General features: G+C 44.1%; 12 protein-coding genes across 27 annotated transcripts in view; 7 read left to right on the forward strand and 5 right to left on the reverse strand.

Moving 5' to 3' along the window:
* Nucleotides 1–2,767: 2,767 nt before the first annotated feature.
* Nucleotides 2,768–14,271, reverse strand: LOC106658431 (dnaJ homolog subfamily C member 5-like). Of its 9 annotated transcripts, none has more exons than XR_001339533.2 (7): nt 13,644–14,269; nt 12,603–12,741; nt 12,373–12,525; nt 12,171–12,305; nt 9,894–9,954; nt 8,604–8,790; nt 2,768–6,169 (listed from the first exon to the last, which is right to left on the reverse strand). XR_001339533.2 is itself a non-coding variant. In XM_014380399.2 (7 exons), the coding sequence occupies exons 1-7, from the start codon at nt 13,754–13,756 to the stop codon at nt 6,117–6,119; spliced, it is 837 nt and encodes a 278-aa protein (XP_014235885.1). In that variant the 5' UTR covers nt 13,757–14,271; the 3' UTR covers nt 2,768–6,116. The 9 variants fall into 9 exon arrangements, 7 of the variants coding, with proteins under 7 accessions (XP_014235885.1, XP_023314200.1, XP_023314196.1 ...); XR_002763432.1 differs by having other exon boundaries at nt 2,768–6,172; XM_014380399.2 differs by having other exon boundaries at nt 2,768–6,172; nt 8,604–8,787; nt 9,898–9,954; nt 13,644–14,271.
* An 805-nt stretch (nt 14,272–15,076) lies between these two features.
* On the reverse strand, nt 15,077–24,016 carry LOC106658453 (zinc finger FYVE domain-containing protein 16). Of its 6 annotated transcripts, XM_014380445.2 has the most exons (15): nt 22,862–24,015; nt 22,494–22,684; nt 21,963–22,409; nt 20,187–21,893; nt 19,765–20,094; nt 19,618–19,691; nt 18,999–19,173; nt 18,454–18,663; nt 18,257–18,379; nt 17,859–18,183; nt 17,368–17,783; nt 17,054–17,297; nt 16,856–16,976; nt 16,624–16,788; nt 15,077–16,565 (listed from the first exon to the last, which is right to left on the reverse strand). In XM_014380445.2, exons 2-15 carry the CDS (start codon nt 22,537–22,539, stop codon nt 16,404–16,406), a joined length of 4,545 nt encoding a protein of 1,514 aa, XP_014235931.1. In that variant the 5' UTR covers nt 22,540–22,684; nt 22,862–24,015; the 3' UTR covers nt 15,077–16,403. The 6 variants fall into 6 exon arrangements, with proteins under 6 accessions (XP_014235931.1, XP_014235930.1, XP_023314243.1 ...); XM_014380444.2 differs by having other exon boundaries at nt 19,765–20,091; nt 20,187–22,409; nt 22,862–24,016; XM_023458475.1 differs by having other exon boundaries at nt 18,454–18,636; nt 20,187–22,409; nt 22,862–24,016.
* Nucleotides 24,017–27,052: 3,036 nt separating this feature from the next.
* Nucleotides 27,053–31,340, reverse strand: LOC106658344 (ankyrin repeat domain-containing protein 13C). 2 transcript variants are annotated; one of them, XM_014380247.2, is made up of 10 exons: nt 29,760–31,340; nt 29,643–29,684; nt 29,460–29,564; nt 29,261–29,392; nt 28,977–29,188; nt 28,768–28,899; nt 28,533–28,694; nt 28,061–28,461; nt 27,818–27,887; nt 27,053–27,482 (listed from the first exon to the last, which is right to left on the reverse strand). In XM_014380247.2, the coding sequence occupies exons 1-9, from the start codon at nt 29,866–29,868 to the stop codon at nt 27,824–27,826; spliced, it is 1,359 nt and encodes a 452-aa protein (XP_014235733.1). In that variant the 5' UTR covers nt 29,869–31,340; the 3' UTR covers nt 27,053–27,482; nt 27,818–27,823. The 2 variants fall into 2 exon arrangements, with proteins under 2 accessions (XP_014235733.1, XP_014235734.1); XM_014380248.2 differs by lacking the exon at nt 27,818–27,887.
* Nucleotides 31,341–37,892: 6,552 nt separating this feature from the next.
* On the forward strand, nt 37,893–52,521 carry LOC106658403 (apolipophorins). The gene is made up of 10 exons (XM_014380339.2): nt 37,893–38,262; nt 41,086–41,297; nt 41,383–41,565; nt 41,651–46,198; nt 46,276–49,631; nt 49,716–49,959; nt 50,032–51,090; nt 51,168–51,407; nt 51,492–51,704; nt 51,802–52,521. Exons 1-10 carry the CDS (start codon nt 38,184–38,186, stop codon nt 51,823–51,825), a joined length of 10,158 nt encoding a protein of 3,385 aa, XP_014235825.1. The 5' UTR covers nt 37,893–38,183; the 3' UTR covers nt 51,826–52,521.
* Nucleotides 52,522–52,600: 79 nt separating this feature from the next.
* LOC106658310 (radial spoke head 14 homolog) lies at nt 52,601–54,874 on the forward strand. The gene is made up of 9 exons (XM_014380205.1): nt 52,601–52,687; nt 52,778–53,047; nt 53,140–53,282; nt 53,361–53,479; nt 53,543–53,754; nt 53,893–53,969; nt 54,052–54,282; nt 54,398–54,565; nt 54,725–54,874. Exons 2-9 carry the CDS (start codon nt 52,960–52,962, stop codon nt 54,872–54,874), a joined length of 1,188 nt encoding a protein of 395 aa, XP_014235691.1. The 5' UTR covers nt 52,601–52,687; nt 52,778–52,959.
* Nucleotides 54,875–64,225: 9,351 nt separating this feature from the next.
* On the forward strand, nt 64,226–69,449 carry LOC106658434 (serine protease inhibitor 28Dc-like). Of its 2 annotated transcripts, none has more exons than XM_014380406.2 (3): nt 64,226–64,523; nt 65,704–66,875; nt 66,941–69,449. In XM_014380406.2, the coding sequence occupies exons 2-3, from the start codon at nt 65,739–65,741 to the stop codon at nt 68,021–68,023; spliced, it is 2,220 nt and encodes a 739-aa protein (XP_014235892.1). In that variant the 5' UTR covers nt 64,226–64,523; nt 65,704–65,738; the 3' UTR covers nt 68,024–69,449. The 2 variants fall into 2 exon arrangements, with proteins under 2 accessions (XP_014235892.1, XP_014235891.1); XM_014380405.2 differs by having other exon boundaries at nt 65,707–66,875.
* A 791-nt stretch (nt 69,450–70,240) lies between these two features.
* On the forward strand, nt 70,241–72,617 carry LOC106658311 (serine protease inhibitor 28Dc-like). The gene is made up of 4 exons (XM_014380206.2): nt 70,241–70,496; nt 70,739–71,397; nt 71,488–71,617; nt 71,690–72,617. The coding sequence occupies exons 1-4, from the start codon at nt 70,269–70,271 to the stop codon at nt 72,335–72,337; spliced, it is 1,665 nt and encodes a 554-aa protein (XP_014235692.2). The 5' UTR covers nt 70,241–70,268; the 3' UTR covers nt 72,338–72,617.
* A 486-nt stretch (nt 72,618–73,103) lies between these two features.
* LOC106658312 lies at nt 73,104–73,850 on the forward strand. Its single transcript, XM_023458502.1, has 3 exons — nt 73,104–73,229; nt 73,304–73,393; nt 73,484–73,850. The coding sequence occupies exons 1-3, from the start codon at nt 73,104–73,106 to the stop codon at nt 73,823–73,825; spliced, it is 558 nt and encodes a 185-aa protein (XP_023314270.1). The 3' UTR covers nt 73,826–73,850.
* An 87-nt stretch (nt 73,851–73,937) lies between these two features.
* LOC111693583 (leukocyte elastase inhibitor-like) lies at nt 73,938–75,023 on the forward strand. Its single transcript, XM_023458506.1, has 3 exons — nt 73,938–74,177; nt 74,208–74,370; nt 74,449–75,023. Exons 1-3 carry the CDS (start codon nt 73,954–73,956, stop codon nt 74,947–74,949), a joined length of 888 nt encoding a protein of 295 aa, XP_023314274.1. The 5' UTR covers nt 73,938–73,953; the 3' UTR covers nt 74,950–75,023.
* A 76-nt stretch (nt 75,024–75,099) lies between these two features.
* LOC106658313 lies at nt 75,100–78,837 on the reverse strand. Its single transcript, XM_014380208.2, has 10 exons — nt 78,618–78,837; nt 78,370–78,537; nt 77,751–77,915; nt 77,140–77,310; nt 76,933–77,041; nt 76,632–76,788; nt 76,411–76,534; nt 76,158–76,325; nt 75,568–76,071; nt 75,100–75,484 (listed from the first exon to the last, which is right to left on the reverse strand). The coding sequence occupies exons 1-10, from the start codon at nt 78,697–78,699 to the stop codon at nt 75,186–75,188; spliced, it is 1,947 nt and encodes a 648-aa protein (XP_014235694.2). The 5' UTR covers nt 78,700–78,837; the 3' UTR covers nt 75,100–75,185.
* Nucleotides 78,838–79,933: 1,096 nt separating this feature from the next.
* Nucleotides 79,934–84,559, reverse strand: LOC106658347 (bromodomain-containing protein DDB_G0280777-like). The gene is made up of 9 exons (XM_023458497.1): nt 83,986–84,559; nt 83,488–83,553; nt 83,326–83,413; nt 83,168–83,252; nt 82,954–83,088; nt 82,695–82,883; nt 82,432–82,631; nt 80,274–82,357; nt 79,934–80,199 (listed from the first exon to the last, which is right to left on the reverse strand). The coding sequence occupies exons 1-9, from the start codon at nt 84,112–84,114 to the stop codon at nt 80,158–80,160; spliced, it is 3,018 nt and encodes a 1,005-aa protein (XP_023314265.1). The 5' UTR covers nt 84,115–84,559; the 3' UTR covers nt 79,934–80,157.
* A 15,745-nt stretch (nt 84,560–100,304) lies between these two features.
* The window catches only part of LOC111693586 (gamma-aminobutyric acid type B receptor subunit 2-like), a 30,801-nt gene continuing 24,379 nt past the window's right edge, over nt 100,305–106,726 (forward strand). Inside the window, exon 1 of the mRNA XM_023458516.1 lies at nt 100,305–100,349. The gene's annotated coding sequence lies outside the window, so the exon portion shown is untranslated. The remainder of the gene's footprint in view (nt 100,350–106,726) is intronic.

The raw sequence follows: 106,726 nt of genomic DNA on the forward strand, positions 1-106,726 counted from the left end.
AATTCATATAAACAACGTGTAACAACATATAGCCGGCTTGGGTTCTCGAGGCTCATTTTTCAGCGGCGATTCTCGCTGAAAATAAATCGGAGCTTTGACGCGAGGCCCTCTATACGTATAAACATAAGGTTTTGCCTGGAGTGAGAAAAAAAAAATCACACATGGGAATACCTAGATCAACGCGCTGCATTGCGATGATAATGTATGAAAATTCGCAACTGTACATCGAGCGCCTTTCACGCGATGACGGAGAAAATCAAGGTGTCTGCTGCTGCTGCTGCGCGCCTCGACTCGTATATAACCATAGCCACTCATTCGCGATGGAAAAAAAGAGAAGAAAGAGGAGAAAAAAAAAGGAACAAGGCATCGAAGCGTTCATACCGCAAAATCATCGAAGCGCGACTGTTTCTGCTTGTATATTGTTGTACATATAATACGTGACGATGCAAGTAGCAGCTCGCCGCGGCCTTGCCTGCGATGCAGTCGATCGCGAACGAGGACGCGCGCAAAAAAGAGTCAAAGACCCTTGTATACGAAGAACGTCGGGCGATGGACCGCTACGCTTCGAGCTATATAGATATATTATACACCGAAGCTCGCGCCCAGAAAAATCCGCGTCCTTTCCCTTTCCGAAGTTTTTTGCGCGGGTGCGCATTCGCGAAGTGCAAAAATCTCCGCGAGTCGACTTTCTTACTGCCTACCTATATATATATAAGATGCCGAGTCGACCGTAATACACATATATAAAAATAGCTGCAAGAAATTAAACTATACGTGCCGCGCGCGGTTGTGCGAGCTGAGCTCGAAAGGATCACGACGAGGCGTTAATTAACTTTTCATAGAGATCATATTATATGGTATATATTTATTCGCGCTCACTCGCGTTACTTTACCAGACTACTATATGGTATAAATGGAAAGTGAAATTCGTGGTGTATATAAAATTGACGAATGGATGAATGAGCCGCTCGCACAGGTAGAGAGAGACGGAGGAAAAAAAAAACAACAAGAATCGGTACCGCGAGTCATCGCGTGAGATGACTTAAAAAAAAGCGCCGATTCCACCTACGCGTTTTAATACGCGCGGAGACTGTTCCGTGTGAGAAAGGGGAAAGCCTATTCTCATTGTGAGTGGCCGCGTACCAACGCACACACACACACATAGATATAATAATGAGAGACTGCCTGGGTTTACATGTGTGTGCTCGGTACGGCTACAAAATGCGGAATATATCATCCATTGTTCGCGCGTCAAACGAATGAGAAATAAACGCGCGCGAATATGTCACGTGTTTGCGTTTGTGCCGTTCGTATACACACATATCCACCTTATCTCCGCGTCTTTGAAGAAATAATCGCCAGAGCTCGGTCGCGAGCGCGCCCGTTTCGCAAGCTCATTGCAGCACACGCACACACACACACATACACGCGTTTTCATATATTCCGTGAATTTACACTTTTCCATTATTATATTTTTGCACGCTAATCATCGAAGCGGTATATATCATATGGTTTATACAGCGAGTCTCGATGCAGCAGCAGAGAAAGACAGGCGGCCCCGCCGAGCTTGGATTTTTGAATAATAATGGTGTATTATGGGCCCCGTTATTCTACCACCTAGACTTGTTTTGGTGCTGACAAAACGCTCCGTTTAAAGACTAATTTTTCTTACATTTCTATACAAATATTTATTGTTTTTTGGTAGTTTAAGTATTTAAAAATTATAGTTTATAATGTTATACCAAAAATTGTTTTTCATAGAAAACTTCGAAAAAAATAAAATCGCATTTATTTAGCTCGTCAAAATTTAGCATTATTTATTTCATTAACGAGAAGCACATTTTGAAAGATCTAGAGCTCCTTTTAGAGCCCAATAAACAGATTTTATGCTCCGGCTGTCGTAATTCCTGTAATAAATCAAAGGTTAATGAAAAGTGCAAGGCGAAGATTGAAACTGCGAAAGGTGTACTTTCGCTTATATACACATCAAAGTTTTATATCGTCCGTATTATATAGCTCGAGGTGCAGATTATTTACACACGCGCGAAACACTTGAGCGCTCGATAAATATGTTAATAACGTTTGCGGCCTCTCGATCGAATTCGGAAGTGGAAATCCTGTTTTTTTTTTTTTTTTTTGCAAAAGCGGTAATAACCATAAATAGGCGTCACTGTCGATTGCGCGCCGACTCGATCGAATCGTGATCTATAATCGAATATCTCTGCCGTTCGCCCGCTACGATATCTAGGCCAATATAACATAATTACAATAATATATATGGGAGAGTATATTGGCATGCGAACGTGTTTATATATCGGACACCTACGCCGTCGTTACTTACTTATGTACGAGCGCCGCTGCCGAGGAGACACGAAGAAACCAGGAGAGAGATACGGAGACACCTTCGGAATCGTTATTTCTCAAATCGGATGTGTGCTTTTGAGCTGTATCGTAATATTCCATCGGGTGTGGGACGTATCGCCTCTCGATTAGCATAAATATACTATATCTAGCTCGATCATTGCCCGCAGGAATGTCGATTTGCCTCGCGCTTGCAGAAAACCAAAGCGTCGTTGACGTAATGTCGAGTGCAAAAAAAATCAAAAGAAAATCGTCCAACGTATCTCGTTGAAAATGCATTTATTCAACAAATAAAAAAAGTAATATTTTTTTAATCTCTTGCTAATTGGATTCGTTGAAAATCAATGCCTGCTAAAATAAATATATGAAAGTTTAAAAAGAAGTTGGCTACGTGATGCAAGATGAATCATATAATGTGTATATATATTTTTTTTCAAGTTTTATTCTTTTGATGACACGAGTCCCATATTGATCAAATGGAACTCGATAAATTTTACACTTTGGAATCGTTTTCGTATAAGTCAAAGACGACACAAGGAAAATGTTTAGTTAGTAAGCTAGCGAGTTCGTTTAAAAACGGAGAAAAATCAATTTCATTCAGCTCGTATAATATATTATTTACGCATTCGTTTTATTTGACAACCTTTGCTCATTCGTCGTTTTACAGTATACAACATCCTTTCTCTCTTCGATCTTTTTCAATTATGACACATTTTTTCTTATCACGCGAATTGTTAGATACACAGCGTGGTGTGATGTTCTGGTGCTCTCTTACTCTAAAAACTTTTCCCTTAAATCTATATAAGTTTTAAAACTTCAATAATGCAATTTTCTCATTCTGTCGTACGGGTAGGGATTTTCTTCCTCTTCTTCTTCGACTAATACAAGTATGATATATCGTATGCATATACAATAATTAATATAGCATTACAAGATTCAGCTATGGGACGATGATCAGCTTAATAATACGTATTTGGAACACGATCGTGCACTTAAATTTTTTTATATATTATATTACGATGAATAATATTTGTTGCAATAAATTCGCATCGTACATCAAGGAATCGTCGAATCAATAAAATATGGCAAATGTATATCGGGTGGCATTATATTAGCGGTTAATTACGCCTGTCTACGTTGTTGAGCCATCCTCGAACGGAGGCAAAGGTTCGCACACGAGTCGCTTCTTCCTTCGCGTCGCCGTTGCGCAACGGTCCTATCTCTCTCTCACTGGCTGTGCACTTTTCTTTTACAACATCGACTTAATTGTCTCTCTCTCGCTCTTTAACAGTATGCATATTGTACACACACGTGATTATAACGAACTGGGATCGTAGCTATACGGAAAAAGGGGGGAAAAACGTACGACGAATATAATTAATGCTTTGTGGAAAAGTATACTTGTATATATAGGCACCAACGGCGAGTCTATAGATGCACAATAGAGAAGCCGACGGAGCCGACTGGAATCATATATAATTAAACGATACTCGCCGATGAAACACAGCGGCGTACCATATATACTACTGCGACCTTTTTTTGTGCTAACGAGAAAGAAATGCATCGCTAAAAAGCTGCTTTCCAGCCATTGTTGGACAGTGAGTCCCCCAGCGCGCGCGCACACTCACGAACTCTTGACAAATCAGATTTAATCGGGCTCAATCAAACGCGCGCACGGGGCCTCTTTATAACGAGCGCGCCCGCAAACATTTACATATAATATATGCCAGCCACTTCGTATTGTACCGCTGCTGCTGTTTGAGCTAGTGTAAATCTATAAATAGCTACATTATGTACAGTTTTCAAGCTCAATTGTACATGTTTATACAAATTCTGGTGTTACGTATCGAATTATTGTTTATTGTTTCGTTATATTGTGGCTTATAATTTTTGCTCGTTCGTTCGCTCTATTTTTCGCTCGAAAAATTTGTCAAGCCCCCCTCGCTGAGATGCCCAATGCGTTCGAGAGCTCGATTCCCCCGATGCTGATACAATATATACTATATAATATAATACGTATAATAATAGCTACTTGTATATGGTGCAGTCTGAACCGTCCGTGTGCTTGCGCGCCTTCGGTCGTGAGAACAAATTTGCCATTGAAAAACAAACGCCGCGGACAATTAAAATGCTTGGAAAATTTCGCGCTGTGTTACGCTAAAAGTATATAATAATTCTTGTTGTTGCTAATGAACTATCGATCTAGCTAAACTCCGACTTATTTAAGTATTTTTTATTTATAAAACTTCATTTGCTTTCGTCGCTATCGATACGAGATTACAATTATTTTTAGTTTATAATCAATCATCTCTCGCAATCTCTAATAGTTTAGATTCATTCTCGTTTTCGAACTTGGCGGCTCTCGAGGATACGCCGCCGAGTTTTATTTACTTTTTTTTTTTTTTTCGATGCCACAGCACTGTATTGAGCACTTGATCGCAATATATATCACTGTTACAAATGAATATTTTGCTTCAAGGATTTGTTGACAATTTTTTTTTGTATTATTCAAACGATATTCAATAATCACGAAGAACACAAACAATTAAGCTACGACTGGCCGTTATTTATTTTATTTTATTTTTTTAATATATTTCAAATGATATCGTTACGCTTACTTAAAAAATATATATCGTATATTATCATACTATAATATGTACTATAGATAAAGATAAGAGGTAGAAATCTACCTTATTTACGAGCGCCGATACTCTAGCAGGCTTGCGTACCATCGAACGGAACGCAAACACGCGCCGTATTTGCACACGTACAATTTATTTTCAATTACATACAAGTTCCATGTGTGGGTGTGTGCAATACACTCGAACTCGCATCATTGCCAGCAACAATCAATACACAAAGTGTTCACATATATATAATATATAATACGTAAAAGACTGCTAACGCGATAACAAAAGTTCCAGGATGAGCCGCTCGTTATCTGACGAAATATATGGAGAAAGATAAAAAAAAAGTGTTTGGTTAATATTTGTATAAATGGCACCAGCGACGACGAATTTTACCCGTATCCTGTTTTTTTAATGGGGCGCCTAGACACCGATTCAATCGAATTTCTCGAATTGCAATTGTAAGAAATTTATCGCCCCTCTTCTTCTTTTTTTTTTTTTTTGTTTACTCGATAAGATTGTCGCTTAAATGTAGAACAGCTCGTTTTTACTCCGATATCGGGTCGAAATCTTTATCGTTCAACGAATTCCTAGCATAAGGTTTTTGTAACAACGAACCCATTCGTTAAATTAATCAACAATCAAGTTAATAATTAACATATAGTTCAACATGTAAAACAACGATCGATAATTAATTTTTCACGACACACATCCGATATTTTTTTCATTAAATTTTTTTTTATACATTTAAATTGATATTATGTTTTTATATGTAATATGCAGAATGCTATTGATAAGCTAGATTTCAATTTCCCATCTCTTGGTCAATACGTGACATTTAGCACTTGAGTTTTTCTTTTGCAGTAAAATATCATAATTGGAATATAATAATATATCGATGATTAACACACTGGAGGTCGCGTAAATATATATAATTATGTATAATTAATTAGTTTTTCATTTCAATATATCTATGTATTTATAATTATGCTGAAAATAACGAATGGACGAATGGCCGATGGCGTTCAACGATTCGACGCATTCGCTCCTTAAGATATATCATAAGATTTTTTTTTCTCAATATTTCTCCGGCGCACAATCGCTCGTCGACGATCCTCATTTTTGCGACTACCACTTCATGCTGCTGGCGACTTCTGGATTCACAAATGGATTGGTCGGCGCTGCTTGCGGATAAATGAAAAGAAAAGTCGTATTCAATTTCTCAATCAATAACGCAATTGCACACACTCTAAATAAGTCAAAAACTCATCTACGTTGCAGCGTGTGATGGATAATAGAATGTATGTGTGTGTGCACAAATCAAGTATATTATATATGAACATGCACAAATCAAAGTATGACGTATGTATTATGAGATAAATAAAACAAAAATGCCTCCATGTGGTACGATAATTCGTTTTAATTTGAGCAAGCAAAAGCTTACAAATTCATTTACAATCAACATTCAGGATAAATCATGACGATTAGCTAGCAAATTATAACTTCAAAACTGATCGTGATAAAGTTGATAATCCGTATACAATTTACAGGTAAAACACATCGAAAAAATTACAACTACGAATTTTCAACGACGTCGATAAACAATGATGAGAAAAAAAAGAAACATTATGATAAAAAATAGATAAAGGGGTATAGATGCATGAATCTAGATGATCGACTCAATTGTTTGCGTTAGGCGTGTAACGCAATTAATTAACATAATTGAAAAATTCATTTACTATTAACAATACAAAAATGCAACTTAAAGTAGAATTATATAAAAATAAGTTTGTGTGTGTATTGTATATATATAATTATGTATATATTTGTTGGGTACATGCAATCCTCACGAGCGTGTTTTTACAATTAACGGTACAACAATTTTTTTTCGACACTTATGAACTAGCAATTAATAATAGTAGTTATTTTCGTTGATGGCTCTCAAATGTACAATTAAAAAACACAATTAATTTTCTTCCATTATACGCGCGTGCGCATAAAACAGGTGCGCCCGAAAACAAGCACATTATAAGTTTCCTTCAATTGCTATATAAAAAAAAAATTATTATAAGAATTCGCCGAGGAATAATTGAAAATTAGTTACCGATTCTCCGAACGCAGTACAACGTGACGCACGCCTATACAATATAACATACATGTGTGTATCGTCGCCATCGTTATTATTATTGTACGTGTCTCTCGGATTATATGCACGGCTGCTCTCTTATCAGCGCGTCGGCATATGTGCATGGCGCGAGCGACCGAACAATATCGCGCAATTTTTCAAAGAGGAAAAAGAAATCGATAATCAACCGGTTCGACTATGTGCATAGGCTGTTTCAAGATCGTCACGATGCGGTCAATTTTACCAAGCAGCTGATTTGTCTGCAGTCAGCTCCAGTACATACACTCTCGTAGCTAAATTTGCTTGTTAAAAGTACTTGTAATTAGTTTGGAGTGAAGTTTAAGAATAAACGAAAAATGTCCAGGTAAAGCGAAAACCATTTTTTAATTTACAAACTGTACTTCGAGACACAAGGAATTTCGCTTCATTCGGTTATTTTTTGTTTATTTTTAAACTTCGCTGTAAACTAATTACAAGTACTTTTAAACGAGCAAATTTAACGCGTGAAGTCTGCCGGCTTGCGGTTTGTTATGGAAAATCAACTGCTCGGCGAAGTAACCGCTTCGTTACGATTTGAAAATAACGAAGTTTCCGACGCGCGTTTAAAAGGAAGCTCGCGACAGGTGAATCTTCACGAACATTAAACCGACGTGCACAATTTCTTTATCTCAACAGCCTCGCGGACATTTTTCTCAATTTTTAAATAAAATTATTCCTAGAACGAGACTGCACATAATACATATCTAAAACGATCGTTAACGAAGAGCAAAGTAAAGTTTTTTGGCCTCTGTCTCGCGTCTGCGTGTTATTTTGCTCTCGCTCCTCGAGTACATAGTGCTCTCTATACGTAGTGCAGGTTCTGCATTATCAAAGAGGCTCGCGCGCTTGGACGTGAGAAAAAGACGCCGAGGAAAATCCGATAAGCAGCAACAACACGGCTGAGTAGTAGGCTACTACTATTCGAAATATATCGAAGCCGAGAGGCACACACGACGGGTTGAGAGCCTTCGATTCTTCGGCATGAGACGCGCGCGGCCAATAGCCTCGACTCACTTGTAAACTTTATACTTAGGCATGCATCATCATCATATATATACAAAAGAGCGGATACGTCGTCGAATCGCGCCTACATATGTATTACACATTAATAAGAGGAAAATTCGAAATTCGTCTCTCGGAAAAGCAGCTCATCGCCGTTGTCTGTGTATTTGTTTGTTTGTGTAAGGTTTATATAGGTGTATTAAGCAGTGGTAACCGCGACATCTGGGTTGTTGGCTGCGGGGGTAAAATGTGTGTGAATTGAAAAATCGATGTATTTTTCTTGTAGTCGTGTGCTCGTATATTTTCGTGTATGAGTGTTTGAGTGTGTGTGTGAGGGAATAAATGGACGAAAAAGAAAAACAAAAAGGAATCAATAATCGAGCAGCACATAATTCATTGGTCTCTTTCTTTCTTTGCGTGCTTTTTTTTTTCTTATGTGGTAGAAATACCGGGAGTGTAGACGGGATGCTCTTGGCCGCTGGTGAGGGTCGTGCTCTCGTTAGCCTGGGGCGGCGGCATCGCGAACACCTGCTGGTGGGGCTGCTGCTGCTGCTGCGAGCCCGTGGTCGAGTTCAGCGTCGACGAGGGCTGATTCGTCACCGTGTCCAGGTCGCTCTCGTCGATCTCGTCCTCCTGCTCGTGTATCAATGGAAAAGAAAAACAGAAAAAACAGACCCAATCACGTTAGTCAAAGGCGTACTTCTCGGGAGTGTGCTGCGGATAACGCCGTCATCCCAATTTTCAGTTTTTTTTTTTTTTTTTTTTTTTATCTTTCTTAACGATGCTTGAAAAAAACATTAAAAAATTCGACACACAGATAGAGATAGAGCGAGAGAGATCCTCGGAACGGTAAACAGGTGTAAATAGGATGGAAGAAGAAAAAAACAGCGATCCGGTGTTAACAAGGTGCGCCGCTTACGTAGGTACATTGAGCACAGCGCACCACATTACACACATTGGTGTGCGTTACATACGAAGCGGCACTTAGGTGAGCTCGAGTGCACGTAAGAATAATTATGAATATTTTTTTTTTCATTGCAGTCGCGTGTGTGCTACACACGTATATAGATGTAAAATACACACACACACACGCAGACTACTAAGAACATCCATGGATGTGGTGGTACACATGGAAACACAAAATTGGCACGTGAACATAACAGGTGTTTTGTATTTTTTTTTGTTTTTTTTTTTTTGTTGTTTTTTGAAATTATGCGCGTATATTATGCAGATCTTACGTGCAATCGTCTTGCCGAAGACCGACGGTCGTTTTCATTATTCGAATCGCTACAATAATGAGGTACTCTCACCCACGTAATCATGCGCTGATTCCTCAACTGAAATAATATCGTTAGTCACGTAGTCCATCCTCTTTTTTTTCTCTCTATTTTTTTTTACTCATCAAAAGCTTCTTGTCTTGCCTTTTGCTTTAGTTACATTGATTCATTATTGTCTTAAATAGATGCAAGAGGGAGAAAGGGTTGAGCTATAGACATGCACGGTACAGAAACTTTCGTTCGATTGGAAAATGCCATAGTGTCAGAGCGAAACGAAAGAAACTGTACCAAAAATTGTTAATAAATATTTACACTCACACTCTGTAAACCAGCGAGTTAGTAGAAGCCGAGGATACAAGACAGTTAATAAATTATTTAGTCAGGAGATATCGTGAAGGACGAGAGGGAAAAATTGGAGTGTGTCATTGTAGGGGGAGGGATGCGTGGAATATAAAAACTTACTAACACTTTGTGTTGGTTGCGATGTAATGACTTCCTCTTCTGGATTTTGGCCATTCTCCCGCTATAATAATACAACAGTCAAAAACAAACGACAACATAAACAAAACTGGCTAATGATGGTAAATATAATGTGCTTCGATTTTTTTTTTTTTTGTTATCCATCGACTCGACACACGCTTGGCAGAGAAGTCGCTTCGTTCTTCGCGAAGAATGACCTAAGTATGTATAAAGTACGGTGAAGGCTCGTAAAAGTCGCTCTTAATGGTCAAGTAAAAATACGGAGCAAAGAAAATCATAATAAATACGATAGAGATGCGATAAAAATGATCGATGGAAAAACAAATCGATGATTCAATGCCAAGAATGTATTCGCCGTCCATGATAATTATAATATAAAATTTAATATTGTAAAATAATAAATAAATAAATAATGTGACTTGAAATGGTGCAGCATAAATAACGAATTATATAAATGAGAGAGAGAGAGAGAGAGAGAGAGAGAGAGAGATTGTTGTTTGGTGGCTGAGGCACGATCGGAAAACTTTTGATTCTTAGAAAATCTCATTCGACCGGCCGACGCATTTGCAAAAAGAAGTTAAAAGTCTTTATCTCAAACGTGATACAATAGCGAATGAAACACGAACGTGTGCGAAGTGCATATAGAGTCTGCACTGCCCACGGATAGCAATACTCTCGCCTTTACTTTGCGTATTAAAGTATACAAAGACAGCTTACAGCAGCAGCTTACGACTTTATGCGCGATACACGTAACTTTATTGAGACACAGCAGTGCGTGCGCGGCTCTATATATATTTTTTTTATATATGGAACGTATACACGTGTAGGAACACACGAAACTTGAGTAATGAGAGCGATCGATGAGGCACGCGAAACATTTTTATATTATTATTATGCGATTAAAAAAGAAACTATTCGCAAAATCTCTCGAATAGGTGTGTATACACACTACGCGCGCGTTGGCTGCTGATAACAACAACGCTAACGTATACGAGTCGCTGCCGCTTTATGAGTATTGATTTCTGTATACCAGCTGTAAGTCGCTTTGGATGCAATGCCACCGGACACACGACTTGGCCGCATCGAGGAGAGAGATTGAACTTGAGGCGCAATCGAAAAATGCGTGAATATTACAGCGTTGTTAACAACGACAACGACAACAAAAAAAAGAGAGAAAAACATGATAATCGAATGAAACGAAATATGATTGAAAATTAATGATGACCTAGAGGTGCTTCGGGTTGGGTTCTACAATGATAATCTATGAAGTAATACGTGCTATATATAAATTACAAGCAATGGCTCTTAAGTGCAAATGAAGAAACACAGACGGAATGATGTACGTAAGACTCATCCAAAATTACATCACAAAACAGTGAGATACAAATAGACAAAATTAAATCCTCGGACGAAACTTGAAAATTATTATACAGTACAATTCAAAGTAGAAGTTTTGCTCAAGCATTAGGAGTGACCTTGGGCAAAGAAATCTCAGTAAATAGATGTACATGGAGAGAAATTTGTTAACTGCATCAAGACAACTGCTCTTGTCGCAAAGTGAAAAACGACGAATTATCTTTTATAAAAAAAAAATTTCGATTTTCATGCCGCAAGAAGCACCGTCTTTTTTGATGCAGTAAAAAAAAAATTTCTTTCGGTGTAATAAGATATTTTAGAGCATCAGCACCTACCTGATACTGAGGATTCGTTTGAAAGTAATATTATACAGCTTTTGTCTGAACTACAGGCATAATGAACAATATCTGTTCATACAGTCAAACATACAATAATATTATTTGTAGCTGTTAGTGCAGTTTAATGGACAACATCATAGCATCATAAAATTGTTAAAGTAGCAGCAAATTTCATACACAGTACGTACAGTATTTTCACCATTAAACCATTGATCCCTATGACTCGCTTTGTTAAAACAGTAATAGCGTAAAAAATTTGAAGCAAGCTTCAAGGAGGATCTATGAAAATTCATAGCATAGGAACTAACTACGTGTGAGGTCATCTTTGAAAATTAAAATTTCTTAAAAAGTGTAACTAAAACCATTGTAACAAATTAAAATCAAATTTGTATACAACCGGAAGATTATAAAAATAAAAAAGATAACAAATCTTGTGCCGTCAGCTACCAAAATAAAAGTTACTGATAATAATTATCAGATAAAAAAAATTATATCCTTTTAAAAGTAAAATTACTCAAATAAAAACCAATAAATGACTAATATCATCAAGAGTCAAATTTCCCACCTGTAGATTATGGTATGCTCCACTTTCTTCTGGATTTGGTGGTTTGAACTTGCCACAACAGAAGTTACAACAGCAGCAGAAACAACAGCAGCAACAATAACAGCCAGTTATGACTCCACAGAATGCAAAGAATATCTGAAAATTTTTATAAGAAATATTAATTTGATGTGGAAATATGAAAAAAAAAAAAAATTGAATTTACCTTTGTCCATTTGGAAGTAACAATAAAGTATGCATTAACATTTTCTTCTCCAAATTGCTCTGCAATGTACAATCCAAGCGAACCATAATTATCATATATGTTCCGTTTCGTTAGGTCTGTCAAAATAATCCTAGCCCTATTAATTTCTTTGAACTGAAACATATGACATCAATGATTAGTTGAACCATCAGGCAATTAGATGATACATTTGACAGAGCTTGCAAACTAACTTTTTCTGCTGCTTCTGGATTGTTGGGGTTTTTGTCAGGATGATACTTAAGAGCCAATCTTCTGTACGTCCTCTTGATATCATCAGCTGTGGCAGTTTTTTCTACTTCTAGGATTTGATACAGTGAGTCTCCAGATGTGCTGAGGAAAAAAAATTCAATGGTGACTTGGGCTGCATCATTACCATATACATTGTGTGCATGCTCGTCATAACTCGCGCTATTGTTATAACTTCAAGTATGCGGGGATAGAAACTCCGATTAAAAAGCCGCGCACGAGTCACGGGAACTTAATTAAGATTATGAAGCAAGTGAAATGGACAATTGAGCTCATCGCTACAGATAAGCCTTTCAAACAATGTCAACAGCAAAAATCGAGGAGGCAAATCTTTTTGGTTTCATCAAATACGAGAGAAATCGATACGTCGACGCACAAATACCAGTTTGACTTTGATATACGTGCACGTATCGTTGCTCCAAGAAACGTTAAAAGCCATGTGCCGTCCGATATTTTACAGGGACACATACGGCGCGCGCGAGGGTTCGCATGTGTGCATTGGTAATCGATCGCATCATATTGTGTACGTTGGAAAAGCTCCGAATCCAAACAGCACCGCGTAAAGCATAGAGAAGAGAGAGAGAGAGAGTTACATAAAAATCCATGAATGAACATTTCGCAGCAGTCACGACGGTGAGATCTTTTAGAAAATATAAAAGATCTTCTGGTAACGAGCCGTTACCAAAGCAGCAGGCAGCAGCACGTTTTCCCCGTTGCCTCGCTACGACGTCGCGTGCGCGAATTATTAGCCGAGTATGCAATCGCATGACGATTCTGAAAAGCCAACTCGAAGATGATTGTCAAGTCTGTATTGTAAGGATAACCTCGCGTCTGCATATTTCGCGGTTGTGCTGCTGCTGCTGCTGCTGCTGCTGCGCGGTGTACGTACAGCTCGCATTACAGCCGTGCACACGAACGGGGCTACTAGTCAAGGTCAGCTGTGTATGTGTCCGTATTAAAAGAAGTCAGAATTTTCTCATGCTCACGAGAGTTTTCTCTGCTTCACGTCCATGTTGCTTCCAGGCGGGCCGGGTCTGCGTCCAGCGCCCAGATTGCCACCACCCTGATCCGGTCCTTGTCCTGGCGGTAACTGATTCATTTCATACCCCACTTATCGGAATTGGAAGCAAAAAAAAAAAAAGAAACGACAATTCGACACTGCCGAACACTGTTATACACCGCTGCGGCTACTATACTGATGGCTGCTGCTGCTGCTCTACACTCACTGGCCACTCGAAACTCACACTGTGGGCGCGTCACTCTCGCAGAGGCCTATTACACTATACACGCACCACTACTACAGATGGGCCACGGAGTGATGTTATTGCTTTCGCGGCTGCAGCTGCGCTTTAACTGCTCTACCTCTATGTGCGTGTAATAACGGCAGCTCTCTGTATACAGCTGCTCGCTGTACTGGCGAAAGTCCCGCGATCCCGAAACTCCCGAAGTGGCGTGCGACAGCCCCTGGATTGACACGCCTTGTCAGAGCGACCGAATCAACTTAACGGGGGTATGCTACACACGATGGGCAAGATCGAGCCTCGCGATTTTCTTTCGAGCGAAACACGGATCTATGTGTGTGTGTGGACACAATGAGAATTGCGAAGCTGTCGGATATAGTCTATCTGGAAAACGGTGCGAAAGCGCTCATTCAATATTTTAATTGATAACTCGAACACGGCGAGGCGCTACGCGACAGACTAGAGACCCCCTGACACTGCGCGGCTAGCTTGACGCGCATCGTACACGACCAGCTATAGAATCGAAAAGAGATTACTTTCTTGAAAAAAAAGAACCTGCCTAACTAGCTGTAATGTCTGTTGAATCGTTAAAAATAATTCGTATTCACGATGCATCTATTAGTTAATTGACTATTTATTTATTTTTTATTTAATATTTACTTTATTGAGGCTAAGAATTTAAGTCCACCGTAGCCCACAGGCAGCTGCGTAGCCTCCCGGTCAACAATAGGGGACCCGGGCATGAGTACCACATACATTTTTGATTATTTTTACAAGAGAAAAAAGAATACATGTGTAAAAAAAGAAAGAGAATACAAATAAATGAAAATAAAAATAAAAAAGCAGCCAATGAACACAGATAGGTCAGCTGACTCTCTGAACCTCCAATAAATTTTTTGCGCAAAGTGCACGGAATGTTCTGCAAACATAATGTTTGAATGAATTATAGGTACCATCGTTTTATATACAATTTATGCATTTATTTATGTACAGTTATGCAGTCTATAATTGCATTCAGATGAATAGTCATTGTTTTCATCAGGTATGATTAACAAAAATATCAAGGGAAAGTTTAAAAGTAGATAATGTAAGACATAAATAACATTAGACAATAACATGTTGAAAACAATTAATATGAAGTATAATGATTTTAGAAAAAAAAAATTATTTGACAAGTGTTCATCGTTAAAATGTGTATTATTGAACTAAAGTGTGTACAACGCAAAAATCAGTACTCAACTTATATAAATATACACTGCACTTCGATGCATATATTTATATATGCAAGCACTAAACAATTGGTCTCTAAATTTCGTGAAAAATCACTTTTCAAAAATGACGTAGTTAGATATTTAAAACATTTTTTCCTCTCCTACTGTCTCTCTTAAGTAACATTATTCAAAAGATTTTCATTCAACATGTTTACTATTAACATTGTAATTATAAGAAAAAAATTAACATCGATGTAACGAATGCGTGCATGTAAAATTCTTAAAATTTAATTATACAAAAGTATCCTCAAATCACAGAATGAGTCGAGAAATTTCTTGCACACATTTGTCAGTACAATACAGTATTGAAAATACGAAACCACGACAGGTTTACAAAAATAATTGTTCTAAACTTGCTCAGCGACACGTCAGATCCAAGAACATTGTTTTTAATATTTTATAACTGAACAAAAATAATCTTTGAATATTATTATTTTAATATTAAAAGTTTACAAAAAGTGTAATGCAACTGGTGCACTTGTTTGAATTTAAGAACATATTCTGTTGTTAAATGTAAGTAATCTTGATTAGTCAGAATAATTATGAGTTATAAAATAGTTTCTGCAGATCTTTGGCAAATTGAAGCTTTTTGCAGAAAAAAAGAGATATTAGTTTTTGTACATTATTATTTATAACAATCGTGCTTACTATGAAACGTTTCATGATCGTCAAATTATTACTAGTATATGAAAAATTTGTTCCATAACACACAAGCTCTTTTTGAGACTCAGCTGTGTTTTAAAAGTACACAATTGCAAGCTAAATAGCACTGGTCAGTAATAAAGTGTTCAAAAATAAAAAATTATTAAAGTATTTTTGTTGTAAGTTATTCTCGTGTGCTAATAGCTAAGCATATCATAAATTACATTATATACATTTTTTATAAGTAACAACATTCAAAATTTAACGTTCGTAATTAAATTATGAATCTTGGCATAAATATTTTGAATGTATACATATGAATTTGTATGAAAATATGTAAAGAACATTGCACATCCCCTAACCAACATATTTTAGCTTTAGAATCTGCCTCATGCTGTACTCAACATTATAATTTTTTTCAAATAAAACTCAAAAAATATTATACCATCGAATTATAACATAAACTAAATATTTTTTTGCAATATCACACGCAGTTGAAAATTCAAATTTATTTCATAGACGCGTGAGACTATTTATAAACATAAGTATTATAACTTATATAGCTCATTTGAAAAATCTGCCAAAAAACATACTAAATATCAGTCTCTAATATATAAAATATTAGTTCTAGTACAGTTTGTGTATCCTCACAGCCTTGTACAGCTTTTTGTAAGACTTGAATGAGTTCATTGTCTAAGCTATTCATATAAATCGGTGGTAAACGCACTCCCTCACTTCCAGCCTCATAGCCCACCTATAAGAGATATTTTATTGTAAGTCAAGAAGATACTCGAAGATAAATGTTTACATACGTTATCGGGATGTATACTAGTTCGAACAGCAATTTTTGTAAGTCCAGCATTAGCTAACAAATCCAGTAGTTTCACAAGCGCTGCACAGGTAGCTCGAGCTATGTTCTCCGACAATTTATTTATATCCACAGGATAATGCATACCAAAAGGTTGATCGTCATCCGACTAAAGAATAAAAGTCATTGAAATAATTATACTCTTATGATTTTTTTGAAAGATTTTATCTAATTACCTTTATGATAAATACTTCAGTCCATCGTATGAACCGACTTGTTCCCGCAAAATTAATTCCATTGTGCACTCTGATAGATGGAATCCCATCCATGGGTTTTCCATCGATTGGACTTTTGATACTATAATGTTCAAAAAAGTTATTAATAAAACTTGTGAAGATTTTAGATAAAAATTTTTAAGTACAAATATTATTTACCCGACGTTAAATTGTACATCATTTTCGACCCATTTGATATTAACAGTTTCATCCGGTTCTTCAGCCCCTTGTTTACCGCACCCAATTGTGAAATCTTGCATATTTTTTAGTGCAGCTTTCAAAGCTTCCATTTTTTCTGGCATGATTTGAACCATCAAGCCATCTTCTAGAATACTTGAGTTTGCCGTTAAACCCATCGATGATTTCAGAGCTCCGTTAATGACGATAAAACTCGCTCCGGTTACTGTAAAAATTAGAAATTGAAAAGAACAGTCGTAGAATCAAAAGTTAAAAAGTTAAGGTAATTTTTTTACCATTTCTTGGTTTATTTTGAATGTTGATTGCTTGTGTTTGATAGGTACTTTCTTCCTCGGAGTTTGTTTGCATGCATACCAAATGAGAATCAGCTTGGATGCTGAAATTCGCAGCGAACGACAGGACGTGATCATTCGAATTGTTTAAAGCTTTGAGCACTTGATTGTAGCGGTTTTTCGGAAATCTAACGTTGGTAGTTCGACCTTGCACGTGGATGGTCAATCCCTGCACCTTAGGCAAAGTGTAGGCGAAGTTTCGGAAATCGGCTAGAACTTTCATGATAGTGTGGCCTATTTCAAAGTACACAGCCTCTCTAAAACGAACTGACATCAACGGGCATGGATAGTAACGATACTCCGCTCCTAGTCGTAAAACAAGCCTAAGAGGAAATACTTTGGCCCAAGGAGTTTCCCATCTATATTGAGATATATATGATAAATTAGAATCTTGCGGTTAATGATAAAATGTGGACATATCAAACAATCCTCACCTGTGTACGAGTAAACCAACTAAGAACGGCGCGGGGGGAACGATTATTTTTTGCAAGCATTGCAATGTTTGTCTAATAAAGAGAAATCCAGCATGTTCTCGAGATCCCAGCAAATTTCCAGTTTGATGTATTGACATACCATATTCAGATATGGTGTTACCTTTCAACGCGTCATTATAAATCTGGTTAATATGCAGCAGAATATCTTTTGGTACTAGGGCTTCATCTGGTAAGACTTCGACGAGGAAAACTAATTCATCTTGACCAACACAAGCTAATCCTTTTGTAGTAACATTCCAACACACTTTATCAACGCAACAATTTACTGAAAAATAAACAAAATGTTTATTAAATTTATGATCAGAATCGTTCATAGTGAATATATCTTTAATACTCACGATTAATTATTTTTACATAAGCATATAGATTTCGATTTATTGCAAACATAACTGGAGCTTCGCATTCATTTTTGAGAGAATTCTGAAGAGCATCGGGGTCTGTCGTTTCGTGATAAGTCACCTCTAACAATTCAAATAGTATTGAAATTTTTCAAATAATCACAGGCATGTCGATGATTTTTCTACGATATACTTACGTCCTCTGAGTATCGTTACGGTGGGTGGATAAACATTGGCTTCAGAAGGTATGTAGCTATTCGTAATTGTATCCAGTGGAGGACAGTTGGGCCTTTTCGATGCCGAAGCGGAAAATTCGCCTACTGTTCTTCTGGAACCGGACTTTCGGATCGGTGGATTCCAATCCCAAGCGGTGTCGAGTTCTGTCAGGTCACACCCAGGCCTTATTCCTGTTTTTTTCAATTTTAGAGGTACGTGTCAAAACCAAACAAACGGGAATGGATCACAAGGGCCCGAAGTGTCGAGAATCGAGCGACACCCCGGGGGGTTAAAATTATAATAGATAATCGTGTTTTCTTTTCTTACAAACTAGAGTCGGTTATACTTACAGGAAAATTAAAGAAACTCAAAAGGTCAACTCAAAATCGTTAAAATTCGTATAAACGTGTTTGTATGTGAGTATTCGTAGGTATACAGAGTGTTATGTGGTTATATTCTTGTTCTATGGTGCACGACATTATAAGTAGCGTTATTTTAGCGGTAAGAAATGAAATTGACGACTCACCATCGCTGAACATGACCGATTTTGGACCCTCCCTTTTGCTCGAGCTACCCTCTCGTTTGAGAACTCCGACTGGTACCATAACCGTAGGGGGCGGAGGTAGAGCTCCGGCCAGCTGTTGTAAAGGTGGTATGGTTGAACAGTACTCCATTGGATTATTCGGATTAGGTGGTCTCCCCTGTAACCATTTGTCGAATACTCCAAAACTCTACTTTTTCATTTTACCATATGCTCTGATAGCGGGTTTAAAAGTCGTATTTTTTTTCTTTCAATTGTTTACTCATGCGTCGTTAAATCGTTTTTCTACCTATTATTATTATTATCGAACTAGTTGTCTTAATTTTCAAAGATATTACAACTCAAATCAAATTCACGCCGAGGAAAGTTCACTAATGTACATTTTAATTTACAAAGGTTTCAAAAGATAAGTTACTGTAATTATTGTCTCTTACATAGTAAGTTCATGCTTAACCCAATGCAATGAGATAGGAGGTATTCAACAAGTTGTTACGGGTTTATAATTATGTGCTTTCTATAGAAGCTACAAAACTGTGTTTGTGCATAAAAAATACTAAAAACTATGATCAGTAGTGCAATCATACTTGTTGACTTGAGTACTTACGATCGGGGAATTGATACCGATGTTGCTGTTCGAACTAAAACCTGCATGTTCTCCGGATCCGTTGTCGCTTTCAGCTGCAAGTGATATTACTTTTAAAATACTATTAAAACAGGGAAACAATTTTCAATAATATTTTTCTGTCCATACCTTTGGTCAAAATTTGGTGACACTGAGTACACACTCGAGAGTCTGCGTTATTTAGATATTCCAAGCGATACTTCATGCTGCAACATTTATTGCACAAAACTTTTCCACAAGCTCTGCAGTGATGTCGCCTCTTCATGACTGTAAATTTAGCTTCACATAGCATGCAACTTGGTGCCTCACTATCGGGGATCCAGAATGGAGGTTGTTTTCCAAGAATAGTTCTAGAATCTATTGACGAATTGCTATCGGAAATCGCAGGTGATGGAATTCGGCCACCAAGGCTACATTCACCTTCCAAATCCGATGGTATTTGACTATTTGAAGCTGCTGCTGTAAAAAAACAAACAACAAAAAATCATTGATAACTAAAAATCTTAATTTAAATGAGAACCGGAATAAATTCAGAAAATTATTAATTTTACCTGTTGCCGATGTATCCGCATTACTGGCAATGTCGAGTGTTTGAGGTCTGCTCGGTTTGTTTGGATCATCTTCGGTACTTTCTGCAGAATTTTCGGTTGATCTTTTCGATCTATTTTGCGATTGACTTGGTCTACCAATTTTTTCATTAACGTCAACGTTTCGCGTGACAGAAAACCTCGAGATCTTCTCGAAGCTTCGTACTTTTGGTCTTACTGCCGGTTTCGGCAGGTCCATGGCGTTATTGATATTCTGTTTACTTTTTTCTTTGTCACTTGGATCGGAGTTGTCGAGCCCTGAATGAGTCGTTCCGGCGCAATTAAAATTGTTATCCTCTTCGGAATTAACGTTCGAGTGACCTAGCTCATTTTGGGTTTCGTCTGATTTTGCGGGCGATATCATATTGCTATTCTCTTCATCTGTTGTAATCTTATCTTTTATTAATGGATCTTTATTATCTACGCTTACGTCATTTTCTAGTAGAGATGATTCGTTGTTTTGCGAATTTTTTCTAGCGTGTTCATCTACTTTTTTACTCTGTTTTAATACATCAGCATCATTGATAGCTTGTACACCTGCTTTACTTATGGTTGGCAGGTTGGAAGGAAACTCCCTCGATACCTCACCACTGGAGCAGCCTTCACTATAATCAATTACAGGAAACTTTTTTGCTTTTTCTTGAAGATCTTCTTGAGGAATTTGTGGTAGTTCACCTATTGTTACGGACTCAAAGATTGGAGCCTCGTTGGCATCTTCATCTTCATGGGGCCTAGTCAAAGCCTTTGGTTTGTTAGTTTCTGCACTTCTAGTTGAGTCTACGTTTTGGTACATAACAGATTTCTCATTTAGTATTTCTTTTGCTTCAAGGTCAGCTAAATATTTATTCAGTTCTTCTTCAGACATATCATCAATTGTTGTAAAACCAACAACTGATCTTGGCTCTGGAACTGAAACTGAGGTAGAACTTGACTGAACATTTTGAAAAACTAGTTTTGTACTTGTACTTGGATTTTCACTAAAAACTGCACTAGAACTTGTAATTGAATCTACGATAACATTTGGGTCACTAGGTTCAGTTTCTTTTAAATTTAATTGGTGAATCATTTTCTCTGCTGATGTCTCAACTTCTGAATTAGTGTTGGAAAGATTGTCTTCACTACCAATGTAAATGCATTCATACACATTCTTTTTTTCCAATGGTGGCAATGACTGAGCTTCAATGTTCATATTTTCATAAATATGTTGACTTTCAGTATCTTTCTTCTGCGGCACTAATAAAGTGGTATTTTCTTGAGTCTTTGGAATATCTGTTCCTATGTAGACATTTTCATATACATGTTCCGGTTCATCCAAAATATTTCTAACACTATTATCAACATTTTCTGTACTATTTTCCCCCATTATCAATTCTGGAAATTCTAATTTTTTTTGTTCTGCATCTGTTTTAGTTTCGTTCACTTTTTCTATTACACTAGGACCTACTTTAACAGGTAGCAAAATATTTTGATACTTTGGAGGTTCAGTATTATATCTTATTTCTGCTAATATATCTTCATCCTTTACCGTTAACAGATCATCTACAGAAAACTTTTGAGTAGTATTACTATTTTGTACAAAATTGCTTACATGAGAATCAACTGTGTTACTTAATCCTTCATTTGGTCTCATTAGATAATTAGATTGCATTCCTGGAGACTGATTCATAGCATCTAGACCATCGAAACTACTTATATTAGGGGTACTCAAATAATCATAATTATGAAAATTATTACTATTACCAGGATTTACATTAGGCTGGTTTAGTTTTACATCGTAGGTATTGTGTTGCAAATTATCATCATTTGGCCGCTTTTGTAATAGTTTTTCAGATATGTCGTTGTGAATTATCAAATTTGTTGGATCGTTTTCTTCTACGTGTACCCAAGGTTTAGGGTGAACCTTGTTGCCACTCGAACCATCGTGTGTATAAAAATGATTTATGGAATCTAAACTATCCGCTACGCCATCCTTAATCAAGCTATCTATGTTACCAGCCAAAAATCCTTGATGGACCTCGTCATTGGTTAAACTAGGACCAGCTACAATAGCAGAGGCTTCTGCGTTGGCATTGTGTAAATTTGGTATTGTTTGCTGAGGATAACCTCTCAAGGTACTACTTGGCATATTTGACTGGATTCCTGCAGGATTTGCAGAATTAGTCTGCGACTGCATTCTACCTGTTTGATCTGCAAAACAGCAAAGAAAAGGCGAGTTTTAATTCGTGACCACCAATGAGCGTAATTTTAGCATAAAGTTACGATGCAATGTACCATCATTGAATTCGAACTCATCAAGAACATTGTCAAGCTTGTCCATAGTCAGAGGACCGTGGGAGAATCGACCATCAACCTGTGCAGTAGCAAAATCGTGCGTGTGTGTTTTTGTTGTCTGTTTTAGTCAGGTACATGAAATTGTAACGTCTTCCTCAGTGACGTGTGTGTACGTCATGAGCATCTCGCAGCTACATTGACAGGCAGAAGAAGAACAACGGCAGCCGAGACAGAGAAGGAGCGAGACAGAGAGCAGCAGTTAATAACATCGCGCTCCGCGAGTTTTAATCACGCAGAAATGATTTTGTTGCGAGCTGCAGAGCCCGATGCAAACGTTATTAATGAGATAGTATATGTCGTATTTATACCTCGTGACATCAGCTGTATATAGGTGTGTGTATGTAGGTAGCACGACGACGACGACGACGACGAAGCGCGCGAATGTTGACCCAAAGTCCCTCTCTTTTTCTCTCACTTTCGCTTTTCAACGGGTTCACGCTTGCCGCTCGCTGATTTTTTTGGGTCGAATCAAGCACCTTTGTTGTCGCGATGCCGAATCAGCTCGTCGAATTACGTTGTTGTCGCGCGCGCAAAGAATACAGATACGATCGCGAGAATTTAGATGTGTGCGTCAGCGCTCGAGCTACAAAACCAAGTTTCACATATACTACGTGACAGCAGCAGCAGCAGCAGCAGCAGCAGCAGTAGCCAGCACTAAAGTCGAAAGTCGCTCGTCGTCGCCGAGTATCACAGCGCCATTATAGGATGAATGACGAGAGACGAGGAAGAAAAAAAAGCGCAATTTACAGTTGCAAGAGGAATGCGAATAGCAGCAGCAGCAGCAGCAGCAGCAGCAGTGGTCTGGACACGGGCACTCACTACTCCCATGCTCTGCTGCAGCAGGTCGGGGTAGAGCAGCAGCAGCAGCGGCGACGGCGGCGGCGGCAGCGTTGGTGCACAATCACACGCTCATGCACATACACACACACACAGACACTCAGATCATGAAAGAACAGAACAGAGAGAGACAGAACTGTGCGAGCTGCGGACACGATCGTGAACTGGCTGCACTTGCACACTGGTGACACTGCACGCATATATATGTAAAGAGACGAAAAATATATCTATCGAGTCTGTATCGTGTCAAACGGGTGTCGCGGGTCGTCGTAAGGACGATTTTGTAATATAACGATGTGTGTCGTTGTGCAGCTCGACTCGAGAGGATGACGCGGCTGATATACAGTACAGGTGTATTAAATACGACGCGACGGAGACCGCGACGCGCAGCAGCAGCAGCAGCGGTCGATTATACGTGCGACGAGAATCAGTTGTTATTATAATTGAATCGAGCGAATTCGTATAGTAATGATCGGTGCAGCAACGGAGAGCAGCGAGTCGACAGCGACGCACGAGAGCCCCACGAGACACGACGATTGACGATTATTATTATTATTATTACTGTGTAGCATACAATCACATCGATACGACACACACAGAGACAGACGAGCGAGCCGCGTTCGCGATTACTGAATGCACATTATAATTCGTACAAAGCTCTCGGCAGTTGTCGCAGCAGCAGCAGCAGTAGTCGTGCAGTCTCGTGCTTACTTATGTGTGCCTGCCTGTGCGGATGCAACACTTTTTCAGGCCGAAGCAAAGTGTGTATACATATAGGCATGCGTGTATACACACTGTAACGGCTTGACAGGCCTTTTATTTGCCCATATAATGTCATTATATACATAAACACACGCGCGTCAGGGGCAGCAGCTCGTCGCGCGCGCCATCTTTTGCCGAATCGACGTAAGACGCTCCGAAATTATTACGAAGCGCGCGTGCGAATAACGATCCTAACGCACGAGGTTTATAATTGTCGTAGACGATTTCACCGAATTTTATTTTATACTATCGCGGCCGATCGCGGCAAATCGTGACAAAGCACGAGTGCAGTGCGGTGCAGCCGCGGCAGCTATCGCGCTCGAGTTTAATATAATTAGAGCCGCAACTGCTGCACTCGTGCAGCACGCCTTTGTCCGACACGCGGCTCCGGATAAACGATAAATGCGAAAAATTATTGAAATTCTGCTTGCTGCGATTGCGTAACTGCATCGCGGGTGCCGATCATCGTCGTGTTTCGCGGACAGCAAAAAAAGTACTCCATTCTCGATAGTCAAAGCCATATCTGTAATTGTCCAATTTGTTATAGAGTAACCGAACTGAGATCGTTGCGATCGGTTATAGACATTAGTTACGAAGCCGATCAATCGGAACGATTGACTCGATGGCTTTTTTTTCTTTACCCTGATTGACGTGACACGACTCTGCGTTATAATCTCTCTGCGCTGTTTTTGGCGCTCGATAAACGCAGCTGTGCGTGTTCGCCCGATCAACGAGAGAAAAAAAAAGAGAGGCCTTTAATCGCGAGATTGTTCGTGTTTGCATAAGGTCGGAGCGCGATGATAACAAAGCAATATAGGAAATTCGGGATTTCCGAATAAACGTTTGCTTAAAAGACTGACTCGTTTTTCCTTTTTTTTTTTTTTGCTTTACTTATTTTCTCGTGCCTGACAATTTTTATTCATCTTCGCGCTTATGACAATTTACAAATGCTGTGATCAATTTCAAGAGTTTACATGTATAATCGTGCTTTTTTTGCATCACTAAATCGAAGGGATAGTTTTCATTTTATTATTCTGTATATGACGTACAGTAATTCTATGATAGATCACTTCGCGCGCCTTCGCAGCATTGTGTACCATTTTTGCATAACAATATATTACTCTTCATCACATTGTCATACTCGTAAAAGTTTTCAAAAAAATCAACAAGAAATAATAGTTATACATCTACGCACATTTTTAAACCTATAACACAATTATATATTTACGCTCAGATGTCTCTAATAACGTGATTATTACACTCGTAGTTTAATTTTTTTTTGCGATTTAACTTTACATAGAAAAAAACGTCGATTTATTTATAGATTCTCAGTAGTACAGTCAATATTGGTCGATTGTTCCTTTTTTAAGATTATAACTACACGATTGATTAATGTAATATTTATTGGGATCTGAACGCGTTGGACCAATGTTGCGCTTTTCGATACATATTTTATGCAAAATTTTTACGAAACTTTTCAAACAACAGAAAAAGGGTGACTTGACAAATGTACACTATTCAGTGACGGTTATTAGTACATCAAATTTTTTTTTTTCGATTATTATTTAATTACAAATTTTGATTTTATTACACTATAAGATGGATATTGGTTCCTTTAATCTCACTTTTAGTTTTCTGATGTCAATATTCCAATATATAAAGATTACAGATTTTAGAACATCAACAGTCTTTGGTAAAAAATAAAGAAAAGCAAATTTTTAAGCTCTCGAAATCGTGGTCCAAAAATTGGCCGTGCGTATTTATTTGCAACATCGATACTGTTTTAAAAGAACGGGCATTTTTAAGCGTCAAAATTTTGTTACCTAAATCATCAAATGCTATCTTTGCTATCGTCCATCACGAATGCTTGGATGAGGGTTTTGTCAATTTTTGTCAATAATTTTTTTTTTTAATAAACCAAACTGTAAGAGCTGAAATGACCAATACATCTATTACATGTAGTATACATTTCATAGATTGCACAGTTTGAAGATATTTTTTCAACTTTCACATAAAGTAGAAATTAAAAATATTGTTTAACTGTAATATTATCACGTGGAATGATGTTTTATTTTTTTGCAGAGACCTTATATTTTGGTCGAAAATTAAATTTGATTGTATTTTTCGAGATATGCAAAAATATCGACGTGCGTATTTGCACAACAAAATTTTTAAGTCTTTTACAATACAATGAACAATGTTTCATAATAATTGACTTGCACAAATTTTTTTAACATTATTTATTTGCTCAACATAAGCTCAGTTAAAATTATTTAACTCATTCATTACCTATTTATTTCAAAAACTATTCAAATGATGTGTTTTTCTATTGTACACATACACGTGTTTACTGATAACATAATTTATACATTTGCTCATGACTAAACTATTTATTGGAGATTTACAAAAATGTCAAAATACTGTTACCTCGTGCACTCTGGGGCGCAGACTTAAAAACAATGCGTATATTCAGTCGAAAAACGACAGTTGGTTTTATAAAATATTACAGAATCAGTTGCCTCATAAAAAACAGTTATATTTGTGAAAATTTTTAATTTCTTCCAATTTTCTGACAATTATTTTTAGTAATCAGAATGTATAACAGTTAAATAAGTAACTAGCCATAATGAACTACACGGAGTACCTTTGAACTCTTTGGTAATTTGCGAAAATAAACATGATTTTATAATATAAACTTTTTAAAATATAAATTTTGCTTTTAAAAATCCATATACATTATGCTTTCATAATCATAAAACTTCATAACTACTTTTACGTTCCTCTTATAAATTACATGATTTTTTTTCATCCATTCGTAACAGATGCGTTTGTAAAACTTTTAAAGTACGTTCTTTTTTAACAAATTATTCAAAATAGAGAATCATCAATTTAATAATAATATACTTATAATATTTATGAGCTGAACAATTTACAATAACTTTTTAATCTCGAAAAAAATTGTTTTCATTAAACTCTATGTTATTTTTGACAAAGAGCGCAGAAAACTTAGCAGTCTTTCGTGCTTAGCTTAGTAAATTTTTTTTTCACAAAAGTGAAATATTCCATTTACTTACTATTAATAGCATATCGATAGCACTTCATTATAATTCATTTATGTTTAGTATTGCAGAAAATAGTGCGTTTAATAGCAACGTAAGTAAAAGAACAATGCATTACTCAACGATGAAATACTCAGATTTGAATAAATGGTCTTGAGAAGGAATACACTGAAAATGCTGAACCGGGAGCTCCTTGTGGAAAGAGGAATGAGTCTCGAATTCGTCCGAAATTTGATATGTCCATGAATCAGAGCGTCATAAGTCTGGAAATCTATAATAAAAAGTATTAATCTTTAGATCTTTATGCGTAAATTTACTGCTGTATTTTATCCCAACTTATGAATTTTGTGGTTTTAAAATGTATGAATAGATTCATTCAACCTGGTTAGACAATGTAATTATCAAGAAATAAAAACCAATGAATTTAATCAAATACCAAACAGATAAGTTAGCCCTGCGGTTGATTTGAGTTATATTTATTGACATTGAAATATCATTTTTAAAATCTCCTATATCGTTGTTAAATATCGTGAAAGCTTGAGTAATTAAAAAAGCGTTAGTTGCTGATTAATTTTACAAATTAAAAAATCGTATACTTTTATATACATTTTCTTATCTTTGAACCGATGCCATTGTTTGTAGGACCGAAAACATATCCAAATATGCTCCATATTCACTGAAATATATTTTCGTAGTATCTCATTTTAATAAATAAGATTATTTGAATATTTAAAAATATCATAATAATTCGCTTCTTTAAGTACCCAATCGTTTTTCGAACGTTTCAGAAAAAAATACTCTCAAAAAAGAAATAAATAAAATAATCAACGGTTTTAAAAAATAACTCACCTCATAGGATCTTCGAAATAGTCCGTTGGTACTTGAAATAAATCTGGGCAAATATCATTTTTAAAAATAAATTCTTGAAAAGTGATTTTTGCTGATACTGTTGGGAGAATGGGAATATCAATTTTAACAGGAAATCCTGGAGGTAATTTCATTAATACAAATTCTCTCAATTTTTTAAAATGCTTAAAAGGAGTAATAACTTCAAGTACACTGAGTAGCATATCTACTGTCAAGGGGAAATCTTGACTCATGGCTACAGTTGCTTTAAAAGATTTACTACTTTCTTTGAATACTGAACTTCTTCCAAGTATCGGAAATTCACCAGGTGGTGCTGTTATATATTCTTGCCATGAAAGATTAGTTTGTGGAGGAGGACTTAATGACGTTCTCCTCATAGTATACTGAAATTGAAGTTAATTTTATATTGGGCAATGATAATATAATAAAATAATAATATAAAATTCTACATTACCTCCCCATTTTGAAAACTTTGGGATGAACCTTTAGTCAAGGATTCCATAACTGCTTTATTTTTTTGAAGATCATCTTCACTTAAATGTTCTCTTCTCTTTTTACTTTCGAGCACCATACCATTAATTTGGTAAAAATCTGCTTTGAATGGACCAACCATTTCCTAAATTTCATATTTTTACACATTTAAAACATTTATAAAACAAGTTAAAAACTAATTTCAAAGATTTCCTTACCTTTTTATCTTCTCTAAATATCCAACCAGTTTGAGATCGAGAAAATGTTATACCTTTTGTTGACATTTGTGCAGCAACGATGTCACTTGACATTAAAATATCCACCTCATCCTCAATTTCTAATTCAGTCTCCTATAAAAATTTCAATTGATTGTAATGCAATGCTGATTATTTACAGAATTGTAGATGAGTATATAGATTATGCAAACCTCGTATCTAACTCTCTGATAAAGTTTTGCTTTATTGTCAAGGACGGTTAGAGACTTTCCTGGTTTCTTATCACCATTAAAAATAAAAGATATGTCACCTCGCTCCCACCGCATATCATTAAAATCTACTAGTGTTGTGTCCATTCTAATAGAAGCACCTTTTTTATGAATTTTACAGATGTCTGATGGGAGTATTCTTGAAACTAATGGCACTGTAAATCGAAGTGTAATATAAATTGTAAATATTACTACAATGTACAGATATAACAGTGAGACAAACTTACCCCAGCTTTGAAAATCCCATTTTAATTCCATATAAAAATCACCTATTTCACGTAACGCTGATACTACATTTGGTCTTCTTTCTTCCATCTGTTCTCTCGCATGTTTTTTCATCTTTCTTACCAAAAATGATACTGCAATCAAATTAATACAATGATGACAAGCTGTTAGCTTAAAATTTTGCACATGATTAATGCTTACTGGTTTGACGATCTCCATAACTTATAGCTTCAGCCAATGGACTCCATCCAGCCAAGTTCTTTACTTTAATTGGGGCTTTATGGTTCACTAGCAGTTGTATACAATCTGAAAAGGTTACGTTTATTAGAAAAGAATAATTTGCAGATGGACAAACTGAAACAAATAGATATGAACGATGATTACCTTTTCTACCTAACATTACAGCCAGATGAAGAGGGGTATTGCCTAGAAAATGATACAAATTGAGATTAGTTATGACAGCGTACGCTGATGAAAGTATTGAAAAAATGTGTCAAATACCATGTACATCCTTGGCCGCAATGTCATAAGCGTGCATCATGTTTTGAAGAGTTTTGCAATCACCCTCAAAAACACACTTGTGCAGGGGATACTGTTCCGTTTCTGCCATGATTTTGACTGAGGAACTGAACTTGTTACAAGAGTAAAGCAGCAGCCATTATTTAGGTCGATAACGTACTCATAAAGTTTTACTATAGTCAATCAATTCAACTGGGATTTGCACTCGTTGAAAACCACATTATTATCTGAGCTATAAAGTCCAAGTGATTTCATCATCAGCAGCAGCAGCAGCAGTGATCCCAGTCGATTGTTGTTTGTTGTTGTTGTTGTTGTTGTTGTTGTTGTTGTTGTTGTAGAAAAGTGTCGTCAAGTCGTGGTCGATCGGAGTCAGTTCGCGTCTGCTAGGACTTTGCATGGTGCGACTAGACTAGAATGCGACCCCGTGTATAGATACAAGTCGTTGGCTCTTCCTCTATAAACACGCAACGCGCAAACTGCGCCGACGAGCGTGATTCAGAAAAAAGAGAGAGCCTCTTCCTCTCTCTCTCTGGGTCTGAATAATGGCCAGAAATAAAAATCTCCAAAAAAAGACTCGCGGGCGAGTCAAGGTAGCAGCAGCTCGCGCAAGAGAAGTGTCACTCGACGAGCGCGCAGCACAGCAGCAGCAGCAGCAGCGTGTGCTGGCTGCGTTACGATATATCCGCACGCGCGCCTATACGATTATTGCCAACGCTGGCAAAAAAAAAAACCAACTGCAACCGACTCCGTGAACTGCTGCTGGCCGCGATACATCATATAGGATGGTAAGTGTACGTGACTGCGCGAGAGAGAGAGAGAGAGAGAGCGACTTGTAGGATGCCGCTGCCGACTCTAATTTTTGGCACTCGCGCGCGCGATGAGCTCAGCAGCAGCAGCAGCAGTTGTTGTTGTTGTTATGACTTATACTCCCGCAAAACTGTGTAGGCGGCTCGTTTATGCGCGACGTTGCGTTGCAATAATAATATGTATGTTAATTAATTGGGCAATTGGCGCATGGCTAAACGACACACACACACGCGGGGGCATCGAAGGAGACACTATATGTACTCGTCGAGGCCGAACGAGGGCCTCTCTCTCTCTCTATCTTTGTTGTTTGGTCAATCGTCAACGTATTACACACGCACACACATACGCGAAGGACGTCGCAACGGAGGCCGGAGGATCGTCGTATTTTATATTAGACTAGCCGTCGCGACGTTATACTCGTCGTCGTCTTTCGTCTTTCATGCCTCTCGCGACGACGGCTTCGTCGTCGTAGCAGCCCGCTGCAGTACAGTACGTCAGCCCGCAATAAGGAGCAGCTTAGTCGCCGCCGTCGCTGATTGTCACTACGTACGTCACTGCGCGCATGGTTGCTGCTCGCTCGGGGCTCTCTCGATAGTACGTTATATAGTATATAGTAGGTATAGTATAAGTCAGTCAGAGAGGATCGCCGCCGCACTGGAATTCACTGTGCTTATTATATACGCTGTTTTTCGATTCACAATCGCGTCGAGACGGTAGACAGGCGTGCAGGCGCAGGCTGTGTGCGACTCGTGCTACTACCACTACTCGGCTGCGCGATCGGGCGTACGATATCGCGGGTTATATAGTAATACGCCTCGTACGGACTCTATCACTATGTATATAAATCGCGGGGGATACGTGTACGTACGATATACGTACACTACGCTACTCGACCTGGAAGGTGGCAAATGCCACCTGACGGCCGAGTGCTCGCAACTACTATACACACGAGCTGCTGCGCTGCCGCCACCCCCAAAACCCCCTTGCAACTAAGCCTCCGCGTGTAAAATGCAGCGCGCGGCACATACAACGTAAAAAGGGTTGGTACACGTCAACGCATCGGCCGCGATCCGCGCAAATGTAGCCCGGGCATTTTTTGAGCTACGTTTTTAATTAAATAGTGTAGATGTATCAAATGGATTACTACTCGTTGGGCAGCAGCCGAATTTTCATCCGAATGTAATAATATCGTATGACAATAAACTTTGATTCGCGCAGCCGTTTATTTTTAAACGTAATATAGAGAACCGACTCTTCGATATCGATCTTCCTCCGTATAGATACGATTCGTGTGTATACAGAAAATTAACTCGAGCACGCAATGCGAAGCTTCTTCGACTTTTCCAATCAAATATTCAAATTTCCCTGAAACGAGAAGTATCCCTTTGTATCGCGCTCGAATTCTTTTCTCTCGTCTCTTTTAATTATTAAAAATACGATACTCGCTTTTCTCGTACGAGCAGATAAGTGCAAATTTCGCTCGTTCAAGAAAAAGCTCTCGTCGCGGCGATGATAAAATATTAAGAAATTATCGAGAGAGGAGAGGAAGCAAAAAAAACAACGAGGCAAAACATTCAACGTCGCTATCGGCCTATATTTTCAAAAAAGTCAGTGGAAATTTATCTGCCGATGATAATCAATTGCTCGACTGCACGTGCAATACTATACTAGAGATGACTCGCGCGCGCATAGTGTCGTGTGTGCACGCGTGGAAAATGAGATAGAACGAACAGAAGGAAAAGCGCGCAGAGCTGTAACAACGGAGCACAGTTTTTTAGCCGAGGAGATGTTGAATTCGATACGTAGTACAATACGTACATATAAATCGATGCGCCTCTTGAAAACTAAAACGCCCCAGCGCTATAAAAACAAAAAAAAAGAAACGATAAGCTATCCTATAGGCTATCGGAGATGGCCCATACAAATTATTCAGCGATCTGTGCTGCTCGTCGAGGCGATAAAGAAGAATTTTCGAGGCGACTGCCGCTGCTTCTGGACGGTACTGTATATGGGAAAACAAAAATAGACTTGAACTTTACTCGATGCGCGAAATTCAAGGACGCTGATACATAATTTGTATAATGGTTCCACCAATGAAATTCGTATGGCTATCCTTTAGATACCGTATATCTATCGAGAGATACACCCGATATGAATTCGAAAAAAATGAATTATATATTGGCCCCCTGAAAAATCCCGGGCGCACGTTTGTTGTTTTAAAAAAAGTATCGAGTTGCCGAAACGGTAACGCAATATCCATGGATGATAAACGATTTTTTCTCTTTTTTTTACATCGAATTCAAAGTGAAATATATGCGTGTGATAACTGCGGCACGCGCACGAATTGCTTAGATTTTAGTGGGATTATAAGTAAGTCACAGCTACGGTGTAAAAATAAACACGCCTATGGGAGATTCCTCGAAAATTCGACCGTAAAAAAAAAAAAATAATAATAAAGAGCCGACGATTCTGTAGAGTCATCGAAGCTCGGCATAAAATTCGCGGCATCGCAGGCACGTACATATATTAGACTCGTTACCGCTATATAGGGGTGAGTTTACGTTTTTTTCGCGCGATAATCGTAAATTCGGGCGCGCGCTCGTGAGACATATACGCACACGTGCGGCGGCGGCGGGCGGTAAAATTTCGCGGGTAAAAAAATTTTTTTTTTTAGATCACAAAGACTCGCCTATTCCGCGCGGTGACGTATGTTGCACGCGCAAGACGTTTTTTCGCGCCCCTGCGCGCAATCCATATTTTTATACATTATTATATGCTAGAGTAAAAAATAAAAAAGGGCAAAGAGGGAAGAAAGAAAAAAATGAGTCGCATACGAGCGCAGCGCACAAGCATCAAATCCATCACAGCTGTCGGCGCGCGCGGGCGAGAGGGCCCCCGTAGCAGCAGCGGCAGACACACGACTTTCCAAAATAGTCACGTAGCAGCGCGGAGGGATATTTATTACGAGTATCTGCTGCTGCACTTGTCAACCTAGAGGCTGCTGCTGCTGCACATGCTGCGGCACCGCTGCGACGTGTATAATAAGTTTTCACATGCATCTCTCTCTCACACACTTGCCCGCAGAGATAAGAGCAGCAGCTTGTGTGTGTGTGTGTGCGCTGTGACCGCGTTGACCCGTGTGTGCCACCAAGTCTGCAGCAGCAGCAGCAGCAGCATCAGTAGCCAAGCTTAGTACGCTATTTCTCGCGGCCGGTCACTCGATAATTCCCAAATAGATTATGTATGCTTATAAAGCCGCGAGAGGCAATTGGACGCGCGTCTCATTTTCAATTTATTCTGGCCGTGTTTGTTCGGGTACATAGCTCATAAGCTCGTCTATGTCGCGCCAAACCCTTTGCCGCGTGCACGCAGCACGCATCGCGTCGTCCGTCCGTCCACGCGCATATATGTATAAAATATAAATTGCACGCTTTGATGAAACGCTTTTTAATCAACTCGTAATATCAGACTTGCCCTCTTTGACACAGTATTTCTCAGTTTAGATTTTTATTTCCTCCTCCTTTTTTTTCATCTTGCTTACATCGCAGCAGCAGCGACGACGACTCCTCTCTCTCTTACATACTGATAAGACAAAAATACGTGCGTGTATATAATAATTTTCTTATGAAATTTCGCCAAGCTTTCACATTAATACATAATACGTGCGCTTTTTTTCGAGCGGCGCGTGTATCGACGAGTGTGTCGAAACGGATCGTCGTCGTCGTCGTCGCATCGTTCCGAATTTATAAGCATCAATTTTTATATTAATGAATTAAGATGTCTGCTCTGCTTTACGAGGCTACATGATCGAATCTCGGGGAGGTTTTTTTTCTTTCTTCCATTTAGATTCCTTCATAAACCGGAGCTTTACGAGCGTCTGTCGGCTGAGCTGAAATTTTGGGCAGATGTTCCTGGGCTACTGCTATTCGTAAATATAATTGTGTCATCTCTGGCCAGACACACGCGCGCGCGCGCTAGTAATGGCTCTGGCACTCTCAAGGCTGTGATTCTATACAGCTTCTTTGTTCTTCTAAGTTCACGTGCCTTGACCGCCGATAGATCACAGCTCAATAAACGTTTCGATCTCTGTTTCCATTCGATCGGCAGTACAGTTAATAGTAGTACAATCGAGTCGATGAAAAATTCAAGTGTCTCGATTACGTGGAAACACGTTTGAATTATGACTCGGAGTCTGCGAATTTTCGCCTGTCGCGTGCCTCGATGGGTAAAATATAGGGGATCTCTCCGAATTTCGACTGCGAAAATCGGAATATTATAGCCAGAATAATAGACGTATTTACAGCAACATCTCCTCGGCGAATTATGCAGTCTTACGGTTATCGGTTAATAATACACCCAAGCTCGAATCAATCATCACGATTGCTCGTTATACGACTCGCGCATAGAGAGTCGAGCTTGGGATAAAACATTGCCTCTGTATCTTATCTATACATATATATAGTATACGTATAGAGGCATGTATACAGCATCGGCAGCATATCTCGTATAGATATTCCGAGAAACTTTCGAGACGGGGTATATTATTATAATTCGATTCGAAATATTTTCAGCGAAATATCGAGCGACGAGATTTTTTTGCTGCAGCCCGCAGTAGCAGCTCTTAGTATAGTAGCTCTCGGTGGTGAGAAGGAAAAACGAAAAGAAGAAAAAGATATTTCATTCGTTTCGCCGAGGTAAACGTACGCCGGGCGATTATCCTCTCCTATTGCGCGCGACGATGGTAAATAAAAAATAAAATAGAGCGTCGCGGAGAAAGCCAAAAAAAAACCCAAACTCTAGGCGGTATAGCTACAACAACAGCCGCTCTATTGCACGCGGCCGAGGAAAATGTCACTCGAATTCGTAACAAAAAAAAAAAAAAAAAAAAAAAAAAAAAAAAAAAAAAAAAAAAAAAAAAAAAAAAAAAAAAAAAAAAAAAAAAAAAAAAAAAAAAAAAAAAAAAAAAAAAAAAAAAAAAAAAAAAAAAAAAAAAAAAAAAAAAAAAAAAAAAAAAAAAAAAAAAAAAAAAAAAAAAAAAAAAAAAAAAAAAAAAAAAAAAAAAAAAAAAAAAAAAAAAAAAAAAAAAAAAAAAAAAAAAAAAAAAAAAAAAAAAAAAAAAAAAAAAAAAAAAAAAAAAAAAAAAAAAAAAAAAAAAAAAAAAAAAAAAAAAAAAAAAAAAAAAAAAATAGAAGAAGATGAAGCGCGAAATATGTGTGTCGACGATGGATAGATATATGCGCCTTTTGAGATATGTATTTCGTATTATGCTGATTCAGCATTGACGCGTCGTGGCCATATTATACACACACACACTGCACGAGAGTGACTTTCTTTCGAGGAAATGTACGGAAGGTCTTGAACCTCCGGCGAGTGCACGAGTGCAGAGCACATTTCGCCGCGTTCAATCGCATCTCCGTTCTCGCTCGCTCGCTGCATATTATTATCACCGAAGACTTTTGAACACGCGCAAACATCGGCCTCCTGTATAACGAAGCATATCTGAGCTGCTATTTGTTCATATTCCAATTATACAAGAATATCGATGGATAAATACGGTAGCTTGAAAAATTAGCGCTGTATAAAACAAAAACAAAAAGAAGAGAGAAAGAACAAGAGAGCCCCTCTGATCTAATGTGGCGAAATTTTCATATTATATTATTAATTAACGATCCCGGAATGAGGGGGCCGACAGCAGCAGCAGCAGCAGCATCGTTTTATGAATCACATTGAGTTATTATTGTATTTCCCTTTACAATTGAAAACGATTATTTTTAATCGCGTCGTAAAACGTTGCTGGTATTACGCATGCGGCCCTGATAGCCTCGCGGGTAAAAATTGACCGTCGTAAATAACACGACGACGACGACGATGATGATTTTTCGCCGATCGCGCATAAGCGAAAAGTCCGCGCAGACATAATATTATACATTATATTATGCGTAAATAGTGCACCACTCGAACAATTGCAGCTGGCGTATTATGTACGCGCAGATTTTCGTCACTCGCTCGCTCTCGGCTCTTATTTTATTTATTTTTTTTTTTCCACTCTACATTTAATAATTCGATTCGAGTTGGAAATCTATATTACTGACTCATGACGATCATCGTGTGGCGAGCTTATCGTCGTCGAGCTTCGGCTCGAGTCGCATGCACGACACGAGTACAGTAGGTGCTGCGCTTAGAGAAACTGCAAAAACTGCAAAAACTGCGCGAGGGGGAAAAAAATTATTGATTCAACTTTCTTGCCGGTCAAGTATCGTGCATAATATTATAAAAAAAAATACGACTTTGATGGAAAAACGCGCTTGCATTTACAAATCACCGCGAGCAGATAGTCGCGCTTATCTCTCGTTACGTGAATTTTTTTCTTCTCCGCCACTGCGGAGAATTATTCCTTCGCGTATATGTGCATACGTTAATGGTCCTTGTAGCGATTTTCGTTGGCGAGCATCGTGTGAAAATCGTTTATTCGCGCCAGGGGCTATACAGATTGTACAAATGGCCCGAGAAGTATTTTGAAGTTTCATAGGGGACATTATTTTGTAAACTTCACGCGAAACTGTCAAAAAACGGTTGAGTCACGCGCGCGCGACGCGCCGCTCGGGGACTCTTTTTTTCAAAACAGAAACCTCATAGCGCGTGTACGTATGCGAAGCTCGGTTCCCCCCTCGCGATGCTTAGAGATCGGCAGACAAAGAAACGTCGCGCGCATTCGGGCGCAAAACTGCCAACACAAACACACGATCATCTCTCTCGATCGTAGTCTCTTTGTCGTGCTCTCGGACCCATTGTACCGAATTTTAAAAACGTGCCTAGCAATACGACTTGACTCTCCCCCTTATGGGGGATAAAAATCATAAAGCAGGTTAACGACCTTGGAATCGGTACAAAGGAATTGGTACAGAGACTAGAGTATACATCGAGGCCAAAATAGCAACACAAACAACAACAAGACAACATTTTCAGGGAAAAAATCGTGAGAAAGATCTCGTATGCTAGCCGGGGGTGGTTTATTGGCCTGTGGTCATTTCTCGCGATGGTTTATCGACACGAGCAGCATCAGCAGCAGCATCTGGTCAACAAGTGCGAGCGTAAATCCCGCAACACTTAGTCAACATTATTGGATCATTAGAGAGAGAGAGAGAAAGAGAGAGAGAAAGAACGATAGAGACAGAGCAAGAGATGCTGCTGCTGCTGCGCGAACAGTCGAGTAGGGATGATCGTCGTCGGCGCGCGTGGGAGAGAGGGAGGGGAATCGAGAACATAAAAGCAAGCTGTCAAGAAAGCCTCGGAGTCTGTGGTGTTCTCAACGGAGAGCGCTCGTACCCCCGCTAAAAACAAACTTTTATCGGCTCTGCTCTTTCTCGTGCTCTGTGCCTCTGTTTTTCTCCATAGAAACGAGTGGAAGCTCGTTGAGCTAACACACCACTACTGACTGCCGCTGCTACTGCTCTACTACCGCCGCTGCTGACTGACTGCTCCCTTCCTTATTCGAGGCATCCACTGCTACTTTTAGGATATATTTATATATTCAGCCAGTCGGACCCGCGGAATCATTTACGTTACTGGCAGGCGACCGGCAACACAGACAGCGCAGACATGGGACACCCACCCCGGCTATGGACCGCGGGTCTCATAGCCTGCTCGCTGCTACTCTTGGCACAGCCTTCCTATTCCAGTGAGTTTCTTTTTTGCCTTTGTTTATTATTTAAAATCAAAGAAATAAATCTTCTCTCTTTGCTTGACAAAACTCGCGCGATTGTCTTGTGCATGGTAACTTGATACTTTGCACGAAAAATCGCGCTGCTATTGACTATACCGCTTAAAAAGAGCCTCGATCGCATACTCGAAGGGAGAGAGATTTCAATGCCCGTGAGTGCGCGCGCTGGGCTTCGTTACCGAACTCCTGCCATTTACCGATTTATGCGCGGTCGAATATTAAAATCAGTGTTAGTTTTGAAAATCTTTCCAACTACAATTTAATTGAAACATTTGCCGTACGTGTAAATTTTTTCTCTACCCATAATACGAGCGATTACATTTGCTTCCGAGCGATCGGCGGCAGTTTAAATCTTAAATGTCAAGTCGAAAGTAACGCATCCGCTCGTATTAATTTAATCGTCGAGCGATGCTTCGCTCGCGCGCGATCCGACTTTTATGATGCCGATTTACAAAAGGGCCCAATTGCCGTGTACGTATACGAGATCGGTAGCAGCAGCAGCTGCATCAATCGACATCGTCATCCTCTTGACTTTTTTTTTTTTACGATCGACCACATAGTACACCAGGCCCCATTTCACAGAGCCACTTGAAATTTGATCGCTGCTCGATCCGTACGTATCAATGCGAGTGATCGCGTCGCGCCCGATCTAGAACGTTCGCGAGCCGTCGCAGCTTGCGCGTAACGGCCTGACAAAGGGGTCGTTCTCTTTAAATAGTAAACGATGGGAAGAGAGAGAGAGAAAAAGAGAGTCACGAACGAGTGCATAGAGTGAGAGAGAGAGAGAGAGAGTAAAAGAGAGTAAAGCTCCACTCGGCTGCTAAAGCGCACCCAATGAGGTCCCATGCACTAATGAAATGATTACGCGCCGTATAGCAGCCCCGTGCATACATACGCGCAGATACACAGCAGCCACAGCAGGCACGACATATAATAACGTGTGTATGTATACACTTTCGACCGGACATTTGGTAGATTGATCTCCCCGGCCGGCGGCGGCGAGTTCCATGATGCTCTGTTCTCTATAGCAGCAATAGCAGCAGCAGCTGTGGTGGCAGCTCAAAGCGTATAATGTACTTCTCGCTTTGTCAATCTGCGCGGATAAAACGACGACTACGTATCGCGACGTCGCCGCCGTCGCCGCCGCCTCCAAACCTACTATCGTAAAATCAAATTGCACTCATAAAAACTATTAAACCCGATTCAATGGGGTGTATTGTGCATGCGGTCGAGCCGAGAGTGAATAGACACCTGTGACGCGTCAATCGGTGCAAGCACCGAAACGACGATCGTGTCGACAACAACAACAACAACAACAATAACAACTGCTGCTGCTGCACTCGCCCAATTTTTTTCTATATAACGCAGTCAATGCCGATAACGATCGAGTTTTATGCCGACGACGACGAGACGAGTTTCTTTTCATTTTCTTTTTCAATGCGCGCGCGCGCGCAGGGTCAGAGTGCATCGATTCGTACAATTGATTAAAATATTTTTAATATTTCGCTTTATCCTCGAGCGCGCGGATAGCATTTGTCAGCGCGATATAATAACGCTGTATCGAGCTTTCGACGACGCGAGCTTCAAAACAACACGTTCGCGCCAATTATGCTCGGGTTAAAATTTTTTGCACGACGGAAAAATCATCGTAGATATATATAATGCTCGAGCTTGATAAACATTTTTACGCAAGCCTCTCAGCTCTCGCTCGTTTTCCATAGTATAAAAGATGAATCGCCTCCTCCTCGCGTCTCTCCGCGATATGATGGATTATTTTCAATTATGAATTATGTGCTGCTGCTGCTGATGTTGATCGAGCGCGCGAAGGGGTGTACATTTTATATGCGATCGTTTATGCATGCTTGACATTCAGGCGACTTTAACCTTTTTGATAAAAATTCATCGTTCGGCTCTTTCTCTCGCTTGCTTATATACATTGTTGATAATTGGAGCTTTTTTTTCTCTCTTTCTCGCTTTGCCTTGTTTATCGGTTCTTTGATAAATGACGGATAAACAAGAGCGAAGAAACGAGCGAGAGAGAAGCCGAGACCAACACTGATATGATACAGCATAGGATATATATCACATAGACATTCGAATAAAAAAGATTTCTTCTGAAATTCGATGGCATTACTGCTGCTGCTGCTGCTGCGTGTGAAATACAATTTATGTGTATCGATCTTGGCACGTGACTCATATTATATTGCACTGACGCGGCCGCGCTGGATTTTTTCCCGCTATCTTCGAGAAATGTGTGCTGTAAAAATAACATATTTAGTGTGTGTGTGTGTGCGAGATTACGGGTCACGACGAGAGTCAAGCCGATTATCGATTTATCGCTGCTGACCCCGCTACTGAACTTTTCTCTCTCTCTCTCTCTCTTGTTAACCAATGAGTGTGTTAGCCTACACATATACACAAACATGTACATAAATGAAACTAATGTATGCGCGCGTGTCTGCGAGCTTCTTCTTCTCTCGCATCATTATCTAATGCCGTGGAGATTGAATGTATCCTGTTTTTTTTATTATTATTTTTTTTTTTTTTAACAGCGCAAACCGCTAAACATTTCCACGCGATGATTAGCATATTTTATTATTGATATTATACCGAGAAACTAATTCTCTATCGAATATAATACTCGCATAATAACTCGGAATAATTTACGTCTACGACGTCGAATTGGCGCGGTTGATTTTTTTCCATCGCGTCTTCATTGTTTTTACTCGTGACTCGCGGACGGAGATGCGTTACGATTGAATCCTCTTCTTTTTGTCGCAGATAAATGCACGACCGGGTGCCATGGCATGCACTCGGACAAATCCTACAAAGAGGGACAGACGTACTCCTACGCGTTGGAGGGCACGTCGACGACGTCGGTGAGCGAGGGCCAAGGCGACGCCCAGCTCAAGCTCAAAGCCGACGTCGAGGTGGCCATCAAGCCCGACTGCATCAGACAAGTCAGACTGAAGAATGTCCAAGTTAACGGAGCCGTAAGTAGCATGATACGGATCTATGAAATACTTGTACATTATGAAAAAAAAAAATACATTTTTTATGTTTTTCCGTGCCGCACAGCCCGTTTCCAATCAAAACGTGGAGAAACACGCGCTCCAGTTCAACTATCATCACGGGCACATCGACACGGAGCTATGCGCCGAAGCCGGAGACACCGAGGCCTCCTTGAACATCAAGAGGGCCGTGATCTCACTGCTGCAAGCCTCCGTTCTGCAAGACGAAGGTTCGACCACACGACACGAGGTAAATAATTCGCTCCAGAATTTGCATTTTAAGCAAACTTCGCAGTTCTCTTGAAATAAATACGTACGTCGTTTTTTTCCAACAGGTCGACATTTTCGGAGGCTGCATAACCGACTTCACCTTCTCCAAGGAGGGCGACGTCCAGATAGTGCAGAAGAACAAAAACTTAAATAGCTGCTCCAACAGAGAGAATGTGAAACAAGGATTGTTCTCGGGCATCGTGAACCCGGCCGCGGGCGTCACCTCGACGCCGATCATCGGCTCGCAGCAGAAGGTCGAGCAGCGCTTCAAGGCCGGCATCCTCGAAAAAGCCACCTCGACCGAGACCTACAAGCTGCGGCCGTTCAGCAACGGCGACGCCGGCGCCAAGACCATCGTCGAGACCACCCTCACCTTGAAGGGCGCCAAGGACGACGCGACCCCAGCGGCTCCGGTGAGCCAGCCGAAGTCGCTCATCTTCCAGGTGCCTCATCCGCAGGTCAAGTCGTCGGTCGACGCGCTGGAGAAAGCTCTGCAAGCCATCCACAAGGACTCGGCCGACGCCGTGAGACCCGAGGAGGCGCGCAAATTCTCCGAGCTCATCAGGGTGCTGCGCACGAGCAACCGCAAGGACATCCTCACGATCTACCACAGAATCAAGGCCGGCGCCGGCTACGACAAGGAGAAGGACAAGAAGGTCCTTTTGGATGCCCTGTACCGCACCGGAACCGGCGAGGCCGCCGAGGTCGTCGTCGAGCTCATCAAGAACAAGGAGATCAGCGACGCCCAGGCGCTCCTCTACTACGCCAGTCTGGCCTTCATCCAGCACGTGAATCTGCCCTCGGTCACGGCCATCGTCACCCTCCTCGACCAGCCCAATCTCCACCGCATCGGCTACCTCGGCGTGGGCCAGATCATCGGCAAGTACTGCCAGCATCACGTCTGCGAGAACGTGCCCGAGGTCAAGACGGCCCTGGCCAAGATCGCGTCCAAGGTCAAGGACGGCAAGGCCGACAAGCGCGCCGACGAGGATCTCGTAATAGCCGCGCTCAAGGCCCTCGGTAACGCCAAGTACCTGGACGAGGCCACCTCCACAAAACTCGCAAACATCGCCGCCGACAAGAAGGTGCGCAATCGCGTGCGCGTGGCCGCCATCGAGGCGCTCCCGACCAAGTGCGCCATGAGCTGGAAGAAGATCCTGTTCAAGCCGTTCGCCGATCAGGAGGAGGACAGCGAGATCCGCATCAAGGCCTACCTTGCGTTCGTGGCTTGCCCGTGCGCCGCCGCCGCGGCCAAGATCAAGGAGGTCCTCGACCAGGAGAAGGTCTACCAGGTGGGCTCGTTCATCCAGTCGCATCTGCGCAATCTTCGCGCCTCCGCAGATCCGTTCAAGGCGCACGCCAAGGCCCACCTGGAGAACATCAAGCCGCGCACCAAGTTCCCCGAGGACTGGCGCAAGTTCTCCTTCAACAACGAGCTCTCCTACGACTTCGACGCGTTCGGCGTCGGCTCCACGGCCGACAGCAACGTCATCTTCAGCCAGAACAGCTTTGTGCCGCGCTCGGCCTCTCTCAATCTCACCACGGAGCTGTTCGGCCACTCGTTCAACTTCCTCGAGCTCAATGGTCGCGCGGAGAATCTCGACCGCGTGATCGAGCACTTCCTCGGGCCCAAGGGCGTCGTGCCCAACGAGAAGCCCAAGGACGCCGTGAAGACCGGCTACGGCAAGCTCAAGAGTCTGTCGAACTACATCAGCAAGCGTCTGGAGAAGAGGTCGAAGCGCGAGGTGAAGCAGGCCGACCTCGACAAGTTCGCCAACAGCGTGCAGCTGCGCGACAACGAGGTCGACGAGGATCTCGACCTAGACCTGTCCATCAAGCTGTTCGGCGTCGAGATCGCCTTCCTGAGCTACGGCGGCTCCGGCCAGTCCTACACGCCCCAGCAGGTGATCGACAAAATTCTGGAGCGCTTCGACCAGGGCGTGAGCAAGATCAAGAATCTCAACTACGACATCGAGAATCACGTGCACTTCCTCGAGGCCGAGTTCGTCTACCCGACGGCCCTCGGTCTGTCGCTGAACCTCGGCATGACCGGCTCGAGCGTGGTGCGCAGCAAGACCAACACCAAGATCGACATCTCGCAGATGCTGGCCGACCCCAAGAACGCCAACTTCAAGATCGCCCTCGAGCCCTCGGCCTCGATCGAGTTCGTCGGCGACCTCAAGGTCGAGGACGGCTTCGGCTCCGAGTCCGGCATACGTCTCGTCACCACTCTGCACACCGCCACGGGCTACGATCTCAACGTCAAGGTGCTCGACGGCAAGGGCGTCGACGTCACCCTCGGGCTGCCCAAGAAGAAGCAGGAGATCATCAACGTCTCCAGCGACGTACTCTTCAGCAACGGCAAAGCCGACAAGTACACCCCGGTCAAGTTCAGCAAGGGCAAGGACCGATCGGACTGCTTCGATCAGTTCACCGCCCCGCTGGGACTCACCGTTTGCGGCCATCTGTCCTACCCGTACGACAACGTGGCGTCGCTGCAGAAGAAGCCGCTCTATCCCCTGAGCGGACCGTTCAAATTCTACGCGACCATCGAGAACAACGACGTGACCAGCTATCACTTCAAGGCCCTCTACAACAACAAGAACCCGAAGGATCGCTCCCTGGAGATCGTCCTCGAGACGCCCAACAGCCGAACGCCGAGATTCGTCTCGCTGACGGCTCAGGCCGCCATGGATCCGGATCTCAAGCTCAAGGTGGCCTTCGACTCGCCGATCAAGAAGGCCTCGGCCGAGGCTCTGGTCAAGGACTACACCGTGACGGTCACCGTCAAGAACGACCAGATCGAGTACTTCGCCAAGGGCGGCGTCGAGCTCATCAGCGGCAACAAGTACAAGCCCATCCTCGAGTACAAGGTGCCGGAGCACATCGAGAAGCTGGCCGGTGGCAAGGCCAAGAACAAGGGCCAGATGCACCAGGTACAGGGTACCATCGAGGTGGCCGATCACGAGGGCGGCAAGAAGTACGCCTTCAACGACGTGCAGCTCGTCTCGAACGGCCGCAAGGTCGTCGGTATCGACGGCAAAGCCGCCGTGACGCCGACCTCCGTCAACGTCGACATCAGCTTGGGCTACGCCGACGAGAAGCTGGGACTCAAGGTCGACAGCAAGAAACTCGGCGAGCTGCACTACACTCTGGTGGCCTCGGCCCTGCCCGACAAGAATCCGGCCAACGGCTTCGGCCTCGAATGGGACTTCAACCTGCAAAAGTCCACCTTCGATCATAAATTAGCTTTCACTCAAGGACCCGATCTCAAATCAGAAAACAATCGTCTCTTGCTCGTGCAGAAGGCCGAGCTCAATCCGGACCCGGAGAAGTTCTCCTTGTCGACCAACAACCAGCTCGCCTATCCCAGAGTCGGCCTGGCTGTCAAACTCGACGCTAAATTGACCAAGAACTCGGTCAACGCCGACGTCGACGTCAAGTACGAGAACTTCAAACTTGGATCTCAGCTCAACGGCAAGGTGAACGCCAACAAACCGGGCGACTACGACATCGACTTCAGCGCCGACGTGCTGGAGAACAAGGTCAAGCTCTTGGCCAAGCGCACCATCCTCGAGGAGAGCAAGAGCAAATTCGAGAACTCCCTGAAACTCACACCGGGAGGTACTTATCAAGCCGACGCCACGGTCAAGCATCAGACCAAGAAGAACGACATCAACGTGGCGGTCGACGCCGACATCAACTTGAACGGGAAAAAATTGAAGGTCGACACCGGTCTCGAGTGCAATCCCGACAAAGTCAACAATCACGTACAGATCATCGCCAACGGCATCAAGTACGTCGACTACAAATTGAACGTGAAGAAGGGCTCGGCGCCCAGCGGCAGCCTCGTGCTCAATCTGAAGAGCTACCTGGTCACCAACGGCCAGTTCAGCTACAAGGACGGCAAGGGCAGCGGCAACATCAACATCGAGATACCCAAGATCAATCGCAAGATCAAGGGCACCGGCGACGTGAGCGTCGCAGGATCCAAGCACGTGGCCAATCTCGAGCTCGCCTACGACGCCGACAAGGAGCCCAGCAAGAAGATCAAGCTGTCGAGCAACTCGGACTTCACCAAGACCTCGCTCGACTCCAAGAACGTCCTGGAGATCCTGAGCTACAAGACCGAGGTCAACGTCAAGGGTACGCGCCAGGGCGACTTTCTGAACGGCAAGCAGGACATCGATCTCGAGGTGACGCTGCCCAACGGCCGCCACCTGACCGTCAAGGCCAATCGCGCCGCCACCAAGAAGGACGACAAGCTGACCGTCAAGGCACAGGGCGAGGTCGCCGATCAGGTGACCAAGGGCGGCGAGACGAGGAAGATCGTCGCCTCGGCCGACGTCAACGTCGCCAACGCCAAAGAGCGTCTGTTCGACACCGTCTACGACATCAAGTACATTCACAGCGACGGAAAGGACTTCGGCACCAAGATCAAGGCCAAGCACGAGGCCAAACCGGATTCCGAGAAGAAATCGGGCGCCGTCGACGTTGGCTTTTCGGGTAGCTTGATCGGAACCACCTTGGGAGGTTTCGTCAACTCGGAGTACGACAAGGAGAGCCTCTACCTCAAGGGAGGAATCTCGCGTGGAAGCGACATCGAATTGGTGGTACGTTGAATTTCTATATCGATAACGATTCAATTCGTTGATAACCAAGATATCACAATTTTTGTGTCCAATTTCAGGGTGACATGCTGTGGGCAAGCGGAAACAACGTCGACAAACCGGGCGTGTTCAAGGGCGAAGTGACCGGCAAATTCCCATCAGAAAAACTGAAGAACTTCGTGTTCACATACGACGAGACGGTGCTGGAGCAGGCGCACGAGGGCGGCGTCTGGGAGTACATCAAGTACAAGAATCTCACCTACAACGACGACAAGAAGATCAAGCTGCACACGCACTGGCGCCAGACCGGCAAGGAGAACTACGAGGATCAGGGCAAGTTCGATCGTACCTTCCATCTGACGCTGAAGACCGACGGCAAGCCCGACTTCGAGATCCAGGACGATCACCATCACGACCTGACCGGCGAGCAGAAGAAGCTGTCCAGGCAGGGATTCTACAAGTTGGGCGGCAAGGGATTCACCCACGATCTCAATGTCGAATGGAACACGGACTTGTCCAAGGCCTCGGTCGACGGCAAATTCTCCACTCCGTTCGAGAGGGTCAAGAGCGTCGAGATCAAGGGCGAGCACAAGCGCGACGGCGACAAGTCGAGAAAGACCGACGTGGCGCTGACCGTCGACGGCGTCAAGTACACGCAGACGACCGAGATCGAGCTCAACCAGGACAATCCCGGCATCCACCTGGTGTTCACCTGTCCGGCGGGCACGACCGAGCTGCTGGCCAAATTCAAGAAGCTCGGCGACAACGAGTACACCGGCGAGTACAAGCTCGCGACGCCCAAGGGCTTCGTCACCCTCGACGGCAAGGTCAAGCTCGAGAGCGTCGACGACTTCGTCGTCAGCCTGAACTTCGACAGCGACAAGTTCAAGCATCGCAAGATCCACGCCGAGGTGGCCAACAAGCCGAGCAACGGCGACGGACGCCGTATCTTCGTCACCGTGACCAGCGACGGCAAGAACCTCGTCACGGGCAGCACCAATTACAAGAAGCACGACGAGGAGGAGGCGGGCAAATTCACCCTGGAGGGTAGCGGCCAGCTGCAGATCGGCGAGGACACCAAGTCGTCCTCCTTCAAGTACGTGCGCAAGCAGCTGACGCGCGAGGCCGACAAGGAGGTCGGCGTCGCCATCAAGCTGAACGCCAGCTTCGGGCCCGCGGCGATCGTCGGCGAGCTCAAGCTGTCCGACAAGGAGGTGCACGTGTTCAACAGCTACTGCGAGCAGAGCAAGGAGTGCGCCCACTTCAAGCTCCAGTCCACCCTCAACACGGACAAACGCTCCTACCTCAATCAGAATCTCCAGGTGGAGGTGAATCTCAAAAAGTTCAACGTGCCGATCGAGTTCGGCCTGCAGACGACCACCAAGTACGCCGACCTGTCGCTCGATCATCAGGCCAATCTTTACCTGCACTCGTCCAAGGACCGCACCCAGTACAACTACCACGTGTACGTCAACAAGCGCGAGTCCGCCGCGGTGCTCTCGCTGCCCAGTCGCGAGCTGGCCGTCGTGGCCTTCCACGACATACCGGCGATCAAGCACTCGGGCGCTTACAAGATCGACGTGTCGCTCTATCTCGACCGCAAGAACAAGCCCACGGAGAAGACCAGCCTCGTCTTGGCGGGCGACGTCAAGGTCGACAAGAACACCGTGGGCATCAACGGCGAGGCCAAATTCACCTACCCGACGCAGACCAAGGATCTCGTGGTCAAGGGCAACATGCTCGCGGGCGTCGGCGAGCAGCTGTTCACGGGCAACGTCGATCTCGACGTGTTCGCCAGCAAGAACGACAAGATCACCGTCAATGCCCGGGTGGCTCGCTCCGCCATACCCAAGGGCTACAACGTCACCGGCAACTTCAACGTGCTGAGCAAGGGCCAGCAGTTGGACGTCAAGTCCGACAATCACTTCGCGGTGTCGTCGTCGTCGATCGACGTCGGGGCGACCCTCCACTACACCGACAAGGCCAAGCAGCCCAAGTCGCTGGGCGCCGACTTCACGGCCGACCCGAAGAAGGTCGAGGTCTACGTCTACGTGCCGGGCAAGGATCTGCTCAAGTACCGGATGAACATCGACATCGCCAAGGACGCCCAAAAAGTCTCTGCCGAAGCAGCGGTGCTCGGTAACAAGCCCCGAGTGGCCAATCTCGAGGTCAAGGACTACAACAGCTTCAAGTTCGATCTGGGCACCAAGGACGACGACAAGAACAAGCTGACGGCCAACGGCAAGGTCGTGCTCGGCCAGCTGGCCGAGATTCACGCGGACGCCTTCAAGCAGGGCGCCAAACTGGACCTGTTCCACCTGCTGATCCACCTGGACGAGGGCAAATTCATGAAGCCCGACTTCGCCTACAGCAGCAAGAACATCATCGAGGTCGCACACATGGTGCGCGAGCATCTGATCCAGCACGTGAAGGACGTCAAGGCCGTGGGCGAGGAGATCGGCAAAGAGGTCGTGGTCGAGTTCGGCGATCTGTTCGAGCACCTCAAGAAGGCTCAGCCGAGCTTGAAGTCATTGATCGCCTACTTCGAGGGTGAGCTGACGAAGCTCAAGAACGAGCTGCACGCCGACGCCGCAGTCAAGGAGATCCAAGAGTCGCTGAACAAGTCCTTCGGCGGTATCATCGCCGCGGTGACCGAGGCCGTGAAGAAGTTCGCCGAGCACTACGAGGAGCTGCGCGACCATCTCAACGAGATCTGCAACAAGTTCCAGGAGGCCGTGAAAGCCACCTATCCGCAGCTCAAGGAATCCTTCGACAAGATCTTCCAGGTAGCCGTGAAGATCTCCGACTCCGTGGCCAAATTGGCCACCGCCTACGCCGAGGCCATCCTCAAGATCGTCAACGAGCACCAGAAGGACATCGAGGAGATCGTCGGTGTCGCCTCGGACATCGTCCAGGACGTGGCCAAGATCGTGCTCAAGGGCGCCAGCCAGATCGAGAAGGAGGTGAAGGAGTTCGTGCAGCTGCTCTCGCAGCAGGTGCGAGCTCTGCCCGTCTACGAGATGGCCCAGAACCTCTACAAGGAGGCCGTCAATTATCGCATACCCGACTACGTGATAGCGCCCATCGAGGAGTTCTGCAACAACATCAAGAACATCCTGCCGACGCAGGAGCTCAAGGACCTGTTCGGCAGCGTCTACTCGTACGTCATCAAGCACGCGAGACACGAGAAGGTGGACAACGGCAGCGAGTTGAAGAAGATCTACTCGCAGACGGTGGGCGCGATTCACTCGCTGCTGGCCCTCGTGCAGTCGCACGCCACCGCCGAGAACGTATTCGGCTTCCTGGAGGCGCAGCTGCCCTTCGACATCAGCTACCTGCGCAGACTGCCCGGTCTGTCGACCGTGCGCGTCTCCGTGCTCAGACTGCTGATGAATCGCGAACTGCCGACCATCTTCGATCTGTACTACACTTACAGGTAATTGACTTATTTTCCAATCGATGATATCGTTTCTGCTTGGGAATATTTCACGCTGATGCGACGTATTTGTATGTTTCTCAGACCACTCCACGATGTGGAAGACTCCATTCCACCGGCCAAGAAGTACGGCACGTTCTCGGACGGCGGACACGTCGTGACCTTCGACGGCAGCCAGTACGTCTTCACGGGAGCTTGCAGCTACATCCTGGCTCAGGACATGAAGGACGGCAACTTCTCGGTCGTGGGCGAGTACGCGAGCGGCAATCTCGTCAGCGTGACCATGACCGAACCCGGCGAGAGCATAACCATCAAGTCCAACGGAAACGTAAGCAAAACATTTTATTTATCTCGCCTCGTTTCATTCTCGTGTGTAATTTTAATTATTCTCCGTCTGCAGTTGCTCGTTAACAACAAGCCCGCCGACTACCCGGCCAGCACCAAGAACCTGATGGCTCACTTGGCGGCACCGCTGCGCAAGATCATCTCCAAGTACGGCGCCAAGCTCGTCTGCAACATCGGCTCCGGCGGCATGTCCTGCTACCTCAGAGTCTCGGGCTACTACCACGGCAGACTTCGCGGTCTCCTCGGCGACGCCAACAACGAGCCCTCGGACGACTACATCCTGCCGAGCGGCAAAGTCGCCGCGAGCGCCAGCGACCTCGTCAACGCCTACAAGCTCAATCCCAGCTGCGCGGCTGCCCAGGCCAAGGAGGGCGAGGCCGCCAGAGCTCCGATCTGCACCAAGTACTTCTCGGGCAAGTCGTCGCTGACTCCGTGCTTCAACTACGAGGACCCGCGGCTGTTCCGGGCCAGCTGCGATCAGCTGGTCGCGGCGGGCAACAAGAACGGCGCCTGCGTCGTCGCCTCGGCCTACGTGACCAAGTGCCTCGTGAAGAACGTCTATGTGAGCCTGCCCAACGAGTGCGTCCAGTGCAAGGTGGGCGACAACAGCATCAACGGCGGCGACAGCTTCAGCGTGAAGATCCCAACCAAGCAGGCCGACATCGTGTTCATCGTCGAGCAGGAGTCCGACAACGAGAAGACCTTCAAGGACCTGATCAAGCCCGTGATGCAGGAGCTCAAGTCCGAGCTCAAGCAGCACGGCATCACGGACGTGCACATCGGCCTGATCGGCTTCGGCGAGTCCATCAGGAAGCCCCAGCACTACTCGTCCAACAACAACGCCAACATCGAGGGCGGCGGCGACATCGGCCACATGAGCTTCCCGAGCAGCCGGGACCCGCTCGTCACCATGGACGAGGCCGTGGAGGAGAAGGGCTTCGGCCCCAAGACCGTGCAGTACGTCAAGCAGAGGCTCGACGTCGAGCTCGGCACCTTCAAGGTCACGGACGCCTACGAGGCCGGCATCAGGTATCCCTTCAGAGCGGGAGCCGCCAAGGCCGTCGTCGGCGTCATCAGCCAGCCCTGCGAGAAGAGTCCGCTATCTCCGTTCTCGGTAAGATAATAATCGACGATGATTTTTTTCTGTTGGAAAATTTCGCCTTTACTCATCTCTCTCTTCGTGCCTCGCAGTTGCAAGATTACAGACTGATTCTCGGCTACGACCTGTACAATCGCATGGGTCTGACGTACTATCACGTGTCGCCTCTGACCGAGATCGAAGTGGCCGGCAAGCCAGCGAAGAACGTCGTCGGCAAGGACAAGAACTACGTGTACACGTTCGCCGACAGCAAAAAGAAGCCGCTCGAGGGCGACCCCGAGTTGGAGATCGAACTGGACGAGGAAGATGTCTGCGCGAACTTCGCCATCAACGTGAGTTTTTTTTTCTCGTATTAACTAAAAAAAAAAAAAAGTAAAATATTCGTATCGATCGCTCATCGACGAAAATGTTTGCAGACCGGCGGTACCGCGTTCCAGACGCGAAACTTCCTCGAAGCCAAGCCCAACCAGCAGGCTCAGTACGTTAAGGTCGCTGCCCGAAGGATAGCCGAGAACATGGCCAATGTCGAGCTTGAGGAGGACTGCGTGTGCGGCGCCGAGGCCGGATTCAGCCACACCGCTCAGGTCGTCGCTCGTCCTAGATGCAAAATCGTCAATCGCGTTGACAAGGTAAGCAAAAAAAATCAACTTTTTTTCCCCCCATTTCGGAGAGTTTCATTTCGATTTCGAGACTCACACGCATCGTCTATTTTTTTTCGTTTTGCAGAGAGTAACGCCAAAAGCTGCGTAAGCACAGCGAGCGACCGCACCGCAAGCCGACTGATTAAGTAATATAAACAACGATTTATTAATTAATTGGCTCTAGAGTATTCGTTATTTTTCCCCGCGAAGAGTAACGCTGTTTGAGCCGTTTTTTTTTATACATTTTTTTATGTACCGCGCAAATGACAATTGATTTGTATTTTTTTTGTTTGTTTTTAAATAATGTTATAAAACTTACCGATGGAAAACATTTAATCAGAAGACGATCAAATTATGTACATATAGAGAAAAGTTTTTATGTAATACAAAAAAAAAAGAAAAACATTTTATCGCTATAATCTCTTATAATAAGTTGATGATTGTCCTGAGATATGCGCACTTAGACGTTGACTGATGACACGAATTATTTTTCTTCTTAAAAATCGAAATACATTGACAACGTATTTTTTTTTTTTATATTAATGTAAACCAATGTAAAAGCACAAGACGCAGATTGTGACAAACACACAAAGGAATCGACGCACGCACCTGCTCGAACGATGAACACATAATTTATAAATAAATGTGTTAAAAGTGTAATATTTTTTCTAACGTTGACCGAAAATATTTTTGTACCGTGTTTTGTTTCTCTCTGTAAAAAAGTGCAAGATTTTCTTGTGCGCTGTAACGAGCTCATTGTACGAAAAACAGTCTTTCGATGTAATAAAAGCTTGTTAATTTAAAATATTGGCTTCAAATTCTTAACAAACACTACTTGTCAATATCCAATTCCAACCAGAAGACAATATAAGCTAATCGAACATTTTTTTGCCACTTGCGAGTTTATAATACTCCATCTATCGATGAATTCATAAAGCTCAACGTTAACAACTTTGATTACGATGGGTTTTGTAAGTACAAAACGAACTCTGCAAAGTGGATCCTTACATTTTCCTACACAAAGATATAATTTATTTTCAATTTTGAAAATTAATTGACAGTTTTGGCAAAACAAATGCCAGCTAAAGTCATGAGCGGTCGCACGTGCTTATAATCTCACCGCAGCAGAAGCGATCGAGCAGTGACTCTCCTCGCTTGTTTTTCACCAAACGTGCCATAAGAAATTTCACGTAAAAAAAAAAGGAAAAAGAAATCCTCGAGTTCAATCAACATCGTTAAAACGATGATTCCTCATCCAGACGTCAACACTTTCTTTCACGGCTTCGGGCCTCATCTATCTCGGAAAATCATCAATCGGATGGTAGACAAAGGTTATTGCGCGACTAACCACGTGTGCGTCGCGGCTCGTAAACAACAACAATAATCAAGATAATACGGTTAAGTTTCGCCTCTTATTTCGCAGCTCTTTACAAAAAGACCGAAGTTACCGACCAGAGAGTCCACGATTTCTTTCAAATCGAGTCGAATCAGCCGCGATGCTACGCGCCCGACGTCGATCCCACCAAGACGAAGTTAGCCTGGGGTCCGTTCGCGCTCCCGAAACTCGTAAGATCTCGGCTCTTTAATTTTCACGATAACATTTGTTTTTTGAGATAAAAAATTGAGAATTCATTTTCGCCGAAGAAACGAGAGCTCGGAAGTCACGACACGTTGATCGTGAGACAGGCGGTGACGACGCTCGCCGATCTCGTCTACGATCCCGTCAAGATAGTGGACGCCAAAAAACTCCACATTCCCAGCAAGTAAGTATGCAAAAAAAAAAAAAAAAAAAAAAAAATTAACGAGTTACAAATGATAAATGTTAGATTGGCCATGCTGCTGCAATCGAACGATCCCTACATACGGGAGCGCGTGACGATGACGTTCAAGACGATGGCCCAGCACGCCGTCGGTCTCGAGCTAATCTCGCAGAATCGCACGATAATCGCGAATCTATCGAGCTGCTTCAAGGATCAATTAGCGGCGGTGCGCTTTCAGGCGGCTCTCGTCGTCGAGACGCTCGTCCTCGACTGCGAAGGTAATAAAATCTCGGTGATAATTGTGTATTAGCGACGTTCGAGAAGAAACAAAAAGCAATATTCAATGCGCGACGAGTCGCGCGTGTAAATACACAAATGAAAGCTTTGTCCCTCTCTTCCTCTCTACGTCTATACAGCTGCCCAACAATTGAGCGTCTGTGGCTTCGTCGAGTCCATCAATTCGAGGCTTTGTAGCGAATTGAAATACATATTGGTCGGTATACACAACACGTTCTAAATGTTGACGCACAAAAAAACAAAAAAAAACTCGAAGCTCTTTTCACGCTCGCGCGCAGGTCGTTCATCTGCGGATTTTGAACGAGCTGCTGCATCGGAACATAAAGAGACAATGCGTCGATCTGGGCATGTTCGCGAATCTGCAGGCGCTGCTGAAGCGACGGAGCGAGGACGTACTGTGCGGGGCTCTGGCCTGCCTGGCTCTGCTCTGTCAGGATCCCTGCGCCCGCGAATTGGCAATCGAGGCGGATCTGCTGAATACTTTAAAGCCCCTCGTATTGGAGGACGACGTTAGTAGTAGTAGTAGTAGTAGTCGAATGCGTGTACATAATGTATAAGAATACAATGACGTCGTTATGTTTTTTCTCCTCCTCCTCCTTCTGGCGTCGCTGCTGCGCACGACAGAGAGTGTCGGTAAACACGGAAGCGGCATTGTGCGCCTGCCTCGTAACGATCGCGACCAAAGGCAAGCTGCGACTGCTCCAGCTGGAAATGACGTCGCCCCTGGTGCAGCTGGCGCTTAACAAGTGTCGCTACTGCAGAAATCCAAGACTTCTCCTTGCCATTATCAAGGTACACAACGTATTTTCGCGCGCGCGCGCATTATGTATTTACGTCGTACAGTAGTAGTACGACTGCGCGGGTCGTTACGAGCTCGTAAAAATGTGAGCGAGCGAGAGCAAGTCTTTATTCGATTTATCGAAAAATGTTTTTTTTTCTTTTCGAACGCAGTTGTTGACGAACGTCAGCGAGGCACCCGATGGACGTCGTTTATTGTTGGAGAAACATTACTGCGACATCGTGGGCATCGAAGTCGGCGGCAACGAGCTCGTGGAGCAGCACCGACGGATTCTCCTCGACACCATCAATTGGGAGCCTTAAAAATACTTAAATATCGTCTCGTTACTTAAATTTTTTTATATGAATTTTTTAACATTTTTGAACGAAATAAACGTATGAAAATGTATACATCGTAGCGTTGGTTTTATTTCCGTTCATGGCAGCCTCGGGAAGTAGCAGCAGCGACAAAAGCTCTGTACACTACGTAAACAGCTGCGACGGCGGTGGCGGCGGCGTTGAAAAGAAGCAGAAGCCGCGAGGAGGAGGAGGTGTCAGCAAAAACGAAATGACATCAAAAAAACTGGGGGATGACTGCCGCTGGAACTGATGTGGAAATTGAGCCGTTTGATCGAGGAGAGGCGCCTGGCGCACTCCAAATGCGCTACAAGTATTATATGGAAGAAATATTTCGTCGAGTTTCGGGTCAACGGATAGCGTGGCAATTTCTTTTCGAAAAAAAGTTCATTCAAAAACAGTGTGTCAGTCTCGTTCGATTCGCTTGATTCAAATGTGATGAAAGAAGGCGCATGTATTACGAATATCATTCTAAACTGCGATACTGCATGCGAAGCCAACTAAATGTTGTCGAATTTTTAAATGACGAAAAATTAAATTTATTTAAAGCTTCTCTAAAAATTATCAAATAAATGATTAAAAGTAGTAGTACAAATAAAAGTAAAGGCAATACATTTCCGATTTTCGTGAATGAAAATTCCTAAAAACTTTACGACCGAGCTGCCAGGAATCCTCGATTCGAGCAGGAGAAACATCACGTTTTACGCGGGGGGCTATACCCGCGAGCATTGCTCTCGATTGCTTTTTTATTTTGTTCATCGCAGTATCCTCCGCAGAGTCGAGTACTCGAAAACAAAGTCGACGAATTCGAGGCGATACGGACAAAAAATTTTTGTTGACTTTTCGCCGATCGTCGACCCCCTACCACCACCTATATACATCGAAGTGATCGAAGCAATAACTATACTTTTATTCGGTCAGCAGAAAATTTTCCCAATCCTTCCGCAGTTTGCCAGCTGGTCTCTCTTCTGCTTTAATTTCATGGTAATTATTCGCGCTGCTCTTTCATTTCCCGCGGTGTCTCGGGTTCTTCGCGATAAGATCGATTTTTAATCAACGTAACTTTTCAACAAATGGGATGGAATTGTTGAGAAACTCCGGGAGGGGGACGACGAGCACTTCGCGCCGCACTGATTCCCCAAACGTTGCAATATTCTTCCGCCGAACTTACGAGGACGAGGCGATCGAGAAGTTCCAAGCGCACTCGGAGAAGTGTACCAGGGGAGAAAATATGCGCCACTACTTCGGGATTTTTACTTTTTCTCGTGTAAACTCGTTCGTGTATTTTCATTCCCAGGCAAAATTTTGAATAAAATTTTTTTACACGGTGTCACGATAAATACGCGATTTCGTTAATAAGAGATAATCTTGATGTAAACCTCCCTCTTTGACGCACGCGTTATCGAAAAAGTAAGCTCTTTTGAGGTCGCTGTAAATATATATTTTATTTTCGGCTACGAATTCGAGCGCAAACAAAATCCGGCATCGATGCGTGTACCCACGTAACACAATATGCGTTTACACGCGGTATTCGTACGTTATAATATCGAGCAAATGGATAAAAGCAGATTCTCTTTGGAGAGATCCTCCGGGCCCTCGTCCACATACATCACACCCACCCGCGCATTCGCAGGGGGGTATTTGCGACGTGCCCGAGCTCGTGTTCGTGCTCGTGTATACACACGTTACGAAGTATACGCGAGAGGCTTACACACAAACACACACATACTTACACAGAGCTTCGAGCCTCGAAAAAGTCTCGAAAAAAGTTTTGGCCGCGGCCAAAGTTCGAGTTTTCGGAGTCGTTGCAGGCTATGCAGCTGCAGCTGCAGCGGGCGGGCACTTACAGGAGAAGGGGGCAAGGCAAGTTTCGTTTAGAGATATATGTACGAATGGCGCCTTTCACCCTGTCTCGAGCTCAGAGTCGTGGGTAAATAAGTAAAAAAAGAGAGAAAGAGAAGCTTTCAACTTTGCCAGCCAATATGCGAGAGTGTAAAACGTGGAGTAATTGCAGGATATGTTTTTGAAAGCTCGCCGCTATTGCCACTGCCGCCGTCTTGAAAGTCGAACGGCGTGCGTTATATCCGCGAAAGAAGTGTACGACCCACTGCAGCTGCAACGGACGTCACTGCGAAACAGGCAAAGCTTCGCGGGTATTTAAAATTACGAGTGGACTTTTCAGCTTGGCGTTTTAGAAAGTCGGGATTGTGCGAGTGCATTTATCGCTTAGTTAGGGTCCCTCGAGATGTATAGATATGCCGCGCGATAACTCGATCAAAATGTGTACAGGGGGTCGCGCAAAATCGTACCAAAACTAGCGAACAATACAAATCATTCCACGTTTATTTTATATATAAAGTGCAAAGAAACAATCCTCATAGCTATACAAGAGCTTTTACATTATTGACACATCGCGAATAATCTCAACACTTGCCATCTTTTCGTGTGGTTCTTTTTTCGACGTACACAGGATTCGAGAACCGATCACTGCTACTTGGGTAATAACTTCCTGGACGATATCGCGCCTTTGTCCGTAACTCGAGCGATCGACCATCAATTGGCAATCGACCAACTTCGACACCTACGCCGTGTCAATAACAAATACCCAAGCTCGATGTTTACATCTGTCGCTCTTCGTTCCCCCCTCATATTTTTCGTCGAAAGAAAAATGATCGTCGAGCTACGTGTCGTTCTCAATTACGCTCGTAAAGAAAACAAAAGCAAATAATTGCCCAAATTAATCTTTAAACGAGTTATATTATATTCGCTCGATCGAGGAGAATATTTACGAAAATGCGGCAAGGGTTGCAGAAATGCGCTGCACAGCCAACGAGACAAAGACTCTGTCTGTCTCTGTGTGAAGCCGGGCTCTCATACCAGTGCACGGACGCCCTTAGGCGCGCTTTTCCCTTCCTCCGCTTTCCCAAGGTACTTTCTAGGACGACTATAGTGTGTAGCAGCTACTGTAGCTGCTGCCAGCCACTCTCTCTTCGAAACGTACGAGCTACCTAAGACCTGACAAACATTGCTCCGCTGCACATGTGCGCGCCAGCAGCAGCAGCGAATGCAGAGCGAGCTACACACGGAAAACCACAACATCGCAGCCACCGCTACCCGAGTATAGCGCATACATACACACAGAGGCAAAGAGAAAAAAAGAAACATTTTAAGTGCAAAGCGGAGCTTTTCACGGCACATGCACACACCTCACAAACACACACACACACATGTACATGAATAGATTATTTTTCTTTCCTTTTTATTTGCTCAAGATTCCCATTGAAAGTTACTGCTATACTACTCGAGGAACGGAACCGTCGACGGAAAAATTGCTGAAAAGAATCGCCTTGCGAGTGCAAATATTGATGCGCTGTTTTTATCTCTGCTGCTGCTGCTGCTGCTGCTGTGTGTATGTGTAAGAACGCATTTTCCTTTTCTCTTTCTCGTTTTCTCGCATCTTCGTTACGTGTGTATGTGTGTGTGTGTGTGTGTGTGTGTGTGTGTGTGTGTGTGTGTGTGTGTAGCATATAGCCATCTGTATATATCGAATACACAAGGAGCATCTTTCGATCCCTTTGAAACGGCTCGCTCCTTCTCTCGAAAGCAAAAGCAAAGGCAGGAGCAGCAGCAGCAGCAGCAAAAAAAAAGGATAGCAAACTTGTTCGCCGAAAGAGAAAGAGAACGAGAGCTCTTTTTCGCCTTTTGAATAAATAGTAAAGGAAGAGGTGCGATTACTGCCTCCAGAGTGTAAAACGCGCTGAATGAAAAAGAATAAAAAGTAAAAATAAGATAAAAATTACTAAATAAACACGCGAAAGAGAGAAGAAGAGGGTGAGAGAGAGAGAGAGAGAGAGCTCGCGAAAATGCGTTTACGATCTCGATGCAGATATCTATATATATATTATTATGCACTCAATGCGAATCGTATATTTTTTCCTCGTTTTATCGTTTTCAGCATTTAAAAAGGTTCGAGGAGGGCAGCGCGCGTTAAAGCACAAGCCCTGGAATTCAAGATCTCCTCCTACGCGCGTACGGACTCTTAACGCTTCTGATCAGAAATTTATCTATCTACCAGTCGGCTGAGAGCCGGCCGGGCTAGCGCGAAAGGACGGGGAGCGCGAGTTTGCCCGAGAAGAAGATGCACTTAAAGTCCTCGGCTATACTTTATAGCTGAGCTATTACAGTCGGACCGTATATATAAATTTCTCGCTGCGCCGATGGGGATGGGGAGGGGTGGAGGACGCGCGAGCTTGCAGCAGTGCAGCGAAGCCTGTGAAAAGGTTGATAATTTTTCAATACCACTTAAAATATAGGGATGATAATCGCAGCTGGATTATTCGAGCTCGACTCGACGCCGATAATCGACTCTGCAGCAACGTTTACATTCCGGATCGAATAATAATAACAGAGTATACACACAACCGAGTCGAGTTATATCGCCTCGTGCAGTTTTGTGGGGATTTTCTGAAATATACTTTGTGCGCACGTAGACACGATGACGACGACCACGGCGACGACTACGACACGATGTATAGACACAACTATCGAGCCGTAAGCTTATATAGAAACGAGAAAGAAAACAAAAACCGAAAACTGGACAATAGGTCATTTTGCGATATTATCGAGTCGAGTGAGGAGCAACAATAGGCTCATGCGCCATGCTGCGGATTCATCGGATTCGGAATCGACTGCACACATACACACACACACACACGGAACCGTATACATGCGACTTGGTCGTGATCGTGCGGGTTTCTGTGAAATAATAGCTCATCGCAGCGGCAGCGGCAGCGTCGAGAGGATATTAAGCGCCGCGCATTGATGACCGTTTCACCTGCAGCCTGCAGCGCAATATAACGCCGCAAATTTTCAATGGCGCATTGGGAAAGTTTAAAGTCTCTCTATATCTCTCTCTATTTTCTATGTACCCGTAAATCGATGATTCTTCATTTCGCAGCGCTAACCGAGCTGTATAATAGAGAAATATGGGAAATCCAGAATACGCGAGCTTTATTTTTTTTCAGATAAAACTACGCTAGGCGATGACTTATAAGATGCTAATGATGCTCCAAATTATCGAGCGCCTCCATAGAGAGATGCAAGATAAATTCGAAAATTGCCTTTACCGACGATGAAAAGTATTAATCACCGAACAAATTCAAACAATATACAAGTACGCAAGAGATGACTTCGTATAAACTATGCCGTGTGTATACTCGAGATCTCAGCTTGAAACGTTTCATTTTGCGCGCGATTAACGAATATAATGATCGATTGCGTCAATTTCCAATACGCGCGCGCACACGCAAATCCAAATACTGAATTTTATTTCGAGAATCGCTTTTTTTTTCCTTTATCGTCGGTGATTCGATTCGGCGCTTGCGTAAGGGAAATATTATTATATTGTAAAAAAAAAAAAAAAAATGCCTAAAACGCTGCTGCTGTACACGCGCATTCATAGACGAATGAACGATTTTTTTTGTAAATATAAATAGTATGCGATATTAGTCACTGGTTCGAGAGCGAGAGGAAAAAAAATGGTTTGAATTTATGTTTTATAATTTATCGCTCGCTAATTTGCGCGCGATCACTCTGACTATCGACATCGTTCGTCTATGGTTCGTCAATTTAATCTAAATAAATAAGCGCCCCGAATGGAATGAATTTTTTTTAGCGAATTATTTCCATACTCTTCGAACGTCATAAGGCAGAATGAATAATAAATAAATATAACGTTGTACAATCTCTCGCAACGGTTATTAAAAAAAAAAAAACAACAAAAGGATACATCGGAATATATATTTTTTTTTTTACTTCCACAGGAACTGACGCAATTTTTACTTTTTTTACCGCGGCATCAAACGCTGACTAAACAATTGGCTATGTACGAAAATATGTTTTGGGCATGCACATGTATACGCGCGCACACGTAAGCTCACAGCGATAAATACACGTAATAACGATATTGTTCGCGATATAATGAGCTCAAATTTTATGTGTCACACAAATTTTTTGCAATTAATAACGCGCTCAAACGCGTTTACTTACGGCTTGACTCATGCTGGGTAACTAAGTTTCACCTTCCGAGCGTCTATATGAATGAATCGATCGTCGAAATCGATGCAACGAAATCTCCATAATTCATAAAACGCGAGCGAATTGCAAATGTGATTCTCTAATTAGAAACGAGTTCGTTGGCCGGATTGACATTGTATCTATTGTTTACGTATATTGACAGAATGATCGTCACTTTGGTCACCTTTACACATCGTTTTTTTTTTTATTTTCTAAAGCTCGTTTAGCAGTAAAGCTCCAAGATTCGATCGTCCCTCGATAATTGTCGTAATGTACACGCCGAGTTAAAGAGTCGAAATTTTTCAGAATAACAAAGCGCCACTCGATTAAAGGGAAGGTATCGAGTTGCGAACGTCGTCTACTTGGAAAATTCAGCTCTCGTGGCTTCCCTCTTACCTCGTCGGAACTCGAAAAGGAGCGATCAGCGCGCGGCGGGAAGAGAATCGACACACACCAGGATCATTAAAGAATACACCGGGGTGTAGCGTACGTCGAGATATATTGACAAAGAAAAGGCTATCTCGCACTCCCTTGGGCCCTTGAGAAGCTGCTACCGCACACAGCTATATAGCTCGGCAGGTCGATTCGTTATACCGCACCTACACATCGTGCCTCGAGATATACAACAACGCAACGCAACGCGGCAAATGGGTAGCGCAGCGAGGAAACTTAATTAAGGCAATTGTGCTTTCTCTCGAGGCTCACTTTGTTTGTGATTGATTCCGTCGATCTCCTGCGCGCACCACCAGCCACCACCACCAACCCCGGCCGACTCGTTACACGGCTCGAGCCGCCCTCATCGTGCAACGCCACTGCACAAAGTAATATTAATAACGATCCTTGGGATCGAGGCTTACGAGCGGTAGCTTTGTTATTTGGACGGATAAACAATTTTTTTATTTTCAAGCAATAAGCTCAGTGACTATATTCAATCGCAATAGTATCTGTATACGCGATATAATAACGAATATAATACTGAAGCAGCGAAAATTGCGAATTCGTTTCTTCTTTTTTATCTCCTCGTAAAAGTATCTATGTATCTAGTAGCGATACACGTAGTAGCATTGAATCCCATGTGCCGCTGCAACGAGACTCGTATTATACAGCTCGATCCGCGCGACAGACGTACGTATATATACACGGGAGGCGATAATATCTTCGTTTATGGCGCTTGTATATACATAATAGATACATCCTCTCTCGCGAATCACGGGTGCCGATTCCAATACATATATACATATACGTCTGCAGTTACATTATATACGCACGTAGACGAGCTATATAATAATGTAGTACACGACGCGAGAGTAGTATATAGCCATGCGCGAGTTGACGTTATGTATCGCACAGCTCGCGATAAGATAAATTGCGCTATGCTCGCGATCGTCGCGCATTACATATACAGAGCGAGCTGCAGCAGTTTCCAGGATGTTGAAAATCAAGATGCGCGCGCGTTCGGCTCGGATTGCAGCCTTATCGCCGTATCGCAATCGTTTGCCCTAAAATTCATTTAAAAAAAAAAGAAACTCACGGTCGTGACGATGTGCACGTAAACACACACACACACGTCGCATATATATACGAACTTACGAGCGCGGGCCGTTATAAACAATATACGTTGTATGCGCTGCCGATAAATAATCCTAACGCGCGTGCAAAAGTCGAGGAAAACCCAGAGCAGCAGTGTATGCCAGAAGTGGGAAGTCCCCGATCACGCTGCGCTACTCTCCCCGTCCATTGCGCGGCGTTTGCGCACATCCCGAGATCGTGTGTGCGAGAGACGAAAGAAAGAAAGACGAAAGATGTATGTTATACGCGCGCATCGTCGACGACACCTGTGCCTATATTATGCTGCTCCTCCTCCTCCGACGCAAACGATAAATTCGCGCCCGAGCTATGTAATGACTATATACAGTAAAACACACAATGAGGCATTTTTATTATAATAAAGATCATCCTGTTTAGCTGTGATGCTCGACGACGACGACTACGACGCGCGATGAGTCAAGGCTCGGCTCGCTAACATAATTTTCGAACACCGCTCGGAAAGCGTGTATAGCATATCTATAAATAGATACACGCAGCGAGGCGCGTTTTTTTTTTTTTTTGCGCGCGCAAGCTCCTCCACCGGGCCTAATTTAAGTCACGTGAAATATATGTATATTTTTATTATTTTACAAAAAAAAAGAAGTCTCGGCATGCGTATCGCGCGGATTTACGATTTTACGTACACATCGAATTTACGCAAATTCCAAAAACCATCTTTTTTTTTTCTCTCGGGGTCGGTATCGGTAAAATTCACGTGCGTCACCACAATGTATAATCTGCGGCCGCACGCGTGTGCGCGCATTATATTATACTCGTTTGCGCGTGAGAGAAAGAAAAAAAATTTAAAAGACGAGTCGCGATGCTAGCCTAGATAATAGGTATATAAGCGAAATAAAAAGTGCATCACGATGGCTGCGTGACCCAAAAAGATTGCGCCAAGTACGATATTTTATGCCCCAGACTCGCGATTGCGCATCAACGATCTACGTGTGTACGTCTAAGGAGGCTTTGATCGAATTCGAGGGCAAAGACTGTATGCGATCGGGACTCTATAATGCGCTGGACAGAGGGTGTTGAATGGCCAAGCGCGAAGAGAGACAGGGAGAGTAACAAAGCTCCGTTGTTTGTACAATGGCACACACACACACACACACACACACTTACGCACACAAAGAGGGGAGAGGTCGAACTGCTGCAAATAATGGCCAGGCGCGCACGAGAATGGGCTGAAATCGGTAGCGGCACGACGTTGATGAGCAACCCTCGTCACGTCGTCTCGTGTAATTTGTGCAGCGGCGACTGCACAAACGCGCGCGTTTATACACGTAAACAAACCAATATTGGGTATAGGAGCTGCGATGCACGTGCGGACGTCGCTCGTCCATCGATATCTCTCTCTCACTTTCGAGACGATCGGCACAATAACCGATTCCGAATACGTATATTATATGTTAATTGAAAAAAAAAAAAACGTGCGTATATACCGTCGGCGCCGATCATCGATTCCCAAAGAGAGAGAGAGAGAGGTAAACGTTTCGCGCGAAGGAAGGCCGCGGATGATGCCGATGATGACGAAGATGATTGGCAAGTCGCCGGGGTGGGGAGTCACAAGAAGCAGCAGCAGCAGCAGCAGCAGCAGATAGAAAAACGGCACGCGGTAAAATACGACTGCAGCTCTGCGGCCAAGAACCAGTCGGCTCGCGAGCGACCACCGAGCAAGAACCGGTCGCAGCTTCCTATACATATATAAACACAGTGTGTCGATCGAGTATATATAATACTCGCAGCCGCTTCTTCTTCATCGCGAGTAAACGCACGTACATATACGAGTCGACGGTGCTTGACAGATATGCAAATAATCGAGCAGCAGTATTAGTCCTTTTTTTTTCGTGTACATACTCTCGTAATTGTCACCGAGTCGGCTGTGTGTGTTTGTGTGGGACTCGGCCGATAATCACCGGACATCATCCGTTAGGAGAGGCATCGATAGACGGTGAGTCCAATCTATTATTCGTAACATCAACATTTTGCGCTTGTCTGCGTGTATATATAGTCGCGAGCAACGTTATCGAGATATAATACGCGCGCATACCATGTGCGCGTCTCTTTCTTTTTTTCCTCCGGCGGCGGCTCGACTTTTGACTTAACCTTGATTCTTTCCTCGTCATTATCATTGCGAAACTCCATATACGATTGATCTTTAACACGCACACGTACTCTTCCAGACGAGAGCTCACATGTCTACTACTACAACTACTAAGTTAAAATACTCTCGAAACTTGTTTATGCGAGGCATATATAAACCTCGTCCGTGTATGTTTGTGTGCTTGTGCTTGGCCGCGGCGCAAGTGCGTCAGTGTGTTCCGTAGCATCGATATATATGCTATACCACATGTGCTACTGCTACTACTACTATATGATATTTGCAGCTCGCCTTGCCAAAGATGCGAACGCGACGACGACAGTTTGTGTATATACGGCAGTAATAATTAATGCGCCATGGTAATTAATCGTTCGCGCGCCTCGTTTGTGCAGCCGGAGTCCATAAAAAAAGTTTTATACGCCTGACATTTTTTCCTTCTTTTTTAATTGCTATCATTTTTTTTTTTTTTTTTTTAATAGTCTCGGCTTTCAATTTTCCATGTGCTACGCACATTCGCGCGCGCGGCCAAGCTCAATTGTTTATAATATATACACGATTGGAATTATCTCGCGCGCGCGCAAACGCGAAATGGCCCGTTACCGTTTGCAGCTGGCCTAACCCGGCATCACGAGGAAAAAAAAATAATTAAACGAATTAAAGCGAGAGAGAGAAAAAGCCTCGAATACGATCGACGTAGTTGTACACGTGTATACGGAATCACGGCTCAATGGCGTTGTTTTTTATTTTATTTTATTTATTCCATATATTTAAGCGCTCGAGTATGTATATATCGATTTTTCTCTCTCTCGCTCTCGTTGGCCGATCTTGAGGGCAATTTTAAAGGCCGCTGAATATTCATGTCGATTGTTGTCGTCGTCGTCGTCGACGTGCCGTGCGAGCTAGATGTGGATTAAATTTTTATTTTATTTTTGCTTTACGTATTCCACTCTCGTATCGGCCAACTGCGACTCTTTAAACAAGCCTAAATCGTCACGATAGAAGTATAATACGATACATTTGTTTTGTCCAGCAGATCGACGTAGCAAGACATTCGAAGTAAGAAAAATGAAGTATTTCGCGCTTACGGCACTGCTGCTGCTGGTGCAGCTGACGACTATGTTGGCTAGCTGCCAGGAGCAGGGCTTCGTCTATCCGGACGCGTTCGAGATGATGAAGCTGCAAGCCGAGGACGAGGCCGAAAACCAACGGCTCCAGTCTTATCAGATCAGCGGCGCGCGACCCAACGAGCTCAACGGCAACAACAACGGCAACTACTGGACCAGACCGGGAGCCCCCGGCACGCATCCGGTCGGCCAATTCGCGAGCTTTGCGCCTGTGGCCGCCTCGGCTGCTCCTCCACCTCCACCGGGCGCCCTTGTTGGGCCTGCGTCGTCGTCGTCGGCTCTGGCGCCCAACCGACCACCGGCCCAACAACAATTAGGTGCCACGCCGTTCGACAATTTTCTGCCGCCACGTTGGCGCGATCACGTGCTCAATCTCATCTCGCGCGGCATCACCAAGTTCGCCCTCGATCTGGACCGCGTGATCGAGCAGACCTCGGAGGCGAGCACGGAGAATCGCGTCTTCTCGCCGGCCTCGCTCACCCTGACCCTGTCGATGGTGCTGCTCGCCTCGGGCGGCAAGACCTTCGACGAGGTCTCCAAGATCCTCGGCCTCGAGTCGGGCATCGACGTCTCCAAGCACTCGGAGATCGTCCATCAGATCTTCGGGCTGTCGATACGCGAGACCCTGAAGAAGGAGCAGCTGGACCCGACCCTGCCACGATCCAACTTCGGCTTCGGCATCTTCGTGGAGAACGGCTACCCGATACGCGAGCAGTTTCGCGCCGTCAGCGAGAACGTCTACAAGGCCGACGTGGTGAACGTGGATTTTTCGCGCGACAACAAGGGGGCCCAGCAGTTGATCAACAACTGGGTGAACAATCGTACCGCGGGACTGATCAAGAGCCTGCTTAGCGAGCCACCGAGTCCGCTGACCAAGGTCATCATCACGTCGGCCCTCTACTTCATGGGCGAGTGGGAGCAGCACTTCGTCGAGGAGTCGACGAGGAGGAAGCCCTTCTTCACGGAGCCCAATCAGTCGGTCATGGTCGATCTCATGTACAACGGCGGCGAGTTCCCGTACCACGAGGACGCCCAGTTGGGCCTGAAGATCATCAGCTTCCCCTACAAGGGACGCGAGGTAAGGACGCATCGACGATTTTTCTTCGACTCGCCCCTCTCTAACTAATTTGACCACATTTACAGCTGTCGATGTACGCCATACTGCCGGACAAGCAGGGCACGGCCGGCCTCCGCGAGATGAGGAGCAAGCTCAATCCGGAGATCATCGAGTCGCTGATCGACCAGATGCGCAATCAGTCCTGCATCATCGGCTTTCCGCGCATGAAGCTGTCGAGCACGCTGGGCCTGCAGGGCGCCCTCAAGGCTCTCGGGCTGCACTCGCTCTTTGATCCGGCCACGGCCGATCTCAGCGTACTGTCCGGTGGTCCGGGTAGTAAACAACCGCAGCAGCCTCGACAGCAGCAGCAACCGGCGTCGGTGAATTATTCGCCGACGTTCCAACCGGCTGCGGCACCGGCTTCGCCGGTTAATTATTCGTCGCAAAAGTTCCAACCGGCTTCGGCACCGGCTTCGTTCGCTCCGACTTATCAATACGCCGCGAGTTATCAGCCACCAGCAGCACCGGCGGGTTATCAGCCAGCCCCGGCACCGGTATCGGCACTGATCCGTCCACAGCCGTTCGCCCAGTCGTATCAATCGGCGCCGAGACCGCAACCGGTGTCGCAACTGCTGCAAGCACCACCGCTAGCAGTTCCAGCCTCGGCACCATTGCCACAGCAGCAACAGCAGTACGGCCAAGCGCAGGCCAGGGCCCAGGGTGGCTTCAAGCCCGGCGCCAGCATCAATCGCAGCAGCGACGCGCAGAGCCGCTACTTCAGACAGCAACTGCAGCAAACGAATAATGTATGGCAGCCGCGCAGATGGAAGCGCCAGAATCGGCCGATCGACCAGGAATTCCTGAACTTCGTCGAGTCGCAGAAGCTGCCGACCTTCGGCGTGGACGAGCTGAGAAACACGCCGGGCCTGACGAATCCGGGCATCTGGGCCGACGACGTGCTGCACAAGGTCGAGATGGTGGTGAACGAGCGGGGCACCGAGGCCGCCGCCGCCACCTCGATCCTGCTCGACCGGACGGGCAACTTCAAGCGCTTCATCGCCAATCGGCCCTTCGTCTTCTTCATCAGGCACGACGCGAGCAAGTCCATCTGGTTCTGGGCCACGATCAACAGGCCCGATCCGTTCTACGTCGGCAAAGACTCGCCTTAATTCGATATAAAGAAACGAGTACGCGACTAAAAATCTTTTGTGATTCTTGGTATACGACGCGCAGCTAATGCGTTGTATACACTTACACATTTTCATCTCGCTCTCCGTAGACTCTATCTCTCGTTCTCAGCTACTACTACTACTACTACTAAAATCGATAAATATAGTGCACGTATACACGCTCTCGTGTGTATACGTATAGACGAATATTACCAACCGTACTGATAAGTTTAAATCCGTTACTCCTCGAAAGTTCGCAGCTCTCTCTCTCTCTCGCGAGCTCGTGTGTAATCGCTTTTTACCCTACTTGTATACGCGAGGCAAGTTTCGAGCCAAAATCCTGGCCGAGTATTATAATATTCAAAGCTATGCAAGTTTGCTCCGTACGCGTGTTTGTGTGTGTGTGTATGTAGGTGGGTGTGTGCGTATGCGCGTGTGTGTGTGTGTGTAGTTCGTAGTGTGCCAGACAGCCAACCAGCCAACCAGCGGCTCATTATTCTATACATATATACTATATATACATCGAAATACGAACAGAGAGTAAAATTTTGCACCTCGACGGAGGATATGTAGCTGCGAAAACTGCCAAGGTTAAAATGTGAATATTTTGCAAACACGAGCCGAAGATTTTCGCCTATCGTAAGCGAGCCATTTTGCAAAAAAATTTTCATTCGCTAGCCTGGCGATTCGTTATATCCTCCTCGAAGCGTATCGATCGTTTCTCGCGGGCTACTTTTTTATGTACGCGTAAACTTTATATTATTATTATTATTATCATGACTTATGAGAGCTCGTGAACTCGCCTTTTTCAGAGCCTCGTTTACATTATACGATACACGGTAACTGCAGAGAGAATAAGAGAGAAGAGAGTCGTACGCGTGCATTTGTCGCGACGATAAAAGAACCTTTTTTTTTCCAACGCACGCGTTAATATACCTACCTACGTTGTAACGAGCGATGATTTATTGAAAAACGCCATCAGTCGCGCGCTGGATAATTTTTAATGCATTTTTAGTTTTTATACATATGTGCGAAACACACACACACACGCGCGCGCGCGCGCACGCACTTCGTCGTCCATTTTGTAGATAATATCCGTCGGCATTCCTACCTTTTAATTTTACTTTTTTTTTTTTATTCACGAATATGTCTGTGTTTATAGTGCGCTGTTATAATGTATAAAATAAAACAACAACAACAACAACAACAACAACAAAAAACGAAGACGAAAGAATCGATTTTTTTCGATACTGTAAAATATTTATACGTAATAAAAAAGTAAAAAGTCAATAACAAAGTGTGATTTATCTTTTCCTTCACTTTTCAACGAGCAATCAATCATGTACGCACTCTCATTTTTTTTTCACGATCTACAGTGAATTTCGGTACAAGTATCGCAATCCAATTTTCCAAACTAATTATATAATTATAAATATCCTGACGTCATAATAAGGTACAATAAGAAGAAAAAAAAGAGTCGCGCAACGTCGTCGTCGACACTGAACGAAAGCAAGTGTACTTTTGCCAAGTTCTTCGTCGCGTCAAAATTTTTTTTTATCGTACGATCGATTAATAATCGGCCAATAAATGAAATAATGACGCGCGCGTTGTGGGTCGTTTCGAGTGCGCGAAATCGGTCGTGTACGTAGCAGCGGCAGCGGCAGCGGCAGCGTCGAGTGCGCAATGGATTAGAAATCAATCCGCCGGGACAATATTTGCACAGCTTTTTTTTCTTCTTGCCTTTAACTTTTAACAGAAAAATACCCGCTGTGCACTCCGCGTGCATGCGTGTGTATGCACTTGCCTTACGATTTGACATTGACGATGACATGAACGCGAAGCAAGAGAAAAAAAAGAGAGCGGAGAGTTTGCAAATGACAGGAATTGGGACGGATCTCGATGCTCGGCGCGGAGTTATGTTTTCGCGTAGTCGAGCGGAATCGCCACATCTAACATGAGTTCCACTTGAAACGCACACACATGGTGCGCACTGTCTCGTGACGTAATCAGGGAAAAGTTATAATTTTTTATAATCGAACTTCGCTCGCACAATATAGAGGTATTTAAATAACGCAGTACGCAATTATATAATATTCGCATATAAAAATAATTTAATCCGGGCCTCGAATCGAACGTCGAACGAAAAATCGATAGTGCAAAATCGGGATACTGAATTTGTTTTACTCTTTCGAGCTTCAGAGAGCAGGAGAGAGAGAAAGTTATATATAGAGAGCACAGCGCAGCGATGAAACATATTTTTGCATTAATACTATTCATCGCAGTATGCCGCGCAAAGAGCTCGATATATTTTCCGGACGAGTGGGAAAAAATCAAAATCGATGCGCTGCGCGGTGTACCGATGCACGTTCCTCCTTATAAATATGCAACGGAAAATTTCATAAAGCCTCAAAGGAGCAGCCTCCATGAAAAATTGAAACTTTATTCATTTTTTCCGCCTCAGTGGGAAGAGCAGGTACGTTTTTCCATGTATGATAATAATTTTTGCCTTTCGTTACATCTCGCGTAAGTTCTAATCGGCCCGTTCTGTGAATTATTCAAAACTTTAATCAAACGCGCTATGCACTTTGTAAAATTACGCGTACTCGCCAAATAAACACGACGTGGTATTTTGAATAATGTAACGACCGACTGCTTGAAATTCGATCGGATTTTCCGAATATAATGAATTTTTTTGTTTTTTTTTTTTTTGCATAGACTTTCGGGCTGATCTCGAGAGCGATAGCGAATTTTAGCCTGAATCTGGACCGAGCCATCGAGGAGTCGAACTCGAGCAACGACGAGAACATCGTGTTTTCGCCGCTGGCCCTGTCGGCGACTCTGTCCCTCGTGCTGCTGGCCTCGAACGGCGAGACCTTCAACGAGCTGGCCAAGATCTTAGGCTTCGAGATCATTCACGACGTCTATCACGACTCCGAGCTGGTGCACAAGATCGTCGGCTTGGCCAATCAGGAGATGATCGAAGGACTGGCGGACGATCCGGACGGGCCGAAAGCTCGACTGAGTCTCGGGCTCTTTCTCAAAGTAAGCAAAGTTATCGTCATACAAATTATGAACTCCCCGTCTAATTCCGGCTATAAATACTTTTCCCCACACCAGAGCGGCTATCTGATACGCGACGAGTTCCAATCCATAAGCAGGGAATTCTATCGCGGCGACGTGGTGAATCTGGATTTCGAGCACCACAGCCGGGAGGCCCAGCAGGTCATCAACAATTGGGTTTACGAGAAGAGCGAGGGCAAAATCGAGAGCATACTGGACGAGGTCCCGAGCCCGCTGACCAAGGCGATCATAGCGTCGGTGCTGTATTTCAATGGCGAGTGGGATCAACACTTCATCGACGGAATCACTCAAAAGTTATTATTATACATCATACGGATTTTCGCACTGACCGGATGAATAATATTTTCTCCTTTTTTTTTGTTCGTTGAATATTTGCGTTCCAGAGTCGAGTTCAAAATCGATGAAAATCGTACGGTCTGGGTGGACATGATGTACAACGACGGCCGATTTCCGTTCTACAACGATCCCAAGCTAAAGGTCAAGATCATCGGCTTTCCGTACAAAAATAATCAGGTAATTATCTATTTTCGCCACGTGAAATTTGCCGCGACGCGATTGCAGGCTAATTGTCGTTGTTGCATATAGGTAAGCATGTACGCGATTCTGCCGGACGAGCCGGGCGCAGCCGCGCTGAGGAATCTTAAGCGCCGTATGAACGCCGCGGATCTCGAGGAGCTCATCGGCAAGATGCAGAACAGAAGCTGCCTCGTGGCCTTTCCGCGCATGAATCTGTCGAGCGACCTGAACCTCGAGCGGGCCCTCAAGCGCATGGGCCTCGAGTCGCTGTTCGACCCGGCCACGGCCGATCTGGGCATGCTGTCCCAGGGCAATCCTCTCGGCGGCGACGACGTCCGAGCCTCGCGATACGAGTCGCCCTTCGAGCAGGACCACTGCCTGGCGCGCCGACTGGACCCGAGCCTCGTGGCGTATCTGCGCTCGAATCTGCCCGCAGTCAGGCTGGACGAGCTGAGGCGCGCGGCGGACCTCGTGAATCCCGGCCTGTTCGCCGACAGTCTGCTGCACCGGGTCAGGATGCGGGTGAACGAGGAGGGCACCGAGGCCGCCGCCGCAACCGCCATCGAGTTCATCGACAAGATACTGCCGGACGAGCGCTTCAAGGCCGACCGGCCGTTCCTGCTGGCGATCAGGCACGCCCCGACCAAGAGTCTCTTGTTCTGGGCGACCGTCAACAAGCCTACGCCGTTTTATACCCAGCCGCCGCCCAAATTATGATTACTTTTTATCCGCTGTACACACCATTTTCCACCTCCTCCTCATTTTTGCAAAGACTTTATAAAAATTAGTGCATAGCTCGTCGATTGTCGAACGAATTATAATTAAAGTACTCATAAAAGTGTGACTAATTTGTTGACTTTTTCATTCGTGCGTATTAAGGCAAACGATCGCTCGAGTTACCATGAATTTTGAAAATTAAAAGCCCAAATCCTTTCTTGGGATCATCCGGTGCAGCGGCTTTAAAAACGTTTTGAGCGATCGCGTGCACTGCATCGTGACTCGCATTTTTCTCATTAATCGCAATAATGCAGTCATGAGGTTATTACATACGTTTTGTTTCCCATCTTACCTAATTAGACGAAAAAAAAAAAAAAAAAAAACAATCAAGTGACGCAAGTAGCGATAACTCAAAGTTAAATAATTCATAATTGATCACGTAGTAGAGAACCGTAATTTTAAAAAGAATTTCAATACACGTTGAGCTTGAAAGCGAAAAATGTTTTTTTATTGACACAAATATTTACACTACATTATTTCTTTTCTATAGAACCCAAAAAAACCTCGAATAATTCCAAATTATTAATTAATATGGCTTATTGCATAATAAAATTCTTATCTTACAATTCATCTTCTCTCATTGGCTCTCTTTACACTCGCTTTCGGCTTTTTTTTTTGATAACAAAAAAATTACTCGGAGCATTGTGTCGAGAGAACCGGCGAATCGTCCTCTGTAGCTTAGTCAACGTTCGTCATTTCTTCAACAATGAAGTACCTCGTTTCAACTATTTTACTGGCGACATGTTGCCTGTGCCAAGATGTAATTTTTCCCGATCAACTGCAAGCGCTGAAGGAAGCGTCGGAATACGATTTGTCGAAACAAAAAGACGAGGTATGGAAAATGTAACATTTTAAATTATCGAGCGTTATGAAATATTGACAAAAATTGTTACTTTTTATCCGGAGGAGTCCGAAATTTCCAATCAAGTGGAAAGCTTGAAAGCCCGAATGAAGTCGAACGATAAGATCGAGCTGTCGACCGATTTAAAAGACAAGGTACTCACTTTATTGCATACATCTTTTTATCGCGTTTGAAAAATTCCGGGAAAAGTATCTCAACCAGCGCGAACTTCGTACCGCCACTAGATCCGAGACGATTTGTCAAAAGGACTGACGCGATTCACTCTCAGCCTGGATGAAACTTTGGAGGATGGCAGGGGGAGCGCGGGCGGCTCGGTCAATGAAAATCTCGTTTTCTCACCCTTGAGCTTGCAAACGTTACTGGCTACGATTCTCTTGGCCTCCAAGGGGCGAACGTTCGAAGAAGTCGCCCGCGTTTTAAATCTCAATCCGAGCGGGCCGCTCGCCAATCATTCGGAAATTTTTCATCACTTTTTCGGCCAGAGTATCCTGGAGACTCTCGATAATTCAGCAGGCGTCGAATCGTTGAAGTTTAACTTTGGCACAGGTGTATTCCTCGAGGTATAGTATAACATACACACGAATCCGAGCCAACGAACGATCGCTTCGATCGAGTGGGTCAAAGTGTAATAACGATATATAAAAAAATATAAAATTTTCAGAAAGACTTTGAAATTGCGAGCGATTTCAAGTCGATGAGCGAAAGATTTTACAAGGCTGACATCTTCGGCGTCGATTACGAAAACGGAGCGGAAGCCAAAAAATTGATCAACGACTGGGTGAGCAATAAAACCGAGGGGCTCATTCCGTCCATGCTGAGCGATGCTCCGAACGCCGAGACGCAAGCGATAATCGCGTCTGCCCTGTACTTCGAAGACGAGTGGACGACACATTTTATGCCGGAAGAGTTCACGAGAAGGTAAGTGCGAAGATGGAAATAAAGTTGAACAGAATCGAGTATTAATCTGATATACAAATGTAGGATGCCGTTTTACGTCGAAGAAAACGAGTCGCGCGAGATCGATATGATGGTGAACATGAACAAATTTAACTACCACCTGGACGAAGATTTTGGAGCACAAATTATAGAACTTCCATACGAAGGCTCCAAGGTACGGTACACTTTTATCCGGTCTAGCTTCGATATTTTATCAATGAAAAATGGAAATTCCAACTCGCTCAATTTTCAGCTCTCCATGTACGTGCTCTTGCCGACCAAAGTAGGATCGTCGCACTTGCGAGAGTTGAAGAAAAAATTGACGTTCGAACGCATCGAGGATCTGATCGGTAAGATGAAGGATACCCACTGCTCGCTGGGCCTGCCGAGGATGCGTCTGTCGAGCGAGCTCGAGCTGCGAGACGTTCTCGGCGCCATGGGACTCGAGACGCTGTTCGATCCCGCGGCGGCCGATCTGAGCTACGGCGAGCCGCGCAACAACAACAACAGCAGCAGCAGCCACGAGGAGAACGCAACGACGAGTAGTCGTCGCGCCTACCTCGACAAGATCGTGCAGAAGGTCGAGATGTCCGTGACGGAGAGCGGCACCAAGGCAGCGGCTGCCGGCTTAGGCATAATCGACCGAGCCGGCGGCGTTTACAAGAGATTCCTGGCCGATCATCCTTTCTTGTTCTTCATCAGGCACAAAGTCACCAAGTCTATCTTGTTCTACGGCACCATCAACAAACCCTAGATCCGTGGATTAAACCTCGAGTTGTCGCGTACAGTCGTCGTCGTCGTCGTCGTCGTAATTTTTATACATGTACTTTTTATACTTTGAAAAAATAAAGAGAAAATTTCTCATAAATTTTACAACTTAAAAATTAGCAGCCTTAAAGGAAAAAAAAAAAAATAAATAAACAAACAAAAGTCGCACAGGCACTCTCCGCAAGCACACGTTCGCACATACGCGCACACGAGACGATCTCGTCACATTCTATCGTAGGGCGACTCGTCGGCCGGCTTGGCCAGATTGAAATCCAGTGCCTCGTCCGAGGTGAGAAATCTGACGTCGCTGTCCTCGGAGAAGCCGCCGCCGGTGTTGGAGCGCCTCTTGTAATTCGACCGACGGTACTTGACGACGAACAGAAAGACGAGCGTCGTCGCGCTGGCCAGAACGGCCAAGCAGCCGAACGTGGCGGCGACCACGCCGGCGACCCCGAGGCCCGACGTCCTCTCCAGCTGGCTTTGAACGGGTTCATCAGCGGCGGCGGCGATGGCGGCTGCACCTGCGGACAATCGGACAGAAATGTTCGTACGTTCGAGCGAATGTCGAGTGGACAACGAAGTCGTCGTCGTTACGAGCTTTTACCAGTTTCAGATGTTTTCTTGGCTATCGTCGGTCTCGGCGCTCTCCCGATTGCCGGAATTTTCCAGGTCGCTCCGTTGGTAGTTAGCTTAATGATTGTCGACCGAGTGGCCATAGTTTGCTTTGCAGTTGCTGCAGTTTTAGCAGCAGCAGCAGCAGCAGTAGTATTAGTAGTAGTAGTGGTAATAGCTGTAGTAGTAGTTGTAGTAAAAGGTACAGAAGTTGTAGCAGTAGTAGTAGTATTAACAGCAGCAGCAGCAGCAGCAGCAGCAGTAGTAGTTGTAGGAGTAAAAGTTGTCGTAGCTGTTTCGCTGCTTAACGACGACGACTTCGACGTCGCAGTCGAGGCAGTACCAGTACTCGTCCCGATCGTTGTTGAATTAATTGTCGGCGGCATCGTAACGGTAGCCGCTTCGCTCTCGGCCGAAGTCACGGCGGGCGGCGGCGGCGGCTCTTGGGGCGCTGCTGCCGCCTCGCTCGACGAGTTATCCGGCTGCTCCGGCATCTCTATATAAAGGTCGGAAGGAGACGAGTCAAAACGTTTCAGTTTCGTTGCGTTATTTCAAGTATACGAAAGATGCGGACGCGCGTACCGTATAAGCAGTGCAGAGCAAAGTCCGGACAGCAGTTGGCGTTGTCCGAGCAGTCGAGGGTGCACTGGCAGCCGAGGGAGGGGCTGGCCTCTTCCCTCAGCGAGTCCCAGGTGCCGTTCACGCAGCGACCCTTGCAGCTCTGCATGGCGTGGCTCAGCTCGATCTCGTCTGCGAAATCACGAAATCACCGATTGATTATCCATAAGTCCGGCTGGGCATACATAGGGGGGCCGGTGGCTCGTTGGAAACTCACCGATATCGGCGCTCGGCTCGAAGCTCGTGATTTTCACGTTGCAGTCCTCGCCCTGCAGTATGGCGACGTCGTCGATGGCTATGTCGCTGATGTAGCTCGTGCCGCGTACTCCCTCGATGATGATCTGTGTGATGCGCGTAATAGTGACAAACGATCGTTCGATAATAAGACGATACTCGGATCTCGAGGAGATAAAAAAAAAAAAAAGTCATCGCACGAACCTGGAAACTGGTGTTGACGGGCGGCAAGGGGAACATGCCGCGGAGCCAATGATTGCCCTGATTGCCTTCCTTCGTCCACTTGACTTCCGGCTCGGCTTGGGTCTCCGGCTTGAAGTAGACATTGAGAGTGCCGATCGTCGAGCCGTACATGTGATACCTTTTTGCAATTCAGGAATAAAAAAGCACAAACAAAATTACGCGAAGAAAGAAAAAATATCCATAGTCGCTGCGATTCGGCGCGACGATATGACTTCGAGAGAGTGGGAGCTGGGAGAAAAAAAAATGATACGATCATACATACCAGAAGGAAAAACATCCGGATTCGGTGAGTCGAGCCGGGTAAAGCGGAGATATAATGCGAGCTTTGTCGTTGAGTAATCTGCCGGAAGCTTCCGTGTACAAGTAGTGGCCTGCGCAAGTGAGACAGAGAGAGAAAACGAAAAATTAACCGAGCTATATAGAAGATACGTTTCAGTAGATGCGAGATAGATAATATACGTATATGTACCATCGTAACCGGGTCCGAGGGTGTGATCGTGCGACGGGCCGGTGTTGATGTGGGCGCTCGGCGTGTCGTAATTGTGCCTTATCCAGTCAAAGTCGTGACGGGGATCCTGCTCCCACCAGCACAGAACGTCCTTCTCGAAATCGCAGGAAGTCGGCAAGGGCGCGTCCGAGTCTGTGCCGAAACGCCACCGACGACGACGACGACGGCGACGATGATGATGACGACGGGGGGATGGAGGTAAACAACGCACACGAGAGAAAGAGTAAGAGAAAACGAGGTCAACTCTGGATGTGCACTTTTGGGGGTGCTGCGCGTTTTATCGTTGCTGCTGCTGCTGCAGTACTACTCTCGGCCTCGATAACTCGAAATAAATAACGTCGTTTCGATTAAATTGCAAATCGTGCCCCCCTCGCTCGTGTGTGTGTATACAGCTCTCGAGTTTCCACCGCGAAGAGATAATCGCGCGTAAAACAAATTTATTTATTTCGATTTATTTATACACAGACTGCAGCAGCAGCAGCAGCAGCAAAGTCGGCAGCGGTGCCGTGCGAGTTAGCTGTTAATATTAATATGCATAAAAAAACACACACACAGAAAAAAAGGAATATTACCTCGACAGTAGGGCACGGTGGCGTTCCACTGCTGGCCGTCGCAGTAAATCTCCGAGTTGCCGACCAGCAGGTAGCCGGGCTCGCAGAAGTACATGAGTATGGCGCCGTCGAACTTTTTCCCCACGACGGCGTGCTCGGGCACGGGTGGGTCCGAGCAGCGGGCACCTAAAAAAAAAAAGAAAAAAGAAGCACGACGAGAAATGCGTACGTTATATACTTTCATCCGAGCACATTTAATTGGAACGAAGTGTTATCTGTATGCGCGAGAAAGAAGTCATACGACGATATATGCTTGCGTCCAAGATTTACGCTACGAATATTTAGCACACGAGGCGGATCTCGCGCGCGTATCTTACACCTCTTACCACCCGCCCCACTCGTGTTGCTGCGTAGAATATAACTGCGTAATTGCAGTCAAAGTCCTTCCGAAAATTCGGGGATAACTGACGACGAGCTGTTTTCTTACAAATATAAACGCGTAAAATTCCTTTACCTCGATTTCCCGCAGAGAGACTGCGCGTACTTTTAATTTTGATAATCGTTTCTGGACGAACTTCTCTCGCGACTCAAGAGCACATTTTGCTGTATTAATATGTGTATATATAATGAATACACTCACTGACGCAAATCGGCGTTGGCGTGTCCCACTCGCCTCGCTGGCAGGTCGTGTACTTGTTGCCGACGAGCACGTAGTCCGAGAAGCAGCTGTACCTGCCGATCCGGCCCTCCCTGCCACGGGGCCTGAATCGGCCGTTTTTCAGCTTCGGTAGTCGGCAGCCCGATCCAGCTGGATATAAGCAACAACAAAAAAAAAACGCACGCGTGATCGCAAAAATTATCATGGAGCTGCGAATGATGAACACTCACAGGGGGATCTCAGCGCCTCGGCGAGCAGCAGAGTCGCGACGAGCACGAAGAAGCAGCAACAGCACCTCGTCGTCGTCGTCATTTTCAGCGGTAGTTGGCGATTTTACTTTACACTTCGGGGGGATGCAACACTCAACACACGTGGCTCATAATAATACCGAGAGCCGCGCGACGCACTCGAACAATTTACGGGCAAATCTCGCACTCGCGCGCTTGTACCGCGACAACGGGGAGCTTTTCTCTGACTGCGTCGATCGCGACGATCGTTCTTCTCGTTGCGCTTGGTGTCGGTCGCTGCGCGCCGGAGACGCAGCTTCCGTCTTTTACCTTATCTGCATCCGTTTCGCGCCGTATCATTCTCTCGCAGCCACTGCTGCTACACCGCCGCGTAGAAACGCAGCCATGTGTGTTTGACGCGCGTACATAATCGTACGTATACAAGCCAATGGTGTACGTATATAGCTCGAGTACAAATTACGAGCATAATATGAAGCTGATTATTATATTAATAGGCCTTGAAACCCGACGCGCTTATCACCCGTTCGCGATGCGCGTTCGACGTTTTTCCCTGCCTGCCCATAACTTGACTCTGTGCTCGGATAACCCAGCTGTATACCCGACGTTTTTTAACCCAAGCTCGTATCGTAGAAATCCGGGTGTATGACCGAAAAAGAGAGAAAGGAGAGGGAAAGAGAGAAAGAGAATCGGGTAAAAAGGCAGCAGGCAAAGACGATTGCGCACCGTATACAATCGGGCGAGGAGGAAACTTGAAATGAAATTATTTGCAACCACGCGCGAGGGGTGCAGGCAACGTAACTTCCGCTTAACGACTCTTTGTTCGCGCCCGAAAACTTTGTCACACGCGAGCGAGCGCGGCACCAGTGGCACACTTCCATACATACCCAGTCGTCGTCCCATCGTCTACAGTCACAGAGGCTTTCCAGCGACAAAGTTAGATCTACGCGTTATAATATATATCTATATATCTACGTAAGAGAGCTCGAGAAAGAGAGTAAAAGAAACTGTCTTGGGCGATAATAACGCCTGAACAAATCCAAACGACGTTATTAAGGACTGCCGCTGTGTGCAGTGCTCTTTTCTCGCTGCTTCAAATTAACATTATCATTACCTGTGAACGAGAGCGATAAATGCAATGAAAAAAAACTCGGATGGTTCGCTTTTTTCTTTCCTTCATAAATAAGGCTGTAATTCGATCAATCGTATTATTATTACTAGGACGCCAATTTCACATAACAAAAAAAATCATATAATGATTTTTTGCTCCGATTTTGCTTACGCACGTATACATACGGGAGCAAAAATTTACAAAATAAAAAAATAAATAAATAAACAATACATATATTCGTATTTCATTCGATGAAAAATTACAAAGCAGTATAAACGACGACGCGTGCAAAACATTGATGCGTTTATATAGGAACGACTATGATACAATGATTATAACTGGCAATCATTCTAACACCATGTATATTGGTGTGATTAAAGATACTTTCAAGGTCCATTGAGCCTGGACGTTACGTTACATTTGTTGAATATAAACATTGTTCATTTGATTGTAAGCCTGCAAATACAACAATTCATGCTTAGTATATCACGATTCATTTTATAATTCCACAATGCATGTCGAGGACTTACCTCATCGCTATTAACATAATGACTATGTTGATTGGTTTGATTAAGTTGGTTAAAGCCAACTTGGGTGTAGATCGACGGCGGCGGCGGCTGCTGCTGCTGCTGCTGCTGCTGTGACCCATTTATAAGTTTTCCAATATCTCTAGGATTATTTACAACTGTGTGAACTGGCATGCTCTCTTGACAAACTAAAGTTTGACTAACTAAACCAGTCGGAATAAAATTTCCGTTCGGTATTGGTACGTTATAATTGGACGAAATCGGTCGATTTCGATCGACAATTTGATACATTTTCTCGACTTTCACTTTGTTTCCTGACGATTGAGGAAAGCTTCGGAAACAATCTTGGATCGTCGATGAACTCACTGCCATATAATGAGGTATATTTACTATATCTCTTTGATGGCAATGCCTCGACTGCTGCTGCTGCTGCGGCTGTTTTTGCTGTTGGCTTGGCGGCTGTTGCTGTTGCGGATTTAACATTGAACTTTTGTGTATATGAGTACAAAAATCTTTTGTATCGTAAATCGGACGCCTAACAGGTAATCGATCTCTACCTGTAGCCATAAACTTTATAGGCTGACTCATGCCTCGTGTTTGCACAGGCATGCAGTTACCAATCATTGGCTCTTGTTGACTACATAATTGATTTTTAGCTGCTACAACTTGATAACTATCATTTGGCAAATAAGTCTGATTAACGTTATATTGTACATCGCTGTTTGAAAATTGAGAACTTGGTTGTGTCAACAGTTCGATCATTCTAGGATCTGGGACATCGCCATATACATTACATAAATGATTGCTATGTATCATGTTTTTAGCTTGATTACAGACTTGTGGTTGCTGACAATGATTTGAATGAAATACATAATCATCTTGATTAGAGAACTGGCTTAAGCTATTCTGAGAACATTTTTGACTTTGACTCGATTGAAGTGTCAAAAGATCTGTTCTTTGTTGTATGTCACCAAAACTAATCATTCGTTGCATTCCATTACTTTCTGCAACAGAACTGCCTTGAGACAATTGATAATTACAAAAATCGAAATTTTTGGAACTATTCTGAGAACAACTAATTTGGTCTCTTATTGGAGATGGATTGAAATTTTGCTGTACAATGAAACTATTTTCTACGTATCTAGGTGGTGATGGCGGAAATAGGTGTCTTTCAAAATTCGAATTTTTTTGATGCACTTGGTTTTGTCTAACAGGTACATTAATTCTTGGTGGTTGATTGTATTTAGCATTCATATATGAATATTTACACTTTGGAGCTGACATAAACTCATTTGGAATTAAATCATCTAAACTCGGAGATTGTTCATTTTTCCAAGTTTCATCACTAAAGAACTCTTGGCTCATGGATTTTTTTAATGGATTTGAACTTCGATTTTTTTCCACTGCTATGAAAGTTTTTTCTTTTGATGCACCTTCTATAGCGGGTCGATTTTTTCTCAGAATTGATGGAACATGCTTTGGATTTCTATTTGCGGCAGCTAATTGTTTTGTTTCTTTACCTATAAAGGGCTTCTCAGTTTTTATAAAACTATCAAATCTGTCAGGTTCTCTATGAACATTTCGATTAGAATTTTCTTTTTGATGCATATTATTTGTGTTGACATCTTTCAAGTATCGAGCAACAAGTTCTTGGCGTTGTGGGTCGATCATATTCATATGCATTCTAGTGCTACTAATATCTGAATTGACTTTTGTAGATGAAGGGATTTCTAAGTCACTACCATTCCCATTAGAAGAAGCTGCTCTTTTTCTTTTGTGAGTTGGATCTCCCAAATTTCTTAATCTCACAGGTACACTGGACTCTGGTATATTATCTAAATCAACTTCAGATAAAATGGAATTATTTTCACGATTACTAGTTTTATTGAACATAACTTGGTTCTTTTCTAATATACGAGCTATACAAGAGTCTGGTTCCAGTAAAATGTCAGAGTTACTTGAAACAGAACCTTTATTTGATGAACGAATTCTTTGATTAGCTGGTGTATTTTTTTCTTTACAAATAAAGTCAGTAAAAGATTTGATGTAAGTTGTTTTTAAAGTAGTTTTTGCAGCTTGTAAAGGATCTGAAAATTAAAAATAAGATAATAATAATAATGTTTATAAAATTTTAATGTGTCAAAGATTTTCATATTATTACCTGGAAAATGATTTTTGAAGACGCTCAAACTTTTTTCTGAAATTATTTTACAAGTTTCTGTGTAATATTGAATAATTCGTTTGTCTTGAAGTTTCATTTTCAAATCATGTTTTCTCTTCTCAGCAGCAATATCTACATTTGAACCATGAGAAAGTTCAGTAAAGTATATAATATTTTCTGGAGTATCTGAGTTTTGATTGCTAAAAATATAGTAAAGTAAAGAATTTGATAAATGAATAAAAATGAACAGTTTTAAAAAGTACCATATTAAATTTTCATGTTCTGGTTGGCTATTTTTTATGTTATGACTAGTACTGTTTTCATCTTCAAATAATCGTCTTATACATTTTTCTTTTTTACTTATCCCATTAGCTGAAGGCGATGGATAGTTTTGATTGAAATCTATTTCTTGATTTTCTATTTCAGATAACAAAGCGACCTTTTTTTTTCCGCTGAAATGTTATACAATAATTAAAACAAGAAAGTTGAATTTTAAAGGATAATATTAGTACGCTCACATACTTTAGACCTAAATTAGGACTCGCATGCTCTAACCTATTGTTCGAGTTAATACTGCTGAAGCTAGAATTGTCTGAAAAATCCTGTAAAATTTTTCTTATGTTTGGTGGTATTTTGTATGCTTTATCTTCGGGTGGTCTAAAATTACGATAAAAGTACAAATGATTTTCTATTAAAATTGCATTATTAATAATAAAATAAAATGATTAAATCTTACTTGTGACTAATGCTGCAAGTTTGCATGAGTTTCAATGCATCATTATTTACTACTGCCTCTCTAAGTTTGTTTTGAGAATCAATTGCTACAATTAGATGTGAAGATGATTATCCAAAACAAATATATTCATTATTATAAATTAAAAAAAAGTAATTTACGTTGAGGATCCAACAATAACTTGTCGTTAGGCCGGCGCGATATCAATTTCCCTTTCAGTCCTCTACGAAAAAATCCGTTGACATTTACCTACGAGACAAAAACCATTGCACATTTCTTAACTGATATTGCGCAGAGACAAAGAAAGAAAGAAGTAAACATACAGGATCCGGAAAAGGCTTTGAATTATTTTTCCTATTGAGCAGATTCGTCACGTTGGTGGCTTCCTCCTGCAAAAGATAAAAAAAAGTAAAAGGCAAAAATTATCGCTACGGGCGGAGTGCACGCGGGTTAGCGTGTATGTACACAACTCGAGCTACATCGTTACGAATGTGAATTAGTAAAAGAGCGAAATAATCTCACAATGTCAGCTCTCTGCGATGCGAACCGATGCAGAGTTTTCATGAAACTCGACTGGGCCTTTTGCTTAATCGGCGCTCGTTTTTTTCGCTGCGAGGGATAGAGAATACCAACAATGATCAGAATATCTTTGGTGCATCGGAGGAATTCAATGTGATATGTAAACAGCGCATCGGTATCATAACCTCGCGATGTCACGACTGCGGCGCCAGCGGGGGGGCGGTGCAGGGTGTAAGAGCCGACGACGGCTCTATTGCCAAATGCACACTATTGTTATAACTTTGCAAAGACTGAAAACTCACCAAGTTGCGCTTGGCCGCGAGGGCATTTCGTCTGATCTCCTCGAGCTTGTTCTTGCGCTTCCTCTTCTTGATCTTTTCGATCGATTCGTCCGAGTCGGCGGAATTCCAGTTCTGCGATAGCTTGCCCATTAGAGCAATCGCCTACAACACAGCCAGCGGCAGTAGCAGCAGCAGCAACAGCAGCGAAATCTCGACGCCGAACGAGGGTGGCTGCTGCACTTCTCTCTCCGATTCTTTCCTTCTCAGGACTCAGACTCGAGCCCGACACTGGTAGAACTCGCGAATTCTGATCAGCTGCATCGGGGAGGCTACGGCAGGTGGATGGCTGGGTTATCGATGATTTCACCGCGGACTCGAGCTCTGCACAAAAGAACAGCGACGACTGACGAGTTACGACGATGTGATGAGAGACGAATTCACACACACACCACACATGCACAGACACAAACACAATATGCCGATTGATAAAGTCAATCTCTGGAAACTCGAGCGAGGCGCAGCGGGGATGTATCGCGGACCAAAAGAGTCCGGCCGCTGCTTGACTGATTGTTTCTGCACGCAACGTCACGGTATTTATTACTATAATACCTATTATTATTTTGGCACGTGCTGGACATGTGAGCGTTAAACACAGGAGTACGACGAACCGCGACTACTATCTGCCTACCACCACCGCATCGTCACTGTCGCGCAGTTCGTTGGCCACTCGGCCGGTATAGCTCGTTGTCACTCGCCTCTTATTATATCGTGGTATTATTTCGGTTTGATGACAATCGCGAATACCTCAAAGTACAATGGTCTTTTGGCGATATATAGGTGTATGTAACATTGAGGGTACGTATATACGTCTGCTCTCGGTTTTCGCGGATCTTGACTCTCGCGCGCGCGACGCACAGTCTGTTGTCGCCTCTTCGCAGCCGCAGTCAGTCGAGTTACGAGTATGTATGTGTGTGTGTGTGTGTGTGCGCCCGCCAGCGTCCGTATGTGTCACTGTGTGTGTAAGAGAGACGCGAATATCGAAATTTCGATGCTGCACGAATTACGCGATACAGTGGCTCGTACTATGAAGCGACTGCTTGTTGATTTTGCACAGAGCGTACGCGTAAAGCAAGTGCGAGTGCGTATATACATTGTATGTTAAAGAGTTATGCCTATATAGTCGGCCTACGGAGTACACTTATTACATCATACACCGTATATGTTGTACATATTGTTCAGGTGGTACTCGAGGGACGAGAAAGAGAGAGAGAGAAGGAAAGCTCGAGGGCTCCTTTACGTATCGGTTTTAGACACGCGATATCAAGTGCCGCGCGCGTTATTATTATATATGCAACACACACACAGCTGTATAGCATTTTATTTAAGCGCGCGTGTTGTGTAAGTGTGAGTGTGTTCGATCGTGACCGTTGCCGTTTTCATCCCTAAAAGTGCATTTCGCGGCCATTGTGCAATCCCGGCGCCATATTGCATCTGTGGCGCGCACTGCATTCGTTCGGAGATAATCCAGCGATGCGTGAAGTCAAGTCGAGCAACCGTTACCTACTTTCAAATGGACGAAGAACTACCGATTGGGCATCGTAAGGAGTGAGTAGTACCTCGAATTACGTTTTTAATCTTCATCGATACCATTTCGTGACTCAATACAGTGCTCGATATTATGTGGATGCTTGAGCTTGAAATAAGAGTGATAATTGTTCAAACGAATTTCTTACAATTTTTACGACTCATTTTTCTAAAACACTGCGCATTAAATCTACGACACCCACGATTGATAAGCTGACCTTTCGAAAAAACGTTTCACTCAAAAAGTTGATTGAAAATGATCGTTCCAAAAAATAAATGCATAAATGCACACACTCGAATTCATTTTTTCAATAAAAAAGTTCAGAAGAAGAGAAGCAACATGTCGATCTCGTAATGTTTAAAAAGTAACGGCAAAGTTCGAAATTGACTTACATTCGATCGAAAATTGGAGCTCGTCGTAAAACTCATATGCGACGGACCCGTGAATTTCGAGGGGTCTCTCTGTCCACTTGGCGCAAGTGAAAAAACATAAATCGTGGAGAGGTTGTTAGAAGAAAATCGGTTCATTTGTTTCTCGAAATTTTGAGTTTCGATAATTTTGTGGCAGTGTTTCATCGAAAGTTTGTCAGTTTTCAAATGCTTCTATCTTGGTTTATTTTCATTTGCGCTGCGTTCGCATCGCACTTGCATACGCTCGTGCGCTAACCTCACTTTGCGGTACCAGAAAGTGCGATTCATGGCTCGGAAAAGGGGGCATAAATGTGAACTTAGCAGAGTGCTATAAAATGTTGTATGATACTCGTGACATAGGGGACATTTTTCGGCCCAGCTATTAGGACTCTCGCTGCGCTCGGGCCCTCAACTACGCCGTGCCAAAAAGTGTGACTTGTGCCACTAGTATCGTAATAGTTATTTATGTAACAAGTGCCCAAAAGGCGTTTTTGTGCGGAGTGTGCGGAAAAAGACACGAGTGCCGGCTATGCCGGCACGAGTGGGTGTTTTTTCCGCACACTGTGCACAAAAAGCTGGGCACGTGTTGCATACAAAATTTTATGCAATAGTAGGCGAAAAATACGTTCATTTAAATGAGGCGTTTTACCGCACACCCGTGTCCAAAATGGGGCATTTTACCGCACACAAGTGTCCAAAAACGCTTTTTGCGCACTAAAAAATGTGCGAAAAAAGACATTTTTCGCCATACTATTGCATAAAGTACTATTATTTGATATAATTTCTAGAGTAATAAAGCGGAGGGTAGAACCCGATTATTCAAGTGTTACTCGAATAAGCAAATTGTCGTGCTTGCCCTTTTCCAGTTATTTGAATTAATTCAAACGCGCTTCATCTTAATTTTTCAATAACAATTAAATTTTTGATTCGTGCAATCTTTCACTTGAAATACGTTATGTGCTTAAAAATAAAGAAAATCGAAACTTTTTTAAAAATTTATTTATTTGAATGATAAATGGAAAATCTGCAAAATTTAATAACACCAGACATTTATAAATGCATCACGGACTTAGTCCTGTACCAGCCAAGAAAATACGCCATAAATCCTCGTTCGATAGGTTGTCGAAGATCTTTTCACAGCAAAGAACTGGCAATCGGTAGCGGGTCATCTCTAAGAAAGAATCCAGGGCCCAGCACCGGAAAAATCCTTTTGATACTTGCTCGCACAGACGCAGACAGGAAAGCTCATAATTATGTATTAAATTAAAATGCAAATCCCATGATTTTGCAAACTTGTAGTAGTCTTCGTATGTGAGCAGTTTGGCCGCCTCTTCGGGTCGTAACCGGATCAAATCGTAGAGCGATAGACTCTGGTCAATCATTATCTCTTTTAATTCTTTCGCGAAATCCTTATCATGCAAGAATTTATCAAGTTCCACCGACTTCTCGTACAATTTGAACTTGGAAAAAAATTTCATAATCGTCAAGGCATCGCTTTGATTCAGTTTGTATCCTCCTTTCGTTATAAGGCGCTCGACAACGAACAAAGCGCGAGACGCTAGCAACAATTTAAAATTACCCGGCCAATCATATTCTGAGTTGGATATTTCGGCGAAGTAATCCTCGGTGGGAAAAACGAATTTAGACATATCAGCACCACGATCCAAGAGTACATCGACTGTATCCGGCCAGAGATTCGCCACTGCCCATTGCAGCGGTGTCCGACCCAACTTGTCCCGAGCGTCTATATGGACCAGCTGATTGACTTCGTCATTGATCTTTAAAAAAGACGTTATCCAGTTGTACTGAGTAGTAATTCTATCTGTTTTTCTTTTGCCAAAGACATGAAGAGGCGTCAATCCCTCCTCGTTTGTCAGATTCGGATCTACACCTCGTTCCAACAGCAATTCCATACTATTTTTGTTGCAACGGTAGACAGCTAGATGCAGCGGTGTGTTACCCGATTTATCCCGGGCGTCGAGCTGCAAAGAGAGATGTTCTTCATCAATGATTTTCAAGAAAAATTCAAAAAATGCACGGTTGTAGATTATCATGCTTATGTAGTGCAAAGGTGTAAATCCTATCTTGTTGGGCAAATTTGGATTCGCGCCGTTCCTTAAGAGCACTTCAGTCACTCCGTATTTCGGCTGTGAGTAGTCATGAAACATAGCCACGTGTAGCGGCGAATCACCCGTTTCTTGCACAACGAAATTAGGATCCTGGCCGACTTCGAGAAATTTCTTGACAACGTCGTGAAAGTCATTACGGCAGGCCAGATGAAAGTGTGATAATCCTTGTTCGTTGGTATAGTTCACTTCAAACTTGTTGTAGATTTCAAATAACCTACGGGTGCAAGACTTATAATAGCAATTACGACCTGCAAGATGCACTGGTGTAGTACGATGCAACAATGGCTTGCCGCCTTCACCAATTTCGGGCTCGTCCTTATAACGAGTGCTAATCACAAACTCAATGAATCTTTCTGCTTTATTATTATTCCCTGGTCGTAACAACACGAAAGTTATACAATCCGAGAGAAGATTGTCAATATCTTTTTTTCGAAAAATGTCTCGGAGATTGGGAAGTTGGCCATTCCAATCGCTGATCAGAGGGTCAAGTTGATGTAGAAATTCAATTCGCTCTTTTTCGACCTCCCAATTGATGTTTTCTCGCAAAATTTTCAATTGTTCCAAGGAGTTGTGGTCGTCCTCGTCCATCGTTCTTGCGTTTGCACACAATTTTAGTTACGCGTATAATGTGAGATACTTTTTATGTTTTTCACGAAAACCACTTGCTGCAGTCGATGCTACCTTTTTTCGTCGTTCACGTTGCAACGTCGTAACCTATACTGACTATTCTTATGCGCTACGAACTAAATGAAAGTATTAGAAACACGTATACACTCATGTTTATAGCATACACTCCAATGAAAGTAATGACTCGACGACTCCGACTATGCTTGTGTCGTTTGAGTGAAAGTCGCACGGATTCACGTATGGTAATTCAAGTGCGAGAGAGACAGAGATGCATGACGCTGCAGAGTCGCTGCAACTTCAAATTGACTTTCGCTTATGTTTACTTATTAATACACATCACCAGAATGAGTTTTTCACGGATGCGTTTGCCTAATTTAACATTATAGTCAGGTTTTATTCGGTTGCAAAATCAACAGCTTTGAATTTGATAATGACGAGAATCAGGGGCACTATGATTGGTTCACCATGATGGTCCAACCGCGATTCCTTTAACCCGACCTCTTTTCGTTTGTCGAACATTTTCAGGACAGTAGAAACGGGCGGAAATGCATAAAACTTTAACTCGCTCTAAGAGACTGTAATAAACGCGTCTACTTTCCCCGCCTCTGTATTTCTTTTCCAAGACATAAAGAATCAACATTTTTTATTCAATATGATTAAAAATAAATCGATTGCCGGTACTTCAAACGTCTTGATTATGTTCCAAAATACCTTAGTACGGAGCACAAATTCTGTTATTGCGTGTCGAGCCTGCGTCACTCAGTATCGGCATCGACATTCTGTGTAGAACTAATGTACGATGCATTATTATATCATCCATGGTTATATTATGCAGGTACTAGATCTTACTCAAAACACTTTAAAGTAAAAATCGTCGTTTATATTTTCCACCTCGAACCAAAAAAACGTAAATAATTAAGATGTCGCTAGAGAAAAGTCGGTTGGGGGTCTCGAGGCTTCATGATATACGACGAGTACAGCCAAACTTTGAGTCGCAAAAATCGCGCAGGAAAATATCGCTGTGACGTGAGTGATACTTGAACCATTCAGACGCCTCGTGTGACGTGCATGATGCGATTCCGCAAAGGGCATCTATATCTGGAGAGGAGCACGCAGGAGTTAATCGAAAACGACCCTTGCACTCGTCTATTGGCGCGGCTTATATAATGTATATACGTATCATATCTGTGGAGACGGAACACACAATGCGGCTCGCTCCGAAGAGTCGAGCGTCGCCCGCGAGATGCACGCAGCATATATAGCAGTTAATTCGGGCCGAAAGCCGTCCCGGTATGACGACGCGATAAACTTCAGGAGCGCGTCGTATAGTGGAGGGGTTCACACGAGCGCGATGTAACACTCGGACGCGTATCAGGCATGCCTCGTAGTAGTAGAGCAGGCCGACCAACTGCGTGCAAAGGCGCACGAGGAGCGGTACGAGCCTCGCGCACAGACAAGTTTTTTCAGCCACAAAGAAGTGTCCGAACTCTGCGCGCATCCATTACCGAAGTAGGACATCATCGATTGTCTCGCAAATTCGTTCATTGCCTTTTGAACAAGCAATAAATAATATATAATATAATACAAACGAGTGGCACTCACCGCAACTCCATTTGGAGCGAGGTATCATCATTGTTATTACTATATTAGCTCCACGCTCGTGTGCACATGTACACACAGTACACACTCGGCCGCACCCCTCCCAAGAAATTGAACCTAAATAATTCATTAAGTTGGCTCAAGATGCTCTTCCGGGCTTCTCTCTCGCTTTGCGCGTATGCGTATATGTATATATAATATATGCCGTGCTGCGGAGCTGGCGCACTTCGCGACTCGACTCGTGCGCGCCGATATGCACGCGCCTACCCCATGTAGCATATATCTATGTATTATATAGTTCACAGCTTCGCCAGCCGCGGATAAGTTCAAGTTGGGCGCAAAGTCGGAAAGTCGAGCTTTCGACGGAATTAAGACGATTATATTCGCGCGCAAACACGTGCACACGCGCACACAGCCGTCCAAGAAGCGCGCGGGAGGAGTCGCGCCAATTTCGTATTCATTCTTTCATTAAAATGTAATTACGCACTTGTGCATCGTCTTTATGTATATATATATGTAGCACATAATCTCGAGCTGCCGACGCTCGGAGGCCCTCGTTCGTCTGCAATATTTACGAGTTATTACGCGCCGCTTCGGCCTCGGATTAAGAGTAAACTACACCGCGCGTATATACGAGATCGTTGGCGCGCGTCTTCTCCTCGTCGAATGCGCCCCCTTTTTATCCGTTACGTATAATAAAAAATGCGATACATCGTTATAAAATGCTACTGTATACGCGTACGGCGCAACTGCTTTTTCCGCGCAGGAAGTCGAGCGGGCGGCGAGCGAACGAGTTTAAAATTTAGCTGCTACCCGTGGCGCTATAGCTCGGCTTTCTTTTTCTCAGACTCTGACGTAAACAAACGATGCTTACTGCTGCTTCTGCTGCTGCTGTATACGCGCGCGTGCTCTCCTGGATTTTCTTGTTATTCCACCTGCGTACACGCCGCAGCCGCGAGCTATACGTCTCTCTCTCTCTCTTTTATTCCTTCGTAGCTCGCTACAGGACGATCGTTTTTTCAACTCTCGGCGAGCTTCTCGCAGCTTTTTTAATGGATGCTTCGATTCGGCGTTTATTTCGCTCTGTGCATAGCTGGGGCCCGCGCCGTCGTCCCGTCATAATCGTCGCGGCTGCAGATCGCGGCTAGACGAATTCGTAATTATATTCCAGCTCTACTCGTGTATATTACACACCCAGTAAGCTCGCGAGTGCGGAACACACGTATACGATCGTGACTCGGCGAGGTACTACTGCTGCTGCTGCTGCTGCTCGATAAATTTACAGGCAAGATCATCTCCGACACGTAGGCCAGTAAATATCCCTCACACACACACACGGGTTCGGATAGCTTTTTCTTTTTTCCAAGTCTACGTCGCTGCACTCGCCGAGCAGTGCGTACATACGCTATAGGCCGATCGTACATTATATGACGTACGCTCTACTAGTTTGCTACTGCGGGGCCATCGTCGTCATTATTATTATCATTATTATTAGGGCGACCGAAACCTGGACCGGAATAAGGCTGAACTGATTAGCATGTAATTAACCCTCCCGTATCCGTAGCGCTTCGTATATATATTCGCATCACATCGACTGTGCGAGTCGCGCGAATTTTTGTTTCTCTCGCGGCGATCTCGCGACCCATCAGATAGATGTAACTTGTGTAGCGCACATTTTGTATGATCGGGGCCTGAGCCAGACTCGCAGCTCAACGGACGCCGTAAGTCGGCGTGAAAAGCTGCTGCTTACGTTTCATATCGTATACGTATACGTCGAGTATAAACGTGTATTTATCCTAGGGCGCGCGCAAAAATATACACATGCACGTACGGGTATGTATACGTGTGTGTGCGCGCGCGCGCCTGTACACGTGCAGCAGCGGCCGCCCACACACACACTTCACGCGCAATTAACCTACATATGAGTGACCTAGGCACTTCTCTCTCTCTCTCTCTCTCTTTCTGCTACTACTGCTACTGCTACTGTACTCTAAGCTATGTATGCTGCTGCTGGTTAGAAAGCGTCAACGTACGCTCCCCCGACTCTCTCGGGGGGGTCGGCCTAAACTTTTCTCCTCTAATAACCGCATGCATATCGCACAAACTCATTTGTAACAAGCCTCCAGTGGTAGGTAGGTAGCTACTCTCTTCTCCTTTTTTTTTTTTTTTCATTCTCTCTTTCTCTCTCCCCAATTGCGCGCTGACGACGACTACTATATAGCTGCTACTCTCGTGTGCATTTTTCAGCGCATTTTGCCATCATCTTTACCCGAGTCATTAAAGCCTCTCGTATTATGCTCGTATACGTATATAGGTGGCATGCCTGTGTGCGTATGAAATCTTTTGCGAAACGTTATATATTAATTAAATATGCGAAAAAAAATATGCGCAAAAGCCAGTACATAGTGTCGAGCACGCGCGTAATGCATAACGGGCCGCGATGGTAGGGATGAATTTTTTTTTTTTTTTTTTTTAATTTCATTAACCAAATGGAAATGCTATTTGGATAACGCGAAGCGTAACGGGGTGAAAGAGGACAAGTTATAAAATGAAGAAGAGGGCTAGAAAAAGAGAGGGAGAAGAGTCCTTTGGTTTTTTTTCTTTGCGCGCGGGGGCCCGTTTGCATAGAAGCGATTAACATCGTTTGAATGAATTTCAGCCGGTTTAAATTCATCTCTTTATTTTGTTTTTTTCGCATTTAAAGCCGCTCGAGTAAACGGTCGTATAATATTTAGGTATTTTCTCTCTGGACAGTTCAGACGCAAACACACGCACGCGCGCGCGCTCAGCCCCTCTCGGCCGAAATGAAATTATACAAATCACGCGCGCATCTTTTTTCTTTTCGTCGGCCACGCGGCTTCGCGGCCGAGAGCGAAAAATCTAGCGTAGCGGCGAGGGAGGCGCACAAATCTGCGATCGCAGTCGACTATATGCGCGTTGCATGCATGCACTGCACTTTGCTCGTGCCAAAAGAAAAAGAGAATCGCGGGGGGAGGACGCCGAGCTCGCACAGTTTGCGCGATGTTAAATCGATTAAGCTCGTTCGACTGATCATTGCACGTGCGCTCGGGCGTACGCGTGTGTGTGTATATATACGCGAGTAACCGTTGAATGCTTGCGAAACAAAACGGAAAGCAAAGAAAAAGTCATAAGCTCGCGACGATCGGTCTCGAACTTTGTAAGCACACTTCTGCCTGCGCCGACATAAATTAGGCCCGCGATCCGCCGATACACAGAGGATGTGAATTAAGCGTCTCGGCAGCTCTTATAATTACAACGTCTCTCTCTCGTTGCGTCGCGCTAATCGTGAAAAACGATCATCGGGGCGCCCCTCATCTTGTACATTGCGCTCTGGGTATCTATATGCTACGGAATATATATAGACGTATATGCACGAGCTTAGTGGCCAGGCTGAGAGTTTCAGTTTCGGAAGGAGAAGGAGGAGGTGGAGGATCGCTGTAACTTATTGCTCGTAAAGCTGCGCGCGTATACAGTTGCGGCGCGGTTACATGTGTGTGTGTGTGTGTGTGTGTGCAGCAGCCTCTTATACATATACGCTAGTGCCGCGCAGTCGTACGTTTGCGGTACGCAGTTCGATCTCGCGCACCACGTATACGGTCTTTGGCCGCGATGCTTTTTCACTTGCGATACTCCTCGCCGCAAGCAGCAGCAGCAGCGGCTGTAGCGCCAGCGGGATCGCAGTAGTTCGATTTTGCTCTCTCTTTCTCTCTCCAGCCGAGTGCTGCCGCCGTTATAGCCGTGTATACCTATAGAGCTTCGTGAGCTGCTTCATGTTTTATGTACACTATTCGTCGATTAATTCCGCGTCCGTTCTCGTATGTATTATCGGATGTATTACGTACGCTGCCCCGTAGGATAAATCCTCGATATTCCGAACATTTATTTTCTATGTTTTTTTTTTACGAGAAACGCGATGAAGTATATGGACGATTACTTGATTTTTTAATTTTTCTCATCCGTTTCGGTATTTGTGTTTTTGCTTCACAATCGTAACCATGGCTTTTGATCATTTTCATTCGCAAAAGCTCTCAGTGTGTATCTGCTAGTTGGGCTGATTTGTAGAGGTTCCTTGAATTAAAAAACTTGTTAAGGATCTTCTTAATGACGTAATATCGAAACATTTTAATCTTGAAATAATTTATACACAGATCTCTGTTCAGCACCAACTTTTTGTGATCGAAAAAACAATATATACCTCGTCCTGCTCCAGCAGTTCGCTTACTTTGAATTTAACGGATCCGCGCGCGATACCGTCTCGCACAAACTCGATTCGATCGCATCGAAAACATCTAAACCGAACGAGCGTAATTCACACCTGCGTTTTATATATACATATGTACGTTATATCGCGAGGCCTGGAAGAAGGTGTGCGTATATAGAGGTTTGAAAGCCGAGTGATCGTCCGGAACGAGTTCCTCTTTGTACGGGCGGCGATCAAACGTCAAAATCCAGTCGAGAGGAAGGCGCTTTGCGGTCGGCGCAGCTCAACTGCAGGGCCTTTCGATACAGCTGGTTATGCCGCGTACACACGTACTACGCTATGTCTGCTCGCTATATAGGTACTAACGTAGGTATATATGTGTATGCGTAAGCGCGCGTGCTCTCGAGTCTCTGTGAGCTCCGGTCGAAAACCGCAGTTACATACACATACATACGGAGAGAGAGACACACACGTACGCGTGTATGGAGTGGACTTTCTATCTCGATGTACGGCTATATATACATACGGCTGTAGATCGTGGAAATGACAAGTAGCCGCCCGCGCGCACGGCCGCAGACTTCCGAGTTATCCTTTGAACCCTCGCGCAAACTCCATACTTCTCTTCTCTTATCGGCGCGCGGGAAATAAAACTTTGTATCCAGGTATACGTTGAAAAATAATTGCGAATCCTGATGGAAATCAGGCCTCGATAGACTTGAGAATAATTTGTCGAAAAATAGTAGCGGTAAATGTACTTTATCATATACATATTTTCAATTTCGATAACACATCTTACTTAAATGCTCGTTTTACTTGTAACGCGTGGATTTCCAATGTAACTTTATTTCGCAAGTGAATTGTTTTACCTGCTAAAAGCTCTACTCGTTTTATTTTGTAATTCGAAATTTGTTCCTAGATGGCGTATTTCTACCCACAACTAAAATGTTCTATAAAGTATTTAAGTGAAAAATGAATACATACATTTGATCAAAATCTTTCAATCGATCATTCGAAATCCATCCCTAGATGGCGCATTTCGATCCACAATTGAAATGATCTAAAAAGTATTCAAGTACAAAATAAAAGAACCAGTGTCAGTAATTAACGCTTGAATGTTTCAGTTATTAATAAATAAATTATCCATGTAATTCTGATCAATTCTCATTCGCGATTTCCAAGCGAAGCGATAAATAATTCAAAGATGAATCATTGCAAGATACGTGTATGTATATTCTTCCGATTCAGGCGCGTGTGTGATCGATAAGCATGGCAATGGTAGCGTCAGCGTGGATAGCAGCGACAGAAAATATAATGAGTTAGTAAAGCTGCTGAATAATATACGAGCGAAGAATGGAAAAGCGATTTTGTTTTATAAATACATATAGAAATCGGTCGCTCGCCTTGAATTTCTATCAAGCTCGGCTATCTCTCTTCGGGGCTGTGGTGTCTGTGTGTCCGTGTGTGTTCGTATTAATATTCGCTTGCGCTTATAGCACTTGCCGTGCACCGCGCGTGTGTGTGTGTGTAGAGTATATGCAGGCAGGCATTTTACCTTGAGACGAAAAATCAATTGCTTTCTATGAACCAGCCCGAGGTTCTCGGGAAACAAAACGGCGGTAAAAAAAAAAAAACAAAACCCCCGGAAAAAGTTAAAAAAATGTGACAACGACTCTGCAGAGCGATGTTTGCGCGGATGGGCGATATAAAAGATCGCCTCGTTATAATTATTCGCTATTTAGACTCTCTCGCAGCTCGACGGTATCTCGAATGAAGCTTTAAGCCCGGCCTGGCGCGCGCGCTGAGCCGATGATCCGATCTTTTCGAGCTTCGGGCAGCTTTTCATTGAAAAAGCGCAGCAGCAGCAGCAGCAGCAGTCGCTGGGGTGTACGGGTAAAATTCGCGGATAATCGCCCAGCGAACTGTAGCGCGCGCACCCCTTCCGGCTCTCCGGCGCATCATCGTCATCATCATCATTATAACAAACTCATATACTACTCTCTCTCTCTCTCTATACACGACGCACTCAGCATCAGCAGTAGCATCAGCAGCAGAAGCGACGGCCGTCGTCATACATAATGCAGTTGCCGCGAAAACTACTTTTGCCACTTGGTGTTCCGACGAGGCGCGAGGACTGGCAAAAGCTCTGAAATAATAAGGCCAGCTCGCTCCTATAGTGTGTGTGTGTGTGTGTGTAACTGGAGGCAGCGAGTACGGCATCGTTCGCTAACGGAATTACCTCGCTCGGACGCTCTTTGGCTATGCCACACGCTGTGTGCAGCGTGTATAGGTGTATGTGTCACTATGTATGTATAGGTGGACGCGGGCGCGCGCGCCTGGACTCGAGCGAGCGATGGTCATCTAGACGCAAAGTTTCGAGCTATATAATAGTTGTTGCGCCGTCGTCGTTGGAAGCCCGAGGCCACACGTCGCGCTGCATATAGTATCTATGTGGCAGTAGCAGCAGCAGCGGAGCACGAGGCCGAGCTTTGAGTTTCCTATTGCGCCCGCGTCGGTTTGGGCAGCTCTATATATATATATACCTATAAACCGAACCTGCACAACGCGTTCACGTATACGTATACGCAGCTCGTTCGACTCTGTGTAAGTCATGTGTGCACCGCAGCTATAGCTGGCTATGGCAAGTGCATGCACTTATTGGGCGCTATAGACGCTGCGGACCGACCGAGCGGCGCAGGTTGGCCAAATGCATTAGCGCTAATTATCGCGCGATGCCTCGCTATGGAACACACTCACGCACACACGCGCGCGCGAGAACTGCAACGAGACAACTCACGATTGTGCACTGGGTGCGAGGCGAGAGAGATGCCGAGACTCCGAAATGACAACCAACTTTTTTCTCGTCGCGCTCACCGATCTCACCGCGATAGAGAGAGACTATTCAATTTCCCAGCTGGTATATGTTACGTATAAACGGCCAGGAGCTCTCTACGATCCGCCGCAGCTCGTCTCAACTTTGCAAATTTCGCCGCATCTTTATTTGCAACAACTTTTGCGTCCCCGTGAGCTCCTCCGCGCGAGCGCGCGCGCCGACAGTTTATTTTTACATCAGCTAGTATCCCTTCTATCCATCTATTTATATACGATATCATACAGATAGGTTAAACGATGGAAATTCCAAAAGTTGCCTCTCAACAATGATCCTCGAACGCGCATACGTATATATACGTATTCGAGTATCTCTTCGCGATACCGGCAGAAAAGTTTTTTTCCCGACTTTATGGCCTCTGGCGCGCGCGCGCGCCTTCCACCGCACGTCGCCGAAAGAGTCTTTCTCTCTCTCTCTCTTTCGTCGTCTCGCTCGCGAAATGTACTTGGGCGCGCGCGCGACGCAGACTTTTTCGATTTGGATCTCTCTCTCTGCATTCGATATGTGTGAGAGTATAGACTCTCGCGGCTGCGTGATATTTATTCGCTCGAGATCTCAGAATATTGCAAAGTCGCGCGCCGGTAATGTCCGTATAAGGATATAAAGAAAGGAGCGCATACACCGGCAGCGGATGCCAAAAGCGCAGGGCGAAAATAGTCGCGCGTATTATGCAGATCTCTCTCTCTCTCGAGACAGGTACCGAGCGACGATCTAGTCGCAAGTTCTGAGTTTTCGTTGCGGTATTTAACAGAAACGTTATTTAATACACGGACTAAGAGAGAGAAAGACGCGTTTATCGAATCAACGATTGGAATATAGCTCGGGGATTATCGAATTTCCGTCAATTTCAGCAGAAGCAGCAGCCACGAGAGAGAGCAAGCGAGAAGTACAGTCGAGAGGCCAGGCTATATAGGCAGGTATAAATGTCGCGCGCCGCTGCTGCTGCAGCTACTGCGAGCGCTCGCGCGTGTGATAATAAATAAGCTGTCGCGCTATATACGCGTCTCTGATGTATAATACCATGGCTGCACTGTGTGTGTGTATACGCTGGAAGCAGCAGCAGCAGCAGCAATACAACAGCACAGCGGGGGGTTGGCCAAAGTCAGCACAAATCTCCTCTCTCGTTCTCGTGCTTATAACACAGAGAGCAAAATCTCATCGATCAACATCATCGTCGTCGTATCGTCATATCGATGGGTCGCGCGAGATATCGCGCGCGGTACGTCTCTCGAGGCTAATTACATCGTCGATTGCAGCTCGCAGTACGAAATGTATGTATACATATATTAAAGCGCATTTACGAGCGCGCACGCACGATCGCGGGCGTCGCGATCGTTGACTCGAGTTGGGGGGCAGGGCGGCGAGGAGAAAATGTGTGGCAGTGCAGCTTTATTTTCCGCCTGCGACTGCAGCGAGCCTCTCTCACACACACAGCACTCCGTGGTGCATGTGTGTACATGCAGCTGGGGGGTAGGTAGCTGGCAGCAGCGGAGCATGTATGTGCATGTAGCAGCAGCAGCAGTCAAGCTGCAGGGGATGGTGGTGGATGGCATACCTACTACCACTGTAGTACCACTGCCCGAGAGAGAGAGAGAGCTGCGCACGCAGAGGCGGTAAGAGGGTGCCGCCGCCGCTGCCGCCGCCGCTGCTGCCTCTTTCGCTCGCCGAGGAGTCAGCCGAGTGCCGTGGCTGCGTATAACGCAGCGGTAGTGCCGTTGCCGCTGCCGTCGCGCTCGTGTGTCGCCGCGACTGACCTACTCTCTCTCTCTGCCTGTGGCGGCGAGTTCCCCGCTCACTCGCCACCACCACCCCATAGGCATACATTTACGATACGCGTGCATACGATCTCGTTCAGTGACACGCGCGGCGACACGCATCCACACGACTGCTTGTCACATATAGTGCATACCCACGACTACTTGGATCAAAACTGTATTATGAATAATACAAACCGATATTACTTGTGATATACTATACTGCATTTTCTATGGTGCCCTGACTAGGCCATACACGTATCTCTCTCTCTCTCTATCTCAGTCACTGTATCAATGTGTGTATATATTCCTCGTGTCACTCGGAGCCTAGGCGTGCGTCGAGAGTGAAAGAGAGAGAAAGGCTTATAACTGCCGTACGTACGCAGCACGGGCGTGCACGGGTTTATATAGAGGAAAGCTCGCTCGTGTATAGAGTAGACAGAGAGAATATACAAGTGAGTATCGCAGAAACACGTCGTCGGGCCGCACACGCATATCTCTCTCTCTATATACAACAAGAATACGAGAGTTCGAGCGATGCTGCAGCTCGTTGCCACGTGACTCGCCCCAAAAGTTCCTCTCCCATCGACGAGAGTCACACATTTCTCTCCGTATTATATAGTTTATATATCGTGTATACGTATACGTGTGAGAGCTGTTGCCACTATATAGCTGCTGCGGTGACTGTCCTTTGCTCGCGCGCGGTTTCTTATTTTTTTCTTCTATTTTCTTTCCTTTTCTCTCTTTTATTTAGCCCAGTTTGCGAGCGAGTGCGACGACTCTTTTGGTTACGAGCTTTTTCCCCTGTCTCTTCGTGATATGTTTTTAGTTGAAAATAAATAAATGAATGAATAAGTAAATGCATAAAAGCTGTGCGGTGCGCGAGACAATTGAAATATAAAAAGAAAAGAAAAATAAAAAAAAGTGTAACGCAGTCGTCGCTGCGTATAATATAACAACGTATGTATTTTCAAATGGGTGATATGACAAAAAGTGTCTCGTCGTTGCCATTGTTGCTAGTTTGTGTTATTTAATCCGTCGATGATCGGAAAAAGTGTCAGCGCGGAAGAAGCCGGTTACCGCCAAAGAGGAGCAGCAGCAGCAGTTATAGCAGTAGTAGGAGGAGGTGGACGACGACGACGACGACGGCATTGACACACATATATGCCGAGGTGAGTAATCCCTAACATATACGCGTATTATTATAAGTACACACACAGACACACATACAAAGAGACGTTTTGAATCGCGCGTATATATTATATATAGGGTAGCGGTGGTCAGTTACGCTAGGCTGTACGAGCGATCGAGGCGAGCTTTACACACACGCTTATAAGCCGTAAGTATATAGCGCGCGCGTATATGTATATATATAAGCTGAATAGCGTGGCGAATTTTCTACCAGCTCATGGATATATAAATACGCTTGTATATAGCGCGCCCGCGCGCGAGGCCAGAGATAGTGGCTGAAGGGAGGGTGTATATAGACCAAGATAGGGAAAGAGAGGGAAAGACAAACTGAACAGCTTAATTACTCTTTCAATTAGGGAAGCCACTTGGAGCTGCTTTCGGATGTGTACGCCGCGCCGCGTCTCTCTTGCCTGCTGTATAGAGTCTCATAAACGCGAGTTTCATCCAGCTCCCTCACTCCTTCTTCTTCTCGCTTGTAATCTCTTCATCTGTGATTCGAGTACTATTATTTTCTGCTTTTTATCACTGTTGCCACTCTCTCGCTCTCTCTCTCTCTCTTTCTCGGCACACATATATATCTGTAATCTGTGCTCTAGTCCTCTCGGTCTCGTCGTCGTCGTAGTCGTTTTTTTTTATGCTCATTTTATGCGCGTCTGGTCATACACATAGCTCATACGAAATGTAGCAGAAAAAGAGAGAGAGAAAGAGAGATAGTGATTCGATGCGCAGGGCATGCTACATATCTACCCTTAAAAATAGATTTAAAATTGCGCACATACACTCGACGCGGAATTCCGGATTTCCTTTTTTCAAGTTTTCTAGCTAGCGTATATATAAGGCTGACTTATGCATCTATACGCGGGTGCACGGCGTATATATACACGCACGTATACGCGAGTGTGTGTAGACTCGTTGGAAAGTACTCGACTTACTAGAGACTCGAGCCCCGAGCATAAGCAGGTATACGCTAATGTTAGTTTGTACGCATTTAAGCTTATACTACCTGGCAGAGATGCTCGAGCTATACTACCGCTGCTGGCGGTAGTAGTGGCGCGCGAGCGAGAGAGGGATGAATACGAGCTCGTGTGCAGTTTCGTTTCTCTTTTCCCGAGCAGCAGCAGCAGCATCTCCTCCGACGCATTCTCGAGACTTTGTATACGTGTATGCATAAAGCTCAAGCTGCAAGCTCGAGCTTCGCGGGGTAGTGTGTAGATAGAGAGAGAGAGAGGGAGATCTGTATAAGCGGCCATACGCGCATTCGCATTTCGCGCGCTACGCGAAAGCAGCGGCTATATACGAATTGTATGCTGCTTATACGTGCATTCTGCGATTGCTGCCGCTGTATTATACCGTACGTATACATACACCCATTGAAATCCAATGCACAAAGTACGCGCGCCAGCAGCAGCAGCAGCAGCAGCAGCATTTTTTCGCCCTATAATACATCGGCGCTGCTGCTCCAAAGAGTAATTTAATTACACGGCAAAATCGTATTTCTGCGCTCCCCCCGCTGTGTATGTGTGTGTGTGTGTTTGGCCCCGATAACTCGCGCACTCGCTGCTGCAACTCCTTACGTAGCGCACACGTATATATATATATATATATCGCCGTGTGTGTATACGGCGATATAATATATAGGCGAAAAGGGAATGAGCTTGCGCAAGCTCGTACCCATATATATCTGTATGTATGTACGTGTGCGAGCTTGCGTGGCGGCGGCGTCGTGTGCCCCGAGCTTTCGGCGCGAGCGTATATATCGATATTATGCATACATTTAACATATATACAATACGTGTGTGTGTGTGTGTGCGTGCGTGTGAGTATGTAAAGGCACGGTATGCACTCGGTACGCCAGCTCGCTGCAAGCGCGACGTTTCTTATATCACACACACACACACACACCCACCCACGCATGAAGGTCATTGCACTCCTGTCGCGCGCGCGCGAATGTTATTACGTATTATGTGTGTATAGCGAGTCGCGCTGCAATGAAGAGAGTTAAGTTATTATTTTACACGTACACGTGATTTTGTACGCGTGTGTGTTTGTGTTTACAAGTAAGCATGCATGCCATGCCATGCATGAGCGTGTGTGCACAGGGCAATGTTTCAGCTGCTTAAGCTCGCCGAGATTGCGAATCGAGATATAAAAGCAAACGTAACGTGTGTTTATGAAGATTGAATGTGCGCGAGCTTGTGTGTATGTACTTAGATTTTGTGTAGAGACTCGATCGGTTTTGTGTGTGTGTGTATGTACGAGAAAATTAACTCGGGTATTAAATGCCAACTAGATTTGAGCTCGAAATCCCGAATCACAAGCGGCCGTGTGTGTCTCCGTGTGTGTATGCTTTACGAGCAGAGATGAGAGAGAGCGAGAGAATGTGCTCGACGATTCAAAACACAAGCGCGTGGAACGCTCAAACAAAACGAGCATGAAGAGAGTGACTGAGTGAGAGAGAGCCAGATAGTCCAGCGGAGTGTGAGGTGAGAGAAAAAAAATTAAGGTCGAGTGAGAAAAAAAGATAGTATCAGTTCTCTCTGGGGGTCGGCCTCGTCGCAGTATAGCAGCACTACTCTCTTTCTGTATAACGAGTCTCTCTTTTGTCGGATATATATACTTTAACGAAGCAACTTTTCATTAAACTTATCGGCTTTCTTCGATGTATTCGTCTCTGCCTATATATCCCCCTGCACCCTCTCTATCTCTCTCTGTCTCTCTATATATATCGCGGCCAGCTAAATAATGAAACTTCGATATATCCAGCCGTTCCGAGCTATAAACTTCCTCGTCTTCTTTTGATTTTTCACAGTTTGCATTGTGAATTCGCTTCTACGATTTTTCATTTCCATCCCCGACAATATGACATTATGACTTATTAGCCGAGTTTGTAACACCTATAGATTCGTTTTTGCGCTCGTGCATCGTCGTATACGTTTTAGAACCCGAGCGAAATCAGATTAGGCCAGGTTAATCGATTAATCATTAAATTGTATCCATGCTAAAGTTGGATAATTATACGATACGACGCCATAATAAGCTCGAAATGATAAATTTTATTTTGCAATATGAATAGCTACAAAATAACTTTCGGAAGATGTTTGACAAAATATATCACATAATAAACGAAAGAATTAGATTGAAAATGTTAGTTAATATTCGAGAAAAAAAATTGTACCATGCACCTGCGCAAAAAAAATCACCGAGTCCTTTTCTAAAATAATTAATAAAAAAATTGCATTGTTCAAAGGAAATTTCGCAGTAGTCAATTTTTTTTCAAAATGTTTTGTATGTATGTGATATTTCATTTCCAATGCAAAAACTTTTAAAATACGATCAGAAACCGTTCGAGTGTTTGATAAATATGAATTAGAACTGTAGAAATGATCTTAATACATTTCATTTTAAGTCTTCTCTCAGACGTTGGCAAACCTCGTCCGCGATCGAGCAAAACATTGAGTAGTTACTAAGTTACCGCTAGATGGCGCGTGCCCGAATTCTAGCAAATCACAAGAGAAAAGGCAAAGTTTCGGGAATAAGTAAGAGTCAAGTTTGGAGAGGGCAGTGAAATTGATGATGGTGCAAGGCGGGATTCGGAGCCCAACACGCGCTCCTTGATTGATTATTGGCAACGACAAAAATAACAACAAACCCTTTTGAAATCTTTCCCATGAGATTTAGTGAAAAATTTTATCGTAAGAAAATGAATAAATACGAAACTAGTATTTCAACTTAGAATCAAAAAAAAATCAAAAGTCAAACACAGACACTATTACCGAATGCCACTGAAATTGAAAAATTTTCAAAATATTTTACCTTTTTACAAAATAAAGAAGAGGCGTTGTGATAAACAATATTTTAACTTTTCATTTCTAAAAATCTCTTTTTTGATTGAATCGTAGGAAGTATTACGTGTTTTAGTGTCACGCAATTCGAAGAATTCGAATAACAGAACTTCGAACGATGTAATTTCCACTGTACTATATATGAAACTACACGAATAACAGCCGCGATATGAGGAAAAATTTACTTTGTACGCAGAGCTTTACATCGCGTTTGCATTCTTTGCTCTCGTTGGCACGTGTCTACACAGGCCCGAGTATATTTTTTAATGAACTTTTTTCGAGATTGATGAAATACGCCGTGGTACCAGCGGCCACACACACACACACGCGCGCGCGCATACACACGACGGCGTCGGTCCGTATATAATGCCGAAATTTATCCACAAAAGCGGGAGAGAAATTATTTCCTCGGCCTGGCATGCGCGCGCGTGCATGTGTGTGTGTGAGTTTGTTATGCTTATGTGTGGTGCTCTCGAAAGACACGGGGCGTACGTACCACGTTTACAAAATGCAGCGCACACGTGAGTGTGTGTATGCAGTCAAACTCGCGAGGCAGGGAAAAAGTTTGCCCGCGAGAATATTTGCCAACTTTCAGCCACATAATGACACGATTCCGTACGTATAATTTCGTTTCTCGCCGCTCGTTATTTAGTTTCGTCGTTGCGTGAGAGGCAGCGGCAATTCCGGATGTTTCGCGCGCTCAACTTTTTTTGTTCGACGGCGCCCCCGCGGGTCTCGTGCAATGAAATTTTTTCAACTGGTTCGTTTGTTCGAATCGGGCGGTGCTGCTGCTGCGAATCAGCGAAAAATCAAAAGCGACACGCCGTATCGGTGCTCCGATCATAATATTTGCCCGAGTGTCGATATCTCTCTCTTTTTCTCTCTCTCTCTCTCCCACCTCGCTTAGGTATACATAATATATAAAACAATTTAATGAGGGATCGCGAGCTAGCTATAGCTGATCGTCAGCAGCGTCAGGTATACATCGCATCGCAGATTCCCAGCCAATTATTATTCGATCCACGAGTAGTTGTTTGTTGTTGGGCGAACAAAGCCAATTATGTGTGGCTGGCTCCTCTCCGTTGTTGTTATATATTTTCTCGCCTATATTTCGCAATCTATCTCTATATACCGTATATACGCATTCGTTGTTTGTTTCGCCTCTCTCTCTCTCTCTCTTTTTATTTTTTAAGCATCGACAGCGTAAAGTTTCGCGTTATGTACACGCAGAGTCCTATAAACGTATCGATGCGAGCCACAGCGTCGCGACGACCGCGAAAAGTTATACACGCGTACCTTTATATACGCACACCAGATCGGGCCACGAGTTATGCAGCAGCAGCAGAAAAGCCAATCCACATAACGAAGCTTTAAACTCGATTGGCGAGTTTTACAGTTTTTTATTTGGCGCCGCGCCGCTAGAGCTAGCTCTCTCGGCTCGCTGTACATATAGGATGCATTATTATTGTATGGCATGCAACGCCGGGTTTGCCGCGGGCATGCGCATTTTTATTCTTTACCCCAGCCGACTCGATATAAGTCCGATCAAATGAGCGAAGCGTGTTTCGGCCGATGTAAATTCTTAAAAAGGCTCTTTCCGAGGCTCTCGCTCTCTAGGTGTATAGGGCGCACTTATTCCTATGCTATACACACACGCCTTCCCTTTGCCAGCCGAGCCGAGCTTATCCGACGTCGACGTAGTCGACGCAAGCTCTAAAGCTCGGTGTCTATCGCGCGCCGCGATACATGCACCTTATACGTGAGAAAAGTATATAAAAGACCTTGACTCCCTGACCGATTCACTGGGACGCCCTTTTTTCCTAGCCATCGCGCATCTTGAATTATTCAACCGGCAGTCATTTCGCCGCCGTCGTCGTCGTCGTGGCTGCCGTTGTTTTACGAATTCCGTCGACGAAAAAAACACACAGAGATCCCAAGCAACAGAGAAAGAGAGAGAGAGAGAGAGAAAAATTGGGGAAAAAGAGGAAAGAAATACGAATCGTCTCCATCGACCGAGTGTATAAATCGTTCGTAGCTCCAAAGTATGCAGGCTGAAATCTTTTCATGGCGAATTTCCACTCTTGTTTCACTCACTCACTCTCTCTGTCTCTCTTCTTTTCGTGCTCGATAATAATAAAAAAAAGGCCGGATGGAACGGAAATAGAAGAATAAAGAGGCAAACTTAACGTGTCTATAGTTCTTGGCTCTCTATCTCTGTACAACCTCAACACACACTAGGCTACTGCCTATGCGACGATGATCGGCCTGTACGGCATACGTATAACACATCGGAGAGAGAGAGAGAGAGATAGCTGAGAGATAGAGAGGTTGTATCGATTATGTACGTGCGCACTGCAGCAGCCTCGTCGACGCGATGCGCTCCATTTCTTCTTTGATCCACGCGATGCTGCCACGATGCGACGTGCTGCTTGGTTGGCTCTACAATACTACCTGCATAGGCATGCATCTCGTATTTATTCGTTAATTACGCGCGTACCCCCCCCCCCCCCCCCCCC

This window comes from Trichogramma pretiosum, unplaced genomic scaffold, assembly GCF_000599845.2.
Source record: "Trichogramma pretiosum strain Unisexual culture from Peru unplaced genomic scaffold, Tpre_2.0 scaffold114, whole genome shotgun sequence".
Lineage (NCBI taxonomy): Eukaryota > Metazoa > Arthropoda > Insecta > Hymenoptera > Trichogrammatidae > Trichogramma > Trichogramma pretiosum.

Excerpts from the sequence above, each read along its gene's own strand:
- LOC106658347 (XM_023458497.1), bottom strand. The coding sequence starts at position 84,114 with ATGGGCAAGCTATCGCAGAACTGGAATTCCGCCGACTCGGACGAATCG. Across the intron at positions 83,253-83,325 it reads GTTATTGTTGGATCCTCAAC|CAATTGATTCTCAAAACAAA; the intron begins GTAAATTACTTT and ends ATCTAATTGTAG. Across the intron at positions 82,884-82,953 it reads AGTCCTAATTTAGGTCTAAA|CGGAAAAAAAAAGGTCGCTT; the intron begins GTATGTGAGCGT and ends ATAACATTTCAG.
- LOC111693583 (XM_023458506.1), top strand. The coding sequence starts at position 73,954 with ATGAGCGAAAGATTTTACAAGGCTGACATCTTCGGCGTCGATTACGAA. Across the intron at positions 74,178-74,207 it reads CCGGAAGAGTTCACGAGAAG|AGAATCGAGTATTAATCTGA; the intron begins GTAAGTGCGAAG and ends ATAAAGTTGAAC. Across the intron at positions 74,371-74,448 it reads TTCCATACGAAGGCTCCAAG|CTCTCCATGTACGTGCTCTT; the intron begins GTACGGTACACT and ends CTCAATTTTCAG.
- LOC106658310 (XM_014380205.1), top strand. The coding sequence starts at position 52,960 with ATGATTCCTCATCCAGACGTCAACACTTTCTTTCACGGCTTCGGGCCT. Across the intron at positions 53,755-53,892 it reads GCTCGTCCTCGACTGCGAAG|CTGCCCAACAATTGAGCGTC; the intron begins GTAATAAAATCT and ends ACGTCTATACAG. Across the intron at positions 54,566-54,724 it reads TTCTCCTTGCCATTATCAAG|TTGTTGACGAACGTCAGCGA; the intron begins GTACACAACGTA and ends TTTCGAACGCAG.
- LOC106658453 (XM_023458469.1), bottom strand. The coding sequence starts at position 22,539 with ATGGACAAGCTTGACAATGTTCTTGATGAGTTCGAATTCAATGATG. Across the intron at positions 19,692-19,764 it reads TCACCAAATTTTGACCAAAG|CTGAAAGCGACAACGGATCC; the intron begins GTATGGACAGAA and ends TATCACTTGCAG. Across the intron at positions 18,380-18,453 it reads CGTAACGATACTCAGAGGAC|AGGTGACTTATCACGAAACG; the intron begins GTAAGTATATCG and ends TTGAATTGTTAG.
- LOC106658344 (XM_014380247.2), bottom strand. The coding sequence starts at position 29,868 with ATGGCAGAAACGGAACAGTATCCCCTGCACAAGTGTGTTTTTGAGGGT. Across the intron at positions 29,685-29,759 it reads TGCGGCCAAGGATGTACATG|GCAATACCCCTCTTCATCTG; the intron begins GTATTTGACACA and ends ATCATTTTCTAG. Across the intron at positions 28,462-28,532 it reads AAAGTTTTCAAAATGGGGAG|TATACTATGAGGAGAACGTC; the intron begins GTAATGTAGAAT and ends CTTCAATTTCAG.
- LOC106658434 (XM_014380406.2), top strand. The coding sequence starts at position 65,739 with ATGAAGTATTTCGCGCTTACGGCACTGCTGCTGCTGGTGCAGCTGACG. Across the intron at positions 66,876-66,940 it reads TCCCCTACAAGGGACGCGAG|CTGTCGATGTACGCCATACT; the intron begins GTAAGGACGCAT and ends CCACATTTACAG.
- LOC106658313 (XM_014380208.2), bottom strand. The coding sequence starts at position 78,699 with ATGACGACGACGACGAGGTGCTGTTGCTGCTTCTTCGTGCTCGTCGCG. Across the intron at positions 76,535-76,631 it reads CCGTCAACACCAGTTTCCAG|ATCATCATCGAGGGAGTACG; the intron begins GTTCGTGCGATG and ends CGCATCACACAG. Across the intron at positions 76,326-76,410 it reads CGAGCCGAGCGCCGATATCG|ACGAGATCGAGCTGAGCCAC; the intron begins GTGAGTTTCCAA and ends GTGATTTCGCAG.
- LOC106658312 (XM_023458502.1), top strand. The coding sequence starts at position 73,104 with ATGAAGTACCTCGTTTCAACTATTTTACTGGCGACATGTTGCCTGTGC. Across the intron at positions 73,230-73,303 it reads TGTCGAAACAAAAAGACGAG|GAGTCCGAAATTTCCAATCA; the intron begins GTATGGAAAATG and ends TTTTATCCGGAG. Across the intron at positions 73,394-73,483 it reads CGACCGATTTAAAAGACAAG|ATCCGAGACGATTTGTCAAA; the intron begins GTACTCACTTTA and ends TACCGCCACTAG.
- LOC106658403 (XM_014380339.2), top strand. The coding sequence starts at position 38,184 with ATGGGACACCCACCCCGGCTATGGACCGCGGGTCTCATAGCCTGCTCG. Across the intron at positions 41,298-41,382 it reads ATGTCCAAGTTAACGGAGCC|CCCGTTTCCAATCAAAACGT; the intron begins GTAAGTAGCATG and ends CGTGCCGCACAG. Across the intron at positions 51,408-51,491 it reads GCGCGAACTTCGCCATCAAC|ACCGGCGGTACCGCGTTCCA; the intron begins GTGAGTTTTTTT and ends AAATGTTTGCAG.
- LOC106658431 (XM_023458428.1), bottom strand. The coding sequence starts at position 13,756 with ATGAATCAGTTACCGCCAGGACAAGGACCGGATCAGGGTGGTGGCAAT. Across the intron at positions 9,955-12,170 it reads GAGCATACCATAATCTACAG|CGGGAGAATGGCCAAAATCC; the intron begins GTGGGAAATTTG and ends GTATTATTATAG. Across the intron at positions 6,173-8,603 it reads GCATCCCGTCTACACTCCCG|CAGCGCCGACCAATCCATTT; the intron begins GTATTTCTACCA and ends TTTATCCGCAAG.
- LOC106658311 (XM_014380206.2), top strand. The coding sequence starts at position 70,269 with ATGAAACATATTTTTGCATTAATACTATTCATCGCAGTATGCCGCGCA. Across the intron at positions 70,497-70,738 it reads CGCCTCAGTGGGAAGAGCAG|ACTTTCGGGCTGATCTCGAG; the intron begins GTACGTTTTTCC and ends TTTTTTGCATAG. Across the intron at positions 71,398-71,487 it reads ATCGACGGAATCACTCAAAA|AGTCGAGTTCAAAATCGATG; the intron begins GTTATTATTATA and ends TTTGCGTTCCAG.